The 134,154-nt window shown below is 38.5% G+C and overlaps 7 protein-coding genes and 1 long non-coding RNA gene across 12 annotated transcripts; 3 read left to right on the top strand and 5 right to left on the bottom strand.

Moving 5' to 3' along the window:
- Positions 1-11,276: 11,276 nt before the first annotated feature.
- Positions 11,277-24,707, bottom strand: LOC122008263 (clathrin light chain 1-like). The gene is made up of 3 exons (XM_042563944.1): positions 24,118-24,707; positions 12,022-12,171; positions 11,277-11,942 (listed from the first exon to the last, which is right to left on the bottom strand). The coding sequence occupies exons 1-3, from the start codon at positions 24,606-24,608 to the stop codon at positions 11,855-11,857; spliced, it is 729 nt and encodes a 242-aa protein (XP_042419878.1). The 5' UTR covers positions 24,609-24,707; the 3' UTR covers positions 11,277-11,854.
- Positions 14,619-15,403, bottom strand: LOC122008265. The gene is made up of 3 exons (XR_006119249.1): positions 15,175-15,403; positions 14,799-15,110; positions 14,619-14,661 (listed from the first exon to the last, which is right to left on the bottom strand). It is a non-coding gene; the product is annotated as an uncharacterized LOC122008265 (long non-coding RNA).
- A 1,023-nt stretch (positions 24,708-25,730) lies between the features above and the next one.
- Positions 25,731-36,895, bottom strand: LOC122008004. 2 transcript variants are annotated; one of them, XM_042563567.1, is made up of 8 exons: positions 36,667-36,895; positions 35,451-36,581; positions 31,050-31,162; positions 29,413-30,003; positions 29,021-29,330; positions 26,841-27,006; positions 26,236-26,338; positions 25,731-26,155 (listed from the first exon to the last, which is right to left on the bottom strand). In XM_042563567.1, exons 2-8 carry the CDS (start codon positions 36,564-36,566, stop codon positions 26,038-26,040), a joined length of 2,517 nt encoding a protein of 838 aa, XP_042419501.1. In that variant the 5' UTR covers positions 36,567-36,581; positions 36,667-36,895; the 3' UTR covers positions 25,731-26,037. The 2 variants fall into 2 exon arrangements, with proteins under 2 accessions (XP_042419501.1, XP_042419500.1); XM_042563566.1 differs by having other exon boundaries at positions 35,451-36,895.
- Positions 36,896-44,825: 7,930 nt separating this feature from the next.
- LOC122011399 (protein RGF1 INDUCIBLE TRANSCRIPTION FACTOR 1-like) lies at positions 44,826-47,375 on the bottom strand. 2 transcript variants are annotated; one of them, XM_042567789.1, is made up of 5 exons: positions 46,078-47,375; positions 45,787-45,981; positions 45,648-45,722; positions 45,436-45,576; positions 44,826-45,352 (listed from the first exon to the last, which is right to left on the bottom strand). In XM_042567789.1, the coding sequence occupies exons 1-5, from the start codon at positions 46,132-46,134 to the stop codon at positions 45,062-45,064; spliced, it is 759 nt and encodes a 252-aa protein (XP_042423723.1). In that variant the 5' UTR covers positions 46,135-47,375; the 3' UTR covers positions 44,826-45,061. The 2 variants fall into 2 exon arrangements, with proteins under 2 accessions (XP_042423723.1, XP_042423724.1); XM_042567790.1 differs by having other exon boundaries at positions 45,787-45,978; positions 46,078-47,374.
- Positions 47,376-49,319: 1,944 nt separating this feature from the next.
- LOC122008005 (epoxide hydrolase A-like) lies at positions 49,320-55,845 on the bottom strand. 2 transcript variants are annotated; one of them, XM_042563569.1, is made up of 5 exons: positions 55,701-55,844; positions 55,470-55,589; positions 55,187-55,369; positions 50,106-50,347; positions 49,320-49,735 (listed from the first exon to the last, which is right to left on the bottom strand). In XM_042563569.1, exons 1-5 carry the CDS (start codon positions 55,749-55,751, stop codon positions 49,489-49,491), a joined length of 843 nt encoding a protein of 280 aa, XP_042419503.1. In that variant the 5' UTR covers positions 55,752-55,844; the 3' UTR covers positions 49,320-49,488. The 2 variants fall into 2 exon arrangements, with proteins under 2 accessions (XP_042419503.1, XP_042419502.1); XM_042563568.1 differs by having other exon boundaries at positions 55,470-55,845.
- A 42,298-nt stretch (positions 55,846-98,143) lies between these two features.
- Positions 98,144-110,904, top strand: LOC122008008 (oxysterol-binding protein-related protein 2A-like). Of its 2 annotated transcripts, none has more exons than XM_042563574.1 (10): positions 98,144-98,667; positions 101,380-101,730; positions 101,935-102,022; positions 104,371-104,774; positions 107,156-107,311; positions 109,236-109,403; positions 109,565-109,705; positions 109,784-110,014; positions 110,100-110,213; positions 110,485-110,904. In XM_042563574.1, the coding sequence occupies exons 1-10, from the start codon at positions 98,239-98,241 to the stop codon at positions 110,647-110,649; spliced, it is 2,247 nt and encodes a 748-aa protein (XP_042419508.1). In that variant the 5' UTR covers positions 98,144-98,238; the 3' UTR covers positions 110,650-110,904. The 2 variants fall into 2 exon arrangements, with proteins under 2 accessions (XP_042419508.1, XP_042419509.1); XM_042563575.1 differs by having other exon boundaries at positions 98,144-99,441; positions 110,485-110,903.
- Positions 110,905-115,354: 4,450 nt separating this feature from the next.
- LOC122008009 (scarecrow-like protein 15) lies at positions 115,355-118,197 on the top strand. The gene has a single exon (XM_042563576.1). The coding sequence runs from the start codon at positions 115,672-115,674 to the stop codon at positions 117,994-117,996; it is 2,325 nt and encodes a 774-aa protein (XP_042419510.1). The 5' UTR covers positions 115,355-115,671; the 3' UTR covers positions 117,997-118,197.
- Positions 118,198-123,332: 5,135 nt separating this feature from the next.
- LOC122008026 (scarecrow-like protein 27) lies at positions 123,333-126,122 on the top strand. Its single transcript, XM_042563601.1, has one exon. The coding sequence runs from the start codon at positions 123,662-123,664 to the stop codon at positions 125,903-125,905; it is 2,244 nt and encodes a 747-aa protein (XP_042419535.1). The 5' UTR covers positions 123,333-123,661; the 3' UTR covers positions 125,906-126,122.
- The last annotated feature ends 8,032 nt before the right edge of the window (positions 126,123-134,154 follow it).

A 134,154-nucleotide genomic window follows, 5' to 3' on the forward strand; every position in this document is an offset into this window, starting at 1 on the left:
TCAAATCCTATCAATTCGAATCCTATTTGATAAACCTACCAAAAATGATAGACTCGATCCTATATAATTCTACATTATATAAATTATGCATCTCTCAAAAACACATAAGGCTATCATGTTTGAAAATCTAAAATAAGTGCGATCATAGAAAAATTAAGTATTCTTAATCATGCTTGGATTCTAGGTTGTATACTTATGCTGTTATTTTACTCCGTCTTTCATTTTTGTATCTATTAATTTTAGTTACACAATTTTTTCTTTCCTTAAAAACTTTTCAAAATTTCCTATCTTTAAAACATTTTCATCTTGAAACACATTTTAAAAATTTTTCCAATCTTATGTAATATTGTTTTCAAAATCTTTCAAGAGAGGTAAAAATTAAGAGGGAGGAATTTCAAACCATTGAAATTTTTTTCAAAGAATACCATTTATTTTTGATATATATCAAAGGAGGAGAAAAAGAGGGTTAAAAGTTAAGTATTTTAAAAAATTTAAGTATTTACAAAGAGCAAAGTTATATATAAAAAGTATAGCTAAATTCCTTTAAGTATTTTCAAAAAGTTAAGTATTTTAAAAAAATAAAGTTATATCTAAAATGTATAGCTAAATTTCATTTTAAAGTTAAGTATTTAAGTAAATATTTTTTTTAAAAAAATTAAAGTTAAGTACTTAGCTAAGCATGGTTTAAAGAAATTCTTTTCATAGCTAATTATTTTTTTTTTAAAAAAAAAGAAAAGCTAAATATTTTTTTTTTAAAATAAAGTATTATTTTTGAGGGGAAATTTAAAATCAAAGTTTTTGGAAATCTTAACTTAGAAATATTTCTAAGTTCTTTGTAAAAGCAGTTTTTCATACTTTAAAATAATCTTGTAAAATTTGTTGTTTTGTAATTAACTTGTTAGAATTTTATTTTTATTATTAACTTTGAACCATATTGTCATAATCAAAAAGGGGAGGAGATAGTTAATGCAAGGAGTACCAGATGATCGAGCCTGAGTTTTGATATTGACAAAGGATTCAAAGTTAAATCTTACTGTTGTATTGATAAGTTTGATTAAGTGTACAGAAAAGCCCTAAGTGATTTTAGATAAGGTGAAAAACCTAGTTGAGGTTACGCAAAGAAGTCCTAGTGGATACTAGGTAGGTGGAAAGTCCTAATTACGACTAAGCAAGGAGTCCGAGGGACCGAGCAAAGTCTTGGCAGGTCGAAGATGTCAGACAAAAATCCTAGATTCGAGAATACTAGCTGAAAGTCCTGGGGGCCACAAACACTAGGCAGAAGACTAGATGGGTTGGGAATAAGACGTCTAGCAGAAAGTCCTAAAGTCTTGGATGCTGAGCAAAAATTCAAACGGGTTGAATGACCGATTTAGCAAAAGATAAACTCTCCTGAGAGGTATAAGTGAGGACGAGTTCCCCATAGAGAGAACGGTAGACATCGGTCTGACCTAGAATTTCAGTGAAACTTAAAGTCAGAACTGGATAGTCCGGAAACTATCAAAAATTACTCTTCTTGACATATTATTGCTTGTTGGCCTAACCTTATGTTGCAGGAAAGCAAAAGGATGAAAAAGGGCTCCAGGCGCCCAGAGGTTCAAGCGCCTGGAATTACTCCAGGCACCTAGATAGGTGGATAAGGCACCCGAACGACTAGCTGAGGTTACACACACTGATTCACGGGCCTACGTCATAGTTTAGGTGCCTGGATGGGTCCGAGTGCCTAGAGATAAATAAAATTCACCAGATAGAGTTTCGATGAAAGTGCACCACGTCAGCTCTGTTGGGGCATTCAGGGACCGTCTAGGCGCCTAGACCGAGCTATAAAAAGAGGATTCGACTAGCACTTCAAGGACTTAAATTTGAACAACTTCTCTCTTACACGCTACTCCAAAAACGACTCTACGACACCGAAACGCTGCTCCGAGGATCGAAGCTCGAGTTATCCGATCAATACAGTCATTGGTATAAAAGTTTATGTTTACTGCACTTATTTGTAATACATTTTTGTATACTCAGAAATGATGGTGAATTTCCCAACGAAAGTCATCAACTATCGCAGACCTTGGAGTAGAAGTCATCCATTTTGATTTTGTATTAATCTTACTTTAATGCATCGTTACACAAGCAGCAAAAAGGTTCACCCGACAAAATGTTGGTTGTTCCGCTTGATCAAAAAGGAATTGCTGCCGAGCAAGTCGAAGGCTTCTGCCGAGCGAGTTGCTGCCAAGCGAGTCGAAGGCTTCTGTCGAGCGAGTTGCTGTCGAGCGACAGGGCGAAGCGAACAACAGGGCGAACCCTAGAAAGCGACTAGTCGAGTGAACTGAGTGAATCGAGGCATGCAACGAATGCAGTTTCGTTGAAATAGATTCGCTCCACCTCCAGCTGTGCTTCGAGACTTTCTCGGGTCGTCTATTTCCTAGGATACAACGACGAACCGTGATTCTCCTCAAGAACTGAGGATCACGGTGAACTGAGAGGTACCCGACCGCTGTCACGGGCACTCCGCCGAGCAAGAAATGCACCGACAGAGGAGAAGGGGAACGTAGGTGGAGAACTTCAATCATTTTAAGCATATAACCTTTTGCCTGTGGTTGCAGCCTCCTTATATAGGAGCTAAGAACGATAGGCAGCATTAATGATAGTTTAATGATCATTATTCGCCGTCGCCTGTGAAACGCAATGTTTCACTCGTTCATTTTGATTCTGTATTAATCTTACTTTAATGCATCGTTACACAAGCAACAAAAAGGTTCACCTGGCAAAATGTTAATTGTTCTGCTTGGGCAAATTTTACCCTGATCGGTCCAGCATTCGACGCACACAAGTCGTGCCCACACACAAGTCAACATAGTTCAATGTAATCCGGACCTTGGATTTACCCTCTGTGCATCCACGCGTGAAAGAGAGTCTCTACCCATATATTTATTTACATTTCTTAATGCATATGAATCAATATAAATTAACCAACATATATTGAAGTTCTCAATGTAAAACTAAAATTACATTCACAATGAAATTTCATATTTCTTTCACCTCTTTTTCATTCACATGTATTCAATAGTTTAGATCTTAAGATAAAAATACATGTAATATATATATTTTTTATTTTATGATCCAGTGTAGCAGTTGCCCACACTTGCCCACACTTGCCCTATGTTTACTCCACCCGTGATTTTGCAGATGAATTGAGCTTATTTGTGAGCTTTTCAAAGCCGTTGGAAAATATTTAATTTGTATTCTAAATTATTAAATTTTGAGGTGACATTGAACTTAATTTTTCAAACTATATTTAAATTTATAATATTTTATTTGATTATTTATTGGTTGCTCGTGAGTTACACTCACAGTGAACACTACTTATTCATTTTAATATAAATATTCTTAAATTGAAGTTTGCATAACTCCAATCGAATTTAAATTTAAATCATTTTAAGTTATAGTTCAATTTTGATCAAATTAAAATTTGAATTCGAGCTCGAATTTCATCTTAATCATTTATATCTTCGAACATCCAAATCAAATTAGAATATTCCATATATTTTGAAATTTGAATTTTAATATTAATATTTTATATTATTCGATCCGATTAGGTTAGTTCGGATATCATGTAACACTGATAATTGAGTTTTAAAAAACATGGAGAAAAAAAACGGGAGATTTTTTTTTTCAATTTTAAAAAAGAACGTTAACAGATTGACGAGCAGAAAATTCCAGACACGTGGAGGATGAGTAGGTGGGTCTATTTAAAGGCCGCGAGTAAAGTGTGTTCCGTACCATCCCCATCGTATTGTCACCTTCCTCCTTATTAATGAGCAGTCGTACAGAGCTGGTGGAGAAAACTGTCGAAAATAGCGATTGGCTATCACGCGCCTGTCCGCTGTCCCTACTCACCCTTCTCTCCCAACATCTCCTCGCGTAGTATTTTAATTTCACGTCCTTATTCACTTTAAATTCGCGATAAATAAATAACAACTGGTTTTTATGGAACCACGTCGATAAATTTTCAAAATGATTAAATTATATAGATAAATTTTAAAATTATCTATTTATGTTTTGATTTTATCCTTATTATAATTTAGAATAGTCGAATCAATTTAACTCCGTGTTAAAATATCATAATTTTAATAAAATCCGTCGAGTGATTGTCGATTGAATTTATTTTTGTTTTTTTTATTTTTTAATTAAAATCAATTTTAGATAAAATAACTAAACTGTTTCGGATTGATATAAACTTAGCTCCTATGTGTTCGTCTATCTCTTTTTCTGATTATATTTTCTTGACGTTTGGTACATCAATCGATTTTGTCTAAAATCAACTGATTGATCAAACGATTTCGGATTGACATGAAACTAGTTCCTATGTATTCCTCTATTTCTCTTAATTATAATCATGCCCTCAAATGTCAATTTGAGTTAATATATTAATAGCAGTAATTTTTTAAATACGAATATGTTTGAAAAATTTAATTTGTGTTCAAAAAATCTGGCTGATAGATCAAACGACCTCGGATTGATATGAAACTAAATCTTATATGTTCTGCTAGTTTTCCTGATTATATCCATGCCCTCAAACTTCATTTTTATCCAATATATTGAGAGCAATGATTTTTTTAATACAAATTAAATTTTTTAAATATATTTATATTTAGAAAAATATTGCTCTCAATATATTATATCAAATTGAAATTTAAGGACATCGATATAATAAGAAGAGGTAAACAGACATATAAGAACTAGTTTCATGTCAATCCGAGATCATTTTATTCATCAGTCGATTTTGTCCAAAATCGATTGATTGACTAAATGACCTCGGATTGACATGAAACTAGATTCTATATGTTCGACTAGTTTTCCTAATTATATCCATACACTCAAACATCAATTTGACTCATTATATCGAGAGCAATGAATTTTTGAATGTGAATATATTTGAAAATTTTAATTCATGTTTCAAAAATCATTGCTCTCAATATATTGGGTTAAATTGAAGTTTGAGGACATAGATATAATCAAGAGAACTAGCCGAATACATAAAATATCATTTTGATTCATTAGCTAATTTTGTCCAAAATCGATAGATGGACTAAATGACCTTAGATTGACATAAAACTAGATCATATGTGTTCGGTTAGTTCTCCTGATTATATCCATGCCCTTAAATATCAATTTAGCCCAATATATTGAGAACAATGTTTTTTTTTAACACGAATTAAATTTTTCAAACATATTCGTGTTCAAAAAATTATTGCTCTCAATATATTGGGACAAATTGAAGTTTGAGAGTATGGATATAATTAGGAGAACTAGCTGAACTCAAAGGATCTAGTTTCATGTCAATCCAAGATCGTTTGGTCCATCAGCCAGATTTTTTAAACATGAATTGAATTTTTCAAATATTTTTTTATGTTCAAAAAATTCTTGCTCTCAATATATTGAGTCAAATTGAAATTTGAGGGTATAAATATAATAAGCAAAGGTAGACGAACACATAAGGACTAGTTTTATATCAATTCGATATCATTTGATCCATCAGCCAATTTTGTCCAAAATCAGTTGATGGATCAAACGACCTCAGATTAACATGAAATTAGATCGTATGTGTTCGGCTAATTCTCCTAATTATATTTCATGTCTTTAAACTTAAATTAGATCCAATATATTGAGAGTAATGATTTTTTTGAACATGAATTAAATTTTTTAAATATATTTGTATTCAAAAATCATCGTTCTTAATATATTGGATCAAATTAAAGTTTGAGGATATGAATATAATTAGGAGAATTAGCTAAACACATAAAATCTAGTTTCATGTCAATCCGAGATCGTGTAATCCATCAGCCGATTTTGAACAAAATCGACTAATGGATCAAACGACCTTGAATTGACATGAAACTAATTCTTATGTGTTCGTCTACCTCTCCTTATTATATTTATGTCCTTAAACATTAATTTGACTCAATATATTGAAAATAATAATTTTTTAATATTTGAAAATTTTAATTCATGTTCAAAAAATCTTTGCTCTCAATATATTAAGTTAAATTAAAGTTTTAGGGCATGGATATAATTATGAGAACTAGCCGAATATATAGGATCTAATTTCATGTCAATCCGAGGTTGTTTAGTCCATCAGCTGGATTTTTTGGACATGAATTAAAATTTTTAAATATATTCATATTCAAAAAATTATTGCTCTCATATATTGAGTCAAATTGATGTTTGAAAGCATGAATATAATTATGAAAGGTGGAGGAACACATAGGAACTAGTTTTATGTGTGAGAGCATTTGGTGAATTAGTCGATTTTATGTAAACCTGACTAATGTATCATGTTGGTGCAATATCCCTCAGGTCAAGGTTGACCTGGGTAACCAAGCTGAGTCTTGGTTTGGGTTTAGATGTTTGACAATAAGATATCGATTGAAGAAGAGTCAAGTAGGTCAAGGTTGACCGGATACTTGACTGGGAAGTCCTAACTGGGATGGTAGGCAAAATGAAAGACCTAGTGAGTGAAGCTAGGCAGTAAGAAAAGTCCTGGTGAGTGAAGCCAGACAGAAGGAAGTCCTAGTGAGTGAAGCTAGGCAGAAGAAAAGTCCTGGTGAGTGAAGCCAGGCAGAAGGAAGTCCTAGTGAGTGAAGCTAGGCAGATGGAAAGTCCTGGTGAGTGAAGCCAGGCAGAAGGAAGTCCTAGTGAGTGAAGCTAGGCAGATGGAAAACCCTAGTGAGTGAAGCTAGGTGAAAGTCCTAGTGAGTGAAGCTAGGCAGATGGAAATCCTGGTGAGTGAAGCCAGGTGAAAGTCCTAGTGAGTGAAGCTAGGCAGATGGAAAACCCTAGTGAGTGAAGCTAGGTGAAAGTCCTGGTGAGTGAAGCCAGGCAAGGGAAAATCCAGATGGATCAAGGATGATCGGACATCTGTTGCTGGGAAGTCCAAGTAGGTCAAAGGATTGACTGGATACTTGGCATGAAAGAAAAGTCCAAGTAGGTCAAAGGGATTGACCGGATACTTGGCACAGAGAAAAGTCCAAGTGGGTCAAAGGGATTAACCGGACACTTGGTAAGGGAGTCCTAGCAGGTCAAGAGAGTGACTAGATGCTAGGCATGACATACCAACAGGTCAAGGTTGACCGGATGTTAGTTTGGGAGGTTTGGGACTTGGTTTTGGACAAAAATCAAGTGCTGGATCGATCAGTGGATCGATCCAGACCTGTCCCAGCGAACAGAGAGCCTCTGGATCGATTCGTGGATCGATCCAGAGGTCCCAATCGATCAGTGGATCGATTGGGACGCGGCTGATTCGCGCGATAAGCGCTGGATCGATCCGTGGATCGATCCAGGCGTTTTCCCAGAGCACAGAGGCGCTCTGGATCGATCCGTGGATCGATCCAAAGCCTCCCCGATCGATTGGGAACATTCGAATCGATCGGGATCCGACCGTTGGCATCGATAAAGGCCGCAGGCGCACGATTCCTTCGGCTATCTCTTCTCCGATTCACTCCAGATTTCTCGCCAGCTCCTCCACAGCACTCACAAAGCTCAGATCGCCAGTTCTTGAAGGATCTTGGAAGTTTTCCAAGTCAAGAGGCGGATCAAAGCCAAGAAGAGAAGCTAGGGTTAGGGTTTATACTCATTGTAAGCTTGTAAGCTTGTATTTCTTGTATCATTTCCCTCTCTTCTTGTATTGAGTCTTGTAGGGCTTCTCCGCCCTTGGTAGTTACCATAAAGGAGAGTTTTATTTAGTGGAGGGTGTGTGTGTTGGTGTGGATCCTTGGATTAGTCACCTCTTGTGAGGTGGATACCAAGTAAAACCAACCGTGTTAGCGTTGTGTGTTTGTTTCTGTATTTTCCGCTGCACATCTTTGAAGGAACAAGCAACGCCGAGCAACGAGCGAACGCGACGAGCTATTCACCCCCCCCCCCCCCCCTCTAGCTACTTTTGGTCCTAACATATCAAATGTCAAATTGACGTTTGAGGACATGGATATAACCAGGAGAGATAGACAAGCACATAAAAATTAATTTTATGTCAATTCGAAGTCGTTTGCTTTATCAACTGATTTTATCTAAAATCGATTGTGATTTTAAAAAATAAAAATAAATCAGTCGACTGATTCAAAAGATCAGTTGACTGATTTGATTAAAATTCTGATGTTTTGATGCAAAGCCAAATCGATTTGACTACTCTAAAGCATCAATCGACTGATAAAGATAAAATCAGAAATAGATATGTAATTTGGTAATTTTAAAACTCCCCTAAGTGATTTGGTAATTTTAGAAACTTATCTACGTGGTTCGATAAAAAGAGTAATAATTAAAAGACACTCTAAAATAACAAGTTGTTGTTTTTTTTTTCTTTTTTAACATCCCATTTACCGGGGATAACTTATATCCATCAGAACAATTCATATCCACTATTTTTCTACATGTAAATAGTAATTAATATCTATTAGATGTTAGTGGTTTTGGATTTATATGGTATATTAATATGTTTGAGCACTAACCTTGTAGTCATAACAATGTATAAATTTCCTTCTTGGATTTTATAATGTCTTTGATGTGGGTATTGGTATAATTTTGTCACACCAATACTTCATTCCTATTTCATTGTATGTCATATTTAATGATGAGGAGGAGATTTTGAATGATGAATGTTGTTACATCTTTATTTGATTTTTGGTTCATTAATTTAGAATTATGACTCTTTGTTAATTTAGTGGGAGTGGGAGTGTTGGAATATATTTTTAGCTGATTATCCCTTTTATTATTTTTTTGTTATTTATGTTGATGCATGTATGAATTTGGTGAGGATTTTTACCAATGGATATAATAGTCAATTTAATGTGTTTTTTCTCTCTTGAGGTTATTATCGAAAAATGATAACAAAAGATGAGGGCACAATTGCCTTTTAAAAGTGTTCTCACACCTTTAATTTTTTGTTAATTTATTTACTTATCATTGTGGTAGTTATTTATAATACTTATAATAGTTATGATTTTATAGTTGCTATAATGATTGTATCAGTTATATTTTTATAACTGATATAATATAGATTTAATTTACTCATTTAATATTTATGGGGGTAATAAGTACGGTTTTTATAGGAGTTACAATGTGTCCTATTTATTCATGATGTAATGCTCGTGCTGGAAATTTATAGTCATCCAATGCTGGTGGGTGGGGCACCCTTTCATAAAAATAAGAAAAAAAGATGCCCTAAGAGTGATTACAATGTTGGTTTACAAACCTAAGAGTGACTGTAATGCTAAGTTTATAAACCCCAAGAAGTTGGATTTTGTAAATCCAACAGTATTACAATGGACGTGAGTTTTGTAAATCTAAGAACTTAGTATCTAAAATTAGATGTTGGTTCAGAATGATTTAAAAAGAAAAAGAATGAGTGTGAGAAGGTGCTCCGTATGAATTTACATATGAAGTGAACAAATTAAAATTAATTATTATATATTAATTATTTATTAAAATTATAAAATAAAACTAATATATATTATTAATAAATTAATAAATATGTATATTATAAATATATATATTTATGATAATATATCAATGAATATTATAAATAAAGATAGTAAATAGAAAAATATAGATAATAATGTGTGAATTAGTGGGATCTAATATAAAGTTCCTTTTTGGGTTGTGATTGTGGGGAGAGATTTATAAAAGTTTTTGATTTTTTTTATTTTTGATATGGTAATGATGTGACACAAAATGTCTCATAATGAAGTTGAATTTATAGGTTTAGAGTTGGAGTGCCTTAATAATTTTAAAAAAATAGGGACACTATTTTGGTTTTTACATATAAATAAAAGATTATCATGGAAATTGATCAATAATTCTTTTACATATATATATATATATATATATATATATAAAGAGACAAAGAAGGCAAATCTTTAACCCTAGTAGGGGGATTTGATTCATCTAAGAAAACGCTTTTTGGAAATTTTACTTTTAGGTAATGTAACTATCTTATACAAGCATCATTATGCGATAAATGGAAAATAAAAAATAGTCGATTAAATATGAAATTGGAATAGCAAAACATGATGGTGAAATGGTTGAAAGATCAATTGGATTGGATTGGAATTGGGACAAGATTGACACAAATATGTCAAGATGATGACTAGACATCGACATCTTTGACAAATCTAACAAGAAAAAAGTAAGTAACCTTGGAGCCCCACCACCACGCTATCAAACTTGCCTGCGTTTTCTCGAATGGGTTGGCGGCCCTCCAAGCCAACAATGCAAAATAATTCGATTCCAAATTTTATAGTTGGATATTAATTGACCAAAAATTAATGCATTAGTAAAATCATACCTTATTTATTCCGGATCAGAGTTCAACCACATTAATTAATTAATTAATTGATTGATTGATTGATTAATTAATTAAATGTGCAGTGGGGTCAAACACTGTCACGCCAACCCATCCGTAACGCCACCGGTACGAGATTGTAGCGGTCGTAGCCTCGGTTTAATTGCTGGACAAGGACAGACACAAACAGGTACAGACACGGGGATTGATTGGCACGTACCAGCGTCGCGTTACGACGTAGTCAGGGCGCGGAAAGAATTCCGATACGAAGATGATATCGAGATTGCGAAACGGAATCTCAACAAACTAGAAAAAGATAAGAATGATGAGGAAAAATTATGGAATTTTTAGTGCGGCGGTCCGCGCTAGATTTTTCCTAAAACTAAAAGAATTAGCAAGAATATTCTCCTTGCCAGATACGGATCCCCTCCGGAGAGATTTTTTTTTCTTTTCCCAGATAAATCAAGACCTCAAAATAAATATATTATTTAAAATGAGATTTTGAAAGTTCAAACATTCAAACGTTTTGATTTTCAAAAGGAAGATCTATTCATTCAGACACGAACAATCAAATCTGCGTTCTAAAATTATATTATTTTTTTTTATTATTCAAAGTTTTAAGTAGGTCAAAAAAAGGACGTTAGTGGCAGACAGCTGCGGCTGTGACAGAGAGAGCATCGGAATTCGGAAGGCGTCCCCTCCCTTTAAATTAAAATAAATCGAAACGATGGGCTGTTCTTGTGCTTATCATTTATCCTTCATGTCTCTATTCGAATTCGATAACCCAACAACGACGCCGCTGCCGCTGCCTTATCGCGTCGGTTCAGTGTCTACGTGTCATCCGTGGACGAGATGAAAGGACACAATCAACCATTTTTTTTAATAAAAAATTCTTTCTCCTCTTCGTCTTCACCTTTCATAAATTTTAATTTACAAATTTGCGCATTGTAATTTCAGAAAGTGTCTAACTTTACCAAGAAATTGATTGATTGTTGAGTGTACAACACAATCGAGCACAGTGGAGAATGCAAGGATGCTGAAATCAAAATTATCAAAAGAAGTAGAATAATGAGACAGCTAAAAACCAATTCGCGAACCGAAAATGCAGGTGGGTGGCCATTGAAGGAACTCGCACTGCTACGAGTTGGTTCTCGTAGTGAATAAAATACAGTATGACATAAAATTGGGTGGGGGATCAAGCAGTGGCGACTAGCTCTGGTGCCTTCATTCCTTGCCTTTCAGTTGCAGGGATTTCAACCTTTGTTATAGCTGCAGCACCATTAGGTTGGGCATCTGAGGCAGGTGTTGCTGCACCATCTTTTGCATCCTTGGCAGGAGCAGCTACCGGTGGTGGTGGTGGTGGTGCTGTTGGAGGTTTCATATGTGGTGGAGTATGCTTCAGCTTGACCAAAATGTGCCGCATCCTAGACAGATCAGTGGGCTTCCCAGGTTTTGGTCCCTGGATCACGACAACGGAAGGTTTCTTCTCCTGTTCTTGCTTTCCTCTCTTCTTCTCAATGCTGGCTATCTCATGGGGGATGAACTCAGAAATAGCTTTCCAGTATTGCTTATCTGCATTTGCATGGAACTTCTCCTGATTGGCGAGACATAGCTGCCAACAAATGAAAATCTTAGATGGAATATTCTTTTGACATGTGTGGCAAATCAATATTAGAGCAAAAAAGACTTGCCTTCGCTCTGTGTTCTGCACACTGTTTGTTTCACAGTTTATTTTTCTCTTCTCATAGAAAGCTTGTATGTATTGTTCAGCTTCAGAAATGATTTCATTTCTAGAATCTTTTTCCTTTCTCTCTTTTTCCTCCAGCTGAATTGCATTTTGTCTGTGAATAGTGAACAAAAGAATTGATAAAACTGAAATAAGCATCAGTGACAGCCATCGAACTCAATAACTCAAAGAAAGCACACATTTTATTGTTAATGAGCTTGCTTTTATACTTGTACAGTATGCAAAACAGATATCACAACATTGATGAGAACATACTACCTTGTTTAAATCATGGCCAAAGAACAAAACAGCCATCAAGCAATGCCAAATGCCATGTAATTGCCATCCTCAATAGTCAACATAAATCTGTAACAGTTGAAAATTACCTACATTGGTCTGATATATCCAACAAGTTAAAACAAATTATACTATCTTTAAAGGTTATAGAGAGCATTATGATAGCAAACTAGAACATTTTAAAAAAAGCAACTGATATGACCAACAATAAATAGTGCAAACTGAATTAACCAGAATATTTAAGGGAACAGAACACGCCAAGTTCACCAATCCAAGTAGGAGGGAAAATATTTCAACTCTCACAATCTATCCCCTAGGATTTCTATTTCTCCAAGAAGGAATTTCTACCCATCTCAAGTAGGATCTCCAGTTTGTTAATGTATGACATTTTCCTACCATTGTGTTTGTATGGTGTTAAAATTGACGGGCATATTTTCTGAAGTAATATTTTGTTTTGTTTTGTTCTTCTATAAAATAACTAAAGTAAGAGAATAGCTAAAGTGAGAGAAAGGAATATAATAAATTTTATCCGAATAAAATGTATTAAAGATGAATGTAATAGAGTACTAATAAACGATCGAGAACTTTTTAAAAGAACGATGAAAGAGATATTTTCATTAACTTTTTAATGAAGGTTTAGATAAACAACTTAACTTAGGTAATTTAAATAAATCAAATGAGCACAGAAATTTAAATTTTTGTCATAGAATTCAAACTTCAGAAATAGAACAAGTTTTAAATGAGATGCATAATGAAAAAGTCGTTGGATCAAATGATATTCCGATAGAGGTATGTAAATGCCTAAGAAAATAAAATATTGAATGACTTACAAAATTATTTAATATGATATTGAAAACGAAAAAAATATCTAATGGAGGATAAGAACTCTAATTCCTTATATAAGACTAAGGGATACGTATAAAATTGTGCAAACTATAAGGGTATTAAACTAATGAGTCATACCATGAAAGTTTGGAAAAAAGTAATACAAAAAAGATCAAGGAAACCTCAGTGACTAAAAATCAATTTGGAATTATGCCTGGAAGGTCGGTAATAGAAGTTATACATCTTCTTAGATAATTAATTGAAAAATATCAGGAGCAAAAACAAGATTTACACATGGTATTCATTAACTTAGAAAAAACTTATGATAGAGTGTCATGAGGAATTATATGGAGAATTCTAGAAAAGAGAGGTGTTAGCATATATTGAACTAGTTAAGGATATGTATAAAGATGTAACGACTAGAGTAAAGACTTTAAGCGAAGTATTTGAAACATTTCCAATAAAAATAGGGTTGCATCAAGGATCATCTCTAAGTCTCTATCCTTTTACACTAATTATGGATGAACTCACTGCACACATTCAAGACACCGTACCGTGGTGCATGTTGTTTGTAGATGATATTGTTTTGATAGATGAGACACGTGAATGAGTAAATGTTAAACTAGAATCTTGGCAAGAAACACTAGAAGGGAAAGGTTTTAGGCTTAGTAGAATAAAAACAAAATATATGGAATTTAATTTTAGTAATATTAGACTTAATGAGACAATTGTTAAGATAGGAGATGACGAGTTGCCCAGAACCGAGAGTTTTAAATATTTAGGATCATTTTTACAAAACGATGAAAGGATTGAAAAAGATGTCTTACATAGAATACAAACAAAATAGTTGAAATGGAGGAGAGTGTCGGGTGTTTTATGTGACCGTAAAGTATCTCTAAAATTTAAAGGAAAGTTCTACAAAATCGCAGTTAGACCTACTATGTTTGAGCGGAATGTTGGGCTATGACTCAAGAACATGAGCAGAAGATGAGAATTGCGACTTGCATAGATGAGAATGTTAAGATGGATGTGTGGACATACGAGGATGGACAGAATAACAAATGAGAGTATTAGAGAGAAAGTCAGAGTTACATCAATTGAGGAAAAACTCCGAGAGACACGTTTAAGATGGTACAAACATGTACTTAGACGCCCAATAAATGCTTCAGTTAGGCGATGTGAAACTATGATAAACATGCATATCAAACGAGGAAAAGAAAGACCAAAAAAGATTTGGTTAGCAACAATAAAACAAGATAAAATTTATTTAAATATAGATGATGATATAATAGGAGATAAAGCTCAATGGCGTAAAAGGATTCATACAACCGACCCCACCTAGTGGGAAAATGCTTGGTTGTTGTTGTTGTTGTCGTTGTCTTACCATCATTACCGTTTCCTTCATCGTCGAGAGAGGATTCTGAATCTTGATCATCCATCCTTGCCTTAAATGCAATGTTGTGCTTCGGCTCCTTCTTCGGATCTGCAAATCTCGTTTCATGGACTTCAAATGTTGAAAACATTTCTTCTAAGGTAACAGAATCTAAATCTTTAGAAATATAGTGAGCATCTACTAATGATGCTCACTCAGTAGATCTAGGAAATGCATTAAGCACGTACCTTAGCGTATCTCGGTTGCTTACATTTTCTCCGAGATTCGTGAGTCCGGTGATTAGTTTCTTCATTCTCGAGTGAAGATGTGCAACGGTTTCTTCTGCTTCCAGTTTTACGTTGCTTAACTGATTCCTTAGCAGACCTCGTCTCGCGAGCTTGGCTTCGAACGCCCCTTCGTGTAGCTCAAGGAACTTATCCCAAAGTTCGTTTGCTGAGTCGTAAGCGCCGATTCAGTTGACTTCTTGTGGCAGTAGGACACTCAATAGATTGCCACGAAGTCCGCCTGCTCCTTCTTCGTCCACTGGTATTCTTCCTTGCCTTCAGATATTATAAAATCAAATTTCATTATTAAAAGTAATTCAAAGTCGATTTTAAAGAATACCTTCATTTTCTTTTTCCATCTTGCGAACTCCCCTCGAACTTTGGTGGACAGATACTTGGTCCAGCCATTCTGTGTGCTTCGTTCGGCGGTTAGTTCTCCTGAAACGTCCTAGTTCTGATACCACTTGTTAGGACCCTTGGCGACCGGCTAGAGGAAGGGTTGAATAACCCCTGCACAAATTAAAATAAAAATACCTTTCTCGGCTTATAACTTAAATAAAATAAACACTTGCATAAGAATAAATAAAAGACCAAAAGGAAAAAGGCACCGAGAATTTACTTTGTTACAACCGAGAATGTTGTTAATCCAAGGAAGTTGAATCGCACTAAGAATCTCCTTCAGGCGGAGAAGCCTCTTACAGCAATAAACGCACAGAAAAGAAGCTAAACAAAAAACTAGGAGCGGACAAGTGTAGTTTCTTTGTATTTCACGTTGTTCTTAGCTTGTGAGGGCAGAGTTGCTTATATAGCCCTGCACGGGGCACCTGGAAGCATTCCAGGCGCTTGGAATGGGATAAAACATTATCCCCGACGCGTCGGTCAAAGTCCACGTTGATCTTGATAAAACTTGGGTTCTGTGCGCCCTGAAGGGAAAGTCAACATTTTGTTGACTTTCTCTCCGGGCCTCTAGCTTCGGCTCCGCTTGCTTCAATCCGGGTCTTCCGCTCTGGCTCCGCTCGCTTGGGTGATTTCGGCTATTTGGAATAGGGCTCACCCGAACCCAACTTCCGACCTTCTACTCGAGCAAGCTTCCGCTCCGGCTTCTTATCCCTCGGAAACGCCGCCGCCTCCTCGTCCGCCAGCGTACTTTTCCGCAACACCTCGTCCCTCAGACGCACCGAGTCCGTCGGCTCTCTCCCGTGTTGTTCTTCTCGCTAGCTGCGTTTTTCTCGACGCCCTGTGTTCCTAAGTTCCTGTACACTTAGACACAAGGTTAAATACAACATGACCTAACCTAACTTGTATGATCACATCAAAACAACCTTAGGTACTGACATAAACCACTTGAGCAGCTTCATGTTGGTTGAACCTGTACCTCCTGCTCGCTGAATGAGCTGGTCACAAATGAGAACCAACCTTTTTGTCAAAGGGGAATCCGATGACTTGCCCACCCATTGCCAAAATCTGCGTCCTTAGGTAATGGTGATGAACCCACCATACCCATAGCGTGTCGACCTTACTTTGTATTTTCCACAATGTCCTGTATAATAGAGCAGTATTCCAAGTAGACAAATCCCTGATTTCATAACCACCCTCATCCCTTGATAAACACAAGGTCGCCCAAGCAATTGGTGGGTTCTTTTCAACTTGGTATTTTATCCTTTACCACCACCAATTACCTTTACATAACCCTTCCACCACCATGATTACCATCACCATCTCCCTATGATACAACTTCTATGTTATATATATTCTTCTGCACCATAAAGACTTCACCGCTACATCTTTATGTAATTGTCATCGTCATTCTATACCATCACTCATATCCATTGACAGTGTTGGAGTTGTCAACACCTCAAGCCTCGCTATAATTTTCTTTATAGATGTTTAGCCCTTTCCTATCTCCTTATTTATTTTTTTTAATAAAACGATAAGAACAACCAAATCTTATCCAACTAGATAGGGTCGGCTATATAGATTCTTTTATGTCATTGAACTCTATCTCCTACTATATCATTATCTATACTTAAATAAATTTTATCTTGTTTTATTGTTGCTAACGGTTTTTTTGGGTCTTCCTCTTCCTCGTTTGATATGCGTGTTTATCATAGTTTCACATCGCCTAACTGAAGCATTTATTGGTCGTCTAAGTACATGTCTGTATCATCTTAAACGTGTCTCTCGGAGTTTTTCCTCAATAGATGCAACTCAGAATCTCAGAACCGGGGTATTACAATCACCCCTACTTAAAGACACAACACCCTCGTTGTGTAACCACGAATCACACCACGGACAAATCCCAGAATCTCCCTCGCTAGGTGGTGCCCTGGGTGCTCCTGCCACAGGCACACTCACAGTCACAAGATCGCTCTGATACCATCTGAAGTGGGGGTAAAAGGATCCGGAGCTCTTTTACTCATCCATCTCCTCTCTCTACTTCCAGATTGTTTCACCAAGCAGTGATAGATCATTTTGAGGTAAGATATGATCAGTGTATCAATATTTAAGTGTTTGTTCAATTTCTATACTAGATTGGTTATTTGATTACAGTCTTGGTTAGGTTACGCATAATATCTAATCCAGGGAGATCTGATCATTTGTCTATAACGGATGGATGAATTGGAATTAAGGTTCTATTTCGATTATGGTTAATGTAATTATGGTTTGTGTTAATGCATGAATTGATAGATCTATAGATTAATGGAGGTTGTATCTGGAGATTAGCATGATTAATTTGTTATCCATGCTAGTTGATTAGTTCTGTGATATGATTAATTGTGAGTAACTGATTTGGATTGATATCAAATATGGAGTTGGTTAATTAGTTGGTACGAAATGAGATTTGATTTTATTTTTGAGTGTGGTTTAATTTGATTAGTGGATGATCTAAATTGATTTAATCAATTAGATGGATTAAACAAGGGTTGACATTGGGTTGGACCTAGATCCCGCATATGTGATTAGCTAAACTATACATCGTGTGATTTACAGGATTATGATCCGAGATGAGTGTCTCGACGTGAGATCGTTTGGCACGATCGGCATATAAAGGCGGGTACTTCTTGTTTTATCTCTTTAGTACATTGTTCTTAGTGCATGAGCTATACCTTCGGATAGTTCCTGTATTTATCTTGACTCCACTCGTATTTTCCTTGTGTTTGATACTTCCACTCAATCTTTGAGCTACTCGTTTCTGTATCTATACAATCTCTCGTTGCTATCTATGATATTTAGCAGATACCAGACACCAGATACTAGATATTGGATATATAGATACCAGACACCATGTCTTCTTGTTTTGACTGCTATTTATTCATGTTTCTTACTGAGCATGCTGGCTTCATGTAGCATACCTGTTTTCTGTTTATATTTATATATATATATATATATGATGGTTGTTGCATCTTGCGCATTATGTCATGGCTCCCTTGTCGTGTGAGAGAGTCGTCAGTCATGACCGCACGCTCGACCACTCATACACTCATGGGCAGTGATAGCTGGAGTCGCAGGCAGTAGGGACCCCGTCGCAGACGTAGCTATTCAGCTACTATGCAACTGTCCCCTCGGCCACTCAAGAGTAGTGGTAGCTAGAGTGGTGTACAGTTTGTCATTGTCCTGACCTCTCGACCATACAGGGGTCATGGTGCAGAGGGGTGGGCGGGAGTGACCATCTGTGCATACGCTGTTATTATTATACCTACTGATGCGGTTGCTTATTTATGCTGTTATTGCTTATTTATGCTGCTGTTGCTTACTTATACTGGTATGCTCACATAGGTTGAGTTATATACCTGTGGTATGTGTTTAGACACTGGTTTACTTATTGTTAATAAGTATATACCTCACATGTTACCCATGTAGTTATAAGCAGTATTATAGCAGGTCTTTGCTACACCTGACCTCCTATTACTAGCCTCGGATATGGTTTCAAGTATGGACATTTATCTTAATATCACGGTAGTATCTGTTATTTTCCCTATGAGACTGTATACCTTTGTATCTCTAGTTCTTTACTATATTCATGCAATATCTGTCTATTACCCGCTGAGTCTTTATACTCACCACCCCGAAAACTGGTTATTTCGCCAGGTAGCAGGTAAATGATTTATGGAGTCGCCTGGAGATCCTGTCCGCCAGTCCCGTGTCACACCGAGCTACTCCTACCGTTAATGTTTCCGTTCGCATATTTGATTTTGCACTTGTTCTCGTATTTGTATATTTTATATAGAGTTTGTCTTGTATTTGATGTATTGATTATGTGTCAAGCCGAGTCGGCTCGCAGTTAGTTGTTCTGGTGTTTTATGTTCCTTATGTTGTGATTTTCGCTGTGTTATGTTTCAGCTGTGTGGGCTGCATATTAAATCTGCGTGGTTGTGTTATTTATCCAGCCGTGTGGATTGTTATATACTGTTGATGAGTATGTCTGTGGTTATATGTACTTATGCTTCATATTGTCATCGATACAGGGGAGATGCTGTCGAAATTTTATCGGTAGGGACTCCCCCGGGGGCCTTTAAGGCAAGGCTGGACGATCAAGATTCAGAATCCTCTCTCGACGATGAAGAAACGGTAATGATGGTAAGACAACAACAACAACAACAACAACAACCAAGCATTTTCCCACTAGGTGGGGTCGGCTGTATGAATCTTTTTACGTCATTGAGCTTTATCTCCTATTATATCATCATCTATATTTAAATAAATTTTATCTTGTTTTATTGTTACTAACCAAATCTTTTTTGGTCTTTCTCTTCCTCGTTTGATATGCATGTTTATCATAGTTTCACATCGCCTAACTGAAACATTTATTGGTCGTTTAAGTACATGTTTATACCATCTTAAACGTGTCTCTCAGAGTTTTTCCTCAATAGATGCAACTCTGACTTTCTCTCTAATACTCTCATTTCTTATTCTGTCCATCCTCGTATGTCCACACATTCATCTTAACATTCTCATCTATGTAACTCTCATCTTCTGCTCATGTTCTTGAGTCATAGCCCAATATTCGGCTTATATAACATAGCAGGTCTAACTACGATTTTGTAGAACCTTCCTTTAAATTTTAGAGGTACTTTACGATCACATAAAACACCCGACACTCTTCTCCATTTCAACTATCTTGTTTGTATTCTATTTAAGACATCTCTTTCTTTCAATCCTTTCATCGTTTTGCAAAAATGATCCTAAATATTTAAAACTCTCGGTTCTGAGCAACTCGTCATCTCCTATCTTAACAATTGTCTCATTAAGTCTAATATTACTAAAATTAAATTCCATATATTTTGTTTCTATTCTACTAAGCCTAAAACCTTTCCCTTCTAGTGTTTCCTGTCAAGATTCTAGTTTAGCATTTACTCATTCACGTGTCTCATCTAGCAAAACAATATCATCTGCAAACAACATGCACCATGGTACTGTGTCTTGAATGTGCACAGTGAGTTCGTCCATAATTAGTATAAAAAATAGGGACTTAGACAATTTTAAAAATTATTTAAATCTAGAAAAACTAACCATCTGCATGGTAGAAATAAAAGAACAATCAGATGTTACCACTACAATGAAGAAAGTCATGTTAAAGATAACTGCCCTAAGTTAAATATCAAGGACAAGGACAAAGGAATGAACAAGAAGCTTGTCCAATCGAACAAGTACAAGATATTAAAGGCGACGTGGGACGAAACATCGTCCGAATCAGAAGTTGAAATTGTTGTTGGACTTGCGTTAATGACAATTCATCAAGACAACGAAAACGAAGCAAGCTCGTCCGAAATGAGCATCGATGAAGGGGGAGCGACATCGGAAGAGAGCAGCAGTTCAGGGGGAGCTACGGATAACGAGATTGACAAGGTAAGTCAGTACAATCTCTTTCTCTCGATAAGTTATTTAAATTTGTTAAATTATTATCTAAAGATTGTTGCAAATTAGAAAAAGAAATTAAAGAGTTAAAATTAATTCTAGCAAAATCTTGTCCATTAGAAGAATTTGATAAAATAAAATTAAAAAATGATAATTTACAAAAAGAAATAAAGAACTTGAAAAATCATGCATGCATGCTTAAATGTTAAAAATCAAAATATTAGGAAATATAATAAATTGAACTGGTATTTTACTTACCACAAGGGACAAATTAGGAAAAATTCTCAGAAAAATATTCCTAAGAGATTTTTAATTAATCTAATTGGTTGGAATCTATATTGGATTCCAAAGTCTTGTAAAATTGAACTTTAATTAGACTTAGCGTTTTCAACGAGAAAATTAAATGTTTGAATTTCCTTAAGAGACTTTGTCTAGAAAGTGGTTGTTGCTCCAATAATCAAGAAGGCTTAGTACTTCGCCATAGCCGGAAAGCCAATTAATAAATTAAAATGTTTAATTGACTAACTGATAAAGCATTTAATTGTAATTAAATAATGCTTTAAATAGTTTCTCAAAAAAAATTTCGATGTTTTTAACTTAGAATTTTTAAAAAAAAAAAAAAAGACTTAAAAGTTTTTTTTTGGAAGTATCAGTTTTACTTTACCAAAATTATTTCTACAAAATTAGTTTTTGCACTTAGGAAATTATTGATATTGTTTTTTGGTGATATCAAAAATATTTTTCACTTAGAAATTTTTTCTAAAATTATTTTAAGTTCTATCAAAATTATTTTTAAAATTTTCAAAAACTTGATAAGTTTTTCAAAATGTTGAAAATCAATTTTTTTTTAATAAAAACTTTCCTATTTTTTGAAAAATTTATCCTTAGATTTTTTTTGGTATCCCATTTTTTATGTAATCAAAGGAGTAGAAGGGACGATTAAGTCTAAGGGGAAGTAGTTTAAACTTTTTAAATTTTTGCACTTTAATTGCAATGCAAGTTTATTGCTTTTACTTTATGTTAGTTTATCCTAACTTAACTTGGGTTGCTCACATCAAAAAGGGAGAAATTGTTGGTATCCCAAGGTTGTTTTGATGTGATCAAACAAGTTAGGTTAGGTTCTGTTGTGTTTAACCTTGTGTCTAAGTGTACAGGAACTTAGAAACACAAGACGTCGAGCAAAAGACGCAGCTAACGAAAAGGACGACACGAGAGAGAGTCAACAGGCTCGGTGCGTCTGAGGGACGAGGTGCTGCGGAAATGTACGCAGACGGACGAGAAGGAGGCGCGCAATGTTTCCGAGGGACGAGAAGCCGGAACGGAAGCTTGCTCAAGGAGAAGGCCAGAAGTTGGGTTCGGGTGACTCCTATTCCGGATAGCCGAAATCACCCAAGCGAGAGGAGCCGGAGTGGAAGATCCGGACCGAAGCAAGCGGAGCCGAAGCTGGAGGTCCGGAGAAATGTTGACTTTCCCCTTCGAGGCGCTCGAAACCATTCTGGGTGCCCAGAGCAGTCCAGGGGCCCGCAACCCTTCCGGGCACCCGGAACCCAAGTTTTATCAAGATCAACATGGACTTTGACCGACGCATCGGGGATAAGATTTTATCCCATTCCAGGTACTTTGAACGCTTCCAAGCGCCCCGAGCAAGGCTATATAAGCAGCTTTGCTCCCAGAAGATAAGAACAACGTGAAATACAAAGAAACTATACTTGTGCGCTCCTAGTTTTTTGTTTAGCTTCTTTTCTGTGCGTTCATTGTTGTAAGAGGCTACTCCGCCTGAAGGAGGATTAACAACATTCCCGGTTGTAACCAAGTAAATTCTCGGTGCGTCTTTCCTTTTAGTCTTTTATTTATTCTTATGCAAATGTTTATTTTATTTAAGTTATAAACCGAGAAATGTATTTTTATTTTAATTTGTGCAGGAGCTATTCACCCCCCTCTAGCCGACCGCCAAGTATCCTAACAGTTTGAAGGGAGTGGAATGGCTTCGGATGTGAGGATGGAGAGACTAATGTTCACTGTTCTGGCAGCAAGATAAAAGTAATGCACATATCTTCTTCGGTTGCCCCATCATAAGGACTTGCATGGTTTTTCTTAAAGTTCATACTTACATTAGACATCTAGTGCTTTAAGAAATGGTAATATATATTGTTTTGGGGAATGATGAATATATATATATATATATATATATATATATATATATATATATATATACGAAAATATTACTCTACGGCACACATCCGTGCGGATCGATGTGATGGATCGATCCACCCCCGCTGGATCGATAAATGGATCGATCCAGCAGGCACGAGAAGATGAAGCGGGGCTTCAGCCTCGCTGGATCGATCCAGCAGGCGCGAGAAGACGAAGCGGGGCTTCAACCCGGCTGGATGCCGGAACCCCTTGGGTTCACCTTTCCCTCCGGTTATAGTAAAGTTCGAGGGGGGTGTGGGCAGGCGACCAGAGGCCGCCGATGGTGGGAGGGCGCGACTAGCACGACGGGCGCGAGAAAACAAGCAGGGCTGAATCGATCCACTGATCGATTCAGCCCCGCTGGATCGATCAGTGGATCAATCCATCAGGCGCGAGAAGACGAAACGGGGCTGAATCGGATCGATTCAGCCCCGCTGGATCGATCAGTGGATCGATCCAACAGGCATGAGAAGACGAAGCGGGATTGAATCAATCCAGCACTAATTTTGATGCGCGCCGCACCAAATCGCACAGAGCGTACCGCAGGATAGCTTTTCTCTTTCTATATATATATCATTATAAACCAATAAATAGATCTTGAAACTCCCAATATGAGATTAAAATCTCATTCACAATAGAACATCTTTTTTATCCATCACTTTTTCATTTATATATATCCAACATTTACAATATGCCTGGTCAACAATTTAAAAGACTAATTTTAATAAAAATAATTTATTCTAGAGATAAATAAGGGAATCAGTAATTCTAGAGGAAACAAATATTCTACTAGTACTAAAAAGAAATAATTCTAGGCTAAAGAATTGATATGTCGCTTATACTGCATGAGCATTCTCGTCCCAGAAAGTGATAAGCATCAAGGTTCATTAAACCTAAACTGTGAAGATAGGTTTACTATCTAACGGTGTTTAGACTATTTAATGGCTAGAAGGGTTGTATTTTTTGCCCTTCGTTAAAGTGCTCGAACTAACAACTATTTAAGACCATGAAGAACTTGGATCAAAAGAAGCACCAGCTGAAGAGAGTAATTAAAGAGGTCTACCGTGAATGATCCGACATTCAAAGTTTAGCAAGATTTTAGCCATTCTAAATTCAGGCATTTGAAGTAAGTAATCTATGTTCAATTAATCAGTTCTAAACATCAAGAAGACCTGATCTGAAGAATACAAAGAACGTCCGAGTAACAATAAGATCTCAAAGGAAAGGTCCTTACCTGCGCCACTCCCTCAGGAGGAAACCCTCTTCCATCTGCATCTGATCGAGGTCGGGAAGGATAGGGCCATCCGACCTGAAGATCTCTCCGTTCTCCTCCACGCCATGCGCCGTTCCATTTGCCTGGGGCATCGTGAAGGGGGACGCCGCCGCCGTCGAGAAGCCGTACCCTTCGTCGGAGACCGAGATACCGTGGTCGTCGCTAATGGCCAGTTGTTGTACGTGAACTGAGGCGTCGTCGGAGTGGAAGACGAAGCCGTCTCCAGCGCCGCCAGAGGCGACGTCGACGGGGAAAGCATGAGAGGGCGGAGCGGGGTCGTCGGCGTCTTCGGAAGGGGAGAAGGTGGAGAAGGAGTCGAAACGCTGGGAGGGGAGGCGGGGGTTGTAGCCGAGGTAACCGTCGTCGAAGGGGCGGGTAGTGGCGCCTCTCCCGCCCGATGCCGCGGCGTCGTCGTCGCCGTCATGGCTAAGGCTGTCAAAGGCAGACGACATCGCGGGATGGGGATCGAGATCCGGTTCTTCCCTCGCTCGAGATCTGTTTTCGTGCTGGAGGAGTCGTTTCAGGAACCTCGTCGTCTTTTTATACGTAGAAGAGAGGCGGTGACAGAAGAGGGGAAGTGGAAGGTCAACTTCGGTTGCCTATTTGATGTGGCTATTGCATCGATTTCTTTTGTCTTATTTTTAATGATACAATTTCTCTATTGGCCCTGTTTATCAGGAGGTCAGATATAAAGGAAGTCCTTTCTATTCCTTGGTTGAATTAATGAGATCTTATCTGTTAAATAGATAGAATTCAATTTATTCAATTAATGAATAAATAAGAGATCAAGGATGGTCTAGGGATTTTGAACCAGAGGATCCTCAGAGGGGATAAATAAAAAAATAGATTAAGAGCACCATGTATATTGAAAATGGTGGGCAGGGACTCTCTAGTCCAAGATCCCTAGATGTTCATTGGATGTGTGAACTATATCCTACCTGTTAAATAGGTGAGATCCAGTTCATTCCACCAATGAACATGCAGGATCTTCTCTAATCAAGAAGATTTCAGACTAGAGGATCTAACCTCGAAAATGATGTGTTATTCTTTCCCCTTCTACCTTCCCCCTCCCCTTCCCCTTCTAGCTGTTTAAAAATATTTCTTTAAGTGTTTGGGGCTGTACAACCTAATCGGAACTGAGCAGACACCGTCCCTTAACATTTTTGTTACGATTCGATCCAAATATAAATCAAATAATATAAGATTTGCTCAGTTTTATCAATCTGAGAAAAAAAGGAAAATACAAATTTATAAGGTTCACTCAACTCATTGTTATTAAAAAATTTATTATCATAATATCTTTAACTTGTTTTCTGTACTTTAGCTGTTGCAGAAAAGTATTGGATTAGAAATGATGTTATTTTTTTTAAACTTACAAATGGATGCCAATAACTAGACAAGTTCACTTGCAATGGGGAAAACAATGCAAAAGAAAACACTATCGAACAAAAATTAGAATAAACACGTAAATGAACTAATAAAGTCATATAAAATCATCACTTGCCTGAATTAACATGCTTATTCCTATTAGGAGGCATATCAGAAATGTTCTTGATTCCCAGAGAGAAAGGATGTTGAAAAGGAATATAAATTTCATTATGGTATGTCAATGATGGCCTAACCTTTTCTCTTGTACAAGTCTACAGAACTTCCTAGGAACATCTCAAAATTAGTGACCGCTCCTTTACAAGTCTGCTCAACCTTCCCACATTGCAAAACCAATGACCCTTTTTAACAAATTTACTCAAGTTTGCCGCATCTCAAAATTAATGATCAGTGTATGCCTAGCGCAAAAGAATTCTCAATACTATATACAGATAGGCCACCGACTCCTAATTCCTAAAAACCTCATGGCTGTTGCATCTGCGATTAGGTTTTATTTTACAATACAGAATAGGCGCGAATCACCTCGAGTATCGGTGCTCGGCACAATGGGCATCTACCTTCAGTACGAACCAACTCATTAGCACATTTCGAACAAGCACACATGTGCCCGCATCTGATGCAAAGAAGCAACATGGTGATTAAACTAAAGCATTAGGGTTTAATGTTCATAACGCATGAAAAGACAATGATCACCTGTAAAGAAGAGAATCGATGGGACTATCACAGCATATGCAACAAGTTCCTCTTCTTGCTTGTCCCCATTTGGATGTGTCTTCCCAGTGCAATTGTTCCTCCCCTATGAAAGCATATTCACAGCTTTTTGAGTGTAGTAGATGGTTCGTTATAATAGGAAATAACCATTCTAAAGTAGAATGATCTTGGATTTAACAGGAATCCCCTGAGGCCATATTTAGTAATTCAAGAAATCAGTTAACAACAACCAAGATCCATCTCCATATTTATGGAGATTATCACACAGCTTAACCTGACTTCTACTCTGAATTACGACCCTTGACTCCTGTTTTTCAGATATTTGCAATGATTTATTTTCTTAGTTACATATATCAATTTGTCCTCGTACTAGCAGATCAGGAACCTGAGTTACTCCAATCCAAGTAAAGGATATTGGATCTGAAAAGCCGATTGGCATCTTCACATGATTTGATGCTTACATCGAATCATATCATTATTTTTACATGACTAGAAATTCAACTATGAAAAAGTAAGTTTATATGGCCTGATGACTCATTTTTATACAGAAATAGATTTGCTTCATTACTAAAACAGCTTTTACTAACCTTGTCCTCCAGTGCGACGATTTAAAGCTGCTGAGACTTCCTGTCTGACTGCACGTTGTAACTCAAGCTGCATATCCATGCATGCCTCCACCATTTGCTGCATATGATTCATTCCCTCTTTAAGCCTAGCCATATCAGACCTTAGATCATTAATAACATCCCATTCCTGCATAAATAATGCTAGAGAATCATCAATTCGGCAATAACCAAAGAAAACAAGGGATCATAAGTATGTTACACTGAGCTTGAGTAAATGATAAAAACATCAAACTCATTAGACATCAGCATGCATAAGAAGAAAAGTGATCCAAAACTAAATGCTATCCAGAGAAAATTCAACAAAGATTGTATGTTAAGATATAACAAAGCTCTTCTAGTTCCGTTTAGACAGGCTGAGAATGTTTCAAAAAAAGAAACTTTCGTCAGATGACATAGGAAAACTAGTCTAAGACATTCCTAATCTCATGCCTATATTTATATTGAATTGGTTGTTTAGATAGACATAGTGGGTTATAAATATACATTGTAGTTCTATACAATATAATATAGAACAATATTTTCAGTCCATATCTTCACTCTCCTCTCATGCTCTCCCAGTTGTTGCCTCCTGCTGCCTACACGAGGCCAAGCTGGAAATTGTTGACCAAGTGAGGCACAAACACAATGACATCGCTGTTGAGGACAGAAAGATGACTGACAAGAGATTGAGCGGTGATGCCTCCCTAAAACCTATCTGCATTTCAAAGGAGAAATAATTGATCAAAATGTAGCAATATCAAACGGGAGAGAAACCTTCCTCGATTACAGTCACCAGCAATCTATGCAAGCAGGGTACATGCTTGTTTGCACCACATGACATGACACCAACCTCAACCCACACACTATCCCTCCAGGTGACCAATCAACCAATGGCTCGCAACCCAAGAAGCTGAGATCTCTACCTCCTCTTCTAAACAGAAGGTTTACTGTGGGGATTGGGTTGGCTACACCCTCTCACCAGATATGAAGACTCATAGCACATTTGTTTTTTTCAGAATTATTTTACCAGCTTCACTTTCTACAGTCGAAGAGGACCAATCTCAACTTTCTTCAGTAAAATTGGATCACTCAACAAAATGGGGTAGACGAAGATTGAGCTTTTCATGATCTCTCAAACAGTTCAAGGACCCTTCAAATATGAGAATCCAGATTTGTCCATAGTACTAAGTAGAGGGGGGCTTTGCTCAAAACCTAACCGCCAAAGCCACTATGACCTAACGCCAGAACTAAGTGGATAGAATGCCCCTCTGCTCATAACCTGATTACCAAAAATACTGCAACATAATGGCAAAACAAGCCAGAGAGGAGCATGTCTTTGATCATAACCCAGCCACCAAAACTTGTGTGAAGACTTTTGGAAGATATGAGCACCGCCACTACCAGTATCTGTTTGCAACTCAACCATGAGCTTATGCAGACACAGGCAGTACCACAAACAACCACCACTCTTGATCCAACAGCCTACCAACAATCATACCTTATGCGGGCAGAAACACAATCACTACTAGCCTCTATCCATGATCAGACTATCAGTGAACTACTTCAACTATCTCTACGTAGATCAAGGTCAAAGGAATTGTTGCCTACGTGCTCCATTAACTTAAGTTTTGTTTCATTTTTATGTGAATATAAACTTAACTATTTCTACAATATTACCTTCCCCAAGTTTTAAAGACTCACTTCGTATAGTGCAAATTTCAAGCTATGACTTCTTAGCATCTCTCTTAATGTAGCATCATGATTTTAAATAGCCTTAATTTGGCTTCTTTATTCAAGAAGCCTGTAACAAGTCAAGTCAATACTCCTAAATTGCTAAGCCATCAATGTTTCAGACAAAACAATCACATGAACTCAATGTGACTCATTTTCAGTGAAAATCACTAAGTTATATTTGGTAATTTGGCAAGAACCATTTTTCCCATGACAGAATTTAAAAGCAATTGAAGACATTGAACTACCATATCAGAAATACTTTCAAATTTTTTAGTTTAAAAAGAAGCATCTGTGATAATACTTTGAAATTTATTGGAATATGAATCATGTGAAGTGCATATGAATATTTCCAATCCTGAATATTGAAAATGATTAAAATTTGATTGTTTTGAAAGCAAATTTTGTAAGTCAATAGGGAGAGAAATTACTGAATGTTGAAAGCTTTGTCGAGTCCAATTTGTGTGGTGCAAAGTTGAGTGCCATAATGGTCGTGGGGGTGGGGGTGGAGGTGGTGGCACCGGTGGAGATGGCAGTGTAGGTGGAGCCACACTAACAGCAATTTGATCTTGAACTAAATCATCTCTTTGTTGTCCCTGATCTACCTCTATCGAACCTGATGCAGATGCCATTTGTAAATCCCAATCAAATGGATTTCGTTCCTGACGTTGAGCATAAGACTCTATTAGTTGGTCTAAACTTTCCCGAAACTCACTACTGAGAAGATTTGAGACACTTCTCCTGCAAAATAAAGGTAATTGAATTAGCATATATTATTTTGTGTGCATGTTTTCTGCATAGATATTTAATGATTAACAATGACCTTCTTAAGAGTTCCCTAAGCTCCATGCTATATACATTATCATCATCAGGCAAAATAAATCTGTTAACTCTTCTGACTGTAAAGGACTGTTGATTTTGTAGTGAATCCAAAGATTCATCCTGCCATATGGGTACTGCCTCTTGTGAGTCATCTTCTCGCCAATACTCATGCACTTCTTCATGAGTATTATCTGCACTCCCTTCAGGTGTGTCATGAGGTTGCATATAGTCTATGTTTTCTTGCCAACTTTCTTCATAATCATCTTCACTACTCTCATTTAGCCTATCTTCAGTATATTGATGCCAGATCTCTTCTCCGTGTTCTGCATCCTCCTGCAAATCCTCTGCTTGGGTTGCATCTTCTGTCCATTCTGCATTTTCACTTTCTGTGTCATTTTCCATCTGATTTGTTACTCGGTTTGCCGATGCGTACAACTCATTTTCATCATCCACACGGTCTTGATCAAGGTCATTATTTGACACTTCCACCATACTCGAAGAAGATGAACCATTTCCATTGTAATTAATTTCTTGAATGCTCAGAGCACCAGATTGACTGATTGTTCGATCTTCTTGAGAGTGCAATCCTTCCCTAGTAACAAAAAGGATTCACCATTAACTACCCTTCCAGCATTCCAGATATAAGTCAAATAAATGTAATATATATATATATATAAAGTTCTGATATGCTGCATACCCTGACTGCGTGTATGTGGGCAATTGAGTGGGATTCCAGGTGCCCGAATCACTTCCGGATGGGCACTATTGCCAGGAAGTGATCCGAGCACCCGGAATCCCACTCAGTTGCACACATGCGCACAGGTGGGGTGTATATATATATATATATATAACTTTCTTCAACAATAAAAAATATGGGGTAACTGATTTAACTTCATAGGAACCTTAAATAACCGATCATGATGCCACAACAATATAAAGGCACTCAATTGATGTTTAAAATAAATGAAGTATCTTCTATAGATGTTACATAACTATATGGAAACATGCATTATCAATTGACTTAATGTAATGAGATGAAGTCTCTTTTATTGGATTTTACAATAACCTGATCTAAACATAATTCAAACAAAATAAACTGTGCTTAAACAAAGTTTCGTGACAAAAAAAAACAAAATTATATTTCAAAGTCCATGAAAATATAGCATAAATGTACTTCAGATCTTGGTTTATTTTTTGGACCAGATTAGATTACATTGGTCTCCTTTGTTAGGATCAAATAGCTAATTTAAAAACAAAAACACTCTCTTAATTCATGAGTACTTGTTTGTCCACAAATTTGTTAATTTAATCAGCTCCATGCTGCAGATTCAGTATGTCATAGAAACCTAGTGAATCCATGATTATGATAACCTTGAATGCAAGGAAAATCAGATACGGGAGAAAATAAAAAACCCACCTTAGAATTTTGCCTCTCTGAATTGTCTTTATTTTATAGAGAAAAATCTCCGAAACATAAAATATACGCAAAAATAGAGTGATGTTGCAGGTAATCTCCTAATGAAATACTAACTAAATTTTCAATAGAAATTTCAGTAAAAATGTAATAAATTGTGGATTCTGATCCAAGTGTGTAAAATAACTGATTCTATTAACTCTTATATGAAAAGAATAGCATACCTCAACCCAGATAAAGGAGGACACTGGCCGAGCTGACGGAATTCTCTACCTACCACAGAAGAGTGTTCCTCACTCTGTGCAAAATTACTCAAGAACCTTTCTTCAAGCAAAGCCTAGGTATGATGACCATACACAAAAAGTGCATCATATTAGAAAACATCTTAACTGCAAAATATCCAAGTAACGTCAAGATGTAAAAATTAGTACCACAATAAAGAATGGCATGTAATCCATAATTGCAAGTAATGTGTGAGCAATCACAGTTGTCAAGTCCTAAAAGGCGTGTTCTTTATTTTTACAGCATGATAGATTCATTCACAACCAGTAGGGTAGCAGAAATCAAAATCCTGACCACATAATTGTCTAGGACTAGATGAAACTTGGACAGACTATCTACATAAGTCTCTTTTATTTCAAATATAATACTTCCAAATATTCATATAAAATGAGATTGTAGTGTCTAGCTGCTAATGTAACAAAAGAAAAACTAAGATACATGGACAAGCCATAGTTGTGAAAAGCACGAGCCCAGCCAGGCGTGCCATTTGTGCCTAAGCAATGACCCAGGTGTCGCGCCATTTGCGCCCAAGCAATGACCCAAGCACAGTACTTGAATGAAACGCGCTTAAGCAAGCACCTTTTGAGAGGTTAAGGCAAGCTTAAGGCATGATTTTCCTCACTGTATTGAAGTTTTATTGTTTTTAAAAAAAAAGTCCAACCCATGTCTTTAAATACCCTTTAAATTAATTAAGTTGCATTAACTTACATGCATGCAACACATTTTTCTTGCTTGACTCTTCCTCTAACCTAGAAAATGAACATCAACCTCTCTTAGTCCCTTGCAAACTTATTTCACTGATTGTCTCTTGCATGACTCTTCCTCTCCCCTAAAAAATCAGCATCAACCTCCCCTCCCCTCTCTTCTCACATGAACTCTTCTCTCGCCTACAACATCAACATCAACGTCAACGTCAATCTTCTAGATTCGGTCTTCTAGATTTGGCTACACTTTCTTTTTGTCACAACGGTATGTTCTTTTCCTCAAATTTAAGTTCATAAGTTTTCTTATCGGTTTTGTTTTTTTTCTTTCATAGAATCAAATTATAAATTAGTTCAAAATTTGCATTCTAATAATTTTGTTTTTCCATTCCTCACAAATTCAAATTGTAAATTAGTTTTGATTTTGTTTTTTTCTTTAATTTGAAATTTGATTTTGATTAAAGATAAACTATTTCAATATTTTAATGTTAGTGAATTTTACATTTACAATATTGTTTAATAGTTGGTGAAATATTTGAATTTTGTAGTAAATATTTTAGGCAAAAATTCCCTATATATGTTTGAATTGCAAAAATTTATCCCTAAAGTGCCTTACTTCGATAAGGTATGCGCCTCACCTTGCGCCTAGTGCCTCAGGCCCCACAACACCTATGCGCTTTTGAGCGTCTCATGCCTCAAATAACTATGGGACAAGCACATATGGACTGACCTTGAGCCCATTCTTTTTTTCTCCTTTTGATGACATATATGAAAGCCCTCTAGCCACCATTTATAAGGGTAGGTTTCAACAACTTCCAAGGCCCATATCAGCCGAGCTATTTGGCACCTTCAATCTCGAGCTCATTCTATTTATATTTTATTATATAAATGTTTTCATAATATCAATATAAATTTATGTAGATTTATGTATTTTCTATCTTATATATATTTTTATATTTATTATATATAAATTTACTATTTTCATTTCTTTTTTATTTTACATACTTTCTTGTTCAAATTTTATGTTAAACACAACTTAAGATTAATTGATGTGGTGGGTTTGTATCTCTAAATGCTATTACATTTTTTTTATTTTTCTTCTTTTCATTGATGCATCTTTTTACAAAAATTTTAGTGCTTATTGTTATTATTATTTCATTTTAATGATATTAATATAGAACAATCAAACTGGTTGAAGCAAGTTGAACAAAAAGCAAACAGTCAAAAAGGAAATGAGTAAAGCTGCCAGATGATTTAGGAAAGCAATAATTTACTTCAAGAAGGAAATTCATTTTCCATGAGAACTTTCCTTCTGGAGAGTGTCAAATCTTCATATTATAACAAAAAACTATAAAACCCATCCAGAGATTTTGTTCAACAAAAATTGAATGAAAAAACAGGTTCCCACCCAAAGCCTGATAAAGGTTTTAGTCTTTTCAAAAGTTGCAGAAAGGAAGTTCAATTTCAGTTGAAAATATTTTCAATTGGCCACAGTCCTCATCATCTAACAAACATTAGTAATAGCGCCAATAAACTCCTACATGATTCAGCAAGAAAAAATTGCACTAATAAACTCTTTATGTATTTCCTCTGAACTATTAGGAATGATTTATTTGATAGGAAAATTGAAGATATGAAAATGTACTCTTAAAAAAACAAAATGTAACACTCATTGTTTGAAACATCATCAAACTGCAATCTAACCTTTTGGTCAATGCAACATAAACATCACCAAACATTTACATTAAGTTCCTGGAAATTACTTTAGAAATTAATTGACTTAATATGACATTCTTTGCCATGGTGATAAGATCAGAAGTCTTTTCCTTGATTATAAAGATTGAATCATAGACAGAAATCTCAGTCAAATGTCCTGGTACCATGTTCGTATTTCAGGTTATTTCAGTAGAGTAAATGAGTTAGTTGAATGAGCCAAGTTTGACCTTTGGGCTTCAAAAGTGTATTGGACATAAAAATTACTAATGAGTACTGTAGAGATACAAATCATTATCATATCAGCAAACTTACAATTTTTCTATGAAATTCAAATAATAAACACTTTTTGGTTACATAAATAGGGAAGACATATATCACATGTTTTATTACTTAAAATACTAAAGGGAGCTAAAGGAAGAACCTGCATGCATTCATGTTCTTGACCAATGAATCATTTTGAAGAAACATGGAAAAAATGGTGTTTGAATCATAGGGGTTGTGCAAATGAGGTCTCACTCTTGTTCTTGTAGATAAGTCATGCGGGTTTATTGCAATAAGATCACAAAGTTTTGAAGAAAAAAAATGAGAAAGCGAAGAATAGGATGACCAAAAGGTATGCAAGATCCATTTGGAATTGCCGTTATGTCAAACCCTTTGAATAAAAAGAAGATAGAACTACAGTTCTATGAAAATTACAGTTACAGTGACTGTCTTCTTACAAAGACGGCATCCAAATAACTTTAGCATTAGTGAATACAAAATCTACCAAAGCATTGAATATAAATTTGTTACTTCAATTTCTTCTACAACATCTAGAACTTTGAAATTGACTTAAAATTTTGTTATTATAATAGCTTGACAGGAAACAAATATCACTTTAACTCTAAAGCTACTACATTTACTTTTGCAAGATCTTTGTCTTTAATCAAGAAATAGCAGACTTAAGCATTTTTGAACTACTCAAATTGTAATGATGAAAAATTGTACCAACTTACCAACAAGAAAGACTATGCAGCCCTAAAACATCATAAATACTTATAAATAAATTCTGAGAAGTTTTAGCTAGATCTTCTCTGATAAGGACAAGATATGCTAATATACTGTTGCTCTCTCAAAAATGTGGTGAACCAAAAGCACGTGGGAAGTTTCACTCCCCACTGTAAATCATTTTTCCAGTTGAATGAACACATCAACCTCAAATGTAAACTTGGTCAATTTCTAGATATAGATTTTTGTTGTATGTGCTTAAATGTGTCAGATTTATTATCCAAATGAGGAGCAGACTTGTATGTAATAATATATTGTCCTGGTATTTTGATATCTATACAAACTATTATATCCAATAATATCCTGTCTTTTCAACCATTTATGTTCGCATCAAGAGAAAAGAAAGCAAATTACCATTAAGATATTTGTTCCCTGAGTGTATTTTAACATTCTACTATATGACTATGGCATAGTCGAAGTTGGTGAATTGACTCATAATATCAGATCTAGGGAGAACAGATTTCTAATTTCGTTACTGTACTGAGAGCATATAATAGCAGTAGTTCCTGAGTTCCAACTATTAGCGTCAATTATCCAAACTTAATCCAACCAATGGTTTTAATGTAAGACTTTATCGATAGCATCATATAGAACACGGATGAAATTGTCAATTTTTGTGAAGCAACTCAAGGACATTTTTACACTTATTGCCACCTGCAATAATTGCAAAACAATGTAAAACCCAGAAAATTTCTCCAGATCATAGTTGTGAAGTTACATTTCTTTGAATTTTGGTATAGTGGCAGTCTATCAAGAGATGTCTGCGCAGATGGCTTTGTGGAATAGATGGTCCCGTGTTAGGATAACTAAACATGATTTTCTTTGTAAAGATAGATGTCTAAGTTACTTCACTGAAGCAAAAGAGTATGTAAAACCCACCTGAATCCGATTGCGGTGAGCAAAGGCAGAGACTGCATGATGTTCGGACAAGCCCTGAAGCTCTCTTTCCCTTTCACGTACCATTCTCATGATCAGATCGAGTCGAGCCTGTCTACCACGTAGCCTTGGCTGCTCCCTCCGGCTTTGCTCTTGTGGATCCACTCGGTCAGTTGCTAAAGCAACCCTCTCTGCCTCCCCTATTCTGTTAACCTGAGAATGTCTTTCCTGGCTCACCATACGCACCCTCTCTCTCACCAGTCGCACCCTCTCCCGTTCGATCTCCCCAAGCCAGTCATTGCCGGGACTCTCGTTCCTCTGTTGTGTGGCTCGCAAGGCTGTGTTGGCTGCCATTGCAGTGCTCATCACCCACCCTCGAACAATCTGCCTCACCCTTTCCCGCTCGCCATTGAAAACATCTCCAAAATCAGGCGACTGCTCTCTACTCGACTCCCTGTTACCAGTGGTCTCTGTCTGTATGGTTGCAATTCCAGACGGCTGGTTGCCCTCTCGGCGGAACTCATTGCCGTTGTCATCGCTCACGCTGCTGCCGAGCCCGGAGCTATCAATCCACTCATCACGGCTAAGGCTTTCGACGCCAGTCCGGAGGTTCTGTGGGGTAGCGGCGGGGGACGGAGAGCGCATGGTCTCACGCTCTCTAGCTGCAGCCGACGCGTCCTCGAGCTCGCGCCACCTCTGTAGAACGGAGGAAGCCCGGACCGCGGCGGGGCGCTCAACGGTAGTTTGCGGCCGCCGCGATTCTCGAAGAAACGAAGAGTCAAGCATGGACACAGCGTGGAGACGGGCGAGCGCCATGAGCTCCGACTCCCGGTTCCTCCTCTCGATGGTGGTAATCATCTCCTCCGCCTGCCGCGCGACCCACCGACTCAATATCCGAGAGTGCAGACGGGCAGCGGCGGACGTCTCCTCCTGGTCGTCGCCGTTCCTCCTTCGGCGACGGGAGAGCTGGTCGGATCCTTCGCTGCCACCAGCGGCGAGTTGGTCGTCCTCGCCGTCACCGGCATCCGCGGAGGAACCGCAAGACGCAAGGGCCGCAGTCATGCACCCATCTATGTGGCCACGAACCAGCTCCTCCAGCCCTCGCCGGAAATTCGACATTTCCTATCTCCAACTCTGCAACTCCCTCAACAAAATCAAAGAGAAATCAAGCAAAAAGTCACCAAACCCTCTCGATTGGAACCCCTAATCAGATGCCTACCCCAATTCAATCGGTCTGGGGACGATGGATGCGGAATAACAAGGTCGACGCCTCGAATCGAAGCCGAAGGAGCAGAGATTCGGAGGCATTCTTATAGAAGAAAGATCGAAATTCGCCTAGTCCAAATCAGAGAGAAAGAGGGCGATTGGCGAGAGAGAGATGGACGAAGAAACAGGCAGAAGCCAGAAGAAGGAAGACGACGGGGAGAAGCGGCGATTTAGATTTTAGGAGCAGAAAAAAAAAACAATGAATATTTATTCGCGTCCCACGTTGATCTCCGGAGAAGGGAACAAAAAGATATGGAGGGCGATCACGTGGTGGGATGGAGATCCGACGGTCCGTATGGCCCCATGCCGGGCGGGCCTCCCGTACGAAGAACACCGTGGTGCCGTGGACGGGTATGGATTGATGTAGACATTCGAGTTGCCGATCCAGCGGCTGATATTTGTTGTAGGGGTAAGTAGTCGTAGATGTGGATGGGTTGGTGAAGCCTGTTCTTTTACTCTTACGGGTCGTTCGTTGGTTAGTGGCCTCTTAATTAGTCTTAAATGATCTCAGCCTGAATCATGTGAAAACATAAATAAAATAAAATAATATCCTCGATTTATCAATAAGCTTCTGCGTTATTTCTAATTTTTATGTGAGATTAATTCATTACTTGCTCCTGCAAGAGAAAAGGAAAATATATTAATGACTAGATTTATTCATTAGTTTCTTTAGTTATATTCAAAAATAAAAAAAAATAATTAAAAAGCACCCTTTATTATTATTATTATTATTATTATTATTATTATTATTATTATTATTATTATTATTATTATTATTAAAAAGGATAACTTTTTTGCTTTTAACGAGAAAAAAATAACATCTTAATATATTTTTATTTTCAATATTATTATAATAACTACCCAGTATTATATATAAAAATCTTTTTGCTAAGTTAATTAAAATTATTTAAATTTGAGTAAAGGCATCATAAATTGTTATAGCAACTATTAGATAACTATTATGACCGCTATAAAATTTTTATGATAATTTTAATTATATTAAAATTATTTTAATCATATTTAAATAATTTTAACTAAATTGATATAATTTTTTATATATAAAGAGATTTTATATAATGTATTTTTTTACCAAATTAAATTAAAAGAAAATTAATTCACAATAACTACTAAATGTTATTGTTGTAGTTACTATAATCTTCCTAAAAATAAGAGAATTTTCTTTATGAAAAATATTATAAGTCAATTTTTTTATTTTTTTAATATCCTTTGACTAAAATAATAATTAACCAAAGTAAATTTTCACCGACTAAAAATGGTATGCACAAAAAAAAATTAAGGAAATACAAAGGATAAATATGTAAAATAATAGGACCTAAAAAAAATGAAATGATAGACATGAATTTATGTGTTTATTTCATTTTTTTTAAAGATTTTTTCTTGTGCATGTCATTCCTTTTTCACAGACCGTTAAAATAAATACAAATTAATTTTTCTTTATTACTTTACTAAGAGATTATTATCCTTGGGCTACAATACAAAGGTAGAGTATCAATATAGTCTCCCAAACCTCTATGATTTGTCTCTAATAATGATGCATTTTCTAGGATGTTGAGTTGTTGGTCTGTGGAGTGTTCATGTGTCTCTCAAATGAATTTATCCTCGTGACTGGTAAAATTTCACGAGATTGAATTGGTAAGACCGAATAGGTTACCTCCAAAATTAAGAGATCAGAATGGTTATATAAAAAAAATTACTAAGATTTTACTAGGTACGGAAGCAGCTCTGCAAAGCATGTTGCTCTTTCTTTCCCCCTAAATCGCTCTGGATAAACAACAGCTAGCGCTAAGGATGGAGGCCCCGGAGGAAGGCCTCAATCGAGCGAGCAGCAAGGGCTCAGCTTCCAACCTTCCCTACTCGACCCGGCCAACTGCGGATGATCTCCACCACTCCTTCAAGTGTTCCCTACGGGAATCAGTGGCATCTTTCAGAGCAGCTATCAGCCTTGCGCATGCATGCTCCATGTTTGCGTTAATGTGGCAGAGACAACAATTGAATGATCCAAAAGCAGAGGCATCCGATCAGCGACTGTGCAGCGCCATTATATTCGCAGCTAAATCGTCTGCAAACTTTATTCGACGTGCTAAATGTAAAGTAAACACCCACTAAGTTGCATGCATGTATAGTAGATCTGTGTGGAAAGAGAAGGAAAATGCTATCATCTGTCATTATCCTTGCTACTGTGTGGCTCTTGGAAGTACATCAATTTGTACATGTGCCATGTTTCTGCTAATCCCTTAATGAGGAGAGATATGTAAGGGACCAAGACCGTACCAATCCTTCAATTCCCTAATCTTTACAGTTAGCTTTTCTTTTCTTTTATCTTCTAACTTAAACTCATTATCGATTAAGTTTGAGCGAGGAATAAGATGATAGATTGTCGAGGCGTGCTCGTAAAGTGCTTCTTATTCAATGATAATGACTGAAGATGATGAAGAATTGATTTAGAATTTCTTTTTGTCGCTCAAACATACATAGTTCTTTTGTTTGAGTTGAGACCTATACATGTTGTAATTTCATGTTCTCGTCTAACTCTTGTAAGGCAATATATTGTTGCACTTATAATGTAGTTTGATAGTATAAATGACTTATAAACACAAATAATCCTTCAAAATTCATGGTGTTTAACTTTATATACGAACAACAAAATCTTCTACTTGATTGAGTAGGAAAGTAGGAGACAAACAGAAAGGAGAGTTGAATGAATAGAGATGACACATGTATGTTGCTTACCACTAAGAAAACGAGGATATGATGGCCCCCTTAATAGTTAACACCAATCATTCGTCTACGAAGTTAAGTCTAAGCTAGCATCCAAAGAGACAACCTTCATTTCATTCATCCACTTAGCTTGGGAGTTTCCTTGATGCGATCATAGATGATATCGTTATCATGTGGCTCCGATAAGATTAGGGTCGGGGAGAGCTCACTTTAGGGCACAGGTGCCCTGTCACCATATATCTCCATCACTTCTCAGATTCATCATCTTGAGCTTTGCTTGTGTCTGTTGTGGCACAAGGAATAATAGTTTTAGTAGGAGGACCTCATTTCATTCTCACTACCACTCACCTTGGTGTATATGAGTGGCCTTTGCCAATGGACCTATTGTGTTGTGTTGCAAGTTCAATGGATCATACTAGGAGAGAGCATTGCAAGATATGGAACGAATTGAATGATTTCGTGGTGCCATTGCAACCATGACGAAATGTTGAGCTTACATTGGACTTGATCATGAAATCTCTTGAGATTTTTTGTTTTTGTTTTTGTTTTTGTTTTAGGGCGAAAGTGATAAGGTTGAATTCTTGTCAACGGTGTCATTATACGAATTTAAGTTTTAAGCACTAGTTGAGAGCCCCCTAGATGTAGTTATTTATGACTACTATGTTAGCATAAAAATTAAAGCAATTAATTGGATACTAGAGTATTGAAACTTGGTGAATGTAGAGTATTGCCGGTCAATTCGTCAGTCTTTGTTAAAATTGTTGAGTGATTTTGTTCCCGCGTGGATGGATTTGAAATTGTATACAAACTTTGCCTAGATGATAATCTTAGGATGAGAACTCACATTCCACTCAAGAACAAATGAATTGGCCTTGTTTGTGTATTGGAACATTAAAAAAAAATAGTGAGTTAAATGCTAAGATGATACTTAAGTTTAACATATTTTTCTTCTTGGTAAAAGTTTGCTTATTTTGGGGGAGTTTGTTTATCCCAAAAGCATAATGTAGTCATCGAGTGCCTTAGTTTGAGAGGTGTGATGTAGCTACTAAAGTCCTTTGTTAAGACAAGCTAACGTTGAATAGGATGACGATTATCCTACGGACTACCGGGAAAAAAAACTAAGAAGAAAACAAGAAGAAGATCCTACTAAAATGAAGAGAATACGATATTTTCTGAGTTTTAAAACAATAAGAAATTTTATTATGAATAAAGGATAATTACTCAACATCTAAACAATACTCTTATATAGAACACAACATAACATAAGATCTAAATAATGAAAATAAAGGAAATAGATGTTTTATCCGAAAAGAAAATAAATTACAATTAACATGTCTTAATTTCAACCTTGTAAAAAAAGAAATAGATCTTTTACCTTAAAAAGAAAAATATAACAATCTTAACTCAAAACAAGGCGGATCTAAACAAATCTTCTCCTATAGATACCAAGAATATTAAAATTATCCTAAATACCCTTAAATGAAAATGACCAAAAATAACGAAAGGACTTTGAAAAGGTGGATTTTCAAATTTTGTATGTGTACCCACCGATAGAGTTTGATTCTAAATCTCGAGTTAAAAGTTATGTCTATTTGAAATTTGAAGAGTCATATTAGACGAGTTGAGCTGCATCACTAGCATAGATGGGTGCTCGGATAGTTAGAGAGGATGAATAGCGATTCTATCTACAATGTTAACTTGTGCTAGCTTTTGCTAATGACTCAGCGAGGTCAATTACGAATAGTTAGTGCAACGTAAGTATAAAAAAAAAAAAAAAGGAAAACACAAACAGTGCTAACACACAAAGTACGTTGTTTAAAATACTCATTCCTACTCTGCAACCTTTGATTCTTCAACGAGTCACTCTCAAAAACTCCACTCTTTTAGAGGTGAAAAAACCTCTTACGAGCTCTTGCAATATTGTGTTCATCTGACCGTAGAACAGATAATGAAAAACATTTGGAGTGAATGTTATCACATGCATCACTGAGCGTCTTTGCTTAGAACATACATTCTCTTTTATTTTAAACAAATTACTTAGTTTCTCTTTCTCTTCTACGTTCTTTATTTTTATATTATTTAGGATGAGTTGGAATGATTTCCTTTTGCCCTCTTGGTACTTATATATTATTTGAAAAAGATTATTAAAGTTTTAATTTAGAGGTTCTTATTCTCTTAAATTGGATTTGAGACTTGTGAGGCTCGTTGTGTGCACAAAAATGTAAAGAGCGTCTGGCTTGATTTGATTAATAGTAAGATTTTTTCGATTGGAAAAAAGATCTCAAGACTATATTAAAATAATTTTTTAACATTACTTTATTTTCTAATGGTTCAAGTGCTAGGATATTTTAGGAGTTAGATAGAGTGATTAGCTCCAATTGCTTCATTGATGATGATTTATAGTGAAAAATTTGAAGCAATGTTAATATTCTTTATTTTATTTGATATTCACCTCCTTTAGGTGAGTAATCCTAGGGTTTATTCTCCTCACTCACAATATACACTATGAAAACCTCTTTCTAAGAGGTAGAAAAAGCTCGTACAAATAAATACAAAAAATATAATAAAAAATATAACAAGAACTAGAAAATAAATATGACAATAAAAGACTTTTATTCTTGATTTCTAGTTGTTATGGATTGTCTCTTAATGCTTGGAAATATAGCACTTTGCTAAGAATCACTAAGAACCGACGAAGAAGTTTGGAGAAGAAGAGTTTTTGGAGAAGAATATTCAAACGCCTTTATATCCCATGGATTAGGGTTCTCAATCGATTATCATATCAAATCCGAGTAAATTCAGCTATCCAAATTTGATTACATGATTGATTCGCTTTGACTGAACCGATTACCTAATTGATTCACCTAGCCTTGTGTTTCTCGCGACAAAGCTCTCAATCAATTGGGCACCTTCCCAATTGATTCAGCTTCGCGAGAAAGCTTCTCTCAATCGATTACCCAATCGATTTGGGAAACCACTGTTCACTCACATTTTCTCTCAATCGATCACCTGATCGATTGCCCTCATCGCGAGAATTTGTAAACAACCGCTTGCCCTGAAATGATCCGGCCCGATAGGGAAATCCCAATTCAGTGGGCCTTTCAATACAATCAAATAGATTGGTCCAAGGGCGCCATATTCTAGGAGCCCAAACTATGTGATCGAATAAATCCTCCTCCATTTGTAATCTATTAGGATATGCGTAATCGATTACGCACTTTCTGTGGTCTTGCTACAAATGCCCTAAATGATTAACCAATCGATTAAAGAATGTTTAATCGATTACCCAACCTTCTGTTCTCGCAAGAAAAAAAAAGCTCTCAATCAATTACCCAATCCTGACTCACTTAACCAGAGTCTAGGGTTCCCTTATCCAATATTCGATCAATTATGACCTGTTATGACTTCTTCACTAAGTGTCCTGTTAACCTTTGACTCACTTAGACTTTCCATCTCATGCCAATTTTCCTCCTTGACTCACTTGGATTTTCCTTTTACTTAACCACATTTAGACTTTCCTTTTGTCAACATACGATTCTCGTTGACTGACTTTCCTTCGCCAAATCACAGTTAGGATTTTTTTTTACCAACGTGTGATCCTCCTTAATCCACTTAAACTTTTTTTTATTTAACCGCAGTTAAGACTTTTCTCTCACCAACATGCGATTCTCCTTAATCTACTTGAACTTTCCTTTACCTAAATGCAATTAGGACTTTTCCCTTATCAGCGCACGGTCCTCCTTGACCAACTTGGATTTTTCTTTGCTCAACCGTAGTTAGAACTTTTCCCTTACAAACGTATGATTCTCCTTAATCCAATTGGACTTTCCTTTGTCTAACTCTGGAATTAGAACTTCCAAGTATCTTGTTAACCTTGACCTCTTTCAGATATTTTCTAAATACTAGTGATCGTGCACACAGTCGCGTGTGTAATATAATGAAATCATATTGGCCATTTATAATGAGATTATATTAATTAAAGCATTTTAGCATTAAAAAACTAAAGTAGAGTCATTAGGGTAAAGTACCTGACTTTTGAAAATCTGAATTATTTAGGTATTTGAAAATTTGAATTGTTTGGATTTTCGAGTGTCACCAGCTTCCCTATGAAAAAAATTAATTTAATTTAATATTATACTTATCTTAGTAAAGAAAACTAAGAAAAGTATATTTTTTAACATTGTCGGTCTAAAATATTTATAGAAACTTTTTTGATCATAGTATTGTCAATTCTAAGATGTGGGACTAAAGAGAACTATATTTTTTTATATAAAACAACCAGAGAAAATTAATGATGAGAAAAATTCATAATAATATGTTGCAGCTGATTGCTTCGCTTATGGAATTACTAATAAACCTTGAAATTATTTTTAGTGTAAATAGAAAAAAAGGATATTAACGTAAATTTATTTTAGGATTTATCAAAATCAGTTAATAAAGGAGGAAGATTTTTAATAAAATATAATAATAATAATAATAATAATATATTGTCTAAATATCAAAACTTAAACTTGAATTCACTCGAATTTTGTCAAATCGATCAATTTTAACCTGAGGATGATTATATGCTCATAATCTCCAAACATTAAGTTGTGAGGTTTTACAAGGACAACCTTGCTAATGTAAAGCTCCTATGAGACGATGAAAGGGCTCTTTTATCTACACAAGAAACAATAATAATTAGAGAAGGAAACAAACGAAAAAAGAGAATCTTTTATCATTATCGCTTCACCTCACCAATTACCTCAATCTCCATCTATGTATCTGCCAACTCAAGAACATATGCTCTTAATCGATTTTCTATTAGGCGAGAAGTCGCATATGTTTTTAGATTTATCTTAAAATAGATTAAAAAAAAAATCTAGAAGATTAGATCAATCATCTCCCAAACTTAATTAATTTAAAAAATCTAATACCTAAATTATTAAAAATAAAATAAAATACTCTTGCCCTGAGCCACAACAGCAAGTAATTTTCCAAACAATCATCAACATTGTAATAACAAAATAATTACAAGGAAAATGAATCATGTCAATTTATAATCATCCGCTAAATCATCCAAAACGATAAATTTCTATTTTTTTTTAAAGTAATACGCCAGTCAAACATTAATTCCTATCCGTCATAATAAATTTGACGTCATCTAACCCACTGACCCCCCTCCCATTGTAAAACTCCAAACACACATCATCGTTTGAGTCTAACTGCGACGTGTCTTTTGTTAAATTTGAAAAAAGCGACCTATCAGAAAGATACTTTTCTTTATGTTCTTGCCCACGCTGCCCTTTTCACAAAAGTCCGACTCCCTTTTTTGAGAAATTTAAAAATTACGGGTTGGAATCGTAAATAGCCGGTCAAACCATATCATCAAACTTTGTCTCGACTCCAGAGAAATAGCATCCAAACGACGAAGAAACGCACGAGCCCTTTTTGGTTCTTACGAAACAAACAAGTAAATATAAATGAAACAAAAACCAATGAGAAGATTTAATGCCGAACCGAACCGAACCGAACCGCTTTCGCCCGCTGCAATGCTTTGGTTCACAAAATTGTGTCGATTCAAATTTTTGTTTTTTTTCTTCTTCCAATTTTACCCCGTCGCGCCGGAATCAGAACAGTGGAGCTCGGACGGGGACGCCCTTTTTCCTCCGGCTCGCCACCTCCGCCGCGGCAGCCGCACGTCGGGGGACGCTTCGCATCTTCCGCCAGGATACGGGCTCAGTATCTGCGACGCCGAGCTCCGCGCCGCCGCCGCTGGAGGCGGAGGAGGTGGCGGACTCGAGGATGGAGTCCGGCGTCAGCTGCCCCTCGTCCAGATCACAGGAGCTCGGAAGAGGGAGGTACTCGCACTCCCGAAGCTCCTTCCACAGCCCGCCTTCGTTCTGCAGCAGCTCCTTCACCTGCTCTCCCGGAAAGAAACCAATTGGAAACAAAGTTGCAATTTTTTTTATCTGCCATTATATTCGGGAGCACGATAGGATACCTTGCAGGCGAGGGAGCAGAAGAGGTAGGGGTCTTGGAGAGGGCGATAGCAGGAGAGGCAGGCGTTGCCGGAGCCGCGAAACGGGCGGCTCGGCGGCCGCTCGTTCAAGAACACCACCTTGGCGCTGTTCGTCGTGTATGACTACGAAAGCAAAAACGGTAGGGCATTGATCGATAAAACAAATTAACAGAAGACTCCGTTGACTCATTTACCTGAACAGAAGAGCAGTCGATTAACTTCTCCAAATCGTCCACTCGCACGACATCGTGGTACACATACCTTCTTACCTGCACCCGCAAATCGCCATAAATGTTGAATCTTTTTGAGTTCGGTCTTGCAGTAGAAGAATACCTGGAGAAGACGATGAGGGCGGTGAGGAGGAAGACACTGAGGGCAGAAGCTGGAGCAGCAATCGAGGCAGAAGATGTTCTTCTCGTTCTTCTTGGAGGTCTCGTGGATCATACATGAGTTGAAGAACTTCTCCGCCAGCATCACCTCAAGCCACCGAGGCATGCTGCTGTTGCTGCTGCTCGAAAACCCCACCTGCTTCGGTAGACCAAAACCAAACAACAAGCAAACGTCAACAAGATGCAATCTTTTGTCCCAAAATCTCAACTTTGGTTGGAAAAGATGATGAGGTACCATGGCGGCGCCTCGTTTGAGCATTTCAGCGAGCGACTGGCCTTCAATGCGAGACATAACACAATAACACGGCGGAGTGGCGTGTCAGAGCTCTACCTCGTCGCCCATAAGCTACAGGCGCGCGATAGGACAGTAGAGATGGTGATGGGGCGGCGGAGAAGAAGGGAAGCAGGAAAAAGGAAGCGGCGCGGAGGATTTTGGAAGTGCTGCCAAAAGAGAAGCAGAGGCGGATGGCGGTGGCTGGTTTTAATGGGGCAACCAAAAGGCTTACTATTATTATTGCCTTCCATTCCCCTCCCTCCTCACCTCAGTCCTCACCAACAAGAAAAGGACCAAAAAAAAATACTACGAAATTGCAGACATTTTCTCTTTTTTTTTTCTGAAAAAAAAATTGGATGCATGGGAAGATGGAGAGGGATATAAAAGCTTGAGTGACAAGACCCGAGACGGCGACCTCCCTCTCTCGCTCTCTCTCCATCTCGGAGAAAGAATACGAAGCAGTGCTGGGAGAGGACAGCAAAGGTGTGGTTGGATGTGGGAACTGCTGCTCGCAGTCCCCAACACACACCATTAACGTTGCGTCTTTATCTTAATGACAACCTTTTCTCATGTGTCGCATTCCTTTTATGTGAATTTAGGCGATCGAGTCTACCAACTTGCCTATTGAAATTTGAAAGGAGTATTTTGCCTTCTGGAATATAATGAATAATACAAATGGAAAAATAAAACGTCCGTTGCGATTAATTTTTGAGTTGGCAGCTTGGAAGATCAAGTTAGATGATAGATCTCTTTGTTTCAAGTTATCTTGAAGTTTTTTTGTTTCAAATCTAGTATTTTGTTTTCATCCATACCAGACGTTGTATTTTTGCCGTTTGCGTTATTCCTGATTGAGTTTTGATTAATCCACATGTCCTCCATTGTTCTCACTCATTGTTCTACTTTATTGTTCTTGTTTCGTGTTTTAATAGCTCAATTCTTGTTCTACTTGATTCTAATTTGGATGGATTCTAATGCAGGTTATTAGTGAGTTTGACTAGCAGTTTTTATGATTTTAAAAATTTTAGCATTGTTAGAGTTAGAAGAATTTCAAAAACATATCGGTATGAGTAAATATGATAGATTTAAATTAATAGTGAGTTATATTAAAATCATATTAAATTATCTAAATTTTAAAAACTCATGCATGTTATATATGTCTAAAGTCATTAATAAATTTTGACCACAACAACTTTAAATTTATCAAATTTGATCCAAATCAAGATTATCATATTATTGAGACTCTTTTGAGTGAACTATATACTCTAATCTTGATTCCAGGCTCAAATTTAATCCGTTATGAGGTTTTAATTATTATTATTTTTTTTAACTTTTTAGAGAGAGAACTATAAATTTAACTTTTTATTATGGTACAATTATTTGTAAAGAAGATATATCATTATATATACAGGGATGAGAGCTTTAAACTATATTTCAAATGGCTTTATTTACATGTGTAAAAAAAATAAATGATGAGCTAAATAACATTGAACAATTTAGACGATTGATGGGGTCTCATAAAAATTTCTATATACTGTTCGGATAAATAAATTGAAAAGCACTTTTTATTTATATTTTAAAGATGTTACTTAGTGGTTCATTTGTTAATGAATTTCTGAGTGATGATTAAAAGATGATAATTGAAAGAAGATTAATTTATATATATATATATATATATACCCTATCTAGTTTCATTTATCATGCCTTTTTTCTGCCTAAGTTGACGTATCTGTATATTTACTTTAATAAGTCTTGAGAACGAATACAAAACACCTTAATAGATATATGACCTTCTTCATACCGTTGTGCTAGGATAAAATTTCCCATGATCTATCTATTTATATTTTATCGTGGGCCGATAATATTAGACCTGTTAGAAGAAAGATATCACCCATTCTCCAACCTATCAAACTTTTCATTTTATTTGTTTAATATTTTCATATTTTATCTTGTACTCTCTTCTATTACATTGAACAAAATGAATGTATCTAAACAACTTCTACTTATTAGTTATTTATTGTTGTTTTAAATGTTGTTCAATGTTGCATTACAAGCTGAACCTCTTCCAGGACTCCTTGAGGATTGTCCTATGCAATTTAGAAGGAAAGTAAATCATGAAAAGCTTGGTCACCAGGCATAGTGGCTTGCGACGTATTTCATATATGTTGGAAATCGATCACATGACCTATTACAACAACACCGTATTTCTTAACCAATTGGAGGCTTCACTCAGTACAGTAGTTTTTCATACGGGATCAAGTGACCCAAGATACATTTCACATATGTTAGGAATTGATCTCATGATTTATTACAACAATTGATCTCATGATTTATTACAACAACACCATATTCATTAACTAACTATACCCATCAATGAAAGCATTAATTTAAAATTATAAAATATTTATTAATGAAGTTTTCCAGTGTCTTGTATGAATCAGGTACCATCGAATCTAGGACAATCAATCCGACCTCATAAATATTTCTCACCAAATTATTATGATAAATCAAGAAGTGTTTGTAATGGACGTTCTAAAAGTCCAATATTCTATGATTATACATCTTATTTAGAGGAAAAATTACTATAAATATAACGTAACTAAAAATTGAACTATAAATATCTGTATAATAACTTAACCTACTTTACTGTACTTTAGTTCCGGGTAAGTTTTCCAATGTCGATCCATAAGCAGTACCACATTGTAATTACTTTGAGGTATGACAAGTTTTAAAGGATAGTTATTAATGAAGTCACATGTCTAAGGCCTACGGACCAATAACAATTGTAAGGGTTTGTCCGAACATGGCACGAGTCAATCTTGCCACCTAGATTGACTCGTGCCATATTCTGGCTTTCTTGTAGCATTTGTGAAACAAATAGACCGTACCAACGAAGAAGAGGTGAAGGATTAATCTAAGATAAAAGACATCCTATATAATAAAAAAATGATTAAACGTTGCTCATAAGTCTATCTTCAGGAAGGAAGATAAATTATAAAATCAACTTTTAACCAATTATCAAATGACTAGGGGTGGATTTTTTTTTTTCAAAAATATACCACTCAAAACACCGTAGGAGATGAAAGGTTCAAGGGACAGCCCAAGTCAAACTCAATGTGCTTCATTGACATACCTTCATACTTTGCCACAATGTCGAGAATGATCTCACCTAATCATGAGTGATATTTAGCAACATCAGAATCGGATTGCCATCTTGAAAAGGAAGGAGTTCCAGAGTTGAATCCCGATCCACCATTTCAATCAGAAAAAGCTGAACCTGCAACAAACTAATTCTGTCGATTTTACAGTTTATTTTAAATACAAGTGATTCAGATACCAAGAACCTTCGAGGGAAAAGTGATCTTGACTAAATTATTAGAACTTTTTAATGAAGTCGTAAATGTGATCAGAAATCTCCTGTGGCCTCTCCTGGTTGATGAAATGACCGGCCCCCTCCATCACCACCACATTTTGAAGAAACGGAACCCGTTTTCTGAAACCACCCTTGTGTATGTAGTCCTGCACGCCTGGCGTATGGTATGTTAGATCAAGATCCCCGACAATGAACTTCACCGGTACCTTTACTTGGACGCCAGTCCAAGGTGCGGTAAGCTCCCAATTCCTGAATACCAGCAGTGAAATGAGAAAGACATCAATTTAATTCTGGCATAGAAATGTGGGTAAAGTTGCAAATGGAACATGCAAAACAAACGAAATATAATTTCTCAACTTCTTCTAAACTACATATCAATTTACTGTTTCGAGACAGCTTTTGAAGTCTTATTAGGCAAGGGGAAAATGTTGAACTCGACATCTTAAAGCTGAGAAGATGCAAACCATGAAAAAAAATGAAATATCAAGATTATGTCATTTCTGTTTACTCAAGAAAGAAAAGGTTGGCCAAGGTATTAATATTTAAATATACTAGTATAAAAAGCAGTTGAATTGTCTCAAATTGATAACAAATAAAGTAATATGGATCTAGAATTTACATGTCCATGCACCGATAGTAGTTCAGTCCTCCAGTAAAGCCCGACTTTTCAAATTTGTTGGCAAAATACTCTACGTCCGCGGCTGATAGCCAGGAAGGCAAGGTAGCAGGTGCTTCAAGGGAACCGTCAATACCTTTTTCCTTGGTTATAATAATGGCTGCTGGAGTGCGATATGTTAAGAACCTTTTGATCAAGGACGTAGTACCAATCTGTTCAAATTCAGCTTCTATTGCTCCATGTTCCTGATACAACACCATGAAAATCTCATTTAATAGAAAATAAATAAACTGATGAACACATTGTCATATTTTCAGTGTGATTTTAAAAAATGGATAGCTAAGTTTTTTGATTTAAGATTCTTCCACTATTTTTCCTTCAAGTAGGGAGCATACCACCTAGACATTGTCTAATAAAAGATTAAGCAAACAAGGAAAAACAGAGAAACAATAGTCGTACAAAATACATTCATGAAACATTTACCCATTTTGATTACAGCCATGCATTCAGAGTGCAACCAGTGTTCAAAACAAGGTAAAATATTGTTCTGACCTGTGGTATCAATCCTCAGTCAAAAAGGATACTGTTTTGATGTCGTGTGAGCATGCCAACACCATGGTGTCAGTGGCACCAGTTAGGAGGGTGGAACCAATAAGTGGAAGAAAACAGTGGCTTACATCATCAAACATTGGTTCAAATCTTGGAGTGGTGCATCCCATTACGGCTCGCGGGAAGCAAAACAATCCTCAATACCCAGTTGCATCTGGAAGTAAGGCTGGAAGAAGCCACTGCATCCTGTCAGTCATGGCTTGAGGAGCACCAGAAGAGGCTTCACCCCAGTCATCTAATTGAAAAAGCTTGTCGAGGAAGCCCTATAATAAAACCTTAATCCTTGCCTCCTGTTGCAGTTAGTGGAAGGCTGAAAGTGTCCCTTGCATCTCGTCAGGGCTCATGGAAGGCCAAAAATTGGAGCAAAAGGTGACATCACTCACCCAAACGGTCTAGTATCACCGGCCTCATGGCCATGGAAGGCCAAAAGTGACCCTCGCGCTGGTGGAGGAAGTTTTGGTGGGACATTTTTTGTACTCCTAAATCAAATCCGGTTTGAGGAACACATTGGGAGTTTCAAATGCCCCAACTCTTTTTTCTTTTTTTGATAATTTAGGTGTTCGGATAAGGTTTGGTTGTTGTTGGTGGTGGTGGCGGCTGTTGTAGGTGTCCAGACTTCACCTGACTAGAGGTAAACAACCTTGCCTACCTGGTAAATTCAGTGCATAACTTATGCACACTTAAAGACCGACCTCCAAAATATTGATAATTCAAACTCTAAAACTGGCATTGAAGGGCATCTAAAAGGGTCAAAACTTTCTATTTTAAAAACAAAAACTGGGTTATTGTACTGTCTATTAAAAATCACCCTACTATTTTTTTGAGCATTCACTAGTTGTTCTTCCCTTGTCCATGGCAAGATCTAATTCACTAACAGATTGTTTCTTTCCCTTGCACATTTAGTTGTTTACACCTAATCCATGCTCAACCCTCATCAAGCTCGCAATTTATCCACCTATCCTCTTCTTGTTTTTCAATTTTCATTTATGAGCTATGCAATCCTCCAAGATCACAAGCTAAAGCATACCAATTTAGGCTCACATAGCTTTAAATCTCTTAAGCCTCCTAAAAGAGGGAAAGACCTTCCTTTCACTGTCAATTGATACTTGTCCTCCCTCTATGTCATCCTTGCCACAGAGCTTCCTCAGGAATTTAGGCTTTGGTTCAATATTCATTGCCAATAAAAGGCAGTTTGGAAATCAATAGGGATCCGATCCAACAAAAAAACTGCAAGTTGAAGCATAGAGGGAAACTTATGATGGAGTGAATAATCAGATTATTGATAAAAATCTCACGCATATAACTTCAAATATTTGAAAATTCAAATTGAGAGTCTAGCTTCTTTTTTAAAATTGTTTTTGTTTAGTTTCCACTTGGTTAATTAAATCTAAATTTTAATTAATTTTTCTCAAAAAAGTAAAAAGAATCCAAAATACACAACCAAAAAAAACTCATCCAACTCTACTCTAAAAAAAAGCACCATACATTACCTCCAAAAAAAATTCACCATAACTAGTCCACAAAAGAACCCCTTTTAGTACGTCAAAACTCACGTGCACTTTGTCAAAGGGCATCTTCAATGTAAGGTTTGTTCAAGGTTTGTAAAATTAAAAAACCTTAATAAAAAAGTTTGAACCATTGTACAGGTGAGGTTTGAGGTTTGTAGTTTAAGAGCAGTATTAAAAATTCAAACTTGTTTTTTCCTCTTGAAGATTGAGCTTGCAATTAATGATATAGTAGTGTTACATTGTGATTTGTGATGTAGAGAGATATATGATTAGTAATGTAGGGCCCACAAAAAAAGTTGTAAAGAGATTTTTTCATTGTAGATAGAATAGTAATTTTTTTCATTTTTGATGTGGCATTGATGTGACATATTGAGGTTAAAAAAACTCATTTAGAGGTATAACTATGGGAGATGCCCTAATAATTTTCATGTCCAACAGCCTTCATCGATAGTGATGAGGGTGGGAAATACTGTCGCCGTTATGAGAGATGCAAATGTTAGATATGAAGATCTTAAAGTCATATGAATCTTGAAAGTCAAACTGGAAAAAAAAACCCTCAAGAGCGAGTCTTAAACATGCAAATCACTCAATCAATAAAAAGCATCTCCAAACTCATTCTTTTGACCCTTCATTGTACCATAGAAGAACTAAGTTCATTTTCTGAATATAATAATAGGCATTGATACGGCGAACAAGGAGGGACCCCCAAGTGAGGTTCGAAGGTCGACAAATTGTCAAAGTCCAAGGTAGGTTAAAGTCCAAGTAACCTACCCGGTGGGATCTCCCCACATCGATCGGCCAAGGCCTATCGGACACCCCAACAGATCCAACTCCCCACTCAGCTAGATGATTACGAGCTCTACTCCCCATCACATCCCGATCGGCTAATGTCGATCGGACATACTATCAAGGCTCAGCTTCCTACTCAGTCAGATGCTTACGGGGCTTGATCCCCATCACATCTTGATCGGCTAATGCCGATTGAACATACTCTCAGGGGCTCTGCTCCCCACTCAGCCAGATGCTTACGGGGCTTTGCTGCTCATCACATCCCAATCGACTAATAACCGATCGGACATACTCTCTAGGGTCCAGCCACCCACTAGTCACTTCTCATGAGAGATTGGGCTCCCTGTTCACAGCCCACCTAGCAACCCAATAGGCCTTTGAACCCATGAGCCCGTCTCACCATTAATACAACACGTAAGTTTGTCAAAAAATCAAAGAATTGTATCTTTGCACAGATACACAATACTTCACCCATGCCTACAATGGGATCGCCGGATATGGTGGAAGAATGGTGATTAAACGGACTGTTTATCAATGACGTGATGCATCATTAAGTATGGAGATCATATAGGCATTATAAAAGGGGTTCCTCTCAACTGACACAGGTACGCAAATCTACCGCCTTTCTTCAATTACTCCAATGTTCTTTTTCTTCCCAGGATCCTGACTTGATCGTCGGAGTAGTTGCGCCAAGGACCCTGGGCTACTTACTAGCGATTTTTCTCCTCCTTCTGCTCTTGCTCGCAGGCGTTCCTAGTTCGAAGCCTTCTTCTGGTCAACCTCCTTTTCTCTTCGTTTGTACTTGTAGGTGTTCTCCGACACTCCCAATTCAAAGTCTTCCCCAGTCAAACTCCCACCAGCTCACTAGTAGTCCATAGCTCACCGCTTCCAAATGGGATCAAACATAAACACAGATTTAGACATAAGTTAGGAGATATCAAAAAGCATTTTTATGTAAATTCAAAGTATCAATGGGTACTTGGACCAAATATGAAGGGAAAGTATTAAGGATACAAATATATAAATTGTCTCGTTTACTAATAGCTTGAGTTACTTCAAATAAAGAAGGGTGGCTGGTCCGACTTCATATTCCGACCACCAAGTAAATCCAGGAAGTGAGGAGGCTCTTGACGAATGTCGCATGCATGCGTTGCGTGATTTTTAAATCTTGATTTCTTGGGGAAAAGCACTCTACCACTTACCACCACATCATGCCTTGGGACAACTTGATCTTCAATTGTAGCAACAAAAAAAAGGTGGAATCCGCCACCCAACGACCCCACACAGCCATCCCCACGGACATCTGTGAGGAGGTAAATCGGGAAGTTGCAATTGACCACTGCGAGGGTGGCATTTTTCTCTGCTTTGCTGAGATTTGACACCTTGCCCTTGTAGCAATATCTACCCACAGTAGCCAACTCACGCATGCCTCGGGGGCAGCTTGAGCTACTTCAAGCTTTTGGAGAAAATGGTTAGCCCATTATCATATTTATGCTATTTCCTCTAGATCTAATATCATGTCTTGATAAAATATGATTTTGCATCATAATGTGCACTTTTAGCATTCTAAACAAAAGAGATAAAGAGGTCTGCATCGCATAATAATGATAGTAGTAGTAATAATAATAATAAATTGCTACTTGTGCCACGGTTAGCATAAGGATTGTTACTGATTTATAGTCACCAGCCTTTCCTTTCAAGGGGACCCAATCACCACGGTGATATAAATTAATCCTTCAAAAACGAGACCAAAAACTATGATCGAGGTTTGTGAAATGAAAAAGCTGAACAAAAAAGTTATAACCATTGTGGGTACAAGGTTTGAAGTCTATAGTTCAAGAACCGCAGTGAAATTTCAAAATTACTTTTTTGTCTTGAAATTGATGCAATATGCATGTAGCCATGCAATTAAATTTCATGAATTGGACCACACAAAAAAACATTTAGAGCTCTAACTATTGGAAATGTTTTAATAGATTTTTAGAATGTTGATGTGGCATATTGGGATCATAAAAAAGGTTTTTGCAGAGCTCTAACCATTGGAGATGCAAAAACCTAAACATGATTCATTTGCACTGAATAACCTAAACAGAGCGCAACCCAAAGATGATCAGCTACGAAATTTAGAACAGCAAACTATGTTACGTGTACCATGGTCAGGAAGTAATACATACTAACCTGGAAGCGGCACATATAGTAGTCGTCCCCAAAAATGGCCCTCAAGGATTCCACCGTCCTCCGCCTAGGATTCCGGGGGCTGTACGGCACACTAAGATTCACCAGCGCCTTCACCATGTCCGGTCGCAACACGCACAGCCACCAAGCCACAATCGCTCCCCAATCATGCCCCACCACGAACACCTGCATCGGTCAATCGATCATCCAGATGATTCGCAACGGTGTAAATGTGGAATGGACCTAATTAAAGGAAATCATCGTGTAAGAGATGGATGAGGGCGACTTGATCTTGGCCGAGGGCGTGGACTAGCGCAACGAGGTCACCGACGAGGTGGAAGATGGAATAGTCGGAGGCGGAAGGAGGGGAGTCTGAGTCGCCGTAGCCTCGGAGATCGGGGGCGACGGCCAGGTAGCCGCGGGCGGCGAGGGAGATGATCTGGTGGCGCCAGGAGTACCAGAGTTCAGGGAAGCCATGGATGAAGAGGACGATAGGGCCGTCGCCCTTCTCCGCGACATGGATGTTGATTCCGTTCACCCGCAGCGTACGATGGCCGATACCTTCCATCCTCCCTCTGCTTCTCGGCGTCTCTTCTCTTCTCCCCGATCAAGCTACTCTTGTTTGACTCGTTAAATGTCCACCCGTAGGCGCCGTAGCACAGCTGCGAATAGTTTCGTAGTCAAGAAAATTTTCATTCTAAAATCTAACTTACTATTTTTGTTATACTGAGGGGATACCATTTAATTTATTTTTTTAATTATATATATATATTTTTTAATAAAATATTAATTTTAATATATTTTTTAAATGAAAATAATTAGATAGAAAAAAAATTATAATTATAAAAGATATTGAATCTGATCCGAATCTATCCCTACTCTGAGTTATAGAGACCGTTGATACGATGGTTCTATATTTTTGTTTGACTTGTTAAATTTTGAAAAAATGTAAATAAGAAAATCACTCTCTAACCCTAACATTATTTTAAAAATATTTTATTCATATTTAATATAATATATATTTTTTTAAAAAAAAAAGTGTCTTTCATTTTTTATCATTAAAAATACGCCTTATTTAAAATTATTCTAAAAAATACTTCTATTCCAATTTCCAAATATCATAGCATCCTTAACCAAAATTATTCTAATACATCTAAAATTATTTTAATATCAATCAAAACTATTTAAATATTAATTAAAATTATTTTAATATGATAAAAACATGATCAAAACTATTACAATGTGAGTAATTTTGATCCAAATTGCTCTAGCTACTTAATGTTTTGATCAATACTATTCTAATTAGAGCAGTTTGTATTAAATTGCTATAATAATATTAAATAAAAATATTTTTTAAGATATAATGTTCTTTGAATATTTTTAATTTTCTATCTATTTAAGAAGAATATTAAGACATTTTGAGATGAATTAAAATTTCATATTGATTTTTTTTTTAATCTAGATATTCAACTTTTATAATCCAACTAATTTTAATTATAATCATTTATGTGACTTCTAACATGACACCCCAACAGCATGAATAATTTAAACACCACGGATATAAGATGGCCAGCGTAAGAATTGAATTCCCGTTGCAGGGAAGAATGCCCAGTGCTTACCAACGCATCGTGCCTGGGCCAAATATATTGATTTTTAATTGGTAGGGTTACCAATTCATGATTCCGCTGAGGAACTGCTCTCTCCTCATCTAACAATTTGGTAATTTAATTGGTAGGGTTCGTCTGATTAATTTTAAATATAGATGCTTTTATTTTAATTCACCTATTAACTAAATTTATAATACCACTTATACACATTTATCAATTTGAGTAGCATATTAGCTTGGCAGTTGCGTGATACATATCAACAACATGATCCAATACTACAAGTTTGTTTTTTATACTATTGGAGCTGACTCCCACACAAGAACACCTGGACAGTGAACAAACCTCTCCTCCCTTCACTCGCGCCATTCAACTGGATCACACCAACTTCGGATCGATACCACTTTGTGTTTAAATCTGCTTGCTGGATCTGACTAACATAGCGATGTCCTTAGTTGAGCTCGAGCCAGGTTTTGTTGCTAGACATTGTCGTCATGTTGGGTTGCGGTGATGGGAGTCGATGGCTCGTGATTTTTTTGGTTCGTTCCGCCTGACTAAAGTTGTGCCATTGTTGCATAGGATCTGACCTAAAACTATGGCCAAGAGTGCTTCTCCATTTCTCTTTCAATCTTATATTTAAGAGATGTTCTAAGATAATTGTCTTATGATATGTACTATTTATTGCACATTCTATGTGTTTGATTAGATCTTATACTCATTTATTGAATGTCCACGATACAATTCATACCATAAAAGAACTTGTAATTAGATCACAACTAGTAAACATCTCTATATGTGTAATTATGAATGTATTAAAATTTTTCCTAGTAAACAAATAAATATATTCGAACATCATTGATTCTATAAGACTAACGCGGTTGTTTTTCACTGGCTAGAGACATTGGGACATTGAGAGTTAAGCGTGGATGCTAATTATGATAACTAATTCATTGGAGTGACCTGCCATGAAACTTCATATGATTCTCCGCATATATAGATGTTAATGAAGATCTCATTGCAACTTAAGTACGAGTTTCCTTTTACTTGCGGTATTCAATTAATCTTGGTTATGGAGACTTATATTTTAACATCTTAAATAGGCATCTTCTTGGAGATGCGACATGGGGATGATTGGGTATACTACAAGAAAATTGGGATTTTACAATACTTAAAAGACAACGCTTTTTTAAAAAAATGTTTGATCCGGCGGTACGGACGCGGGACCCCCTTTGAGGGGAGTCAACGCCACGCGGAGGTCAAAGGTCAAACGGCCGATCGGAGAGGGGGGACCGACCAACCGAACGGGGTTTATGCGGAATCAAAGAACCCGACGCGGTCTCGGGTTTTCGACGCTCATGGGGAATAAGGTCGTCTAGCCGAGTGGCTGGCCACTCGGCGTGGGGAAAAGAAGATAAGGGCAAGAGGGCACGGGAATCCTCCCGGTCGGAAGACCGTCGACTTGTGCCTGGTCGTACGATTGGACATTGCCGAGCGGCCGGACGCTCGGCCCAGGGACAGAAGAGACAAAAGGACAAGGGAAACATCGGGGAACATATTCCGACAACAGGCATGTTTGGCAACCACGCCATACGCAGAATATTACGGCAGGAGGTTCTGCTGTCCCATCAGAAAGGTGCTCGGACTGTAGCAGTATGGTGTCAGGCATGCTTCTCTGGCAAGCTCATACTACGGTATGGGAAACGACACGTGTACACCTCGGTAAGTGTGCACAAGCCTTTCCACAGTTCTATATAAGAGCCCTCAGACCTCGACGGAGGTACGCAATCACGCGATCTCGCATCTTCGAAGCCACTTCGTATTTTCCTCTTGCCTGACTTGAGCGTCGGAGGGTCGTCGCCGGGAACCCCTTCCCGGTCCGACTTCCGTGCAGGTTCGCCGGAGATTCAGACGACCGGTCAGAGGTCCACGTCATCAGTTCGGAGAGTGCCACGTGCCCAGCGTCTATTGATTCAGCGTTCGGACAGGACCAAATTGGCGCCGTCTGTGGGAACGCACCTGCATCCGAGCGGAAGCAATGGACGAAGCTGGACGACCACATACGGTGATGCTCTCCACGGAGGAACTCGATACTCTGATCAAGGCAAGAGCAGCTAAGCTTGTGGAGCAACAGAAACAGAAGGCGCAAGCCGAGCGGATGGAGCAACAAGCGACATCAGCATCAGGGGGCCGAGCGGAAGCACCGCCAGCCACGGTCCCATTTCATCGGGCCCTATTCCCTACGCCTCCTGAAGTCGCAACCGTTAACCGTGATCGAGGATCTTCATCCGACGAAGTGCCAATGCGAGACAACAGAAAAGGCAAGGCCCCCCGAACGGACGCCTCCCCCGAGCGGATCAACCGACAGTTTTCAGAGGCCATCCTGCGGGACCCTCTGCCAAAGCATTATGTGCCCTCGGCAATCGGGGAATACAACGGAACCACCGATCCGGACGACCATCTTGGTAAGTTTGACAACACAGCTACACTACATCAATACACAGATGGAGTGAAATGCCGGGTGTTTCTTACCACCCTCTCGGGATCGGCGCAACGATAGTTCCGGAGGCTGCCGGACGGATCCATCACCATCTTTAAAGAGTTCCGCGTCACTTTTCTCCATCACTTTGCAAGCAGACGGTGCTACCAGAAGACCAGTGTTAGCCTATTCGCCATCAAGCAAGAGCCCAGGGAGCCGCTCAGAGCTTACATCCAACGATTCAACCAAGTGGCCATGGATATTCCAACAGCCACCTCAGAAACGATGATGAATGTGTTCACGCAAGGCCTCGTGGACGGTGACTTCTTCCGGTCACTCATTCAAAAGTCGCCCCGAGACTACGATCATATGTTACACCGAGCCAATGAGTACATCAATGTGGATGAAGCCCAGGCGGCCCGAAGAAAAAAAGTTCCAACTGAGCGGCTAGCCCCTGCCAAGCGGAAGCCTGTCACTCGACAGGAGCCGCCCAGAGGACCGCGGGCCAAAGCAGTCCGCTCTCACCATGTGAGGTCCCATGCCATCCAAGAGGTAGCTGCCGAGCGGCCCAAACCAAAGAAGAAGGTATGGACTCCCATGTTTTGATCGTTCTACCGGACTGACACGCATAACACACGAGATTGCTGAAGCCTTCCCCTGATCGCCCATCCCGCTCCTCGGAGTAGCCATCGTCGATCGCCATCATCCGACAAGCGACATCGACACCATGAAACCGATCGGCGGATATCCGACAGGCGACAATGACTGTCTCCTGAGCGGCATCATCCGCAGAGGCACGAGGACAATCCCCGGATGTCCAAGGAACGGCCTAGGTCGTCCGCACGGGAGGAAGAAAATAGAAGCAACACGTCCCGAGGCGAAATCAACATCATCGCTGGCGGACCGACCGGAGGTGATTCCAACAGAGCAAGGAAGGCGAGTGTCAGACAGCTCCAGATCCATGCGGTTGGCTGCAGTCAAGAGCAGGCGAGCGGACCCAAGATCAGTTTCGGGCCCAGGGACCTTGAGGGAGTTGAAGTGCCACATGACGACGCCCTCCTCATCAAAGCGGTAATAGCTAATTATACTATTCACCGCATTTTCATCGATACAGGTAGCTCGGTCAACATTATATTCAAAAAGGCCTTCGACCAACTGCAAATCGATCGAGCCGAGTTGCTGCCCATGACAACCCCCCTCTACGGGTTTACGGGCAATGAGGTTCTACCGGTCGGATAGGTCCGACTGGCTATTTCTCTAGGAGAAGAGCCGCTCAGAAGGACGCGGACTACAAACTTCATCGTGGTCGACTCTCCCTCAGCATACAATGTCATCTTGGGGCGACCGGCGCTCAGCGAGTTTTGAGCGGCCGTTTCCACCTTCTACCAAAAAATTAAGTTCCCAGTTGAAGATAAAGTTAGAGAAGTGCGAGGAGACCAGCTGGCGACTCGGCGATGCTACGTCGAGATGGTCTGAGCAGAAGCTAATTCCGCTCGGAAGACGCCACAGATCGAGGTAAACGCCATAACCGAAAAACCACCCTCTTTGGTGTATGAAGAAAAAGAGGAAGTGCAGATCCACCCGACCCGATCGGAGGCCACCACATTCATTGCGGCCGATCTGGAGGCAATCCAGAAAAAGGAGGTGATCAAATGTCTCCAGAGGAACTGCGATGTCTTCGTTTGGTCAACGCATGAGCTGCCGGGAATTTCTCCAAGTATAGCGCAGCATGAGCTCCACGTCCGACCGGACGCTCGGCCGGTGAAGCAAAGGAAGAGGGACTTTAGCGCCGAACAAAACGCCATCATCTGAGCGGAGGTTGAGAAGCTCCTGGAGGCCGGCCATATAAGGGAGGTACAGTTCCCGAGCTGGCTCGTAAATGTAGTGCTCGTCTCTAAGCCGGGCAACAATTGGAGAGTTTGCATCGATTTCCGGGACCTCAACAAAGCGTGCCCAAAGGATTTCTACCCTCTCCCTCGGATTGATCAACTGGTGGACTCCACAGTCGGGTGCGAGTTGATATGCATGCTGCCTATCAGGGCTACCATTAGGTGCTGCTCGCCCGAGAAGATCAAGAGAAAGTCAGCTTCGTCACAGCCGACGGCACTTACTGTTACAATGTAATGCCGTTCGGACTGAAGAACGTGGGCGCAACCTACTGTTGGAACCCCAAGGTTGTTTTGGTGTGATCAACAAGTTAAGAGAGGTCCTGTGTGTATTTAACCTTGTGTCTAAGTGTGCAGGAGCTTAGGAGCACAGGTACTCGAGCGGAAGACGCAGCTAGCGAGAAGGATGACACGCTGTGCGTCCGAGGGACGAGGCGCTGCGGAAGAGTACACCGGCGAACGAGAAGGAAGCGCGCGGTGGTTCCGAGGGACGAAAGCCGGAGCGGAAATTGACGGGGAGTAAGAGACACAGCTAGCGAGAAGGTCAACGACCGAGGGACGAAGACTGCGGATGAGTACGCTGGCGGACGAGAAGGAAACACGTGGTAATTCCGAGGGACGAGAAGCCGAAGGGAAGCACGCTCGAGAAGACCGGAAGTTGGGTTCGCGTGAGCCCTATTCCGGATAGCAGAGATCACCCAAGCGAGCGGATCCGGAGGAGAAGAACCGGACCGAGGCGGGACTGAACCAGAGAAGAAGTTCCGGATGAAAAAGTCAACAACTGTTGACACTACAAGAAAACAGGGCTTTAGAGACGAAATATTTCGTTTCTGAAGGTCATTTTTCTGTCTCTAAACAATATTTGAAACGGAATATTCCGTCTCAACATTCCGTTATTAAAAGCCCCGTAGCTAATTTTGAGACGGAACTATTCCGTCTCTAATTTCATAAATGGATTGAAAAATCGTTTATATATCTGTTTTTAATTTGACCAAATGAAATTATTTTTGAAAACAAATTCCGTCTCTAATTTTGTTTTAAATCCGTTATTAGTCTGTCTCAAATTATATAACACATATAATTTTAATCTGTTTATAATCCGTTTACAATCTTGTTTATAAATCTGTATATAACATTCGTTTATAATTTTGTTTTAAATCTATCATTAGTCTGTCACAAATTATATATTAAATATAATAGTAATCTGTTTATAAATCTGTTTATATATTCGTATATAAATTTCATCTTTAATTTTGTTTTAAATCTGCTATTAATCTGTCTCAAATAACATATCAAAAATAATTTTAATTTGTTTATAAATCTGTTTACAAAATTCATATTTAAATTTATCAATAATTTTTTATTATATTATATTATTTCTCATCTACATATTATTTTAGCTGAAATAATCACACATTTCAAATAAATTAAAAATATTTGAAATAATTAATGTTTAATCCAAAAATATCACATCATCCAAATATTCATATTATCTAACTAAATCTAATTTTTATTTCGTTTATCACGATGCTCACGGGGACCAGATCCTCCTGGATACAAATGATTTGTATATCCCGCCTCTTGAATCATCTTACGAACCATCTCCTTGAGATTTTCTTCTCTTTGTCTAGCTTCCTCCATAAGTTTTTCTTCCCTTTGTCTACTTTCCTCGATAAGTTTATTTTCTCTTTGCCTATTTTCTGTGATAACAAGTTCCAATTTGTTTTTGCTTTCAATAATTTCTTTCTCCATCCTCTTACTAGTAGCACGCATATCTTCAATTTCTTGTGATAGTTCGTTGTTTTTCTCATTGGAGCACATTTCATTGGAACTTCCATTGTATGATCTTCCAAAGTGTTGATTGCGTCCAAATCCATACACCCTTCCCTTATATTGGCCACCCACCACTTCACACCATGATTTCAGATCGAATGAAGGAGGAGTAATATGATCATCAACATTTAGTCGCTCTCTATATTGTTCCTGTCCATATTATAATAAATTATATTAGTTTAATAAATATAAAACAACAAATGAGATGTCAATATGATATTAATGAAAAATTAACTATGTTAACTTACACTAACTCGAGCTGATTTGTTATCCACAAACTCTCCGGTACCTTGCTTCCTTTTATGCATTCGTTCAAAAACCTCAAATTCATCAACTTCTCGTCCCAAATCTTTTTTCTACAATCATATATAACATATGTCAATATATACCAAATCATATGAGATACATTTAATTTAAATCTAAATATTAAATTTAATAAATGAGATGTATAAATTATTGAAATAAACATATAGAAAAGAGATTTACCATCCTCTCGCGGTGTGCTCCAAAAGAAATTGAACCCCCGGTATGTTTGGTAATAGACCCATCCTTCATTATCATTTTATTTTTACGTGCAATATCACATTTTATCTTGTGATCTTCTGTATTCTAATGATTTTTAACGAGATCATTCCATATATTAGCTTCCATCCATTCAGGGCCCCTACCTATCATATCTAATATGTTTGGTTCTCTTCCTAAATCTTCTTGTGCCGATGATAATGCTGCTTTCTTAGCCAAATGAATTGTTGCTCTGTACCTCTCACTTGCATTTTCATTCCATACCTTTTTCATTTCTCTGTCTGTAAAATTATCCCATTTATATCTCAACTACACAAATTCAATAGACAATCAATGGTTATAAATAATATCAATGGTGAATTAATTCATACAAAATGAGATTTTTTTTTAGAATTTAAAATATATTGCTTACCTTAAAATTTTCCCAAAGCAAATCCTTAATATCATTAGGCACCTTTTTCCACGTTGGCCACGATCCTTTAATCATTCCTTTGATATCATTTGTAATTTCACGAGGAACATCAATTTCTACAAATCTAAATACAACAAAATGAATAATATTATAACAAGAAAAATAATTTATTACAAAATAGACAGAAAACTTATTAAATTTAAAAGTCATATGACTTGTACTTATTCATAGTCACGTGTATTTTAGTTTGTTCATCAATATTTGATGGAATCTGAGATCCTTGATTAGGTCCTCTTCGTCGAACTACTGATGAACTACCTTCTTCATATCGAGCATCATTGATCACATCATTTCTTGAGATTTGTATTTCCACATCATCCTAGGACAAATAAATACATAGAATATATGTATTTTAATAAATACATTATCAAGATAAAATTTACGCACCTGTACTTCATTTGGTATGTTGTCAAGTTCAGGCATTGTATCATGTTGCCTACATACATCATCATTAAAGTAAATATTATGTAACTCAATGTTTTATTCAATTTGTATACCATTAATAAAAAAAATATATACATTACATACTCATCTTGTATTGTAAGAGATTGACATCTACTTCGACCTCTCCCCCTTGATCTTCCTCTGCTGGAACCAACATCTTTCGCCCCTCTATTTGACATCCTGCATCACATAAATAAAAAATTCAGCAAAAGAGAATACAAGAAAAAGTTCAACAAAAGATAACTATAGTAAACAACAAATAAAATTCAATATACAAAATTTCTGAAGTGAACAACAAATTTCTGAAGTGAACAACAATAAACACTATGCAGTACAGATTACACTATGCAAATAAAATTTTTGTAGAAAATAACAAACGTGAAAAAATTCTGTAAACAACACAGTAAACAACAACAGCAGTAAAATTCAATAAACAACAACAAATGCAACAAAAAGAGTGTCAACCTCAAAAAGAGTGTCAAAACTTAGCTTTGTTTCTGGGCAAAGTATATAGTGGCAACAAGAGTCATATTAGTCGAAACATACAAACTCAAAGGAGTTCAAAAGGATATAAGGACAACTATACCAGCCATCACAATTTGCATTTTCAAAGAAAGGAACCTACCTGCCAGGAGGATGCTTGTATACAGGTCATCACAATTTACCTGCCAGAAACCTACCTGCCAGGAACCATACCGGCCATCACAATTTACAGGTTTGTTGCAGGTAAATGGAATGGCATACAATAGTCAGATAACACCAGGAGGATGCTTGTATACATATTTAGTTGTGAAGGAAGCAGATATTAGGATTCAACAAGTATAGAGACAAGTGATAGCTGGAAATAGTTGTTGACGAATCTAGCACATGCTTCACATAGACAAGTTGAATTTCTAGAATAATCAATTCAATCTGTCACAAATAAAATTTCTGGAAGTGCATGAGTCAAGCTCCAACAATGCAATGCCCAATAAAATCACAATATCTATCAGATTAAGTCAAACAAGCATGAAACAGCTGCACCTGTGTATGCAATTGCAAATCCATCCTATACTTGTGATGCACAATCTACCATTTCGTACAAACAAGTTCATGCTCATTTAAACCACTCAAACCCAATTGGCAGTAGCAGTAAACGCTATGCAAACAACGATTTCTGCAGAAGCTACAGGTACGATTTCTCAAACCCAATTGGCAGTAAACCTAATATCTTGCAGAAGCTACAGTACGATTTCTGCAGCTTCTGCAGTAACATCTCATCTTGAGACAATTTCTGCAGTAAACACAATTTGCAATATACAAAGGCAAATGCAACATCTCATCTTGCACAAGCATATATTAGATGTTCTCATAGTTCTCATAGTTGTACACAAATAGCGAAGAACATATGCACACAGATAAGCACATGCACTTGAACTATACGGTAACCAATATAATTAAAGGCAATAGTGAAACATTTGTGAACAACAGTACATCAAAAACTCATGATAGAAAAAATCTATATTCACTACTAACAGCAATAAAAATAGTAAAAGGTATAAAGCCAAAAATTGAATCAATTTATCTCTAAGATCAAACACAGAATCAAGTTTAACTCTTTACAAAAAATTGGCAAAAACAATAGTACACTACGGACCAAATAATCTTATTACACTTTGTTCAAAACGAAGATCAAAATCAACACAATAAAATTGAAAATATTGCTAAACATTGCAAATATATTTAATTATAATTTTCCATTTCACTAGCACTATTATTAGAGTCGTGATCTGTTTCATCTTTTGTTTCTTCATTTGATTCAAAATCTTCATATTCTTCCTCTAGCTCTTCATGCTCTATAATAACTTGCTTGCCATTCATAACACGACGAAGCTCCTCAATTTCCATTGAATTTAGTTCCTCTTCATCAACATCACAAATAATGTTAGCATTATCAATATCTATATCTATGAGAACAAGGTGTGGACGGGATATCTCCTCTTCTTGATAAGCAACCTCAACAATAGGTGAAACATTTTCATCTTGCTCTTCAAGGAATGGTATGTCAAATTTTCCTCTAGCTTTCCCTTTGCATGCTGTGACCCAATCATTCCTCTCTTGTTTGATGGTAGGAGATCTGATATAGTACACTTGTTGGGCTTGAGCAGCTAATATGAAAGGGTCATTTGTGTTTAACTTTGATTTTTGATTAATTTCTACAAGACCCAACCTATGTATTTTCATCCCTTTATCTGATGTATCATACCAATGACACTTAAACAATACAATAGCCTCCTTAAGACCATAATATTTCAATTCCAGAATTTCTTCCAATACCCCATAGTAGTCCACTTCATACTCATTGACAGTGCTCCCCAACACACAAACACCATAATTTGATGTTGCTTTGTAACGCCCATGTTCCATGGTCTCGAATTTAAATCCATTGACAAAGTATCCTTTATGACTTGAAACTCGTCGATTTGGACCATGTGCTAGCTTCTTTATATCATCATCAACCTCAAAAGGATGTTCTTGAATCTAAAATTAATAGAAAATTAAACTTAAATGGATTAAAAATATTGTGATAAACTATTTGAAATTGATGTATAAATTAAGATTGTAATTTACATACTTACATAAGTGAGTAACCATTCAGGAAATTCTTGATCACATAATATTTGAAGTTCCTTGTCATTGATCCCTGAATATTGTTGTTTCTTTACTTCAATAAATTTCCTACATTTATCAAGTGATTATTTATGACTTTTAATTCTCAATTACCAAAATAATGAGAGAAAAATATATGATTAAAGAAATTACGTCATAAGTAGAACGATCTTGTCACAATTCATCAAGATGTATCTATGGGCAGCTTTTAACTCATCATCTTTAAGATATCTAACTGCAACTCGAGAGCCAAGTGCTCGTCCTGGGTGAGAAAAAATTGACAGCATGCTAGAAGAATCTACTGCTCCTCCATCATCATTTCGTGGAATCCGATTTAGTCGTGATTGGATGTTTGGTTCAAAGTATGATGAACAAAATGTTGAGACTTCTTCTATCATATAAGCTTCAATAATAGAAGCTTCAACTCGAGCTCTATTACCCACTTTTTTCTTCAAATGGTACAAAAATCTGAAATAATTTTACATTTGTATTAGATATATATAACTATCATCGACGTGAATTAGTAAATTTATCTAAAACATACCTCTTAAAAGGATACATCCATCTATAGTGTACAGGTCCACCCACTTTAGCTTCATATGCAAGATGAATTGGCAAATGCTCCATGGAATCGAAGAAAGCTGGGGGAAAAACCCTTTCAAGCTTACACAGTATCTCAATAATATTTAGTTCAATTTGTTCCATGTGCTCTACTTGCAACACAGTTACGCATATATCCCTAAAATAATTGCTTAATTCTGTTAATACTTCCCAAATTGATTTTGGAAGAAGATCACGAAATGCAATAGGCAATAATCTTTGCATAAATACATGACAATCATGGCTCTTCATCCCAATAAACTTGCATTCGCTTTCATTTACACAACGAGATATGTTCGATGCATATCCATCTGGAAATTTTAAAGATTTAGCCCAAAAACATATTTCTTTCATTTGTGATTTGCTCAAAGTGTATGGTGCTTTTGGTTTGTAAACTTTACCATTTGCATGCTCAATCAAATGCAACTCAGGACGGCTACAAAGTTGCTCCAAGTCTTTTCTAGCTTTAGCATTATCCTTCGTCTTATCTTTGACATCCATGATAGTGTTGAAAACATTATCAAATACATTTTTCTCAATATGCATCACATCTAAATTGTGCCGAATAAGATTTGTTTTCCAATAAGGTAGCTCCCAAAATATACTTCTTTTAACCCAATTATGCATTTTGCCAAATCCATCAATCGGTTGGGTGTTACTTAGTGGTTTCCCAAATGTTACATGTGGGAGTCTATTTACTCTTTGATAAATGTCTTCCCCAGTTAAACGAAGAGGCGGAGAATCTTTTTCAACCTTACCCTTTCGGAACTTATATGCTTGTCTTCTAAAAGGATGATCATGAGGTAAGAATTGACGATGACAGTCAAACCAAGAAGCCTTCCTCCCACATTTAAGTTGGAATGATTTAGTATGTTCCATACAGTAAGGACATGCCAACCAACCATGAGTACTCCAACCAGACAACATTGCATATGCTGGAAAATCACTAATTGTCCACAAAAGTGCAGCCTTCAGTTGAAAGTTCTGTTTAGAGCACACATCATAGGTTTCGACACCAGTAATCCATAATTCTTTTTACTCATCTATTAAAGGATGTAAAAAAACATCAATATTTTTTCCTGGACTCTTTGGTCCGGCAATAACCATGTTAAGGAACATGAAAGGCTTTTGCATGCACATCCATGGAGGGAGATTATAAACTGTAATAATCACTGGCCAACATGAATAAGGGGTACTTTGATGACCAAATGGGCTGAACCCATCTGTGCATAATCCAAGACGCACATTGCGAGGATCTGAGGCAAATGAAGGATAAGTGCGATCAAAATGCTGCCAAGCTTCACCATGAGATGGGTGTGCCATTTTTCCATCTACGCAATGATTTTTTGCATGCCAAGTCATGTGCTCACAAGTATATGTAGATGCATAAAGCCTCTTAAGTCTTGGTATTAACGGTAAGTACCGTAAGACATTAAAAGGAACTTCTTTCCGCACTCCAGGCTTCCTCGGTTTAAATCTGGGATGAAAGCAAATGGGGCATTCTTTGTAGTCTTTGTATTCTTCATAATATAAAATACAATTATTCACACACGCATCAATTTTCTTATAACCAAGTCCAAGATTGGCAAGTTGCTTCTTTGTTTTATATAAATTTGGTGGTAAATTATCACTCTCCGGTAACATACTTTTTATTATTGACATAAGTCTGTCGTAGCATGCCTCAGGTAGATTATACTCAGACTTAAGATTTAACAACTGAGACACAGCTGAAAGTTTAGTGTGATTTTTACAACCATTCCATAGTGGCTCATCAGCATCCTTTAATAAGTCAAAGAATTTCTGTGCATCATAATTCGGTGGTTGTTCATTACTTGGTGAAGTCCAATCAAAACCTTGATCAATACCCTCAATTACCATAGTTCTATAACGAGATCCTTCTTCATTATGAACTCTTTCATAATCATTAGTTTTCTGTAATGGTTCACCATGTGCATGCCATTGCTCATAGCCACAAGTGAATCCATTTTTGACGAGGTGATAACGCACATCCTTTTCCTTTAAAAATTTTCTATTACGACACTTGCTGCATGGACATCTTATTTTGTTATCATAGACACAAGTCAGATGTTCATAGGCAAACTTTAAGAATCCTTTGACTCCTTCAATAAACTCATTGAGAAGAAAACTATTATCATCTTTTTGGCGCCACATCCAATTATGATTTGTAGACATTTTCTGCATTTTTAGAAAATATACAGATATTTTTTATAAACAAAATAAGAGAACTTTATAACATTCAATTCCAAAACTATAATTATATTGTTATCTAATCATTTACATTTACAAAAAGACTAGTTGTATTAATTCAGCATCTTTAATATTTTGACAATCAATAATAACATGTAAATTTTAAGATTTGATCTATATCTCCAAATATAAAATACTAAAAGAACAATAGACATTTAAATGTTGAATATTAGAACTTGATATGCATTGCTATAATAATATTAATGATGAATAATTTCATTAATAAAACAGTAAATATTCAAAAAATATTAAATTAACAACTCAGGATGCAATATTAGCTAGCTTAGTTTGTGTATGAACTGAATGGATGTTAGCAAGTGTTTTCACATGATACTGCTTATTTTGCTCCTCAATCCACATGGTATAAGCAATATTATAATATCCATGCTCCAGGTATATATAGTAAGGTTTATAATATTCTTTTAACATGATCAAGTTCATACATGTGGTGAAAACTTGAAAGGTTTTGATTACTATGAGGAAGCATTGCAAAAAGACTTCCTAAAGGAAGCAGTGCAAAAAAACCTCATAAGAGAAATGCAGTAATTCAAATCTGAAGAGTCAACCTTCCAAGCAGAGAAATCTTTTTGACTTGGAACAGAATGGAGAAAAGGAAACATTGCTAGTTGAGATAGAGCTACTCAGAATTGAATTCATAGAAATCGAGCTATCTTTGCAAGACAAAAATCTGGAAATTGATTTTCTTAAAAAAGAGATAGAAGTTTTAAAAGAGGAAATCTGTAAATCATTGGTGAACATAAATACATACAAAAGATGGAGAGCAACAGATGAAGTCGGCGAGACCACAAACGAGAATCAAGATAAAACACGTGACCAACAAAGAAGGGAATTGTATTCATTCACCACAAACGAAGTAAATAATGTGGTAACTGATGCACCAATAAAACCCTCCTTAGTTTTTCTTTGGAGATAGTTTGATCAGTGGTGTTCCCCTAAAAAAAAGAATCCAAAATATATGCAGCAAGATCATTGGACTATAAGCAATGCTGGCAAGAGAAGCATGTAAAAGGTAGGCATTCATGGTTGATAGACAAATAACTAACAAACAAGTGATGGACCCTACATGCTGGAGGCACAATTAAGACCATCTTCTTTCCAAGATTTGATGTCTCAAAAGGATTTATGATGAGCTGTATTAGTTTAGTAATGTATTCAACATTCATGCATTGCAAAATAAACATCAAGCACGTAAGCTATGGAAACACAAATAAGTAAAATTGTGATAATGAACTCATACTATATCAAAATAGCAAACATATCACGCCACTGAAAGATGCATATCCTAGGAGACATTTACAGAATTAAACTTTCACCAAGTGGGGCATCAGCAAGAGAGTATGGAACATTTACCAAAATATACCCTCGAATATGTTTGCTACAGTGAAGGCAACCTGCACAAATACCATCAGTAGAATCATATGAGTCCATGCATATTGGCTGAATTGATAATTGTATCTCTTGTTTTTAAGTGTGAAAATAAACCAGACAAAACATAATTAAACCACGATCCAATCAAATTGTTCATTCCTCTGCAAAATTATTAACCACAAAATGCTCACATTATCATAAATAAATGTAGAGTAAGGTTAAATAGAAGATCCTTCAGAATTAATAAAGGTTAATATAGACCAACAAGACATTAATTGGATATACCACTGTTTTAAATCCTGAACATTGATAATGACAAGACCCAAGGAGTTTGATATAAATCAATGATCCAAGAATAAAGGAGAGTTCAAACTGCATAAGAGTTTAAAAGCCCTAGTATGTTTGGGAGGCAAAAACATGACACTACATAAAAATTCAAGAAGAAATTAGGGGTTGCCTTTTGAGAGAGAGTAGTAGAGTCGGCGAGATACGAGATAAATCTGCTAGTTGAGATAGAGCTACTCAGAATTGAATTCATAGAAATCGAGCTATCTTTGCAAGATAAAAATCTGGAAACTGTTTTTCTTGAGAACGAGATAGAAGTTTTAAAAGAGGAAATCTGTAAATTTCATACAAACGATGGAGGGCAATAGATGAAGTCGGTGAGAAGAAGAAAGCGGCGAGATAAGAAGAAGAAATTAGGGCTTAGCTTACCTTTTTTGTGAGAGAGAACAACAGACGAAGTCGGTGAGGAGCGAAGCTGGTGAGATACAAGTAGCGAGAAAGCAGTTGCAAACGAGAATATGTAAGCTGCAGTCGGCGAGATAAGAGGAGAAGAAGAAAGCAGAGTCGGCGAGGAAGGGATGTCGCGAGGGAAGACGAGAATATGTAAGCAAGATTTAGGGGTTTTGTAAAAATAAAATAAAATAAAATAATAATAATTAAATACATTTCTTTATTATTTATATAAATTACAAACAGAATTTATTTCCGTTTACAAATTTATAAATGGATTTGTTGACAAACAAAATTTCGTATTAAATTCTATTTCAAATATGTATATATTTTTGTTTATAAATATTTATTTTAAAAATTCGTTTTGAGTTTGTTTTAAATTCCGTCTCAAAATTTTTTATATATATTATATTTTATTTAAATATAATAGATTAGTAATTCCGTATTAAATTCGTTTTTGATTTACTAAAATTTAAAACGGATTTGATTTCTGTTTTAAAAATCTGTTTCTGAAGCCTTGTTTTCTTGTAGTGGAGAAGGAAGCGCGCGGTGGTTCCGAGGGACGAAAGCCGGAGCGGAAGATTGACGGGGAGCAAGAGACACAGCTAGCGAGAAGGTCAACGACCGAGGGACGAAGACTGCGGATGAGTACGCTGGCGGACGAGAAGGAAACACGTGGTAATTCCGAGGGACGAGAAGCCGAAGGGAAGCACGCTCGAGAAGACCGGAAGTTTGGTTCGCGTGAGCCCTATTCCGGATAGCAGAGATCACCCAAGCGAGCGGATCCGGAGGAGAAGAACCGGACCGAGGCGGGACTGAACCAGAGAAGAAGTTCCGGACGAAAAAGTCAACAACTGTTGACTTTGGGCTCCAGGGCGCCCGGAGCAGTCCGGGGCGCCCGGAGCCCTCCGGGGCGCCCGGAACCCTCCAGGGCGCCCTGGGCAGTAAAATCGACCAGATCGAGTTTTGACTCGATCTGAACGTTGGGGGATAAGTTGTATCCCCCCCAGGGCGCCTGGAACCCTTCCAGGCGACCCGACCAAGGCTATAAATATAGCCTTGGTCCAGAAGCTTCAAATCAACTTAGAGATTTACATTCCAAACATTTGTGCGATTCTGTTCTAGTTTAGCTTCTGTCTTTTGTGCTTTCACTGCTGTAAGAGGCTTCTCCGCCTGAAGGAGATATTTTAGTGCACGTTCATTCCTTGGATTAACAACCTCCTTGGTTGTAACCAAGTCAAGTTGTGAGCCTCTTCTTTCTGCTTTTTATTTATTGCTAATTTACTTTATGCAAGTGTTCTGTTGAAAGTTCGAGAAGGGTCTTTGTTGTTTTTTTTACAGGTTATTCAACCCCCCCTTCTAGTCGGCCCAATGGTCCTACAAGTGGTATCAGAGCCGAGACGCTTCAGGAGGACTAACCGCCGAACGAAGCAACGAGATGGCCGGATCTAACATCCACCCGCCAAAATTCGAAGGGGACTTTGCAAGCTCGAAGAAGCACATGGAGGTATTTTTCGGTACCGATTTTGATTTATTACTAACAATGGAACTCGGTTTTGAAGCTCCCGAGGGCAAAGCAAAAAGTCAATGGACAAAGAAAGAGCACCGAGTACGTGGCAAACAAGAAAGCAGAATTCCATCTGCTAACCGTACTTCCGCCATAAGAAGTCAACCGTGTCGACACCTACAATTCGGCAAAGGAGCTTTGGGAGAAGTTCCTTGAATTACACGAAGGAACATCCGAAGCCAAGCTTGTGAGACGGGACTTACTTCACAACCAGCTCACCAACCTCCGTCTTGAAGAAGGTGAAACAATTGCACATCTACACTCAAGGATACAGGAGCTCATCACCGGACTTTTGAATCTCGGAGAAGAGGTAAGTAACCGAGATTCGCTCAGGTACGCTTTAAATTCCTTCCCTAGAAATTCAAAATGGGCATCATTAGTAGATGCCTTTTACATTTCGAAGGACTTAGAAAAAATTTCATTAGAAGAATTTTTTTCAACATTTGAAGTGCATGAGTCAAGATGTGCAGGATTGAGGGAGCCAAAGAACAACGTCGCCCTCAAAGCTTCGAGAGACGAACCTGAATCGGAATCTTCTCTCGACAACGAGGAAATGGTAATGATGGTAAGACGATTTAAGAAGTTATACAATTCTAGAAAAACTAACTATCCACAGGTAGAAAGAAAAGAACGATCCGCTGCTACTATTGGGACGAAGAAGGGCATGTCAAGGACAACTGCCCCAAGCTGAAGAACAAAGACAAGGAAAAGGGTAAGAAGCCTATCCAAAAACGAAAGGCCCTGAAGGTGACGTGGGACGATACGTCGTCCGAATCGGAAGTTGAAGCATTCTCCGGACTCGCACTGATGGCGAGTCATCAAGACGACGACTGCGATCCAAGCTCTTCCGAAATGAGCATCGAGAGCATCGATGAGGGGGGAGACACGTCGGAAGAAAGCAGCAGCTCAGGGGGAGAAACGGACAACGAGATCGACAAGGTAAGTCAGGTACGATCTCTTCCTCCCGATAAAATGTTTAAGTTCGTTAAACTTTTAACAAAAGATTGTTGCAAATTAGAAAGTGAAAATAAAAATTTAAAAGTAATTCTAGCTAAGTCTTGTCCCTTAGAAGAATTAGATAAATTAAAAATAGCAAATGAAAAATTGAAACTTGAAAATGATGATTTGAAAATTCAAGTAGATAACTTGAAAAACTATGCATGTTCATCTAAAACCAATTTTAGAAAATTTAATAATTTAAATTGGTACTTTAAACATCACCCGGGACAAATTAGAAACATTTCAAGAAAATATGTCCCTAAAAGTTTTTTAATTAATCCAGTAGGGTGGAACCTATATTGGGTTCTTAAATCATGCCTAAACTAAATTGTAAAATTAGCGCTTTAAGTGAGAAAATTAAACAAAAAATTTTCTTATGAGGCTTTGTCAAGGAAGTGGTTGTTGCTCCAATAACCAAGAAGGTTTAGTGCCTCGCCACGACCTAGAAGCCAAAATATTAAAATAAATGTTTAATTAACTTACTAATAAAGCATTAATACAAAAATTAATTAGTGCTTTAAAAAGGTTATTCAAAACATTTTATTTTAGAAATTTACTTACTTAGAATTTTTTTTCTAAGTCATTTTTTTTGTGTGCTTAAAAATTCTCAAAAATTTAAGTTAGGCTTTTTTTCGGAGTTTTCTTACTTAGAAAAATTCTCAAAAATCATTTCTTCCAAAGTTAAAAACTTTTTCCTGAAATTAGAAATCTCAGCTTAAATTACTTAGAAAAATTTTCTAATTTTCTTAAAAATCTAAGAAATTTTTTTTGGAATATTTTCTAAGTTTTTAAACCCTTAGATTGTTTTTCTTGGAACCCCATTTTTTTTGTGATCAAAGGGGGAGAAGGGAAAGTATAAGTCTAGGGGGAGGTAGATAGATTTAATTTTTTTTTATCTTTTCTATCTTCTTGCACTTAAATTGTAAATTAAGTTAATTTACTTAATTTTATTTTATGTCTATTTTAACCCTAGCTTAACTTAGGTTGATCACACTAAAAAGGGGGAGATTGTTGGAACCCCAAGGTTGTTTTGGTGTGATCAACAAGTTAAGTTAGGTCCTGTGTGTATTTAACCTTGTGTCTAAGTGTGCAGGAGCTTAGGAGCACAGGTACTCGAGCGGAAGATGCAGCTAGCGAGAAGGACGGCACGCTGTGCGTTCGAGGGACGAGGCGCTGCGGAAGAGTACACCGGCGGGCGAGAAGGAAGCGCGGGAGCAAGAGACGCAGCTAGCGAGAAGGTCAACGACCGAGGGACGAAGACTGCGGATGAGTACGCTGGCGGACGAGAAGGAAACACGTGGCAATTTCGAGGGACGAGAAGCCGGAGGGAAGCACGCTCGAGAAGATCGGAAGTTGGGTTCGGGTGAGCCCTATTCCGGATAGTAGAGATCACCTAAGCGAGCGGATCCGGAGGAGAAGAACCGGACCGAGGCGGGACTGAACCAGAGAAGAAGTCCCGAACGAAAAAGTCATCAACTGTTGACTTTGGGCTCCAGGGCGCCCGGAGCAGTTCGGGGCACCCGGAACCCTCCAGGGCGCCCGGAACTCTCCAGGGCGCCCTGAGCAGTAAAATCGACCAGATCGAGTTTTGACTCGATCTGAACGTTGGGGGATAAGTTTTATCCCCCCAGGGCGCCCGGAACCCTTCCAGTCGACCCGACCAAGGCTATAAATATAGCCTTGGTCCAGAAGCTTCAAATCAACTTAGAGATTTACATTCCAAACACTTGTGCGATTCTGTTCTAGTTTAGCTTCTGTCTTTTGTGCTTTCATTGTTGTAAGAGGCTTCTCCGCCTGAATGAGATATTTTAGTGCACGTTCATTCCTTGGATTAACAACCTCCTTGGTTGTAACCAAGTCAAGTTGTGAGCCTCTTCTTTCTGCTTTTTATTTATTGCTAATTTACTTTATGCAAGTGTTCTGTTGAAAGTTCGAGAAGGGTCTTTGTTGTTTTTTTTACAGGCTATTCAACCCCCCCTTCTAGCCAGCCCAACGGTCCTACACCTACCAGCGCTTGATGAACAAGGTATTCAAAGAGCAGATCGGACGCAATTTAGAAGTATACGTGGATGATATTCTCATCAAATCCGTCCGAGCGGCTGATCTTTTTAAAGACATGGAGGAGACCTTCCGAACGCTGAGGAAGTATGGAGTTAAGCTGAACCCTCAAAAATATTTGTTCGAAGCAAAAGGCGGGCGTTTCTTGGGCTATATAGTGACCGAGCGGGGCATAGAGGCAAATCCCAGCAAGGTGAAAGCGTTACAAGATATGCCACCCCCAAGAAATCTGAGGGAAGTACAGCGTTTGACCGGTCGGATAACTGTATTATCAAGATTCATCTCGAAGACTGCCGACCGGAGTCTCCCTTTTTTCAAGATTCTACGCAAAGCTACTAAGTTCCATTGGGACGAGGATTGCGATCGGGCGTTTGAAGAGCTGAAGACATACCTGAACTCTTTGCCCGTACTAGCCAAGCCAGCTGTAGGCGAGCCGCTCTATATTTATTTGTCTTCAACCGAGCAGGCAGTAGGCTCGGCATTAGTGAGGACGAGCGGAGAAGAACAATCTGTGTACTTCTTGAGCCATATTCTAAAAGACGCTGAATCTCGCTACACTGGGCTCGAGAAGTTGACTTGTCCTTATTTCTTGGCGCATACAATCATTGTCCGGACCAATAGCCCATTGGGAAGAGTGCTGTTGAACCCAGAGGCGTCCGAACGACTCATCAAATGGACAACGGAGTTGAGTGAATTTGACATTCAGTATCAACCCCATTCGGCGATAAAGGCGCAATCTTTGGCAGATTTTGTCACCGAAGTGCAAAAGCCAGAGCCCGAAGCTATGTGGAAAATATTTGTGGATGGATCGTCCACTCGGCTCGGGAGCGGGATTGGCGTGCTATTACTCTCTCCCCAAGAAGAAAGGATGCACCTATCCGTCCGGCTGGATTACAGAGCCACAAATAACGAAGCGGAGTATGAGGCCCTTATAGCCGGCTTGCAAGCCGCCCGGCATGTTGGAGTCGGTCGGGTGACACTTCATTCAGATTCTCAGTTGACCGCCCAGCAGCTCTCGGGCACTTTTGAGATTAACAATGCTCGGCTCAAGGTTTATGCTGAGGCCTTTGAAAAGCTCAAGACCCACTTCAGAGAAGTCATTATCCAGAAGATACCCCGAGCGGAAAATCAGGCAGCAGATGAGTTAGCCAAGCTTGCAAATTCAATATCACCGGTCGTCATTCAGCAGCCAATTGAGCAAGTATCTTTGGTGGTGCACGTCGACCGGATGGAGGGCCTCGCGTTTCTGAGCGATTGGAGGACAACCATCATGGAGTTTCTGAGATCGGGAGCAACACCGTCCGATCGGGAAGAAGCCCAGCTATTGAGGAGGAGAGCCGGCCGGTTTACACTCGTGGGAGACCAACTCTACAAGAAGGCTTTCTCCCGCCCACTGTTGAAATGTGTGAGCTCGGAAGACGCGGCGTACATCCTCCGGGAAGTGCACCAAGGATCGTGCAGAGGACATCCGGGCGGACGATCACTGGCTAGGAAGATCCTGCTGGCTGGGTACTTCTGGCCAACACTGCACGAGGACGTCGCTCGGACCGTCGCGACGTGCCTCTCCTGCCAAATGTACCACAACTTCTCCTACCGACCGACAGAGGAGATGAAAGCGTCTATGGTATCCTGTCCGTTTGATCGGTGGGGAATGGATATCGTGGGTCCGTTCCCTATGGCAACCGGTCAGCGGAAGTTTCTACTGGTGGCGGTCGACTACTTTTCCAAATGGGTGGAGGTCAAGCCACTGGCCAAGATCACTGAGCAGATGGTCAAAAAATTTATCTGGCAGCATATAATTTGTCGATTCGGCATCCCTCGCCGGCTCGTATCTGATAACGGGCGACAGTTCGTTGGGAAGCAGCTCGAAGAATGGTGCAAAAGCTATGGCATTAAACAACACTTTACTTTCGTGGCGTATCCCCAAAGCAACGGCCAAGCGGAAGTAACCAACAGAGAAATCCTCAGAATTCTTCGGGCCCGGCTTGACCACATAGGAGGAAGCTGGGTGGGCAAGCTGTCGGGCGTCCTATGGGCTATCCGCACGACCCCAAAGGAGGGAACGAGCGTCACACCCTTCCATTTAGTGTACGGCGGCGAAGCAGTTATCCCAGTTGAAGTCGGTGTAGAGTCTGTCCGGATCCAGAACTATGATGATGACAATGCCGAGCGGCAGAAGATGGAGTTGGACTTGATCGATGAAGAGCGAGCCAAGGCGTCCGTCCGGCTGATGGCGTACCGGCAGAGAATGAAGCAGAACTACAACCGGCGCGTGATCCCTAGAGCGTTCCAGGTCGGCGACCTAGTGTGGAAGAAAGTAAAGCCGGTCGGGGACGTTGGCAAGTTGGAGGCTCCTTGGGCGGGCCCCTTCAAAGTCATCGAAAAGCTCCGCTCGGGTGCCTATTATCTGGAGGATGAAGACGGATGACAACTAGATCGACCATGGAGCGCGAACCACCTCCAGCCTTACCGGGCGGGGTGAAAGGTGCGCCAATGTAATATATGTTGTATATTTTCCGTTCGGCTGTGTATTTGAAATGCAGGAATAAAAAATCCGAAAATTAGCACAAGTATAGGGCATCATCAGCTGAATCGGAAGACCGTCGAGCTCCGACGTTAAAAATCGAGAGTCGCACCGGCGACTATAAACCCTCCGGCCGGAAGATCGTCGAGCTCCGACGTTAAAAATCGAGAGTCGCGCCGGCGACTATAAACCCTCCGGCCGGAAGACCGTCGAGCTCCGACGTTAAACATCGAGAGTCGCGCCGGCGACTATAAACCCTCCGGCCGAAAGACCGTCGAGCTCCGACGTTAAAAATCGAGAGTCGCACCGGCGACTATAAACCCTCCGGTCGGAAGACCGTCGAGCTCCGACGTTAAAAATCGAGAGTCGCGCCGGCGACTATAAACCCTCCGGTCGGAAGAACCGTCGAGCTCCGACGTTAAAAATCGAGAGTCGCGCCGGCGACTATAAACTCTCCGGCCGGAAGACCGTGGAGCTCCGACGTTAAAAATCGAGAGTGCGCCGGCGACTATAAACCCTCCGGTCGAAAGACCGTCGAGCTCCGACGTTAAAAGTCGAGAGTCGCGCTGGCGACTATAAACCCTCCGGCCGGAAGACCGTCGAGCTCCGACGTTAAAAATCATGAGTCGCGCCGACGACTATAAACCCTCCGGTCGGAAGAATCGTCGAGCTCCGACGTTAAAAATCCAGAGTCGCGCCGGCGACTATAAACCCTCCGGCCGGAAGACCGTCGAGCTCCGACGTTAAAAATTGAGAGTCACGTTGGCGACTATAAACCCTCCGGCCGGAAGACCATCGAGCTCCGACGTTAAAAATCGAGAGTCGCGCCGGCGACTATAAACTCTCCGGCCGGAAGATCGTCGAGCTCCGACGTTAAAAATCGAGAGTCGAGCCGGCGACTATAAACCCTCCGGCCGGAAGAACCGTCGAGCTCCGACGTTAAAAATCGAGAGTCGCGCCGGCGACTATAAATCCTCCGGCCGGAAGACCGTCGAGCTCCGACGTTAAAAATCGAGAGTCGCGCCGGCGACTATAAACCCTCCGGCCGGAAGACCGTCGAGCTCCGACGTTAAAAATCGAGAGTCGCGCCGGTGAAACCCTCCGGTCGGAAGACCGTCGAGATCCGACGTTAAAAATCGAGAGTCGCGCCGGCGACTATAAACCCTCCGGTCGGAAGACTGTCGAGCTCCGACGTTAAAAATCGAGAGTCATGCCAGCGACTATAAACTCTCCGGCCGGAAGACCGTCGAGCTCCGATGTTAAAATTCGAGAGTCGCGCCGGCGACTATAAACCCTCCGACCGGAAGACTATCGAGCTCCGACATTAAAAATCGAGAGTCGCGCCGGCGACTATAAACCCTCCGGCCGGAAGACTGTCGAGCTCCAACGTTAAAAATCGAGAGTCGCGCCGGCGACTATAAACCCTCCGGTCGGAAGAACCGTCGAGCTCCGACGTTAAAAATCGAGAGTCGCGCTGGCGACTATAAACCCTCCGGCCGGAAGACCGTCGAGCTCCGACGTTAAAAATCGAGAGTCGCGCTGGCGACTATAAATCCTCCGGCCGAAAGACCGTCGAGCTTCGATGTTAAAAATCGAGAGTCGCGCCGGCAACTATAAACCCTCCGGCCGGAAGACCGTCGATCTCCGACGTTAAAAATCGAGAGTCACGCTGGCGACTATAAACCCTCCGGCCGGAATAAGACAATAAAGAGGTCAACTTGTGAGTCATTTGGTCGATCGGCCAAGTAACCAAAAGTACTTCGAAAAGCCCATTTGCGAAACAAGATATGTTCAACCGAGCGGACTAGCTATGCAAAATACTTCGTAAAAAATCCCTTTCAAACACAAGAGAGGTGAGATGAGAGGTGAATAATTGGGAGAAGTGCGGGAACATGAACAACGGTAGTTGGTGATCCGAGCGGACAACACGCGTATTGATTAGCAAAAGAAAAAGCAAACGAAAGGATAGCATATCATTAGAGAAATTAAGGCCAAGCGGCCTAATTACAAAAAAAGGGATAGTTTTTGGCCGAGCGGCCGAATTACATGAAGACTTCTACTCAAGAAAATCATAAATATCCTTTGGGATGGTGTCGAGGAGCGCCGCTTGGTCTTGGGCCGGGATGATGACGGAGTCGGGAAGATGACCCTGGGACTTCAAGTAGGTGGTGGTGGCATTCATAGCAAGCTTGAAGGCAGTATACATCCGTTCGCAGACTTTTTCGGAGAATTTGACCGAACGGATGTAATTTTGCTTCAAGGCGGCGACCCAGCCTGGCTCAGCCTCTTGGTATTCTTTGAGAGCCGCTCGGGAGGCGTCTGCGGCAGCCTGGTGTTCTTGTAGAGCAGCTTCCAGCTTCATCACCACGTCAGATCGGGCCGCCTTCTCGCCGGCCAGCTGGTCTATCAGCTCCTTAACTCTTTGCTCCAGGCCCCGAGCCTCGACATTCTTCTTCTCCAGGTCGGCAATGGCCGTCTTCTTCCGCTCGGTTGCCAGGCTTATTTTGCGATCCAGTGATTTGTTCTGGCGATCAAGTTCGGCCAGAGTGTGAGACTGGTCGGCTGTCTTCTTCCGCTCGGCCTCCAACAGATTTTGGGTCTTCTTGAGCTCCCTCTGTAGCTCGGCATATGATGGACCCTGGGAAGGCGCGCCGCCCGAACTCCTTAGCCTTTTTAATTCTTCGTCCACCATCGCCAGACGATTGGAGACAGCGATCTCCTCCACCCATCTCTAGAATAAGCAAGATTGTTAATGGCCGATCGGAAAGAATGCGTAAGGGACTTGAGAAAATACGCTTACCCCAGTAGCCTGCTGCATGTGGCTGTTGGCCATATTGCTGAGTGGAATCATAGCGACGCGTGCCCGAACGTCGGCCCACATTTCGGCCAGAGGCCCCTTCATTGTGATCATGTGCTCGGGCACGGTTGGCCGATCGGATTCAGGCATCAGCTCTTCGGTGGGGGAGATGCAAGGAGACCCGGATGGTACGGTGCCGACCGGGAGTCGTCTGGACGGAAGCCGGGGAAGGATCGGAGGCCGGTGCCGACATCTGGGACAAAATGGCTGAGCACTGGACTCAGCGGGGAGAAGGCAGAAGGACGCTGACAGGCACAGCCTCGAGGGGGTCCGCGGGCACGTCCAGATGGGACGGAGTCCGATCGGACGAAATCGCCTCCACCGCTGGGGCTTTGCCGCGAGAATCTGCGGTGGTTCGCTCGGAAGGCTGGACCGCTGAAGTGGCCGATCGAAGGGGTGTCTCCGCTCAGCGCCTCTTTTGTCGAAGAGGGCGCTCCTCCTCCTGAGCGGAGCCTTCCTCCCGGGCGGAAGGCCCACGGCTGGAAGTTATGCCAACCACCGGCTCCGGGAGAGAAGCCTGAGCGGCCGACTCTCCCGCATTCGTGTCGCTCTCTTCTTCGTGTGAGCCGACCGGCTCAATGCCAAGCGCTTCCATCTCCTTGGCAGCTGCGGCTTCGAGCACCACCGCTTTCCTCTTCAAAATGTCGGCCATCACGGACTCCATGACGATGTCCGCTGCAAAGGAAAAAGGAGAAAATCAGTTAGCAATCAAAGCAAATGCACAAATAAAATTCTTACCGAAGCCGCTCGGAAAGGGGGTCCTGATCGGACTCAGGCCAAATATGTACATCACCCCTTCAGGCAGGAACTTATTGATGTCAAACTTCAGACCGGCCAGCATGTTGGCAGCGTGAAGATACTTCGGTCGGGTCTTGAACCTTTTGAGCTCTGGGGAGATTGGCGGTCCGACCTGCCACTGAGTTCGGAAAGAAGCCCGCTCGGGCAGACGAAGATAGAAGTAGAACTCTTTCCAATGTTTATTGGAAGAGGGTAGTTTATTGAAGAAAACTAAACCGGGCCGAGCCTGGAACATGTATGTGCCCAACTCAGACTGTTTAGGGTAATAAAAGTAATAAAAGACCTCCGGTCGGAGGGGAATGTTGTGCATTTTTAACAAGACGACGACGACGCATAGAAGGCGGAAAGTGTTGGGGACTAGGCTTTCGAGCGGAATGCCGAAAAAATTACAAACTTCTACGATGAAGGGATGGATTGGAAAGCGCAGACCGGCTACGAACTGGTCGCGGAAAACACAGAAAGCTCCGCGCGGCGGTTTGTGCGACCGAGCGGAGGGGGAGGGTAATATAAGTTCAAAATCAGAAGGGATTTCAAAAGAGTCCATCAGAAATATCGGCGTCACGTCGATCGAAGCGCGACTCCATGGTAGTATACCATGGGCCGAGGGTTTGGTCTTGAGGTTGAGAGGAACTAGCCATTGTCCGAACGGACGAAACAACAAAAGGCAAAGAAAGGCAGATGATAGAAAGAAGAGGACGACAAACGAGACAGCGCCCAGGGGACCAAAACTCGGGAAAGAAACGCAAAGAAAACACAAGAACCAAAGATAGAAAAGAAGAAGAACCTTACAGAGAAGAATGGAGATCGAAGGGGAATACGGAATCGCCGGAAAGAGGGGAACCGAAGCCGCTGGAGGACTGAAACGCCAAAGGAAGCTTCTGGACACGCGAAGACGCAAATGCGGCGAGAAGAAGGAGAAGGCGAAGACTTTATAGGGTGGAACCCGAGCGGCCTCCACCGTCGGATGCAGGTCGCGAGAACCGGAGCACGCATCGCACCGTCCATTTCAAACCGCCTCGATCCCGTCGGACACCACGCCGCCGTCGTACGATGATGGCAGCATCGCCACGTGGCATGCAGATACTGGAGCGCATTTAATGAGCGCGTGCTCGGCCTTAATGATGGAGATTGGCTCAAACTTCAAAGAGATCCGAGGAATGTTGGCGTTGACTGACGTTATAGCTACCCTCGTGGGGGCCGAGCGGAAGGTAGTTGCAACGGAACGCCGCTCGGCATGACTGATGGTCCAGTCAGTCGGACTAATCGCCTCCTTCGACTAGACTTGAAGGGGAGGCAAGTAATCCGGCGGTACGGACGCGGGACCCCCTTTGAGGGGAGTCAACGCCACGCGGAGGTCAAAGGTCAAACGGCTGACCGGAGAGGGGGGGACCGACAGGCCGAACGGGGTTTATGCGGAATCAAAGAACCCGATGCGGTCTCGGGTTTCCGACGCTCATGGGAAATAAGGTCGTCTAGCCGAGCGACTGGCCACTCGGCGCGGGGAAAAGAAGATAAGGGCAAGAGGACACGGGAATCCTCCCGGTCGGAAGACCGTCGACTTGTGCCCGGTCGTACGATTGGAGACTGCCGAGCGGCCGGACGCTCGGCCCAGGGACAGAAGAGACAAAAGGACAAGGGAAACATCGGGGAACATATTCCGACAACAGGCATGTTTGGCGACCACGCCATATGCAGAATATTACGGCAGGAGGTTCTGCTGTCCCATCAGAAAGGTGCTCGGACTGTAGCAGTATGGTGTCAAGCATGCTTCTCTAGCAAGCCCATACTACGGTATGGGAAACGACACGTGTACACCTCGGTAAGTGTGCACAAGCCTTTCCACAGCTCTATATAAGAGCCCTCAGACCTCGACGGAGGTACGCAATCACGCGATCTCGCATCTTCGAAGCCACTTCATATTTTCCTCTTGCCTGACTTGAGCGTTGGAGGGTCGTCGCCGGGAACCCCTTCCCGGCCCGACTTCCTTGCAGGTTCGCCGGAGATTCAGACGACCGGTCGGAGGTCCACGTCATCAGTTCGGAGAGCGCCACGTGCCCAGCGTCTATTGATTCAGCGTTCGGACATGATCAACGTTGTTTTTTTTTAACAACGCTTTTAGTAAAAAACGTTGTCTATTTCTTTATTTTCTAACTAATAGATAATGTTTTTTTTAAAAAAACATTATCTATTAGTAATTTTATGGGTTAAACACAATGATTTTTTAAAAGTATTGTCTATTAGTATTTTTTAGTGTCTACGACAATAATTTTTTAAAAGCATTGTCTATTGTCAAGCCCTCATCTAAATCTGGGACGATCTAAACCGTTGGATGCAACTAAGGAGTAGACAAGACCTAGGTTTCACTTTGGCATCCACCTTTCTCCCGAATTTCTCCTACCGAACCCCTCTCACGCATAGTCTTCTCCTCCCGAAACCCTCTCACGTGTACATACTTGCCTCCTCATCTCATCTCATGCCCTCTCTGTCCAACCCCTCTTCGGCGAACCCTCTCTGCGAACCTCTCCTCTGAACTCCTCTCTGTCTAATGATACTCTGCTGAATCCCTCTCCCGTTGAACCTAAAATCCAACTTCTGGATTCAGGAGTCATCATCTCTTCATGCTGCAAATTTCTCTCGATCGGGAGAAGTGCTACAACTGGCTTCATCAATCCACAACTTCTTTGTTGGCAGATCTCTTGTCGGAGAAGCTTCATCCAACCATCCCACACAACTTCTTCTCACCAGCACAGATCAACCCACTCTATCCGGATCACACTCGCATTCCCTCTCTAATCAGCTCTCATTTGTAGCTCTTCTTCCGAGAATCGGACTACAGCCGCCCCTCCGTTTAGGCCTTCCAAGCTCCTCATATCAGTTCCATCTGAAGCTTCCAACAATAACCTTCAAGATTCGGATAACATTGGTTCGATTCCTTGTGTGACTTGTTGGTTCTTTACTTTTAAGTCTTGAGTTGTAATGGAATTGTCATTTCCTATATATTTTGATTGCATGCATTTTACATCATTTGTTTCCTTCATGTTAAGTGTTTGAAGAAATGTTTGTTACATTATATTCATTCAACTTTGCAATGTTTTAGTTTAATTGCTTGCAATATCATTTGTGTTGAATTGTAGGTTGGTTATGTTTGTTAATTAGATAATCTTGCTGTAACTTGGTTTGTTTCATATCATCCATTCATCATCATCGTAGTTAATTGTAAGGTTTCATTTAAAGTGCATTCACTTAGTTATTCTTATTTGTTTATTAAACCTCAATTTACTAAAAGCATCTTGTCTAAGGATTAGCACTCATTGTCATACTTCTCCGATACAGTGTACATGCATTATTTCATGACGATGACTGATCTTACATCATGTCATCATAATTGTCTATCTTTTTGTTTATTAGAATTTTAGTTGTTGAGTGCTTAATTCTTTAAGCTTACAATGGTCATACATTATTAAGCTTATAGTGAACATACATTATTTCATAAAAGATGATCGACACCTGACCTCTTAATTGTCTATAGTTTTGCTTAATAAGAGTTTTAGTTGTTGATTACCTCATTCTTTAAACTTACAGTGAACATACATTATTAAATTATTTCAACTAGTATCAATGTTTCATATCAAATCTTAAACACATGATTTTATAATAAGCTTGTAATCCAAGCACACAGGTTGTTCCAAGTCTATGTATATTGGTGAGGACCAACTGATTTAATAGTTATAGTTCTTTTCAAACTTGCTATATCACATTTGTCATATTACATTAATTGTGCCCACATGATCTAATGTGGAAGATATTATTGATAGGTAATTAAGTATCTTGTGCTTTTATTGGCCTTATTTAAAAGTAAATGAATCACGCTGATTTTACAATTTGGTTGGCAATGTTTTGTTTTGTTTTATTGATAATTATATTTTATCTTTTATATTTTGAAGATACCAAAAGTATGAGACACTCGAATGCAGACAAGTGACAATTAGGCTCAATCTATCAATCGTTGCCAACCCATGGCAATTATGATCAACATGTTCTTCATGAGTTGTGCTATCATTCATTTTTTTTTTTTTTTTGCAATCTTAATGATATGTTTGTTCTGCAATCTTAAAGGAGCAGCAACTACATGCTATGTGGCACTGCATTTGAACCTCAGGAGTGTGACTGGGAAGTACTTCGACGAAAAACTATCAAGAAGGCTTTGGGATTTAAGCAAGAAGATGTCAAAGCCAATGAGTAAAGAATATTCAAGTCAAGAGAATAAGTAGCATCTATCAAGATCCTTTAAGTTCATGCAATAAGATGTAGTCGATAGGAGTAGTTTTGAGTGTCTCCTAATTAAAATTTCTTTGTATGTGAGTAATTATGTTTGTTATAGAAGTGTAAGGATGATAATTTATATATTTATCCTGGTTATTTATTTAATAATATATTGTTGATTGAAGTAGATTCGTTTCCATTTATCTTTTATTTGTCTTTGGTATTAAAAGACAATAGTTTAAAACCTCTTCTCTTTTGCTAAAAAAGATAATACTTTTTTATGCGTTGTGAAACTATTGTCTTTCCTAAAAAAGACAACGCTTAAAAAACATTGTCTTTAAAAAAGACAACACATTTTATACGTTCTCTTTGCAAAAAAAAATAATACTTTTAAAACGTTGTCTTTGCTACAAATGACAACGTTTTTAAAGCGTTATCTTTGAGTCAACTTTTAACAACACTTTCAGCCACATAGACAACGCTTTAAAAGCGTTGTCTATCAGCTTTTTTCTTGTAGTGGTATAAGTTGAAGTGTCCGAAAGTATTTTGGTAGTCCATAGAAGAGACGTATATCTTATGACCACTTGTCCGGATTATTACTCAAAATCTTTGGCCAAAGCATCATATCTCACACCCCAGAGGAGTCTCTACCCGATAAACGAACAACATCTCCCTTATAACAATGACAAATAAAACCTGGATACATAGTCACTCAACTATGTAAGTATAATAACCTATAGCACACATGGCTAGAAATATAACACAATCACACAGTTTAATATGTAGCTCACACGGCTGGATCAACAACCACACAGTTGTATTCACAGTCCACACGGTTGGAATAGAAAACAAAATAATAAACAGCTCACATGACAAAAATAAAAATAAAGTGGAAGACATAGGAAAGGCACACAATCCAAAATGATACAATGCGTGTCGGTACGACTTAAACACAACAAATACTGAAAATGGTAAAGTAGCCATAAGGCTAAACTCTAAGTCTAAATCTAATTATTACAATACCAAAACTATAAGAAAAGTATGCAAGAAAGTAAAAGCGAAATAAAAATCATCATCAGATGTGATGTGGGACCGACAGACAGGATACTCTAAGTGACTCTACAATCATCTACCTACTATCTCAGAATAAAGACAATACACAAATCGGTTGGTGAGTGTCGGTGACTCAGCGGATAATAGACAAGATAGTACATGGACAATATAAGATATGGAGGTCAAAGTATACAGTCTCAGTAGGGAAATAAGAATATGATCATATATGACACAATAAATGCACATAATCATAACTGATATAATGAATACACATACCCAATTTAGAACCAATACATACGGTATAGTAATCAGTAAACTCGCTAGAGATCAGCAACATATCTACTCATAACACCTGAGCAATATAACTGATAACATATACATGTATCATAAATGAACATGTATAAAGTATGGCAACCATATGCAACAATCATATCTTAAGCAAATGTAATAATCACAAACAAATATAGATATATCTCTAAAAGATGCACCCCGTATCATATGCATATGCACATGTATGCAGTATGGTCACTCCCGCCTACCATTCAAGACATCACAACCCTTGTGTGATTGAGAGGTCGGGATAATGATAACTGTATTACCCTCCAAATACCACTATAGAATGGTCGAGGCTGATAGTTCGCTAAGTAGCTATCTCACTACATAGCATTGGGGTCCCTGACTACTCACATTACCGGATATTACTACCCCTGAGTGGCCGGGTAGCACAACAGAACAAACCGAACTCAACTCTAAGCTACCACTATCCCTCAGTGACCGAATAGGCAGCGAATATGACTGATAACTCTCTTAACCACAAAGGGAGACTTAATTGTCAGCATGCATATAGTGCAATGATAGACATGATGTAAATAATCATGATATAAACATAGTCATCATCAATGCAACAACCCAATCAATATAGGTACTTCCAATACATGATTCATCTATCACATAAATATAGAGGTATGGATAGATCAAACAGGTATCTACTAATCAACACATAAGATATAAAGTAACACCTATCATACACCCCACCCAAGTGGTTACGCGACCTCCAAAAGGACACACTAAACCTGTGTATGCACCTAATATAGGTTTAATCGACTTGATACTTCCAATAGTCACGTCAGACATGCATGCATACATAACATAGATATAATTAACATGAAACCTCCAATAATTACACCAAACACGTATGCTCACTATCACATAGGTATAATCAACATGATACCTTCAATAGTCATACCAAACATGTATGCATATTACAACATAGGTATAATCAATATGAAGCCTCCATTAGTACACACCATACATGTGTACACACACAATATAGATACAATCAACATGATTCCTCCAGTAGTACACATCAGATATGTGTGCACACACAACATGGAAATGCACCGTCAACATGATAACTTCTATAGCATATACCAAACATATGTACACTCATATGCATAATCAACATGTTAACTTAGTCAATAAAATATTTTCTATAGTACATACTCTACATGTGTATACACAATAGAGTATAGATATTTAAAATCAAGACTATATATGAAATAACTAGATCATCTATAAGGTTAAGCAGATAAGTATTAAGTAGGATAACAAACGAACAGATTTAAGATAAAGCAACCTAATCCATCAATCAAACAACCATGTACTAAGTTCAAAGAACTATAAAGGCTAAGAAAAAAGTAACCACCTTTATCTGTTGATCGTACTAAACAATCCCATGTCAAGACGTTCATCATGAATCAAAGTCTTGTATCAATATATTTTATTTAGCTAAATTCATATGATTTAAATAGTTAAACAAAATCCCCAAAACTAATTAGGGTAACTCTAATAGAACATGATCTTTAATTAACCCCTAATTAATATTTAGGTCTTACTAATACAATTCACCACTTAAACTAGAGTTAAGCCAGTTTAATCCTAATTAATCCATCATCTTCATCGGATTATGTTTAATCCTTTAAGCTAATCTCCTTATAAATTAATCCAACCTAATCGTTTAACCATCCATGTTAACATGCTCCAATTATCCATGTTAACGTTTTTAGTGAAACGCTATTCACCCCCCTCTAGCAGATGTCAAAGTCTCAACAAGTGGTATCAGAGCTAGGTGAACTCTTGTTTAACTAATCGCCAAGAGAGCGGCTAAAGGAAGAAGAAGATGGAGTCGGAAGGATCACTAGGATGGGATATCCAAATTCCACCTCCGTATGACCGAGATGACTTAATTATTGGAGGACGCAGTTGGAGACATGGTTCCAAATGGAGTGCAACCATTGGATGACTTTGGAAGAACCATTCAAGACTCCAATGGATAAAAAAGGGAAGCGTCTCCGATCTCGGTTTTGGACCGAGGAGCAAAAGAAGCAATCGGTGGCGGATAAGGAGGTAACGAAAATTCTATTGAATTTATTACCTCCTAACGTGTTGTTGAGTGTAGATAATTATGAGAATGTAAGTGATATTTAGAAAAAGATCATTGCATTCCATGAAGATCCTACAAAACTCTAAGAAGTGGAGAAGCCAAAAAATAAAGGGCTCATTGGTCTAAGAGAAAAAGGACCAATCGAATGTTGGTCGTGCTCAACATCCGAGGAGGAGAAGGAAGATGAGGAGTTATCATCCACATCAAGGGACGAAGAAGTGGAACTATCCACATCTTCAAGGGACGAAGAAGTGGAACTATCCACATCTTCAAGTGAAGAGAAAGAAGAACAATCCACGGAAGAAAAGATTTTAGAAGCTCAACCCTCCACCTTGACTACTGATCCAGGGGTAAAGTGGGACTTGGATAGTAGAGGAGCCAATGACGCGTGGGGGTCAGAGTCAGCACGGTCAACATCCCGGGCTTGGCCGAGCGACTGGTGTACTGCCCAGGCGGCGATGCAACAGCCCAGCTCAACGCTGGGTTTCCGACGCTCAAGGGCCGAGCGGAGTCCCCTCTCGGTCGGACGAGGGACACGGCTCAACTACGCGTGGCGAGGCAAGAGCAGGATGAAGCACTAGGGGACGGGCGGGCCTCCCACTCAGCTCGGTCACTCCCTCAGCAGTGTGGGGGCGCAGCCGAGCGGACCCCCGACTCAGTCTTGTAGACGGCTAGATGAGCAGGAGGGGATATCTTCCTCGGGGCAGGTGTCACCGACAAGCGACGTGGTTGGCGGCATGGTCAGGCAGAGAATCGTACGGTGGAAGCCTCCACTATCACGTCAGGGATATGCCCGGTCTGTTAAGGTATGACGTCAGACACGTTTTTTTGACACACTCATTACAGGTATGCTTTAAAAAACGCGCACGTCTTCGTAAGCGTCCACGTACCTTTAGGGAGCCCTATATAAGGACCCTCAGACTTCAACGGCGGTATGCGCGATTCGTCACTATAGCTACAGTTCTCATCATTCTACTTCGATTTCTTGCTTCCGGAGGCTGATTTGAGCGTCGGAGGACCGTTGCCGGGAACCCCTTCCCGGCTCGATTTTGTGCTTGCATATTCTCACAGGAGGTCTACGTCACGCACTGGGCTACGCAGAGTCAACAAGAGCACCACATCCCCAGCGACCGTCTACTCAGCACTCGGACAGGATCAACTACCAAGAAGAGCACAAAGGACCACATCAAATGCTTTGAGTGTGGTAAGATGAGGCACTAAAAGAGTAGATGTCCTTCCCTCAAAAAGATAAAGGAGGTAATCCCTAAACTCGGTAAAGTTACTTTAAAAACTAACGTAGGTTGTAGGGATGGAGTTAAGGAGAAAAAACACATTAGGCGCTTCAGATGTGGTGAGTGGGGTCACTACCACACAAAGTGCTCAAGGAGAAGAGAGCTCAAGAAATTAGCGCAGTTGAAGAAACGGGAAAAGAAGAGGAGCTCAAGTCAAAGAGGAGCTTCAAAAGTAAAAGTGAAGGTAATCCCTATTTTAAAGTCTAATCCAAACTTTAATTTTTATATACTTGTTAGAAATAGGAGTGAAAACGAATCAAATCGAATCGAATATGTAGAAAAATTTAAGGCTCGAATTCGGCTAGAAATAAGTATATTCGAGTTCGAGCTTGATTCAAAGCTCGGAAAATTCAAAATGTTTGGTTCGAGTTCTATTCGAATTAGGGCTTGGGTTCAAGTTCGACTTAAAATATTCGAACATGTTTGCAAACTATTCGAATTTTTGATCTAAAATAGATTCGAAAGGCTCAAAATTTATTTATTTAATATATATTTAACTTATATTAATAAATATTAAGGTTCACGAGCGGCTCATGAGTGGCTCGAACAATATAATTTAGGCTCGAGTTCAGTTTGAAAAAAAGTTAGAACATGTTCGAGTTTGTCTCAAATTCGATAAATTCGAATATGAATCGAATATTTTTCGAGCCGACTCGAAAAGCTCGCGAGCCGGATCGATTCGTTTACAACCCTAATTAGAAATAATGTAAATTATTTACTCAAGCATAATCATGGATTTAGATATAATGATAGGAATAGGGTTAATGTAGGTGATAACTCTAGGAGACCTATTCATGCTAAATCTAGTAAGGGTAGACCTAATAAAATCCAAATCACTTTGCCTAAGAGAAGGAAAGTGGATGAAAATCTAAGCATTAATCTCAAGAAAGGGAGACATATGCCTAGGAAGGTAGGTATGTCTAGGGATGCCCAAGGTGAACATGTTGATTCAAGGGTTAGAACCCTAAAATTGAAAAATCAAGTCTTGAAAGCAAGGATTGAGGAAATGGAGAAAGTCCTAGATATGTTTATTATTGGACCTAAAGGACTTGACATGTGTTTGGGTGGTCAAAAACTCAAAAATATCAAATTGAGTCTCCAAGGCCAAGAGGAGGTCAAGTGCTAGGGTGACACATGACAATGACAAGGAAGAAGTGACAAAGGGCAAGGGAGAATCATCCAAGGTCATACTAAGAAATATGCAAGGGTCATGTATGATTATGGAAAGGATGAGGTGCCCAAGGTTAAGAAGAAGAAGTCTACTAATTAAGGTACACCATGTGGGTGTAGCCATGGTACTCAAAATCTTTAGCCAAAATATCATATGTCAAGAGTATTTTACTCTTGGACATATATACGAGTAATTTGAATCTCAAGATGAGAAAATATTACTTATGCTAGGTATGTCGTAATCACCCTAGTGGGAACCGATATATAGACCATGTCTTGAACCAAATAGGTATAAAACGAGTGAAAGAAATTAGACACAACTCACTGTAGTTATTGAAAGATTCAGAAGCGGTTCTGGAATTAACCGTTTTATTTTTCGATTAATTGAGGATCATAATGTACTACTAATTGTCATTCATAATCAATCCATAATTAATGATTAATTATGGACGTCCAACATAACTGGAAAATTATTGGGTCACATGACTATGAGTTTATCTGAGAGATTTAAAATAAGTTTGGGAATTTGAATCTCACATTGAGAGAGACTTAGTCTAGTTGGACCAAATAAAGGACAAATATAGAAAGATATTTATCAAATAGAGTACGGATAAATCATGTTTTTTTAAGATAAGTTGGATCCTCTTTAATTTAATTATAAACCAAATTTGTTTGATTTTAATTAAAAAATATTTGGTTATTAAACAAGTGATTTGGTTTTGTTGTGAATCAAATTAATTTGGTTTTGAAGTAAATTTAAAGGCTAATAGTATAGATTGGGGGTTATAGAGAGTTTGGATTTATCCCAACCTAATAGAAGATTTATATAAGATAAGGATAAGATACAAAACAAATTTAATTTTGGAATTATTTTATTTATTTATTCTCTCTCCTTCTTGATCTCACGGAAGAATTTTTTTTTTTCTCATCCATCGCCCACGTCGCCGTCAGCCTTCTCCCATCCAGCTAGCTCCTCCCTCCCGGCTAGAGGGACGCCGGAGACCTACTCTCCCGCCCAAGCCACCACCGCCCAGCAAAGAGCACTAGTTTCTGTCCGTCGAAGTCACAGTTCCTTCCGGCCTCTTCCGACCTCCCTAAAAATACATAATAAATAAAAAAAAAATTGCGATGAATTTTGCAAAGAAATCTACGCCGAAAAATTTTTCATTGCATAAACATCATCACCAAACTCTACGCTAAAAATAATATTCGTCACAAATTTTATGATATTTTCATCGCTAAATTAGTTCGAAATTTATAAAATAAATATGTGACAAATTTTCCCCAAATTAAACGACTAATCTAATTATGAATCCCAAAATTTATTATTGAATCTTCAAATTTATCGCCAATTTCAATGATGAATCCTGAAATTCATTACCAAAATTTGCAATAGATCCTGAAATTCATCATCAAAATCAACAATGAATCCCAAAATTCATCGACGACAAAACTTGAAGTTCGTCGCTGATTTCGACAACGAATTTTGGGATTCGTAGTTGATTTTGATAAAAATCATGAATATATGTATGCGACTAATCTGTAGATTCGTTGTAAATTCTGTGATGAATCTATCTATGTTTCATCGTAGATTTACAATAATTTAACGACGAATCATTTTCGTCACCAAATTTCTCACAAAATGTAAAAATTTTGCTCAGAAATAACTATTTTTGCATTGTATCAAGTTAATATAAAAAATATCAAATATGTTTAACACCAAATAAATCCATGTACATCATATCTAACAATATACACATCATATATTCAACCAAATGATAATTCATATATCAAACTAAAACCATACAGAAAACTATCTAACATTAAATCCATACAACACCAAATATTTAACATTTTAGAAGAAGTTTTAAACAAGTCAATCCATACCTCATCAAATATCTAAGAATTATTAGTGTAATTTTTGTAGGTCAAGATTGACCAGCTTAACTAAACTTAAGTTGGCTTAAATTTGAATCTTGATGATTGAGTTTTGATATTTGACAATATATGAAGATTGCAGGTACAATTGTGTAATTCCTTTTGATCAATGTTTGACCAGTTTAATGTGAAGAAGAGTCAAGTAGGTCAATGTTCATCGAATACTTGAATGAGAAGTTCAACGGGAAGGTTGGAAGAAGAAGGAAACCCTGGTGAGTGAACCCAGATAAAAGCCCCAGTGAGTGAAACTACGCAGAAGGAAAATCCTAGTGAGTGAAGTCAGGTGAAAATCCTAGTGACTGAAGCCGAACAAACGAAAGTCCTGGTGAGTGAAGCAAGGCATGTGGAGATCTAGGTGGGTCAAGGTTGACCAGACACCTGGTGTTGGGAAGTCCAAGTGGGTCAATATTGACCGGACATTTGGCATAAGGAAAAAAGTTCAAGTGAGTTAAATGATTGACCAAACATTTGGTGAAGAAGTCCTAGCAGGTCAAGGTTGACCAGATGTCAGGTAAGCAGGAGTCCCAACAAGTCACGGTTGACTGGATGTTGGGAAAGTGAACCCTAGACTTTGGGTTAAAAGTTAGAGTTTAGTGATCGACTAAGGTAGTCGATTATCATAACTTAAGCGACTAAGGTAAGCGCTTAAGCTTGGAATCGCCAGAAAGATTCTTTAATCGATTGGTGTAATCGATTAAGACACCGTAAGCGATTAGAGTAATCGCTTACGGTGACTTTTGCTTCGAACAGAATAGTTCTGTTTGAAACTTAAGCGATCAAGCTAATCGCTTAAGCTATTTCTTGCGATCGAATAGAATGTTGCTGAATCGATTTGAGTAATTGATTCAACAAGGCTTAATCGACTGGGGTAGTCGACTAAGCTTGAAAAACTAGCCTTTGTGCGTGCGATAAAAGGTTTCGTGTGCACTGTTCTCGGCAGTTTTTCTCCAAACGCTCACAATCTCTCCAATACTCACCGCTAGATTCTTGAAAGCTTTTGGGGACGAGTGTTGCTGCACTTCCAAAGTTCAAGAGGCATCTACAAGCAACAAAGAAGCGAGCAAGAAGGTTTTTCATTTGTATTCTTGTGTATTTACTTCTATTCCGAGTTGTATGTGTGTGTGAGTTTGTACGAGGTTTTTCCACCTCAGGATTATTTCTGAGAAGGAGTTGTTTTCATAGTGGAGAATACGTCGTGTGTGGATCCTTGGATTAGTCACCTTTTTTTGAGGTGGATACCAAATAAATCTACGTGTTAGCATTGGGGAGTTTATTTCGAGTCTATTCCGCTGTAAATCAACAACACCGAAGCAAGCGAACAAGCGTGACAAGCTATTCACCCCCTCTAGCTCCGAAGTGTCCCAATAATAACTAATGTTTTGGTGTCGATTGATTGTGTACATCACTTGACACCAAACTCTATCTTTGCACACAAGGCTAATAACTTTCACAAGGATAAAACTCGTGACTTCCGAAGTCATATCGACGATAACTCAGCGTAGATACGAATAAAGATGAGGTTTTCAAATGTCTCTCTTTGTTAATGTTTTTTCTACTCCGCATCATTTGTCAGGTATATCTAAAATAAAAGTAATTTTAGAAAATTTTATTTTATGATCATATTTGATCATATTATATCCTTATATGTATGTGATGTATGTGCTATAATAAAATAATTTATTATTATTTTTATTTCAAGTACACATGTTTATGAAATATATTTTTATACACGCATCGGACTCCCTAATCCATTGCAGTGGTGGCAAATTTTGTTGCTCTTAGTTCAGTCTTTAAATGGACTCGACTCAATCCAATTGAGACATGGCTCAATGAAACATGACTAGGACTTAGTATTGGGCGGATTAAACTAAATCAAATAAAATGGCTTGGATAAATTTTTTATCAATTGAATATAAAATCTTTTTAAAAATTCTAGAAATCCAAAAGTAAGCTTTAAAAGTACAAATATCATAAAAAATATATTTTCGAAACCTCAAAATGATACAAATTATAAAAAAATGGTGAAAACTGAAAATTTTAAAATTCAGGAAAAATGTTATAATGATTTTCAACATTTAAAATTTACTTTAAAATGTTTATTATTTGAAAATCATTTTTTTTAAAAAAACCTAAAATCAAGAAAATTAACTAAAGTATTGAAGGCGCCATAAGTCTTGTCGATTTTGAAATATTTTATTCAGGTTCAAAATATTGAAACTTTAAAAATCATGAAAAAATCAAGTAAATATCCAAAAAGAAAAAAACTTTAAAAATCATTCGAAATTTTCTTATTTTTAAAAATTCTAAAATAAATTAATCAAAGTCACCAAACCTGTATACTATAATCCTCGGGACTATAGTGTGGCATAAGATATTTAGATTATTATCTATATATTCACAGTTCGATCCTCTGTTATGATTTATTTATAGATTTTTTTTTCAAATGGAAAACAATCAAAGAATATTGGACTTTTGGATTGATCGTCATACACATTTTCTGATTTACCATGATAGTTAATAAAAAAATTTTATGAATCTGAATCAATTATCCTAGAATTAATCAATAAAGCTAATTGAATTTATTATTATTTTTATAATGGAATACTCATTGTCCTGTGTAATGTTAGGGCATTCATATAGTCTCTCAAATATCATCGACCCTTAAATTTTTCTTCAACGAAATCCATAAATTAATTTCTAACATTTTCCTCCAATGGAATCCATGATTTAATTTCCAATTGTTACTTACAAGGAGCAGTCACCTTTGAACTAAGATAGATTCTAGTCCCACTTATATAATAATAAGTAGGGTTATAGAATTCTGTTTATGAATAAACTAGTTTATTCTTTAAATCGTACTTTGCAGTCCAGACTTTATACGCTAATGAATATCAAAGTCTTCTAAAAACTCATGCATTTTCATAAAAACTATTAATCGTTTTATACTCTAAATCGTTAGAAAATTTAATTAATTTCATCAAATTACTTTATATATATATGCATGATTTTTTTTTCTTATTTTATTAATTAATTAATTTATTTATTTATTTTGGTGAAGTTTCCTTTATATTTTTTATTATATGGATATATTTCATTTCCCGAGTATGCACACGCGTGGTCGACGCAAAAATCGCGTATAAATAACAGCGGCCGAGACAAGAGGAAGTCATCATCGTCGTCCGCCATCCCGTCGACCGCGCGGCGCCACCATGTAAATGTTCACACCGGTAGCATCGGATCCATCCCGAGTTCTCTACGCGATCTCGATGGGGACGCGGGAGATGCCACACCCTCTCTGTTGCATCTCCCTGGACCTCGTCGGTCTCGGCGCCCGCTCTCCCGCTCCGGCCGATCCGCCGCCGCGTGCCGGCGAGGGCGAGGCTGGCCCAGCCGACTCCGTCACCTTTTGCGGGGCGTTGTACAAATGGACCAACATCAGGAAGGGGTGGCGCCTCCGCTGGTTCTCCCTCCACGACGGCGTGCTCTCCTACTCCAAGATCGCCCGCCGGGACCTAGCCACCGTGCCCTCGGGAAGCCGCGTCCGCCTCATCGGAAATTCCAGTTCCATGTTCTCCTCCTCCTATTCCCGCGGCGGATGTGGCTGCCGGCAACCCCGGATGCCCGTACGACTCGTCCAACTCAAGGTACGCAACCGCTGTGATCCCCATTCTTAGGCATGGCATAAAAATTGAAAAGAAAAAAAGGATTACGAAATAAATCGAGAATCTCATTCTATTTTGTTTCCCCAATACATCGATCAATCGGGGTTTGGTGCTCTCGTCCCGCTGAGAAATTTAGGAAGTCTGTTAATTTTTATTTTATTTTTTCCAATTTTATCATGCTTCCATTTCTTTCCTCGATTCACTTTGCCTGTTGTTGTGAGGTTTCGGTGCTAAACGAGGGTTCACCAAAGCATAGGATGGACGGTGAAGATGTCGCCTCGGAGATCGAGCAGCGTGACCCCGAAGCACGTACGGACCGAGTCGAGACCATGCCCGCTGGCCAAAAGGAAGGGCGCAATGGGAAGAACGTAGAATACATCTCGTAGGTAACTAAACTAGGGTGAGACTGCGCCGCGATGGTGACGCCCTAGTCCGGAAGTCCCCACTGGCTACAGCTGCTGCTGGTATTCCTGTTTCTGCAAGAGCAGAGGGAGGGGAAGGGAAGGGGGGGCCGGGGGGGCCGACAGCTGGATTTGGCCTCAGCTAATGGATCATCACTTGCTGCAAAAGAGCTAAGTGGCAGTAGTACTATGTCCCCGATTCGTGTGTTTGTCTGCTCTTTCTTCTTTCTTCTTTCTTCTTCTTCCTTTCATTTCCTTTCCCTCTATCCCCTTCTGTGATTTTGAAACTCATCTACAAAGTCGATACTGCTACTAGGCTGGGAAAGCGACCAATGCTCTTCTGCTCGTTGTTGTGGTATCACGCTGCTTCCTGATTCTTAAATTGCCTGCTCCTCGGTTAAAAATTTTCCCTTTTGTGGTTCCTTTAACTTTAAAGCGTCGAAAACGTGTTCCTGCTGAATTCTTGTGTTGCAACGTCTGGGAAAGAATTGATTGCGTTTCTGCTCTCTTGGTTTGTGGTCCCTCCTTGTTAAATGAACATACATCTCCAATTGTTTGGAGGTACGTGCCTACGCCTACGGATTTTATAGTGAACGGAGGTGCAACTCTAAAGTGCAGTGAGTCCACTTGCCTTGCCACTCACGAGTCGCAAAAGGCCGTAGGAGCAATAAAAAGTTTAGACAAACAGGTGGCGTGCAGTAATTGATGGGGTGTGTACACGAACGCTCGAGAAGGAAACATTTCTGGGGCCCCTATTGAATAGTTGGTAGTTATGATTACGCTTCCTGTTGCTGTGTCTTACCGGTTCTCAGAACGTGGGGGAGAGTTGGATTTTCCAGCATCCATGACATTTTTTGCTAGCATTGATGGCATTTCCATGTAGCTTTAGCAGCTTTGGACAATGTTAAGGTTACAAGTTTTGATTGCAGATTCTCGTGAACCCATTCGCTCAGAAGCTTGTAAGCTGAGAAGCTGCGAGGATAGCCATGTTTTATTTTAACTAGTATAGAGCTGCACATTGTTTCTTGACGGCGACTGTCCCACAAGGTCGTCCTCTGTTGTTTTGAAAACACTGCCTAATGACGTCACCATAAATATTATTTTAGCTGTTTGATATCTAGTTTCACCGACTCATTTCCAGCTCAGTAATATTAGACATGACGACAGGAGATGGGGCAGTAGGAGATGGGGCATTGCCCAAGGCCACCCTTTAGTTATGAAATCTTTGTCCTGATGTTCTATAACAAGGAAAAGAGGAGACTGGTTTACGGGCAAAGGTCCATGTTTGGTTTGGGCTAGAACATCTGTTGTCCTTTTGCTGAAGTCTTAATCCATCATTGACTGCCAAAATCAAGTTTTGACTTTCTTACTCTTACGTATAACTTTTCTGTTAACTGAGCACCGTTAACTTTCATGCTTTTAAGCAATGACTCCAAAACCAGATTGGACATTCGATCAGCACGGTCGCCTGTGTGATAATTCAATTGATAGAAATAGTTGAATTAAAAAACTTATTTTAGGATAAAATTTATATCTTCTTATAATGTAATTTATAATTTAATAAGTACGAATGTATTAATGAGTGATTTCAAAATATAAAAAAATTCTACATGTAATTAACATATTCAAATTTGAGAAAAAAACTTATATTATTAAGTTTTGTATAATTATGTACAAACTTTTACTTAAAAAATATTAATCACCTGGTGGGTTTGGAATCTTTTATCAACTACATTGATCACTCTCCCCAATCATTTCAGCATCGATTAAATGTTGTGCATACCAATTTAAACTTTATTTATTTAAGAAATTGGGTTCTACGGCCGGAATGGTGCCTAGTTGCTGGTTTAACCAGATGAATTGGCCAGTCTAGTCTGGCTTTAAAAAAACTGCTTCTAACTTGCTAGTGTTGAACATCCTTCACCACTGATCTTAGATATGGTTTTGTATAATACTTAAACTACTATCTTTGCTAAATTTGATTTTCCCTCTCCTTCGTATGTTTTTGGTCAGTTTTCTTTTCCATACTCAATTTTAGCTTATTGGATTATTATGGCACAAAGGTAACTGATAATCCAATGCCAATTCAATTAGTTCAGGATGCTGCTTGTCTTTTGTTTCTCTTCGTTTCTTCACAGAAAATAGTTTCTATTCAGTGGGATGTTCTCCATGTACATGAGCAACATATATGAAACTAAAGCTACCTGTTATCATAGAGATTTTCTTCCAATAGCATTTGCATCAACCTACATCTTTCTGTCCATATTCTAATCAACTTTGTTTTATCTCTTAGATCTCATCATTTCGTGAAAGTAAGACAGATGACAGAAGATTCTACATATTTTCTCCAAAAAAGACTCTTCATTTGAAGACTGATTCAAGCCAAGACCGTGTGGCCTGGATTGAAGCTTTGATTTCAGCATCAAAAGAATTTTCCACAAGTAAACAATTATTTTTCATGCCAACTGATGTTCCATTTTCAACTGAAAAGCTTAAAGATCGCATGCGAGCCGAGGGACTAGATGAAGCATTCATTGAGGACTGTGAGAAGATCATTCATTCTGAGTTTGCAGAGTACCTCAGACACTTTAAGCTTCAATTTGAAGATCACTTAAATACTATTACATTCCATCAGCAACTGGAGGTACTTATAACTTAAACAATCTCGGACTGATTATTTAAGCTTCAGCTTGACATTGTCTCTTGTTCTTCTAATTAACAAAGCTAGTTCCATCGTTTTGTTTAGATGCCTTTGTCAATATTTTTCTTATTTACTAAAGTGCAGATGGCTTTCTTTTTTATTTCAAATAATCATTCTAATGATGCTAACTAAGCTTTCTGGTTTTAGGAAGTTGACGTAGAAGATATGACTAATGACAGTGAAGTGCAGTTAACCAATGCTGACTTTTCCAGCTACAGACATGAAAAATCCATTGGTACTTTCTAGTTAGTTCTATTCAAACAGAACAACCACATAGTCAAACAATTTTATTGCATTTCTTTTTCTTTATTTTGATGTGCTATAGTATAGGTGTCATTATGAATGTTATCCTTCTAGTTGAAACTCTTGCAGAGAGATTGTCAAACTTCTCATTTTGTGTTGGAGCAGGATGCACCTTAAACCTGGGTCTTTACTTCACCATTTTTCCCTTGTAAATACATTAGCCTTAGTTTCACTTGCTGTTAACTACTAAGGTCTATATTTTCCAGGCACTAGTTGTACCTAATTTGAGCATTAAGATTTCACCTAAGAGTAAGTTCATTCAATCTATATTCAACATAGAGCAACAGCTGAAGCTCCTTGATTATTATAGAAATCAAATGCAATATAATTATTCTGCAATTTGAAAAATTATAATGAATTGGGCATAGCTGCCTAGTAAGTGAAGTATAAGTTTGTAGGAATGGTAATGGTCAACCTAGAGGGGGTGAATAGATGACACAAGATTTTTGCCATTCTCTTGCAACTATAAAATTCAATACAAATGGTAAATTGTAAGTGTGCATATGTGATATGACCAAGATGATAGAAGTGTAGCAGAAATAAGTAAACTAGACATGAACATGTTGCCTCTACAAAGATGAACGATATGTTGTTAGAACTCATCATGATGACAAACTATGGAGCACTTGGTATAATGCTCAATTGGAATTGTCACTAGTTAACACAATCATTAATCTAGACTTCTCTTTAAGAAACTCTTAGCAGCTCATTCTCCATGACCTGCTAAAGTTGTCTTATGCAACCACCTATCGTAGCTAGAGAACTTTTAGTCAATGATTACAATGTAAACTGATACATGCTTTTAAATGTCCTATAGAAGCAATACACCTCTCAACAAGGATAACACACTCTCTCTAAAGATGTAATAAAGCATCTAAGGAGAGAAGAGAGTATCAAAAACTTGATAGAAGATGAAACCTTCATCCTTGTCCAACCTCTTGGATTGCTAGGACACTTAATCAACTCTAGCACAACTAAATGAGAATACATTTGATGAGAGTTGTGCCTAAAGTTCTCCAGAAGCTTATATATTTGAGGCTCTAACATCATTTATATAACTGATCTAGAAGCCCTTATTTGGTTGGAATTGTGGTCCAACAAACTGAACCACTTAAATATGAACATTGGACTAAAATGGGAATATTTTTAGTCAATTAAAATTACCTTCAAGTTGATTACTCAACCTTCTACTTCTAGTTGAATAGAAACCTTTCCAGTCACTGGAAACCCATCTAATTGACTAAAGCCTACATAGAATGTTGCCTAAAACTTGTATCCAATTGATTATTAATCCTTGGCAGATCGGTTAGCCTACTCTATTTGTCTAAAACTCTTAATCCTTGACCATACTTGTGCTTGAGTTGGATTATGATTGTGTCCTTAGTCATGTCAGCCTAAGCACAACATGACCAATGTCAAGTATCTAGCTAACTGAGCTCGAATAAGAAATTTGTAGGCTTGCTGGGTTCCTGCTTGGAAGGGCCCAGGAATAATCAATTTTACTTACAGAATGCAATTATATGCTTAAATTAGCTATGCAACTAGTTATGAAACATAACAACATTATTACTTGGCATCATATGAACACTGTGAATAAATCAACAAGTTCATAATTAAAAGTGAGAATTATTAATTTGCTCTAGTGAAACTCCCTTTGTGAGTATTCTTTAGCTTTATTTTGTATTTTCACACTAAGATACAGGTAGTTATTTATGGTGTTCAGTTTCAGTTAGTTCCATACACCCTTCTCCTTCTTGTGTTTAGTCTATTGCTTGTAGATGATTTCTATTTTTTAAGTATATGTCAGAGGGTAGAGTTGAGTGATAAAAGCATGGCTGGTGGCCAAGGGATTCATCCAGACCTGTGGATTATTTTGAGACTTTTCAGTTGTAGTTCTGCTTTCATGTTCTCTTCTCTCTTGCTATTATCTAGTGATGAACGTTCTAAATTGATGTTAAAATTGTCTAATTAAACATTAATTTGATTAGCGAAGTCTTCCTCTTGAGTATGTTGCTCAGAGAGTCGGAGTGATGAAAGCATGTTTGCTTAAGAAGGCAATTTATGGTCTGAAGAGAAGTTCTTGAGAAATTGTTTCAAAAATATTCTGAGATGGCAATGACTGTTGGACTTCAGTTTGTAATAAAGATCATTCTATATTTCTGTTGCAACTGGCAAACTATTTCTGTGATACTCATTTTATTTCTATATGGGGTGTTATTTTGCGGGCAAACTATCTTGCTTGTATATATTTCTTATCTCACAGTTGTCTGTTTTCATCAGAGTCAAGTACAACAGTATCTTCTGATGATATTGAAAAACAAGATCTTGATGAGTTATCTGATCAGGATGAAATTTTCTTCTTTGATGCAAATGAGTGTCTTGATGATCCTACAACAAATTATGTATGTAAAGTAACAGCCTCAGATGCATCTGGGAGGATATCTGAATCTGAAAATAATTCTGTCGCAACAGTGATGGTTAGAAGGCGTGAGAAGTTGCCAGAGCCTGTTGAGATGGAGAAATGTGTCAGCCTATGGTCAATGATTAAAAATAATGTTGGAAAGGATCTCTCTAAAGTTTGCCTCCCTGTTTATTTTAACGAACCATTATCTTCACTTCAAAAGTGCTTTGAAGACTTGGAGTACTCTTACTTATTGGATCAAGCATATGAATATGGGAAAAAGGTAGTTCATTAACCACCCACATTGTTTCAGTGCTATTATAATGTGCTCTTATATTTCTTATAGAATATATGAAATATGAGTAGCAAACAATATTTTTTTGTAACTTTGTTTAAATTGTTTGTTTATGTTCCATAAAAAGATAACTGAAAAATAATGTCACCAAATTATGCTTATCAAAAATTTTCTGCATTTTGCAGTCAATATAGTGAACTTCATAAATGACTTGCTCTGCAGGAGTTAGCTGTTGTAGCCTAGAAGACCAGGATTTAATTTTACAAGTCAAGAATTCAAGAAAGATGATTATTCAACTGTGACTAATATGAATGCATTATATTATTTAGTTATTTTTGCCCTAGGTCTCTTATTCTCCATTGAGCTCTTTGTGAGATTATATAACTACTATTATTTAAATCAATTAAATTATTTTTTTGTATAGGGACTAATAGTTTTTCGTCTTCTATTCTCAGCGTTTTCATTTAGTTGATTCAATTATACTAACTATGGATTATGTTAGTCATTTTTGAACATGTTTATAATATATTCTCTTATTTTACAATCTATTGGAACTTAAACCATTTTTCTATTAGTTTTTCTCTCGATCTAATTGTTCGGAAGCATTACAAGTTGATCCTGTCCGAAGGTCGAGGTGACGGACGCTGGGGATGTGGTGCTCCTATTGACCGGGCGTGCACCTCCGATGAGAACCTGCAAGCACAAAGCGTCAGTGTCGAGCCAGGGAGTGGTTCCCCAGCGATAGCCCTCCGACGCTCAAGTCAGACCTCCGGCAAAAGCAGCAAGCAAGCAAAGAAACGAAAGTGGCAGCGTAACTGTGGCTACAGTAGAATCCACATACCTTCGTTGAAGCTTGGGGTCTTTTATATAAGGCTCCCAGGGTGCGCATGCACGCATCTCAAAGCTTTCCTTGATAGGACGTGTCAGAAAAGTGTACTTGACGCCATACCTCAACAGCTCGAGCATATCCTGATAAGACAATGGAAGCTTCCGTCGTATGATTCTCTGTCTGATCATGCCGCCGACCGTGTTGTCTGTCTGCGACACGGGTCTCGAGGAGGATACGAGTTGATCCTGCCTCTGTCTGCTAGTGGGCAGAGCGGGTGGGCCGCTCGACCAGCTTTTGTATGCTAGCGGGCCAAGCAGGGAGGCCGCTCGGCTAATTCTGCTGTCTGGGCCGAGCGGGGTGGCCGCTCGGCTACTTCCACTGTCTGGGCTTGTTGAGTCATGTTTCCGTTTCGTTGGTTGTGATCTGACCTTTGGTCGGTCGGGATGCCCGCCTGCCACATGTCCCGTCGTTCGACACATGACTTGTCGGTCGACGCCTGCTTTGGTAATAGTCTCTTGAGCGTCGGAAGCTCGATGCGAGACCGAGCTGTAATAACGTCGGACCGGCCATTCCCTAGTCCGATCGACCGATGGGGTTGCCCAATCGGACGCTAGCCTGGGGCGTTGACCGCCTTGACTTTGACCTTCCACGTGGCGTTGACCTCTCAACGGGGTGGGGCTCGACCTTGTCACCGGATCACAAGTAAACATTTTAATCACAATTTTAACAAAGAACAAAATTTGCATAAAAGCAGCCTGAAATATTTCATCAATTATAAGTGATGTATTTTATATCAATCCACATTTTAGGATGATCAAATATGATACTAGGTGATATTATATATAGTTAAAGGCAAAGAGAGGTATCAACATTGATTTTGAAACTGTGTTCTGTGGTTAAATATATGGATGCGCTACTCCATAAGGAATTAAGGATAACAGCAAGATGTGTATTTTCAGGTACCCTTGACTACCAAAATCATTTAATAGGGTATGGCTACCGGTCAAATGAGTTTGCATAAAGTAGCAGATACCCATGTTAAATATCATTCAAGTTTATGGTTAAAGACTTGCGTATAAGGTACCCAAGTAAATAGAATTAATTTTATAATAGATATATGATATACATTATTTAAATCCTTAGTTTCTCATTTTTATGGGTAATTATATTCATAATATGTGATTATTATGAGAAGAATAATAGATACTCACTGTGGGTCCATGTATTGGTAGAACAATACAGTACAGGGTATGAGATGGATGCATGTATTGAATTTCTTGATGGATACTTAGTTAAACTTTAATATTGTTTACACACTGAGTAGAAAACAACCCTCGTTATTCTTATTTCCTGAATTCAGAACTGGCACTGATCCTCTCCACTGATGCAAAAATTTTCACCTAATAGATGGATTTGTAATCTGCAACTTCAGACAATAATTAGTCTTAAACTTAAATTCTTTATATTCTATAGGAATCTAATATCTAGATGGCTTATAACTATAAACCTGATGTGGTTTTTTGCTAATTGTTTTATTTAGGGGGACAATCTCATGAGAATTCTGAATGTAGCTGCCTTTGCTGCCTCTGGATATTCTTCTTGTGATGGCCGTGTTTGCAAACCCTTCAATCCTCTGCTAGGAGAGACATATGAAGCTGAATTCCTTGAAAAAGGAGTACGCTTCATTTCTGAAAAGGTAGGTTTTTGAACCATCATGTTTTTCCATGTGTCCTAACTTGCACATTTGTTTTTGTTAGTGTATCCTTGTATGAAATAACTTCAATTATCCAGAGATGACATTGTGCTGATCAGATATACCATACGTTGCGCCCAAGTGGTATAATTCTATCTAAATTCATGAACTGATTACCCCTTGTTAGTATTTATGGTAACAATTACAAGGTAAAGCTGGTATAAATGAGTTTGAAAATACCAAAAAATAAAAAATGATGAATCAGAAAACATCAAACTTGGGGTGACCGGCCAGGCCCCACAGAAATTTCCCACCGGTCACCTCACCTGAGTAAATCGGAGAAACGGACATGGAGGCCCATCTTGACAATTAGCGTTCTCGGGTCCACAACCCATTAGGGAGAAAATCCTCCATAATACGCCGCGACTGAGTTTCAAACTCCAAATGCCTGGAGCATCACTAGAGGGCCTGACCATGACACCTTGCTCCCCGGGAAACTAGACAGATAGCCATAGTATAATTGACCCTCCAATCTAGTAAATTTTTGCTGAAAAATAGCGTTGGTTTTCATTAATAGTATCCAAAATAAGAAAAAGTAAATATACCATATATCTTCCAGCTTATTTTGATATTTACATTCTAGCTCTATCAACTTCAAGAAAATTGTTTATTGGATTGGCAAACAAAATCTTGTCTTCGACACTATTGTCACAAAACATTGCATCTCATTAGTTGAAGCAGTAATCCATCTAAAACTACCTTCTGGATAATCAATCTTTTATCTGATCCTCTTCTTAGAGACCATTAGTAAAATCAGAAACACTAGTCAGCAAAATGCCTGAAAATTTTAAGCTTTTTTCCTTAGGAATGAAATCATTCTTATTACAATGCTTGGATTTTATTTTGCTTGTATCCCTCATTGCCTCTTCCTGTTAAGGAGCACAGATCTCCTGGACCACATTTTTGTGGTCCAGGGGATGTGTCACTCGTATTTGCAGTCGGATCGTGGCCACGATCCGGCCGCAAATTGTTGCGATCCCTTCCTGGGTTCACCGTCCCCACCAGGTTATAGTTTTTGTTCGGAGTGGACGGTCGGAGGCCGCTCGGAGGCCTCCGGTGGTAGATAAGTGGCCAGGTTATTGGGCGCCGAGCGAGGGTGTCCTCCGGACGGCCTCCGGCCGCCCACTCCGAACAAAAACTATAATCTGGTGGGGACGATGAACCCAGAAAGGGATCGCAACTATTTGCGGCCGGATCGCCGCCACGATCCGGCTGCAAATACGAGTGGCACATCCCTTGGACCACAAAAAGTGGTCCAGGAGATCCTGCCTCCCTGTTAAGTTGCTTCCTAATGGAAATAGATGTTAGATTGCACCTATTTGGTAGACCAGCATAGTGCAATTTTTTAACAGCTGTAAATTGATCTTCAAAAGGGATCTTGCTGGAATTGGTTCCAGAAGTAGATTGAGTAGCATAGACTACTATAATTACAAAGCAAATTAAATTGTAGTGTTTTTTGACCATCTGAAAATTTCAATATTTGCCAAGCTACTCAACTCTTTGATACATCAATTGCCGGCTTATTATACTGCTGATGTAGATATCTACTCATTTTTTGCTTTCTGCATAAATGCATAGATTGTTTGTCTTGGGTATTCAAGCATCACTTTTTTGTCTTACAATGCCATCTTCAAATAAAGTTTGGTTATTCTTCACAAAAAATTATCTGGAAATGACAAAAAACATGAAATTGTTCTCAGTAAGAATACAATTTTCACCGATACTCACCATTAGTCCGTCTTGTTGCTACTTCCATATCTTTTTCTAACTAGTGTTCCCATGTAACTTTGAATAGAGCCTTCAATGTATTGATCACATTAGAGGTAAAATGTCTAAAAAGGAAGTTGCTTATGATCTCACTTACTAGGTTAGTCACCATCCTATGCTCATCGCTTGCCATTGTGAAGGCAGAGGTTGGAAATTCTGGGGGGACAGCAACCTGAAGAGTAAGTTTTGGGGGCAATCCATACAACTAGATCCTGTTGGTATATTAACCTTGGAATTTGATGATGGAGAAATTTTTCAATGGAGTAAGGTATGCGCCATGTAAAATTAGCCATATGAATTGAATTTATATAGACAAGAATACATTACTTATTTCTTTTGTCATGGAAATCCAGGCACAATCTGTGTATTTTGTGTTTAAATAAATTTAATACTTCGCCTTCCAAATTAGTAATATGGATTACCTTTTAGGTGACAACAACTATCTACAACCTAATTGTTGGTAAGGTGTACTGCAATCATCATGGTACAATGAATATACGTGGAAACAAAGAATTTTCTTGTACTCTAAAGTTTAGAGAACAGACACTCCTTGACCGCAACCCTCGACAGGTAAGGCTTGAGATTTTTGTCCGTGTAATTTAGGTTTAATGAGTTCGTATAGTGATCAGACCACATTCTCCCACAAAGGTGCAAGGCTATATTGAGGATACCAAAGGATTAAAAGTTGCTTCATTACTAGGAAAGTGGGATGACAGTATGTACTACTCACTTGATAATGCTATCTGGAAGTCTAAGACATCTAATTTGTCAGAAAATGCAACCTTACTGTGGAAAAGAAACAAGCTGCCTGATGATCCCACCCGATACAACTTGACGTCATTTGCAATTACATTGAATGAGCTGACACCAGGATTGAAGGTTTCCTGATTACCTCTACAATCTTGCTTTCCACATATTTTCTTTTCTTTGTCTGCCAAACTGAATAATTTTATCATGGAATAAGGAAAAGCTTCCGCCTACTGATTCAAGACTCCGGCCAGATCAGCGGTATCTTGAAAATGGAGAGTATGAAAAAGCAAATGGAGAAAAGCTGCGATTAGAGCAAAGACAGCGTCAGGTTATCCTCTAACTTAATGGTTTGTGTATGATTAAGTGATGATGATTATTACTTTCTGCTGCTTCATTGTTAACTATAGTCAAAGACATCTGCTATTACCTTTCTAGATATTGAACCAGTGTTTTACAAGGAAGCTGCTATTACTTTCCTGATTCCTTAAGGGCATACTCATATCATATTTGTATTTTTGTTGTTTATCATTCTCCTGAAATTTGCTTGTGTTAGATGTTTTTGCGGTATATATGATTTGTTTTTTTCTTAATTATTACAGTCAAAGAAATTGCAAGAAAATGGGTGGAAACCAAGATGGTTTCTGAGAGACTGTGAGAATGGAACATTTCATTACATAGGCGGGTATTGGGAAGCTAGGGAGAAAAAGGAATGGGATGATTGTACTGATATATTTGGCGAGTTATCAACTGCTACAAATTCTTAATCCTGCAGCTACCAGATACTCAGAAATCAAGTTGTTACCTGGTGTTTGATCAACTATGGTAAACCTTAATTCTGTGCTGATTTCTGATGGTTTGTCTACTTTTGTCACATGTAACTGCTAATTCTTTTGTTGTTTGATTATGTTGTTCATTTTAGAACGAGATGGCATTCTTTGTCAAATGATTATATCATATTGTAACCTTCTCTTCTTTTGTTAGTATCATGCAGTGATATACTAAGGATAATGCTAAAATGACATGAAATCTGAGTCTTGATAAAAAGGTATGAATTCATCTTCCAACATCAATCCTCCTTTCACAATTTGGTAGCTTACATGGTTGAGTTTGGGCTGTATCAACAACATATTTATATGCTGATAACATTCTAGGTTGCATTGTTGCTTCCATATTGCATTTGTGTTTCATTTCATTCCATATCCCTGTAAGATCTCTTTTCCTTCTTGCACAAATGGACTTGATTATGTCTACAAAGTATGAGATAAGCATATTCCATAAAACACCAAGTCAATTACAAATGTGGTTTCCTTGCATTTAAGGCTAATTACTAATTTAGCTTGGGTGGCGGTCATTATTTCTAATGCTTTTCACTTGACCAAGTGTTTGGTTAGCCTCTAGTATGCACACAATACTCTGCTACTTTGGCTTGAATATACCTTTGTTTTCAATTTTTTAATATACTAAGTGCTTGATTGATCATTGTGGGGCACATACACAAAATGGCAACTCCATGACTCCTTATGTCTATTTATTGAACAGTTGTGTCTATGTACACAAATAACTTTCACATAACGGGTCATCTCAAAATTGCCCAACTAGGTAAATTAGTATGCTTAAACATTAATCTAGTTTAAATTCGAGGGGTCGAGAAAAAGAGCTCTTTCTCCGTGCTAAAGGGATGCTATTTCTTGTACTAAATTCTCACTTTCCCTCTAAACTATGTAGGTGTTTGTATCACTTCCTTTGAATCAACAAACTCTATATGTACAGCATTTTATAAGAATGCCACACTCAAATCTTATGATATTCTAATATGCCCCCTCTTGTAGGGGAGTATCATAAATGTGTTTCCCATTAGCTTATCACTTAGGGTGTGTTTGGTTCAAGTTATCATATATAATTTTGGTTATATGATTACCAAGTAATCACATAATCAAGGTTATAGGGAATAAAACATAACCAAATGTTGTTTGGTTCAACTTAGGTAATATAACAAAAACTTATTTGTTTGAAGGTTTTAATGAATAACCTAGTTTAATATTTTACTATATTACCCTTAGTTACAAAATCAACTATATATATTATTATTATTATTATTATTATGTTCCACCATTATTATTATTATTATTATTATTTAAACTCTATGTTTTTTTTATTTTTTATTTTTTCCTTTATTTTTATGTGTTTTTATTTATTTATTTATTTATTTTTTAAATTTTTTTTATTTTTTAAAAGTTTTTTAAATTTTTTTACTTTTTTATGTTTTTTTAAATTTTTTCCTATTTTTTATATATTTTTAATTTTTTTTTATGTTTTTATTATTTTTACATTTTTTTTAAATTTTAAAGGGTTTTCCTATTTTATGTTTTTTTTTATTTTTTAATACTTTTTTATGTTTTTCCTATTTTTATTTTTTTTTTATGTTTTTACAATTTTTTTATAATTTTTTATTTTTTTCTTTATATTTTTCTTTTTATTCGAGAATATTTTGGGTTAAAAATTTTTGTTAACCTCGGAATTAAGAAAAATCTCAGTTTTACAAGGTTTTCCGATTCCAGGTTGCATGCCCCTTTTGTTGATGTGTCAGGCATGAAACATTATTCAGGAATCATCGATTACCTAGACCAAACAAGGTTTTCGTTGATAACCTTGGATGGATAACCAAGGTTATCAAGGATAACTTTGAACCAAACACACCCTTAAAGAGGTTCCATGATCAACATCAATGGTAACTATGCAACAAGATAAAAGAACACAACTACTAATGAATGCTAAGGACGATCATGATACCTCCTATACAGTTGGAAGCCGTCGATTAATTCAATAATTGAACGATAACACAATCTAATTAAAACATTTTAACCAATCTAAATGAGTTAGATTATTGACAGCAACAAATTAAAGTGCAATCAATCTAGTTCAAGCATTTTAAGCAATGTAAATGAGTTAGATTATTGATAACCACAAATTAAAGTGCAAACCTAATATCAATCTCAATCCAAGTCTCAAAATATTATACCTGTGTTGAATACAACTAATTCCATTGCATCTTTTTTTGCAATAGAACAATGACTTTCCACCTAATGAAAGATAATTCTAATTATGATGACCAAATATATATATATATATATATATATATAATCGCTAAATTAAATTTGGAAATAATATTCAACATGGCTATTAGAACCGTCATTATTATATAAACTTAGCTTGTTCATGGGTAGCATTAAGTAAATCTTCAACCAAAACACCTACTTAATCAATAACTCACACCCCAAAACCATGTTCTGTTGCTCCTTTAGCTTCTCCAACAAACTCCAACATTTGATTGAATAGACTATATTTTTAATATATCATATATTAAAAATCATATGCCTTGACTAAATTAATGGATACTACAACTGCATTAATCATGTCCCCCCTAATCAAATTTAAATACTAGGCATTCACATGCTAGTGTATCAATCCATCATTTTTTATAATTTTTATTTAAAAAAAACAATCTTCTTCTTCATCATCATCAAGAATATGCAATGAATAGAGAAGCTTTTGGCTATTAGTTTAACTCTATGGGATATGTATTTAGCACTAATTCATGTGATTTGGTCGGCTATGTAGGAATCAAGTGTGTCTTGAGAGTACATTAATAGGGCAATCAAAGAGTTGTTACTTGTGTTGGTGTTATATATTTCTAATTGTGATGAAAATAGTAATGAATGAAGGATGTCGAGGTGTTGTATATAAACATAAATATAATTGCATGAATAATATTATAGCAAAGATGATTATGTTTATTTCAGATATCTCTTATAGTTTGTCTTTAGATTATATGAAAGGAGATAAATGATATGGTCAAGGTTAAGTGACTAAAGGTGGAGGAATTTTTCTCTGGAAAAATACATCCATTGAAGTTTGATTCATATCTCATTATATTATAGTAAATCTGCTACCGTGAGGATAATTGAATGAATAATACGATAGAAGTTAAGGAAGATGTAAATGAATTATTTAGTTAAAGAAAATATAGCATGTGAGTCTTCTTGATTTATTAATTAATTAAGATTTGTAGGTTACGCAACAACTAGACAAGTTAACGATGATTGAATTGTTTATGTTACTCAAAGCTACACAACTTTCGGACGAAGAGACCGAAAAGATTGAGCACAAGAAATTAATGCCATGTATTTGTGGAGGATAGTGTTAGGATCAATGATTTAGGATTTGGGCACATAATAATATCTATCATAAGACATATTTTTTTTCATCTATAACTATTGCCCAATTGATTAGAAAGTGACTATTATAATAGGATAAGAAATTAATTTTCAACAGAACTAATAAATTTGACGGGCCAGTTATAAATTAATTTCATAATTTATTTTTTTTCTATAATTTAATTGGGTAATCAACTTTTGCTAAAATATATTTTCAAATAAAAAGTAAAAAAAAGTCAATTCAATTTAATTTATGTTTAAATTACAAAACAAATGAAAATCATAGGTGAACTTCATATTTAAAATAATAGAAAATAATACCAAAGTCAACATTATCAATGAGACATCACTTGCAATTTGAGGATAATGAAGGATGGTAGTGGGTTTATATTTAATAACTATTGAGTAACTGGGGCCCAGCTACGATCCGGGTCGTGTTGGACTCGGGTCCAATCGAGCCGGACCAAACTCGCCACGGATGGAATTGAGCCCGAGTCCGAACCATGCCTCTAATCAGATCCGTCTGATCACGATGTTCCATCAACATCAGCCGTCGCTTCCTCGCTGGGGCCCTTTCTGCTTCTCCGAACGGCGTTGGTCGCAGTGCTCCCTCACCGGGCCCACACATCCGACGGCCTCTTTCTACGTGCCCGAGCGGCGCGTTTTCCGTTGACGGACAGCGTACCTCGTGTCACGACCAAGGCCCAATCATAAATCGGCAAGTGTGCTTCCAAGGCTGCTGGCTGACTGGAACGCGCAGCGGATCCGTTAGCACCCGGGGGAGGTGGGGCTAACTCCTACTCGAATGGACAGCAATCGGCCTCCGATCACGATCGCGCAGGACCACCGGGACGAAATGACATCCATGCCCCTGCCCGTTTCGGCGGAAATAACCCCACTCTCTAATTTTCGTAGCTACTGATAAAAAAGTGGGTCCCACCGCTTTCCCAGATGATAAGCGAACCAGCCCAGCGGTTAGCGTGAGAAACGACGGGGCGGGCAGAGCCTTTCGAGGGTCTTTTGGTCATTAAACCAAAAATGGTGCTTCGTGTTTTGTTTTTGTTTTTTTTTTGCGGGTTCCTATCTTTACTAAATTACGGCTCAATTTCGATTTTATTATTATTATTATTATATAAAATGTGTAAAAAAGCGCAGCAGTTGCAGACCATCATGGCAGAAGCTAATTTGTAGATCCATAAATATTTGTTATTTGTAGAAAGGGAAGAGGAGAGCAATAATAATAATAATAATTTATAAGAAAATAGAGGGGCGGCACTTTATTACTTTTTTATGTTGCACGCATCCATGGACGAAGAGGGAAACAAAGCAAGAAGAGAGCAGGAGAAAGAAATCGATGAAGAGAGAGAGAGAGAGAGAGAGAGACGGCTGAAGGGAGACGGAGAGGGAGAGGGAGTGAGAGGGATAGAGTTCCGTTGACGCAATGAAATGGAGATAGTAGATTTTATTAAAGTGTAGAAAATCTTCTGTTTCAGCTCTCTGATTAACTTCTTTTCTGTTGAGTTGAGACGAGGGAGAAGAATAGATCTGGTTTCTTGTATGAAGTGGTCTTAGATGAGGGGTTTTCCCTTCCATGGCCATGGGAAAGGGGGCTCAGAAGCAGTGGAGAGAGAATTAGAGGGAAATAAGGCATTTTTCTGGGTGAATAAGAGGCGAAAGTTTGGGATCCAAGAGGGTGCGGAGCCAAGATCGGTGCTTGATCATAGAAGCCCTAGCCCTCCTGCTTCCACAGTCACACTGTCTTCTTCCCTGGGCGGCTCCGGTTCATCTGACACCGCCGGAGTGGCGGCGGTCTTCGACAGTACCGCTAACAAATCGGTCCTCTCCGACACCGCCGCCGAAGTGGGCGGCGGTGCGAGCTGGAAGGAAGAATGGGCGGCCGAGCTGCAGCCCATACCTGCCGGCCTCGACGCGGCCTTCGATGCGGGTGGTGCAAAATGCGGCCTTGGAGTCGACGACTGGGAGACGATGCTGTCCGAGAATTCTGCAGTCTCCCCCGTCCGTGAGCAGACGTTTCTCGGGTGGATCATGGGCGACGTCGATGATCCTGTTTCAGCCCGTTTTAGGCAACATCAGCTCCTCCCTCTGTGCCCGCCGGATTTCGATGGAAACAATGGTGGCTTGGGTTTGGGGGTTCTCGACCCGGGCAATGGTAGGATTGAAGACAAGGCGCCAATCTCAGTCTCCGTGGGCACTTCTGTAGTCCCCAACACTGTTGGTGGTGGCTTCCCGTTCATGAGCAGTAATAGTTGTGTATCCCCGCCCTCTACCGGCTCTGTCATCAAGGGAACCACCATGATTCACCAACCCGCTAGTCATCTAATGTCACAGTCTCTGGCTCCGCCAGGAAACTTCACGCCGTCGCTCTCTTTGCCACCGGGCATTTACCTCCCCGACACCGTGGATGAGAAACTGCAGTTATTTGGCACAGGCCTTCTCTTAAACCAGCCACCAGCCACCTCGAGTTTGCCCTTCTTTCTCAGCGCAGGGCAGGTGGAGCATTCGCTGCCGCAACTCATCCTCCCTACGCAACCAAAGCGCTTACCGATGGAGGACGAATATATCACGAAACTCCCTTTTCTTGAATCTGGCGGCAGCTCGGACCTCTTTCCTCGCCGGTCATCATACCAGCAACCACTGCAAAATCCGGGATTTCCGATGCCTCAGCTCCAGCCAAGGTCAGTGAAGTACAAGTTGTCAGTTTTCTGTGATGATGCTGCGACGCCTGCAGCTGCGCAGCAGCAGCAGCTGCAACAGGCATTGGTTAACCTGCTTATCGAAGCTGCTAAGATGGTCGAGGCTAAGAACTTCGTTGGTGCGCACGGGATATTGGCGCGGCTCAATCACCAGCTCCCCTCCCCATTGGGGAAGCCCCTTATCCGTTCTGCCTTTTACTTCAAGGAAGCACTGCAACGTATACTCTGTAACGGGCCTACTCCTGTTTTCTCCTCCAATTCACCCTCCCATCATCAGCAGAGCCTATTCTCCTTGTCGACGCAATTTGACGTTGTGCACAAGCTCTGTGCATACAAGACATTCTCTGAAGTCTCTCCAATCATCCAATTCTCCAACTTCACTTGCATTCAAGCCCTTCTTGAAGAACTCAGTAGCTCTGACCGAATCCATATTGTGGACTTCGACATTGGAGTTGGTGGACAATGGTCTTCTTTCATGCAGGAGCTAGCACAGCGACGCTGCTCTTCCTCAAATCCTGTGGTAATGCTAAAAATGTCAGTGCTTGTGTCTGATTACTCCCAGAACAATCTGGAGCTTCAGCTCGTTCGTGATAGCCTCTCCCATTTTGCGAATGACCTTAACATTCCATTTGAATTTTACTTCCATAGCCTTGAATCATTTGATGCCTTGGAGCTACATGCCATTGAAGGCGAAGCTATTGCAGTAAACCTTCCTATAGGAAGCTATGGGAAACTTTCCTTCCCGTCTATTCTCTACCTTGTCAAGCAGCTCTCTCCTAAGATTGTCATCGCAGTTGACCAAGGTTGTGATCGGAGTGACTTGCCATTCTTGCAGCATTTTCTCCACGCTTTTCAGTCCTCTATGGTTCTTATGGACTCCATTGATGCATCTGGAACTAACCAAGATATGACAACCAAGATGGAGAAGTTCCTGCTTCAGCCAAGGATAGAGAGCTCAGTTCTTGGACGATACCATACTTCTGATAAGATACTTCCCTGGAGGACACTCTTTACCACCTCAGGTTTTATCCCTATTCAACTCAGCAATTTCTTGGAGACGCAGGCTGACTGCCTTTTAAAGAGAGTGCAGGTAAGAGGGTTTCATGTGGAGAAGCGTCAGGCGACACTTTACCTCTACTGGCAGCGCAGGGAGCTCGTCTCAGTATCAGCTTGGAGGTGCTGAAGATAGAACTACCTGGTTCCTGGCATGCTATCCTTGTGTTTGATTCTTGAATATCTGTAGCAAGAGTTGGCAATTTAGGTAATTCCATCTCAGTTTTAGATATTGTCATAACTTAATCCTCTATAATGGTAACAACTTTTATTGTCTTGCTGGTTATATCAACTTATTTATGTCCATTAAATCTTAGTGGTTTTGCTTCAAGCTAAATGATATTGACAACTTGACACTGCTGGAGCTTTATGTTTTTATTTGAACAATGTGAATGGATATTTTTATGATTTCGGCCTGACTGTTATAGTCATTATTTTTCTTGTGTTAACATGATTACATTTGCACCAGCTTCTAAGTCATATACTGTATGCTTTTATTTACTGCATAAGATCCTTTAGATTGAGTTTGTTGTGTGTTTGGAAGGTAACTCATGATCATAATTATCTGCTCATGAATATAGAAGAAGCTTAGTCTTAGGGAATGTTACTACTATGGTGGTGAAAGAGATCATCTATATGTTAATAGGGAGGAAGATAGGTTGTTTAATCAAGCAAACCTTCATGCAAGACAATCAAACTAATAGAGCTATCATGATTCAGGCCAGTTCATGATTTGACAAATTACTTGTTAAGTCCTGCTATCTTATATCCTATTAGTTGCAATTTGTGTTGGAGAAATACAAGGTATTTATATAGTTAGGTTAGCATTAAATTCATACACCAATAAAATTATGCAAGTTTGGTCTCTTCGGTTCCTTGTAATTAATGGATACTGCAAAGTATGAAAAAATATAACTTGTTTTAATGTATGATTATTTTTCCATTAACCTGAGCCTTTGTTGCCAAGTTGCTGTTGGAACTTCAAAGCAAGGTTAGTCAGAAAATATGGCTGGAGTTTATCTGGCATGAATTTAATCGCTCTAGTTATAAAGGTCACACTGCTTCAAAAACAATTGCACAAACATTTTAGTGGGATATAGTATCAAACAACCTAGTTTGATCGACATTTGAAGTTCTGACTTGTTTCATGAGGGTTATAAATGCTTAGGAAAGCTATATCAATACTACACTTGAGGTCTTGGCAGTTTACCTAGGGTGCGTTTAGTTGGAGGTTATGTTTGATAACCTTAGTTATCCATCCAAGGTTATCAACAAAACTCCTATTTGGTTTAGATAATCAGCGATCCCTAGGAATGAACGATGGCTACCATATCACTAAAATGTCAGCAAAAGGGGGAATTTGATTACCTTGGAAAGCCTAGGATTTTTCTTCATTCCGGTTAACAACAACATTTTTCCAAAATTACCCTCCTGGTTCTGCACATGAAGGAGGGCAAGCGGCTGTTAGGCTTGGAAGGAGTGGAGGCAAGGAGGGGCGCACGAAGGGATGACTCTGCACCGGCGGTGGCTTGGTGGGATGAGACGGCGGGTGCCAGCGATCACCTCGGAACAACGTCCTACTATGAAGAGGACATGATAATGGGCAGTGACATGGAGACAGCGTTTGCGGAGGAGGTCGTGTCGGCGCCTTGTGGAGGAGGCGGGATCAACAGCTTGGGGAGGAGGTGGCATCAGTGATCGCGTGGATGGGAGCAGCGAATCGACAAAAAGGCAAAAACAAAGAAGATGGAAGGCTTTAATTATATTTTAAAAATACATAAGTTTATTTTAAAATTTAAAATTTAAAAATTAATTATATTTATTTATTATATATATATTATCAACTTATTAATTAATATTATTAACTAAATTTATTCTTAAAAAAATAATCAAATATCAAATTGAAACAAGGGGCAATACAGTAAATGTTAAATTAGGTTATATCATTACATAGGTTGAATCAAACAACATTCAGTTATGTTACATTCTTTATAATCAAAGTTATACATGATAATTTGAATCAAACGCACCCTAAAAATATTCTTCCTGGTCATCGAGCTAGCCTTCTTGGATCGATCTGTTGCAGAACTTATGTGCATCTAGAATGTGAATTCACTTGGAAGTGTTGGTTATTTTCCCGTCTTAACGCTGGCTGACATCATAAATATATTGTGTTAGATGACTGTTGAGATGACGTGATGTTTGGCTCCCTGCGCTCCATAAAATAGGGGATTAAGTTGAGTAGAGTAATCAGCAGCAGTCTTAAGTCCCATCACTTGTTACATGTTTGTTTAATTCTAGATGATGAACAAATATGCAATAGTTTTGTAGTGAAACCAAATACTTATTGTTAAAGTAGATTTCTTTTATTGAATCTGGAATGGCTACAAAATGGGATTCTCGTAAGATGCATCAATATACTTGCTTCACTCGTCACAATCTGTAACAGATGCAAAGCCAAGTTACTCGGTTCTAATTAAACTAATTGTATGCTCAATATTAGTTTTGAGTTTGTAAAATAATGAGGTTAGGATAATTGGATTACCTATTGCCTTGGACAAATGCCCTATAAATATAAGAATGATATTCAAGAAATATAGAAATTCCTAGGTGTTAATACATTATGATAGAAAGATCAATTAGGAATAGAAATCCATACTCTAAATTACTAGGGATAGTTCGTTAATACCCCTCAAATTGAATGTGCTGGATGTAACTTAGTTTTCTTCAATCAGTGCAGTTGATTATATCCTTCAATTGGAGGAAGCAACAATTTATAATCCATCTAGAACTTATTAAGAGAAGAAAAGTATTAAACAGAAGTTAGCTTGGAAATTCTTGTTGGGGATTATAATCCATATAGAGCTTATTAAGAGAAGAAAAGTATTAAGCAGAAGTTCTCTTGGAAATTCTTGTTGGAGATTATAATCCTTCTAGAGCTTATTAACAGAAGACAAATTGTTGGAGGGATATGGACAAACAAATAGATGACCAAATTGCACCACTATCAGTGGCTCCAACAAATTAGGTTTCTTTGGATGATCAAGGCTCAACCAAGTAATTTGATTGGAACCATTTTCATTCTAAACATACCAAATCCTGATTAATTAGAAAGATGTAATGCTGGATTAGCCATTGCCAAAAGACGAACTATGCTAACTTTTGTCCTAACTTACCCTGAACCACGCTTTCTTGATTCAGTTGTACCATAATTTAGACTTGGCTTTGATCCTTAAGTTTTGTCATTGAGGTTCATTAAATCTTTTAGCCTAATTAGTAATGTTAATTAGATTGCCGATTAGTTTCTTTTTGCTTGGTTTGACTTGATTATTAGTTTTGCTCTGCCTTGAGATAGATTATGATCTTGGTGTTGAATCTTGATCTTCCATGAATTAGTTTAAGAATCCTTGAGATAGATATTTTTTTTTTTGGATCCTATATATCTAAACCAAGATGAAATTTTATCTTGTGATCTTATCCACTTGGAATGCTGGCAAGATTGATTCGTATGCTTAATTGATATACGACACTAGATTGTTGAACACTTGATATGAGTTTGCTGTAAAAATTCCATTCATAACCTAGCTCTTGTCTTGTTCATTGATTTTTCTATTGGATTTGGAGTAGAGTCATCCATCATAGTTACTTCCGATTCCAAACACTAACACTCCATGTTGCAAAAGGCAATTGACTCTATTCTTCGTGTGTATATTTTTCTTTCCCACACCTCGTCTGTGCTCGATCGATGGATCGATCAACCACATCGAAGTTTGGTCAACTAAAGTAACATGTTTGAGCCTATGGCTCAACTGTATCTAGCCAATCCATACCATCGTTTGGCTGTATTTTGATATAAGGTGTTTATTCGGATGAGTCAGATTAAAAAAAAAAATTATAAAATGTTTTAATTTGAATCTGATCCGAATTTAAATACAATTCGAAATCCGAATCCAATCAAACTAAATCTATCCAAATAATCCATTAAAAATATTTTTTAAATATTTTTTAATAATTTTTTATTTTAATATTTTATTATTATTATTATATTAATATTGATAATGATATATATAAAAATATCTTAATTTAAAAAAATTAATTTAATTTTTAAAAAATCCCTTAAAATTTAAATATGGGTTAATTTAAAAATCGCTAATTAAAAAAATCCTTTAATAATATGAAAATTTCGCATCTGAACTTATTTTTTCAGGTTGATTCGGGTCATCAGTGTAGATTCATTCTTGAAATCTTTTAGTTTGATGGGATCAGCTCGGTTAAACGTTTCTAGGTGTGAAAATGTAAATAATTGGAGGGATCAAAAATCATCTCCAATAAATCGAGAAAATGGGCATTCATATGCTGAAGAAAGCAGGTACATGTTTGATTTTTAAACTATTTTAGACTGTTATTATGATAGATTTAACAGAGAGATTTTTTTCTGAGCAAATGAGTCGGATGTGGCATCTTTATCGAAATGTTATGGAATTTTAATTCAAGATTATTTAAATTTTATTTACATTGCATGTATATCCACTGATAGGGGTGTATGATAAGAGTATAAATGAATCTAAGTCGCTTATAAATTTTTCGGAACTTGATTCAATAAAAGAACTTGTTTAATGAGATTCGTTAAGATAAATAAATCAATTCAAATTTCACAATACTCAGGCTTATTGACTGGTAAACGTGCTCGTTAATAAATTCATGAATCAATTTTTAAATAAAAAAATAATATGCTCTACTTATAAAAAATATAGACAAATATATTAAATATATTTATTAGAAAAAAATATAAATTTTAATAAAAATATTATAATTTTTTTAAATATATAATTTAATTTTTAATGAATATTTAAAATTTTAATTTATATTTATTAAATTTATTTAGAGTTGATAAAAGTTTGAATAAATTCGTAAGTGATTCGTAAGTGATGAATATATTCGTTAAATAAAATTTAAGATCAGATTAATTATAAATAAAATAAATTTAAATATTTAAGATTACAGATTATATCCCTATTCACTGACGAAACGCTTTAGTAATTACAAGGGAGGTGAAGTGTTTGTGTCAGCATCTCTGACAGTCCATACTAGAATAATAGGGAGAAGATAATGATGACTGTGAAGTGAAGTAGATGTAGAGGTGAGTTACAGGACAACCATGTTTCATCAATCCTAAAATTCGACCTCTCAATTTTAAATGTCTATCCCAAGATTAATACCGAGAGGTTGACGGTACTAAACAGGTGACTAGAAATGTGATGAGTTAAAGTAGGTAGAAATTTATGCTCTGTCAATCCTATGATTTTACCTCTCCATTTGAGGTGGTAAGTACAAGTATTTTTGTAGGGCCCATTAAAAGGTATGCTATGATTTTTTTATATTTTTTTAAAAATTTAATTATTAATACTTAAAAAAAAATTAGAGAGGGAGATATTTAATAGAAAGAATTTATGAGACGCAGGAAGAGAGAGAGAGAGAGACACAGCGCGCGCGCTCAGGGAACGGGAGACAGGGACGTGGGAAAGGCTCCTCTGCCACTCCCACTGCCCCACTCTACCAAGTGATATCCTACAAGATACTTGAAATAGATGATCTCAAAGCGAAGTATAAGAGAGAGGGAGAGAGACGGAAGAAATTGGTGAAATGGAGAAAGAACGAGCAGGAAGAAGAAGTGAGCGTGGCTCGTGAAATGAAGAGGGTAGTTAGTTAGATTCTCTGATTATTTCCTTCTATGTAGAATTGGGCTGCGAGGATTTATTGATCTGAAGTGTTGTTGTATGAAGTGGTGGCATTAGATGAGGAGTTTGTTGCCTTTCCATGGCCAGGGGAAAGGGGGCTCAAAAGCTGTGGAGAGAGTGTTAGAGGGGAAGCAAGCTTTTTTGCGGGTGGATAAGAGATCAGAGTTAGGGATTCACGACGAAGTGGTGGAACCAAGATCGGTGCTTGATCACAGGAGCCCCAGCCCTCCCACCTCCACAGCCACACTGTCTTCTTCCCTGGGCGCCTCCGGCTCAACTGACACCGCCGGAGTGGCGGCGGTCTCTGGCGACGCCATCGACAAATGGGGCTTCTCTGAGTCCGCCGCCGAGGAGAGCGGCGGTGCGGGCTGGAAGGAGGAATGGGCGGCTGAGCTGCAGGCCTTACCGGCTGGCCTCGACGTGGGCTTCGACGCGAGCGGTGCAAAATGTGACCTTGGAGTCGATGACTGGGAGACGATGCTATCCCAGGATTCCTTCGTCTCCCCCGTCCGCGAGCAGAGTTTTCTTGGTTGGATCGTGGGCGACGGCGACGACCCTGCCTCAGCCCGTCTTAAGAAGCATCTCCTCACTCATGGTCTGCCAGATTTCGATGTAGATAATGGCGGCTTCGGATTGGGGATTCTCGACTCGGCCGGCAACGGAAGCATTGAAGACGTTGGTGGCGGCTTTCCGTTCACGGGTAGTAACAGCTGGGTATCGCCACCCTCTAACCGCATCGGCATCAAGGGCACCACCGTTAATATCATCCCCCAAAACGATAGTCAGTTAATCTCGCCGCCTCATCCACCGGTGTGCAACTTCTCCTCGCCGTTCTCTTTTCCACCGGGCATTTACTTACCGGAGCCCTTGGATGACGAGCTGCAGCTATTTGCCTCAGGCTCTCTCTTAAACCAGCAACCAGCCACTCCGAATCCGTCCTTCTTTCTCAGAGTGGGGCAGGCAGAGCTGCAACAGCTACCTCCCCTCCACTTCCCTACCCAACCGAAGTGCCACCTCCCCGTAGGGGACGAATATATGACGAAGCTCCCTTTTCTTGCATCTGGTGGTAGCTCGGACCTCTTCCATCGGCGGCAACCGTACGAGAAGCAACAACAACTCCAGCAAAGTCCAGTGAAGCCGAAATCGTCAATTTTCGGCGATGATGCGGCGACACCTGTAGCGGCGCAGCAGAAGCAGCTAATCGACATGCTTACCGAAGCTGCAAAGATGGTTGAGGCTAGGAATTTCGCTATCGCGCACGGGATATTGGCGCGGCTCAATCACCAGCTCCCCTCGCCAGTGGGGAAGCCCCTTATCCGCTCTGCCTTCTACTTCAAGGAGGCACTGCAACATATACTCTGTAACAGCCCTAGTCTTGATCACCATCAGAAGAACCCATTGTCTACTTGCCTGTTGGCGGAGCAATTTGACATTGTGCACAAGCTCAGTGCTTATAAGACATTCTCTGAGGTCTCTCCCATCGTCAAATTCAACAACTTCACCTGCATTCAAGCCCTCCTGGAAGAGCTCGGTAGCTCTGACCGCCTCCACATCGTGGACTTTGACATTGGAGTTGGCGGGCAATGGTCTTCATTCATGCAGGAGCTAGCACAGCGACGCCTCTCTTCTGCAAATCCAGTGCGAATGCTGAAAATAACAGTGCTTGTGCCCAATTACGCCCAAGACAACCTTGAGCTCCACCTTGTTGGTGACAATCTCACCCATTTTGCGAGTGATCTCAACATACCCTTTGAATTCTACTTCCAAAGCCTGGAATCATTTGATGCCTTGGGGCTCCATGTTACCGGAGGCGAAGCTATTGCTGTAAACCTCCCGGTGGGCTCTGGGAGCCTTCCCTTAACGTCCATCCTTAGCCTTGTCAGGAAGCTTTCTCCGAAGATTGTCGTATCAGTTGACCAAGGTTGCGATCGGAGTGACTTGCCATTCTGGCAGCATTTCCTCCGTACTTTTCAATCCACCATAGTGCTCATGGATTCCATTGATGCATCTGGGACTAACCAAGATATGGCAGCCAAGATGGAGAAGTTCCTGCTTCAGCCAAGGATAGAAAGTTCTATTCTTCGACGATACCTTGCTCCTGACAAGATACTTCCCTGGAGAACAATCTTTACCACCTCAGGTTTTATCCCTATTCAACTGAGCAATTTCATGGAGACACAAGCTGACTGCCTTTTGAAGAGAGTGCAGGTGAGAGGGTTTCATGTGGAGAAGCGTCAAGCCACACTTTACCTCTACTGGCAGCGCAAGGAACTCGTCTCAGTGTCTGCCTGGAGGTGCTGAAGGTATAACTACCTGGTTACAGCCATGTTATCCTTGTGTCTGATTCTTGAATATCTGTAGCAAAGTTGGCAATTTAGGTAGCTCACTCTTGGTTTTAGATGTTTTCATTTATGTTGTCTAGTTGGTTATATCATCATCACCTTTTGTTTATGTTCATGTAATCATAGATGTATTTGCTTTAAGCAAAACGACATTGGATCTGTTGGAGATACATGTGTTTGTTTCTACCATGTCAATGGGGTGTCTAATGATCATGACTTAACGATTAGCCGGATTTTTTTGTTTGTGTTGATAATATGATTGCATTAGGACTTGCTTCTAAGTCATCTGCTCTTTACATTAATAGGATCCATTAGAAAGTCTGTTGTGTGTTTTCAAGTTTAATCAATATGAATTTGTTGGCGCAACGGGACAGACAAGAGAGGTTGAGTTTATCTGTCAAAAAGTGAAACAAACATCTTTCTCAACCGTTCAACTCAGATTATCAACAATAGTATAATTAAAATGAATAATAAGAAAATGAAGGAAGATGCGCAGGGTTTACTTGGTTACAATCTAAGTTGTTGTTAATCCAAGGCCAATGAAAGCTCTAAAAATATCCTTCGGTGAAGGTGGAGAAGCTTTTTATACTCGTTAATTGCTCAGACTATTGTTAGGAAAAGAATACAAGAGTTGATATCTATTTTCTAGGTCCATAGCTCTTTTTATAGCCCCTGGAAAATCTTATCCGTGACTTAAAGGCGCCTTCTATAGGGTTGGAAAGCGCCTCCAACGAGGCGGCAAAGGATAAAGATTTATCCTTTGGCAACGGCTAAAATTAGTTTGGTCGAAGGCACCTTCCATAGGGCTGGAAGACGCCTTCATATTGTTCATTGGCTGGAAGGCGCCTTCCACAATGAAGGTGCGGGGGTGCCTTCCACAGTGAAGGTGCAGGGGCGCCTTCAATTCACTTTGAAGGCGCCTCCAGCAGTAATTCCAACCTTCTTTCGCTCTTCTGCTGCTCCGATCGCCTAAGTGATCGTGGCCATCTGAAATAGGACTCACCCGGACCCATTTTTCGGCCTTCTCCTCGAGCAAATTTCCGCTCCGGCTTCTCGTCCCTCGGAACGTCACGCACGTCCTTCTTGTCCATCGGTGTACTCTTCTGCAGCACCTCATCTTTCGGATGCACCGAGTCCATCAACTCCCTTCCCATGTCATCCTTCTCACTAGCTGCGTCTTCCACTCGACTTCTTGTGTTCCTAAACTTCTGCACACTTAGACACAAGGGTCAAACACAACAGGACCTAATTTAACCTGGTTGATCAATCAAAATTATCACGGGGTTCCAACAATCTCCCCCTTTTTGGTGTGCATCAACCTAGATTCAAGTTAGGGTAAAAACAATGCAATAAAAGTGTTGTAAAGAAATTGTAATAATAACATTTTAGGAACATTAAGTATAATATTGTAAAATTTAAAAGTTTGCAAAATAAAAAAAATATTTAAAATCTCCTAAAATCGGTCATATCAAAAAATAACATAAGAGGTTAGAATATTTTGAAGTTAATTTTGAGTGGTACTTAATAAAATAGTAAACAAAATAGTTAAATTTTTTCATAAAGTCATACTTTGTAAAAAAAATTAACAAAAAAATATTTTATAAAAAAAAACTACTTTGTTAACCGAGTAAATCGTTTTAACAGTTAGTTAATTAAATATTTATTTCGATAATTGACTTCCAAGCTGTAGCGAGACACTAGGTCTTCTTGGATATTGGAGCAACAACTACTTTCTTAGACAAAGCCTTTTAAAGAAATTAATATTCAATTTAACTCTTTTATAATTAAAAGAATTTAAGTATAGATATGATTTTGGAACCCAATAAAAGTTCCTACCTATTGGATTAATCAGAAATTTTGGAGCTACATACATTTTAGGAATATTCCTAATTTGTCTCTGTTGATGTCTAATATACCGATTCAAATTATTATATCTTCTAATATTTTAATTTTTTAAGCATGCACGATTTTTCAAGTATTCTATTTCTGTTTTCAGTTTATCATTTTTCATTTTTAAATTATCCAGCAAATCTAATGTACATGTTTTTGCTAATTGTCTTTTCAAATCATTGTTTTCTTTTTCTAGTTTTACTAAATTCTTAGAAAGAACTTTAATGAATTGAAAAGATTGTTCGGGTGAAAGAGCGCTTACCTCACTTACCTTAAGTTCTGATGCTCCCTGATCTTGTCTGAGAAGCCTGACAAAACGAAAAGCTGGGAGCTGGTTTTGATCCTCCCCTTTCACCGGGGACCTACTAAACCTAACCCATATCACTCCCCTTTCATTGCAGCTTTGCTCTGATGATCCTCCCCCTTCGTCGATGCTCATCTCTGAGCTGGTTTCGTCTTCCTTTTGATGGTCTGCTATTAAGGCTAGTCCAGTGTAGATTTCGATTTCGGAGTCGGAGGATGACGATTCATCCCATGTGGCTTTTAGATTATATTTGGGCCGAACTGGCTTCTTATTCTTTTTTCCTTATCTTTGTGTTTCAATTTTGGGTAGTCATCCTTGATGTGCCCTTCTTCATTGCAGTTGTAGCATCAGACCGTCCTTTTGTTTCAATAATGCTTTCTCGTCTGTGATTTAAATTTATTAGATTTAATAAATTTATTAAATTTTCTTACTAGCAGCGTCGCTTCATTTTCGTCGATCAATGCTTCGGAATCAGGACCTTCCTTCTTGACTCTCAAGGCAAGATTGTTGTTCGACTTTTCGATTTCTTTAGAATCTGCACATCAAGTTTCGTGAAGTTCAAAAGTGAAAAGCAAATTCTCTAGTGTACTTACCTCGAAATCCTTAGAGGTGTAGTATGCATCTACTAAGGATGACCATTCTGAAGTTCTTGGGAAGACGTTGACCGTATAACGGATTGAATCTTTGTTCATTACTGATTCTTCGAGATTGTTGAGCTGAGTGATGAGTTCTTTGATTCGTGCTTGGAATTGCGCTACCTTTTCTCCATTATTCATCCGCAGGTTTGTTAGCTGGGTTCGAAGGATGTCTCATCTTGCTAACTTTGCTTCTGAAGTACCTTCATGGAGTTCTAGAAACTTCTCCCAGAGTTCTTTGGCGGAATCGTAGCTGCCGATTCGATTGACTTCTTGGGGCGGAAGGACGCTGAGCAAATGAAATTCTGTTTTACCATTCGCCTCGAAATCGGCTTGCTCCTTCTTCGTCCACTGGTATTCTTCTTTATCTTTCGGAACTACAAAAATTATATTTCATAATTAACAGAATCTCAAAATCTGTTTTAAAGAATACCTTCATTCAGTGTTTCCATTGCGCGAAGTCTTCCTCGAATTTTGATGGGTGGATGCTTGCACCGACTATCGTCTCATTGCTTCAGTGTGCGGTTAGTCCTTCTGAGGCGATTTGACTCTTATACCACTTGTTGGCGCAACGGGACCAGCAAGAGAGGGTTGAGTTTATCTGTCAAAAAGTGAAATAAACACCTTTCTCGACCGTTTAACTCAGATTAGTAGCAATAGTATAATTAAAATAAATAATAAGAAAATGAAGGAAGAGGCACAGGGTTTACTTGTTTATAACCTACGTGGTTATTAATCCAAGGACAATGAAAGCTTTAAAAATCTCCTTCGATGAAGACGGAGAAGTCTCTTACACTCATTAATTGCTCAGACTATTGTTAGGAAAAGAATACAAAAGTTAATATATATTCTCTAGATCGAGATGTCTTTTTATAGCCAATGGGAAATCTTATCCGTGGTTTGAAGGCACCTTCCATAGGGCTGGAAGGCGCCTCCAACGATGCACCAAAGAATAAAGTTTTATCTTTTGACAATGGCTAAAACAGCCTGGTCGAAGGCGCCTTCCATAGGGCTGGAAGGCGTCTTCGTACTGTTCATCGAAGACACCTTTGTATTATTCATTGAGGGTGTCTTCCAGCCATAGAAGGCACCTTCCACAATGAAGGTACGAGGACATCTTTAATTCACTTTGAAGGCGCCTCCAACAGCAATTCCAACCTTCTTTCTCTCTTCTGTTGCTCCGATCACCTGGGTGATTACGACTATCCGAAATAGAGCTCACCCGGACCTATTTTTTGACATTCTCCTCGAGCAGGCTTCCGCTCTAGCTTCTCGTCCCTCAGAACGTCGCGCACGTTTTTTTCGTCCACCGATGTACTATTCCACAGCACTTCGTCCCTCGGATGCACCAAGCTCGTCAGCTCCCTTCCCGTGTCATCCTTCTCGCTAGCTGCGTCTTCTGCTCGACTTCTTGTGTTCATAAGTTGTTGCACATTTAGACATAAAGGTCAAACACAACAGGATCTAATTTAACCTGGTTAATCTCATCAAAATTACCATTCTATTTTTTAAATTTTCCTTTCCTTTTGACCGATCATTCTTGGAGGTTCTTCCAAGTTCAATTTTATACTATACTGCTGATATCGATCCGCGAACCATCACTATTCATTCGATATGCTTTTCACTTTTCGTCTAAACATATAACGATTCTTTCCTTCTCTCTGTTTGAAGCTAAGTTCATAAGAAAAGAGACGATGAGCTTGTTCTCCGAGAATGAAGTTCAAAATAGATTTTGTTTTGACCAATCCATCATCCACTCATGTTTCTAAAGAATTAAAGTTTTCTTTGGTACTTTTCTAATGATTGGTGCATTGATTGGTAAATTGTCGACAGGTAAAACTTATGAAATTTGTCTATGGAGTTGTGAATGTAAATTCTATCTAATTTGTTGCAAATTTGCTCCTCTGTTTTAACTTTCACTGACCTGCAGGAGCCCGTGTGAGTTGATTTTGACAGCTCGTGGCATTGCCGCATTATTCCCCATCAAATGAATGCTGCCTTGTGTTTCCCATGCAGTTCTTTTTGGTATCTGAACTGTGCAAAGACTCCACATATAAAATATGCTCTTTTTGTGCCACACAATTGCATCTCCTGTATGCTTTTCAGGCTCAAAAGACTTTGAGCTTGTTCTAGAGGTGGACATCTCTCTTCTTAGTTCGTCTATCTGGTATATTCAGAAACACAATAGTAATGCATTGATGACCGATCTCCAGTGTAAAGCCGTTCAACTCCGAATGATGACCGTTCTCGGCTCCTAAATTTTTCCGTATGTGGGTACTTCGATCGGGGCCGCCAAACATAAGTTTTTCTAGCAAATTTTGTCACCAGCACGCTCCAACAGAGGATCAAATTGCAGCCTTCTTGTTTGCCGTCAAATGCTTTTACCGCTGCGCAGCGTGTGGGGACAATAATTTTCACTTTAAGCTACAATGGCATGATCACCATGTCGAGGGCTTCCAAACATTTCGGTTGATCATTTGAGAACTTTTTATTTCATGCTTGAACATGGAATTCAGTCATTCTGGCTTCGGTCAAAGTGAGTATGTTCTGTATTTGGTAACGCTCACTAACTTTGCCTCAAAGTTCAGTTTTTTAAGTAAAATATCATCATTTTTTTTTTCACTCGATTAGTGCCCCCATAGATATTCTATAGACGAACCAAGATGAAAGTTACTTGCTTTCAAACTTAGTCAGTAAGGTGCACAAAGTTTTTGTCAATATAATTTCAGGGAAGGAAAGGATCTACTTTACTTTGAAAAAGGATTATATTACATTACATGGAGGCTCTCTTGCAAAGCTACTGCCACCAAAGATGAGACTATCAATTATGTAGTTCCAACATGGACCAGTGTCTCCCATTGACTGAGACAGACATACATGGATCGATGTCACTGTAGAGAATGTGATACTCTTCTGAACTTTTGTCCCTTTCAAGCATATTGACAGTTCTTCAACAAGCGGTTAGTGAATCGTCTGCAAGCTTGTCAGTGAAATGTGATGTTGCATACACAAATTCTAATGTACTTTTTTTTTAAAAAAACACGTTATCAGTGTTTGTAGGGCTGTCTCACACTGCATTGTTTGATCTAAACGATGAAAACTCATTCATGGTCAGGCCCGACCATTGTAGTCTTTAGTCTTTAGTGTTTGTTGGTGGTGCTAAATTATCCTTCACATGCTCTCTGTGCCAGCCAACGCACTTATGCACAGGACGCCAACCCCTCCTCGTCTTCCATTACTGAAACACTATTTCTGACCACTTTCTCATGTGGCATGAAGTTTATGTGCTAGTCGTCCTTTCGGGGCGGTGCGATGATTAAAATATGAAGTATTGTCACATGAGATCTTGGGGTCGAAACTCGGCGTAACCGAGCATAACCTCCCCATGTCTTGACCATTTGCACTAATGGCTAGTAGTCACCCGTGATTTACCTCCTCTGGGGCCGAGCGAATCGCCTTTTGCCACATGAAGTTTATGTGCTAGTCACTATTTCAATGATTAGTAGTCGACCATGATTTATCTTCTCCGTATTAGTTCTGGGACAGATTGTCTGGGATACTGAAACGAGCGTATTCATCTTTTGTCACCATGAAATTTAGTAATTGACGAAAGGGCACATTTAATTTAATGTTGTAGAATTTTTTAAAAAATCATTTAATTTTTAAAATTTTTAAATAACGTACTTTTTTTTATTTTATCTTCTACCAACCATGGTGTTACATCCAAAGAATAATAGTGTTGTTTTTTTAAAAAATAGTATGATTATGATACTAAATTTTAAAAATCAGCATAAGTATTGGTTTTCAAAACATACACCACCACGGTGTTAAATCACTTCATAGTGGTACTGATTGGTTTTTTATTTTTGATTTTTGAAAATCAATACTATATTTATTCATTCTTTAAAATTTAATACCACGTAAGGAAGATATTAATTCTCAGCGGACGACATTCTTAAAAAAATTTCTTTAATATTTTAATTATTTGTTGATTGATTATAAATTAATTCTATAATTTATCTTCTTTCCTATAATTTAGAGATCGACTATAAAAAAACATTTAAAATAAATATAATCAACTTAATATAATTTTTTAAGTTAAAGACATCTTTGAAAAATTTTATAATTTAAAATATCGCTTTTGGTCAATTGCCTTGATCCTTGTCTTAGAAACAATGTGTTTGAGATTGGATTTTGTCAGTGGTGGACAGCAGGACAGGTTGGCAAGGGCAGGCCTTGATCCTTGTCTTAGAAACAATGTGTTTGAGATTGGATTTTGTCAGTGGTGGACAGCAGGACAGGTTGGCAAGGGCAGGCGACCAAGGCCAGGGGTGTTTCATGAGTTGAGATCCTCTGTTTCGAAAATATCGTGTCTGTATTCCAGCGTTGATTGGACGGTTATGACATTTTCATGATGTACACGATATCCTTGAGATATGATTTAATTCATCCGATCAATGTTGGAATATGAAAATATGATATTTTCGAGACAGAAAATCTCATCTGGTGTTCCATTGGCGCTATGGTGATTGGCACACAGTTGAAACTCTACTGGAAGGGTTGGGAGCAAGGGCCCAAATATGGTGACAGCACACTGCTGCAAGTCACTTTCGTGTTCAGAAACAAACCTGCCATGCATGCATCATGCATGGAACATCTACGGGCCATCAAAATAAAATTCAATATTATAAATAATTTAGTTTTCTAATACAAACGATACAAAGATTTAAATATAGAGTATTATCATATTAAATCATGGGTTAAAATTTAATGTATCTGAATATATCTTTCCTTATGTATTAATCATTGTACTAATAGTTAGTAATTATTCGTGATTTATTTTTTTCATATTGATCTAGGGACGAGTTAACAGGGACACTAGAGGCGAGTAAATCATCTTTTACTACAATATTACAAATAATTTAAAATTTTAAAATATAATATGTCATGAGTTTAATTCAAATCTTTATTGCTTAGGGAGTTTGTCCCATTATTTATCATTACACCGTACTTTCGAGAGCATCCAAGTAAGGGTGGAGCCACTTCTTAGGTTATCTGGGCTTTTAGCCCGGGGCCTGACGACATTGAAAAAGAGTTACCATTTAGATTTATTAATATTAGTCCTAGTATCAATTATAATATAATTGATAAAGATACTTTTTGTATCATATTTCATTAATTAATAAAAGATAAAATTTGTTATTATATATACTTCAATTAAGTGTTGAATGAATAAGTATAATAATATTCTAGGATAGTAGATTCTAGTTTATAGCATATTAATTAGTTGAATTGATAGTGAGATATTGTAGATACATATATAGAATAATATTCTTAATTATTCCTAGTCCAGTATTAATATACAAGGACAATATTATT

Source organism: Zingiber officinale, chromosome 8A, assembly GCF_018446385.1.
Source record: "Zingiber officinale cultivar Zhangliang chromosome 8A, Zo_v1.1, whole genome shotgun sequence".
In the NCBI taxonomy this organism is placed as follows: Eukaryota; Viridiplantae; Streptophyta; class Magnoliopsida; order Zingiberales; family Zingiberaceae; genus Zingiber; species Zingiber officinale.

What these genes read in the sequence shown, in the direction of transcription:
- LOC122011399 (XM_042567789.1), bottom strand. Translation starts at nt 46,134, where the DNA reads ATGTCTCGCATTGAAGGCCAGTCGCTCGCTGAAATGCTCAAACGAGGC. An exon ending in GCCCTCATCGTCTTCTCCAG is followed by an intron (nt 45,723 to 45,786) that starts GTATTCTTCTAC and finishes TTGCGGGTGCAG; the next exon opens with GTAAGAAGGTATGTGTACCA. An exon ending in TCGACTGCTCTTCTGTTCAG is followed by an intron (nt 45,577 to 45,647) that starts GTAAATGAGTCA and finishes TTGCTTTCGTAG; the next exon opens with TCATACACGACGAACAGCGC.
- LOC122008004 (XM_042563567.1), bottom strand. Translation starts at nt 36,566, where the DNA reads ATGTCGAATTTCCGGCGAGGGCTGGAGGAGCTGGTTCGTGGCCACATA. An exon ending in CCTCCTTTATCTGGGTTGAG is followed by an intron (nt 30,004 to 31,049) that starts GTATGCTATTCT and finishes TTTTGTTACTAG; the next exon opens with GGAAGGATTGCACTCTCAAG. An exon ending in GACAAAGCTTTCAACATTCA is followed by an intron (nt 27,007 to 29,020) that starts GTAATTTCTCTC and finishes TTATTTATGCAG; the next exon opens with GAATGGGATGTTATTAATGA.
- LOC122008026 (XM_042563601.1), top strand. Translation starts at nt 123,662, where the DNA reads ATGAGGAGTTTGTTGCCTTTCCATGGCCAGGGGAAAGGGGGCTCAAAA.
- LOC122008008 (XM_042563574.1), top strand. Translation starts at nt 98,239, where the DNA reads ATGTTCACACCGGTAGCATCGGATCCATCCCGAGTTCTCTACGCGATC. An exon ending in CAGACATGAAAAATCCATTG is followed by an intron (nt 102,023 to 104,370) that starts GTACTTTCTAGT and finishes TGTTTTCATCAG; the next exon opens with AGTCAAGTACAACAGTATCT. An exon ending in TAGAGCAAAGACAGCGTCAG is followed by an intron (nt 110,214 to 110,484) that starts GTTATCCTCTAA and finishes TAATTATTACAG; the next exon opens with TCAAAGAAATTGCAAGAAAA.
- LOC122008009 (XM_042563576.1), top strand. Translation starts at nt 115,672, where the DNA reads ATGAGGGGTTTTCCCTTCCATGGCCATGGGAAAGGGGGCTCAGAAGCA.
- LOC122008263 (XM_042563944.1), bottom strand. Translation starts at nt 24,608, where the DNA reads ATGTCGTCTGCCTTTGACAGCCTTAGCCATGACGGCGACGACGACGCC. An exon ending in CTCCTGAGGGAGTGGCGCAG is followed by an intron (nt 12,172 to 24,117) that starts GTAAGGACCTTT and finishes CACTATTCACAG; the next exon opens with ACAAAATGCAATTCAGCTGG. An exon ending in GTGCAGAACACAGAGCGAAG is followed by an intron (nt 11,943 to 12,021) that starts GCAAGTCTTTTT and finishes ATTTGTTGGCAG; the next exon opens with CTATGTCTCGCCAATCAGGA.
- LOC122008005 (XM_042563568.1), bottom strand. Translation starts at nt 55,751, where the DNA reads ATGGAAGGTATCGGCCATCGTACGCTGCGGGTGAACGGAATCAACATC. An exon ending in ACGCCCTCGGCCAAGATCAA is followed by an intron (nt 55,370 to 55,469) that starts GTCGCCCTCATC and finishes TGACCGATGCAG; the next exon opens with GTGTTCGTGGTGGGGCATGA. An exon ending in ACTATATGTGCCGCTTCCAG is followed by an intron (nt 50,348 to 55,186) that starts GTTAGTATGTAT and finishes GTGTTGTATCAG; the next exon opens with GAACATGGAGCAATAGAAGC.